This window comes from Panicum virgatum, chromosome 7N (assembly GCF_016808335.1).
Source record: "Panicum virgatum strain AP13 chromosome 7N, P.virgatum_v5, whole genome shotgun sequence".
Lineage (NCBI taxonomy): Eukaryota > Viridiplantae > Streptophyta > Magnoliopsida > Poales > Poaceae > Panicum > Panicum virgatum.
In genome coordinates this window covers 22,852,184-22,996,362 of record NC_053151.1, presented here as the reverse complement: position 1 = coordinate 22,996,362, position 144,179 = coordinate 22,852,184, and the positions used below count along the sequence as shown (strand labels likewise).

The 144,179-nt window shown below is 48.6% G+C and overlaps 2 protein-coding genes and 1 long non-coding RNA gene across 3 annotated transcripts; all 3 read right to left on the bottom strand.

Annotated features, from left to right (window-relative positions):
* Positions 1–6,124: 6,124 nt before the first annotated feature.
* LOC120682031 (cysteine proteinase 1-like) lies at positions 6,125–8,587 on the bottom strand. Its single transcript, XM_039963767.1, has 4 exons — positions 7,949–8,587; positions 7,730–7,849; positions 6,778–7,021; positions 6,125–6,684 (listed from the first exon to the last, which is right to left on the bottom strand). The coding sequence occupies exons 1-4, from the start codon at positions 8,453–8,455 to the stop codon at positions 6,395–6,397; spliced, it is 1,161 nt and encodes a 386-aa protein (XP_039819701.1). The 5' UTR covers positions 8,456–8,587; the 3' UTR covers positions 6,125–6,394.
* Positions 8,588–68,740: 60,153 nt separating this feature from the next.
* Positions 68,741–86,116, bottom strand: LOC120681888 (protein MICRORCHIDIA 7-like). Its single transcript, XM_039963547.1, has 20 exons — positions 85,695–86,116; positions 85,120–85,197; positions 84,964–84,998; positions 84,791–84,881; positions 83,792–83,884; positions 83,618–83,702; positions 82,895–82,970; positions 82,494–82,619; positions 81,554–81,652; positions 81,371–81,472; positions 79,689–79,847; positions 79,506–79,601; positions 78,893–78,944; positions 78,696–78,807; positions 78,287–78,360; positions 76,758–77,080; positions 70,913–71,010; positions 70,230–70,305; positions 69,285–69,407; positions 68,741–69,173 (listed from the first exon to the last, which is right to left on the bottom strand). Exons 1-20 carry the CDS (start codon positions 86,089–86,091, stop codon positions 69,105–69,107), a joined length of 2,364 nt encoding a protein of 787 aa, XP_039819481.1. The 5' UTR covers positions 86,092–86,116; the 3' UTR covers positions 68,741–69,104.
* Positions 86,117–89,005: 2,889 nt separating this feature from the next.
* LOC120683793 lies at positions 89,006–135,467 on the bottom strand. Its single transcript, XR_005678942.1, has 3 exons — positions 135,334–135,467; positions 89,482–89,708; positions 89,006–89,413 (listed from the first exon to the last, which is right to left on the bottom strand). It is a non-coding gene; the product is annotated as an uncharacterized LOC120683793 (long non-coding RNA).
* Between the last annotated feature and the right edge of the window lie 8,712 nt (positions 135,468–144,179).

Genomic DNA, 144,179 nt, shown 5'->3' with positions numbered 1-144,179 from the left:
TAGATTAAATGCGAGCTAATCCAATTAAATCCTTAGAAAATTAAATAAACCAATTAAATTTATTATTAAATGTTGAAATTTAAATTAGGGTGTTACAATAATGGCCATGTCAAGGTATGCACTTCCCCACCTGAGTAGTTATCTGTAATTACTTGTTTTACTATGCTCAAACTGATGAAGTTACCTAGAAATACAAGTTGTACACTCATGAAACTGATTACATTACCTTTGATGTATGCTGCAGGATCATCCAAAGGATGCTAAGTTTCTGAACACCCACCTGGCCAACTACCTCCAAATGCAGAATATATTTGGCAGTGGGGTTGCTACTGGTTGGTTTGCCATGGGATCAACCAAACCTTTGGGGGAACAGCAAGAGCCAGAGACCATTGACTTGGATGCATATGCCCCAAAGACTCCAGCAGGTATCAGCACCCCACAAGGCCCCTCTGGAGAGAAAGCATCACTTGGCAAGAGGAAAAGAGGGATGTGTGAAGAAGAAGCACGACTGTATGGAGGTCTAGTCAAGTCTGTGGATGGGCTGTCAAGTGCAATAAAACAGGGAACAACTGGTATCTACAAGGCCGTGATGGGCATTCCAGATTTCACCAAAGCAGCTCAGATGTTCTGGCTTAACTTCCTCATGCTCAACAAGGGGGTGGCTGAAGGGTTCATGGAGATGTCTGCAGAAGACAAAGAGTTCTGGATGAAGGACCATCTTGCTCTTCACCACTTTGCTGGCTGAGATGGTTTCAGCGCTGCACAATGCTGCTAACTGCTTTTTTTGACCATCTAATAGTAGGATGGGTTAGGGATAAGTTTTTTTACCATCTAACACTAGGATTGGTTAGGGGAAAGGAGAATGAGATGATGCCAATCAGTTGTAGGTGAGAAGTAGCTTAGAAGTACTGGTGCAATGGACATTTGACTCCTATTCATTCCTGTAAACATAACACAGGTGTCCCATGCATATGTGCATACTACACCAGGATGTATGCAACATATGCATGAAGCTGCATGAACTTATTTGTATGCTCAAATGCAGTCGATGCTATTATCTGTCATATTGTGTGGTTGTTTCATTGATGCTAAAATGCAGTAGCTCTTATTTATCCAGTGTGATTGCTAATGTATTTTGACTTTTCATTGTACACTTGGGAACGGGGGCAATGGCATGGTATGTTGTCTTTCATGGAAGAAGACCTGGAGTGTACTCTGATTGGGCGAATTGCCAAGCACAAGTCACTGGCTATAGCCATTCGAGCTATCAGAAATATGCAACGATGGAAGAAGCTGTGCATGCCTTTCAAACATTTCTTCTCGCACAACATGGTTTCCAGCAGCAGTCAAATGATGAAAGCTCCAGCTCGCACAAGAATGAGGGGTTTAAGTTGATGAATGTAGACGAGGCAGAGCATAAGAAAAACAACGTCACTTGGGGAGATGTGCTCTTGGTACTTCAAATCATCGCTCTGGTTGTAGTTGTCATTGTCATTTGGCTAAAGTAGTTAACTCATGTAAACTGAACTGATAAACTCAAGTAGTTCGAGAAGACAATTTGTTGTAACATGAACTCATGTAAGGAGGAATGACCGAGACAATTTCATAACATCCCAGAAATATCGGTGTTCGCTTGAATTTCCAAAGTACAGTTAGAATCTGAAATACGTTCAGCACATCTAGATTCATTCCGAAGTACAGTTAGAATTTTCGAAGTACCATTCAACACATCTTGATTGATTCAAACAAAGGTTCATCATTACAGGGAATGCTCCAGTAGTCTGAACGACACCACATCAACATTGGACGAGCATTACACAGGAAATCTAATTTCCCATGGCAAAAGAAGACATCCTACCAAAAGAACCTAACATCTACCACAACCTTAGTTCATGTTGAAGAACATGTGGCATGACCCTGACCATCCTAAAGACCTCCAAACAGAAATTAGATTTCTGGTTAGCCAAAGGGTTAATCAATTCTGGTGTGCCTCACTTCATCTTGAGTACAACTCCAAATAGCATGGCCACTAGAACTCCAATTAGGCAAAGCACAACAATCCATATCCTAGACTTCTCAGCAACCTCATTCTTAACCATTGCCTCGAGTGAAGTGCAACATGATTGGCTGAACCTCCACTGCACATGCAGTTGTTGTTTCTTCGTGATCAGAGCTTGCTTCTCCCTTGCCCATTCTTCCTTCTCACATTCCAGTGCCTCCTTCACCTCTTCCAGTTCATTCTTCAGTGCACGCTCAGCCCTAATGTCCACCATGTTGCGGTCAGATTTCTCCATGAACTGGTCGACCATATCCCAAAGTGTAAGCATTACCTGTTGAGCCCTTGGTGGCCATTCTTCATCAATCCATTGAACAAAAGCACACCTCATGCTTTTTTCCTGCACAATGCATCGACCAAACACAACAGACCAAAAACAAGATGTTTCAGCATCAACAAAATTATCCCAAGAACGAATGATTGCAACCAAATTGACTGTGAAACTAACGGTACCTTCAGGGGACATCCAAGGAAACGCCGGCCAATGTGACTGCCTTCCCAAGTGTACCTGCGACGAGGAGGATGCCTGTGGTGGCAAAGCACCGAAGAATCAGACACAACTCCACCCCAAGTTGAATCCTCAAGACCATCCGACACATCCCGAGTCGACGAAGCCTACGAACATGATATAATTTTAATGCAAAATTGAAATCCAACCCTCAAGTCCATACAATTGAGGAAAAACTAACCTATTATACAAAGAAAGGGGACAAATCTGACATTAACCTATGGCAAACAGTAAACCCTAGGCAAGGTCGAGAGCATTACCTGAGATTTTGGGGGAGACTTCTCCGAAGAGGAATTGGAGGCCTTGCCGGAATCCCCACTGCCAGGGGATGCGCCACCGCATCCACCTTCAACTGCCTGCGAAGTGGAAGTCTGGGGATTAGATCCCAAGGCCGCAGGGGATTGATAAGATCGACGGGAGGCCGACGTCGGGGACCTCGCCGCTCTGTTCGTGTGCCACCAGTGCCACTGGTACAACGCACAACGGGCGCAAGGGTTTCCCTCGCAACACTCGAAAGGATCTGTCTGGTCCTCCATCGCGGCCGGTGAACTGACCTCCATTGAGCTTGACGGGGTAGTAGATCGGTGAGAGGAAGGAGATACACTGCAGCGCACGCCGCCGCCCTCGGGTCCGGCCATCCGCGCGCCTCGGTAGCCGCCGGTCGCCGATGGAGCAGTCGCCGAATGAGACGGAGGAGAACAAAAAGAGGGAGGGGACAGGCGGTGAATGGGAAACGGGTTACCGTAGTAACGATTCGAGAAAGATTAAAAGAGAACTCAATGACCAAGAGGTAACTCCACCGAACCGGGTCTATGGGTGTGTGGAACGCACATGCAACTGACAACCAAACAACACTCTTCAGTCTCCAGCAATGCAGCCCAACTACTTAACCAGCCAACCAAACAAAATCTTACCTGGGCCACCATTCACCTATGCACCAACCAAACATACCATCTTGGCCCATACCATACAGCCTCGGGCTGCCCAGGCCACAAATCGTAGCCTGGCTGGGCTTAGCCCATGAACCAAACGCGCCCTTAGACGGCTACGACAACCTAGACCTTGTTGCTGCGCTGCAGCTGCCGCTGCCGCTGCCACGACCAGCACCTCAGGCTTAGGATCAAGGCCTCGGCCCTCCGACCTCCGTCCTCACTGTGCGCCTGCAAAGCACCAAGACACCGAGAGCAAGACTATTATTACATGTTACTATTATTTAATTTTATAGACCACTAGGAGCCCTTCTTAATATTTTGCACTGGGCTCCCAGTTTGACCGGGATGCCCCTGAAGCAACCCCTGGATCAAATGAGCTCTCATGTGTACAAATAAATGAATCAAACATGATCCAGAGATCATCTTCATGCTCAACAGGTGCCTCTTTAAATATGATACAATCAGCCTAAAAGGTTTGATAGAACAAATATATATTACAAAAATAAATAATGCGGTAATTGGTATCATAGAAAGAAATAATTTTACAATTGTTGTTACAAGTCACCGCAATGTTTGCTGCTCCCACCAATCATCATTAGCACTAATGCATCCAGTTAAAGGATTCCTGCCCAAACCAGTAGCCCTCATGTTCAGAGTTTTCCACTATGTGCACGTCCACTTCAGTGTATACAATCTATTATTCATTTGCATCTGTGTGTACTGCCTCTTGGTCCTTTCATAAAACTTTCTAATCAGATTTGCATAGCCTACATTATTCGGACCATGCATCTTGCCACAATCGTCAGCCGGCACTGATTTCTCGAGCAGATTGTTTTGTTCGCTGTCCAAAAAATCGATTCCCATAGAATCAGATAGAATTGTGGTATTTTAGAAGTTAGGATTGATTTATTATAGGAATGCGCTCAAAATCATAAACAAAAGGGTAGGGGTGTAAATGGTACGGATAATATCTGTCCGTATTCGAGTTCGGATTCGCTTAGAGGGATTAATATCCAATTATATCTGAATCCAGATATTCAGTATCCGACACCGTATCCGAATCTGAATACTCAACTCAGCTTTTTATGATATCGATATTGATTTATATCTGATCCAATAAATTTGGTATTATTCGTACCTGATCCGAATCTGAGAAGGAAAATAACTATCCATAATCGTATCCATAACTATCCGATCATATTCCTTCTGTTTACATCCCTACAAAAGGGCCAAGAAGTCATTGGACTATGTTAGCTAATCCTATAACACTAGATTCTGGTAGAGGGTAATAGTTTGAGAGTCTAAACAGTGAAGTAAGAATGTGTATTTTTAGGATCTATTTTAGCCTTGTACACCACCATTATATCGGTTGCTGAATCTTCAACCAATGGTTTAATCATAGGCTAGTATCATTTTTTACCTTGAATACAAGTTTTATTTGAGCTTATACTTTACATGGATTCAGATGATTATTGCTCTGCATACCCATATTTTTGTTGAAATTTTTTGTACACTTGTAAGGCACATTTTTTTTTTATCACTAACACATAACACCACACCCTGACTTCTCTTTCACTCAAGATGCACTCTATATCAAAACTTATTCTCCCCAACATTCAATTTAGATTGAACTTGAGGATGCTCTCCAGCCACATTTCAACCAATAAGTTATAATATACGAGTTTTATAAAAGAAACTAATCGTGATTTGAAGAGAGAAAAAAAAATCCAATCTTCAATAATACTAACCATGTTGGATCCGGAAAGTCGGCCCTCTATATTTCGATCCACTCCTGGCCCAAATCTAACTACAATATAAAGCCCAGCCAGCGAACTCCCTATTTTTTTAGTGAGCGATCTCCCTATTTTTTAGGTCCATTCCAATTTCTCTTGTGTTAGCGTAGCTCAGTTAATACTTCTTGTCAGTCCTGCTTCTTGTGAGGGAACCTATCCACTTGGGTTCAAATCCCTAACTCGGCACAGTTATTTGTTTTTTTATTTATTCTAGGATTTAACCAGGCTATTTTTTTAGTGGTAGGCAACGCGTCCGTCGATAGCAAGGTGCAGCTCAATCTCTCGGATGTGCATATAGAGATAGGGTTGCGTACATATTTTTATAGATGTGAGTGTGCGTGCGTGTTTATGAGTGTCTTTCTAAAAAAAGGTTTTCCCAGTCAGCAAGACTGCAATGTCTCATTAAGCCTTCCCTTCTACTCCAGCTGCCGGTGTCCCCATGCTGAAGAGAAGAGGCGTCTGAACGAATCCTGCAAACTGTTGGTTTGTTGCTAATGGTCAAGCTTGAACGAGAGCAGATTTGCTAGGGAGCGTGGCTCACTTCCCCAGACCGCATAATCTGAGACATTCTACAGATTACAAATAGTTAGATTGTCATCTTGTGGGACATTACATGGACAGACGACAGAGGACAGGAGTTATTGTTAGGCCATAATATCTTCAGTCTAATATCTTACCTTTAACCTGTCTCTTGTGAAAATTCACCGTTTTAGGAATCTCGAGATGAATCTTTGTACTCTACACTACAGTACCATATCCGGATTTGAGGTGCAGCTATAAATCAACAGTCTAATATAATAGATCGCATGAACATGTTCATCGTTGGCATTTGCAATTCAGAACCACAGGCATCTTGATTTTTTAAGATCCCTACAATTTATTTATAGCACATGTTTGGTAACATGTTCATATATTTACCATTACAAACATTACCAATGGTTAATGTGCTGGTGTGACAAACATCCACAATAACTTAATACAAATGTACAATACATCCATCGAAAACATTTTCAGATAATGCCATAGGATAGCCCTCTCTGGCAAATGATCTAGCACAAGATCACATCATATGCAATGCTATATACAGACGAGGACAAATCAGAACCTATTCCTTCTTGGAGGTGTGGATGGCAGTGACCGTAGAAACCATCGAATCAACACCGCATGTGTTTTTCACATGCGGACCCCTGCAAATCTTGTAATAACCATTCTCACCCCAGTTCTCACCCCAGGAGTTCTTGATGATCCAGTAGGGCTTTTCCTTGAAGCGGATTGGCGCGTATCCAGCAGATCCATAGCCAACTAGGAGAACACCATGGTCAAGATGCCTTCCACAAATGTATGGGCACGAGACACCCCCGATGTATGTCTGCATGAATACTGCATTGATACCGACTGCAGGACAGAAAGCATGCATCAGTTGTTCATCATATTCATACTTTCATTGGCTAAATTTCAGACCTGCAATGATCAAATGTTTATCCTTACTTGCGAGTGGGCCATGTTTAACCAAATTAGCAGCAATTTGGTCTTCATCCACAGATACAACGCTGAAGTTTTTCACTTGAGCTACAATTTTGGACTTGTCAAACTTGCAGGTGCCGTCACTCCCAGTGTAAGGGTAATCTTTCTCACTCTCTAGGCCACCAACTTTCTCGAGATAGCTGAAAGCTGTAGTCATCAAGCCACCATTGCATCCTGCATCGCATGAGCGTGGGTCGGATGCATCGCACTGCAAATTCATGATACCAATAGAGCACAGAAATCAGATATGGGAGCCAGCAGTGATAAAGCTAAGTCAGCTAATGGTGTCCTAGTTTTCAGTCGCTTGAAATTATCTCCCCATCATCAAATAGTTACAAGTATACGTACAGATTAAATTACAATACTGAGTTATTGGTCCGAATAAAGACCAAGAGTAACAAATTCTCAAACCATTGAAAATTAGACACTTCCATTCATAAGAAGTGAACTGTTAGAACAACTGAAACAAGAGTTTAGAAGATGTTTGATACTGCTGGTGCCTTGGTCTCCCAACCAAGGAGAAGTTTCTTGCGGCCATTGGCCAACCACACGTAGTTGACTTTTTGCAACCACAATGTGGATAAGATCCAAGCTAGCAATCTGGTGCCTAAACAAATCGCAACTTTCTTGTAGTCCTCCATAGTCAATTTTTTGGTTTCTCCGTATCAATTATCTTCATATTCCCTACTTTCTGTTTTCAGAATCTTATCTATTTTTTTTCTACTTCTGAATTCTGATCCCCACCCACCAACCAACCAGAACAGAGGAAACCCAGAAAATGACATCGTAGCAGAAGGCGACAAGACAACCCAGAGGAATATTCTTGCATGATCCTTTTAGTCCAATAGAACAAGAACGAAGAAATCGAAGTGGAACTTTGCTACTTGATAAGTAGCAGTTTCCTGCCGGTGAATACCTCGTGGTCGCAGTCGACCATCTGCTGCTCGCTGAGCACCTCGAGCTTGCCGGTGGCGAGGTAGTGCGCCCCCTCCAGCGCCCCCGACGTGCTGAAGGACCAGCACGACCCGCACGAGCCCTGCAGCCGAACAAATCCAGATCAAGTCAACCCAAGTCGACGAACTATGCTATCGATCGAATCGGGGAACGAAACCATGGCGGGCGGGCGGCACCGGACCTGGTTCTTGACGGGTCCGACGGCGCCGTGTTCACGCCAGTCGAAGTCGGTCGGAAGGCCGTCGGTGGGGAGGATGGGCGCCTTGTGCGCGGACGACCCCTTGAGCAGGTCCCGGGCGGAGGAGCGGCGGAGGCCGAGGAACTGGCGGCGGAACTCGGCCGGGGTGAGGTCGGAGAACTTGGTGACCCCGTGCACCGCCGTGGGGTCGAGTCGCTGGTGGCGCCGCGCGCGGCGGAGGTTGGCCTTGAACACGGACATGCGGTGCGCGCGCTCGTCCTCGTCGCGGTACGACTTGCCGAACCGGCGGACGAAGCTGGCGAAGTGCGCCTCCGCGTTCAGCTCCAGCTCGTCGCCGTCCGCGCCGGCCCCGACCACCTGCTCGATGAGCGGGTCCTCCGCGGCGGAGGCGGCCTCCTCGGGCTCCGCCGAGCAGAGCGCGGCGGCGGAGAAGAGGGCGAGGAGGAGGAGCGCGGCGCCGGCGAGGGGGCGGAGGCCGCGGCGAGCCATGGTGGTGACTGGCCTGGCCCGGTGGGGTGGGATATTTTTTGGCGGTTGTGGTTGGTTGGTTACCCGCTGGGGGTGTTATTTACGTTTGAGCTTGGTGTGGTGTTTGCTTGCGTGTTTGCCGTGTTGGATGCGGTTGCGTGGAGACGATAGCCATCGAGGAATTTTGTGTGGTATAATTGGCCGTAGTTTTTGTTTTTTGACTTTTAAAAAAAATAATTTCACATTTAGATATAGTGAAATGAATTGCGCTTCTGATGCAGAGGGTCAGCACCATGATCCACAGCACCACATAAATTGTGGTGCCGAGCTTTGCAATCCAATTTAGCGTAGGAGTCAACGTGGCACCACCTCGGCGCCAAGCTCAGCACCGTGGATCTTGCCGCCGACCTGTGTTGAAGAAAAAATTAGCTTACTAATTAATATAAATAAAATTGCTCCCTAAAATTTACATAAACTACCTTGTAGCTCAAGTGGTTGTTTAGTTTTCGCCTTGCAGAACCAGGTTCAAGTTCTAGTTTTGTCTTTCTTTTTCTACTTTGCAAAAAAAAATTACATAGCCAGAGACTCGAACCTGGGCGCTCAGGGACAGATGCTAGCATACAATTTGTGTCTTTACTAGAACAGTACACTTATCTATTTCAAATGTCAAAATATACAGGTTAAACATTTGATGCCGAGACCTATAGAACTGAGCTCGGTGCCAAGATCCATGGTGCCGATCTTGGCGCCAAGGTGGTGCCACGTCGCTTTCACGTCGACTGCCACATTGAATCAGCTCGCGAACACTGACTTCTTAGGTCCAAAGGCGCAATCAGCGGCGGATCCAGGAGGGGGGCTAGGGGGGCTCAAGCCCCCCCTAAGAGCCCCTAATTACACGTAAAACACTGTAGCAAAAGCATCAAATCACCATTAAATCTTCACACAAATCAACATCTCCATTGTTTCAGCCCCCCCTTGTTTCTCATCCTGCATCCGCCACTGGGCGCAATTTGTTTTTCCAGAGGTCTAAATGTGAAATTTTTTTATGAAAAGATTAAAATGTAAAAAGTACGGTATAATTGGTGAATATTAGTTAGTTATGTGATAAGGATCCCAATGCTAATTTGCAGGTGTAGCGTATTGGATTTGATCAGCAAGAGGATGTTATTATTATGTACGGTTCTTATTGTAGTTGTATATATATAATAGTAGGATATGAAATAGTTATGGTTTTCGCAAGAGATCAATAATTTTGGTGATTGTTTTTGTTATCAACCATGAGTTTTGTTGCTCATTCGTGAATTCATTCACCATGACCTTGAATCAAGCAAGGTCAAACAATATGAGGGGGATGCAAGTAGAAGAAATTGAACAACATTAAAGTGTTATGCAACCGTGCAGCGGCATCAGCAGGTTTTGTTTGCTTTTGTTCGTCATGGGCACTATGACTCTATGAGGTTTGAGTTTGTGGCTATAATGATATCAGCTCGAATGAACAAACGGCTAAAAATATAATGGATATCCCTAGCTAAGAGATGCCAATATGATCGATGGATGGAGCACTAAGATGGAACGTGGTGCAAAGGAAGCATCAAGGCATGGTATTGGCTTGACTCACCTCAATTTATTTGTCACATGATTAAATATGTATAATGTTTGCAAGGACAAGGGATCCTGTAAGTAGTTGTGTTAGCCTCTTTGGAGAACTTAACACATCCTTCAATTCAATTTCAAGTTGTCTTGAACCATCAATTTGTCTAATTCCCATGCAATTAAACATGTGCATCGCCTCAAAACCAACCGCTGCAAAAAATACAATAACATCTTCCTTTCTATACCTCTATTTGCCTTTTGGGAATGACACCAAAAGATCCATCTTCTATGTTTGATTAATCTCAGATGTGCTTCACAATGATTGAGGTCGTAGGCTTCCAAAGAAGCTCACCACACGTGACTACATGAAGAGCCATTAGGCAGAATATCCTGAACCACATCATCGCTAGCCACAGTAGCGTGCAAGATTCAAAAGTTAAAATTTAGATCATGTCACATCAAAGAGAATCTTAGTATTTATTAGTATTAAATAGAGTTTAATTACAAAATTAACTGCAGAACTTCAAGGCTAAACTGCGAGACGAATCTAATGAAATATATTAATTCATAATTAGCGGAAGGTTACTGTAACATCACTATACAAAATTATAGATTAATTTGGCTTATTAGATTCGTCTCGCGAATTAGCACCCATCTGTCCCAAAAAAAATTATAAATAGATTTTATTTAATACTCCTAAATAGTAAGATTTTTTTTAATGTGACAGAGGTTAAAAAGAAATTCTTGGAAAGGTGCATATGAGAACCTCTGACGGGTGGGCAAGCTAGTTGTTTGTCCTTTGTGCCGGTGAAAAGACAAAAGAGGCCAAGAGATCAGAAGGATGATTCCCCTGGGGTCTGTGCCCTCGCGGAATCAATCAGACGGCTCGTGCTGCTCCGGCCGCTAGGCGCGATCCACGACCACGCGGACACGTGTCCGCTCGCTATATATCGTTGCTTGGCACACCTGCTGCCCGCCCGGCTGTGAGCCCGGTCCACAGCGAGCTAGCCACGCAGGACGTCGACGTTGCCCAGTGCCCAACGCAGGCTTTGCTTGCTTGTGACCTCAACTGACGGGGCCCACATTGTCATCCACCGCCACTCAACGCAACGTTTGCTTTGCTTGGGGTCATCGTCAACTCAGCAGCTCATCGTTGATCGAACTGGAAGCTGGGCGAGCGGTACGGTTGCTTGCTGGCACTACACTCTTCCTGCGCCTCGACAGCTCTGCCTCCTTGATGGGAACGTCTCTATTACGAGGGGTCAGCATTGTTGCCTCAGTCACTTCGACTAGTTGACTCGTTTTGGTATGGTTCTCTCATCTTTTATAAGAGCGCGCGCAGCTCCAATGTGCAAAAACTCGCACCTTATATTAGCACTAGCACCAAATAACTTACACTTAGCACCTAGCACTTGGCACTTAGCACCTAGCACTTAGCACTTAGCACTTAGCACAACAAAACTAACCAAAATAAATTTTATTGTTCTTTACGGTGCATGTGACCATTAGCTTTGAGCTTTAGTTCGTGCAAGTAACTGTTGCTTGCTTCCTCCTTTATGTACATGTTGAAACAGACATTTGACGCACCACATATTTGATCCCAACTACCCACATCTAGTTTCATAAATTTTCTTAACTCTGCAAACAATCAACAACACTTATATGGGTTCCCGCCCCATTTTTCATAAATTCCCAACCAGCCAGCAGTTTGGGCCCCAAGTTTTACCCTCGGTATTATCTACCAATTTTAATCCATTTGGAGTTCCACCAGATTACCAGTAATTTCCATCTTTAAGCTATCAACATGCATGGCATTCCTGTCAATGGCAATTTTCATGGCGGTAGTATGGCTACTGATCCATCATCGTCGGTTGGTTCAGCGGCTTTATTTGTTTGTTCAGTTGTTGGTGGTGGTTGGTCAAGAAGTGTGGATCTCAGCTTCTCCTGTTGAAGAATTGAACAATACTGCTCCATAAGAGGAAAAGAAAGGTGAGCGCATGCATTGTTAATAGTATCACCTTATCGAAAAAATTGTTAATATAGTATCAAAACAGTAATATACAGCTGATAAGTTCTTGGATAGACAACTCCAACGACCAGATTGATGGCAACTCAAAGAATAATGAGCATCATTGCTAGAAGCAAGTCAAAGAAAAATACAATGTGTATGCCCTTAAAGGAAAACTATGAAGTGCAAGAACCATTGCAATTCAACCAACATCCTGTGAAAGGTTGGGCAGCCGAGTTGGCTAGCCCAGCCCGGTAGCGTCGCTCCCACAAGGTCGTGAGTTCGAATCCCAGCTGGGACGAATTTCCGCTCGTGGGTAAAAAAATCCCCTCGTTGTGCTCGCCGCAAGGCTTGGCCCTCTCTGGCATGGGCCAGGGTTCGGGCGTTTTTTTCAACCAACATCCTTGTTTCTAAGGGTGTTGGACAGCAAAAAAACAACTCATATATTGCAGTGAATTCCCAGATCAGAAAGTTATGAATATATGGATTGTGATGAATAGAAAAGGTGAAGCAAACAGAGAAGCACTTTTCATTTGAGGATTGGTGGAGAATGGTTAAGAATCAATGGCTTAACCGAGACATGACTGCTGACATTATGATTAAGAAATAAGGTGTATTCATCAGGAGCTTACACTTCATCAAACCAAGATACCGATGATTCAGCTGATACTAACCGAGCCCACCCACCCACCGCGCCTGGCGCTAGCCGATCCGATGCAAGCGTAGGTGCACGCCGGTTTTTCTTGCACTCCAGTTTTGCTCCCGTCCTGCGCGCGCTGGTCTAGGGAGCAGTTGAGGTCCTGCGTGTCGCCGGCAATCTGCAACCAGCAGCCCCTCGCCGGAGTCCAAGACCTGTCCGTCGAGTCCTGGAACCGTTGCCGCCGGACTGCTACCAGGCTACGCTCTAACAGACGGTTTCAGTGCGCATACTGCCACGTTGTGTCGCTAGATGGAGCTGGCAAAAGGCATAATGTGGACCTTTTTATTTGAAGCAAAGACGTGTTTGAAGGGTGCTGTACATACTATAGAATGCCCTTCATAATCACTGTTTTTCCAAGCATTGACATTTTTTCCTAGCAACTAGCATTGAATGTAGGAAGGTCTCATCTCCTTCCAGACAGCTTAACACATACTTTCAATTTGAATACTCACACTCGTAGTGTAAAGCTAGCAATTAGAAATGTAAATACGATAACTTTGCAACAACTGGTTCATCTTATTCATGGGGTCCTAATCCTTGTCGAAAATTCCAATTTGAATAAAAATGTTTTACGCCAACATCTGCTGCTGGCAAAAACTTGCAATTGGAGATGTAAATGCAATAACATGGCTATACTGGTTTATCTTATTCTTGAGCATCCTAATCCTAATAGATATTGGCAATTTGAATACAACAGTTTTCCACCAGCCACAACTGTGGTAAAAAAAATGAGAGCTCCTTGTCCCGGCTGCTGATGTCGTTGCGCCTAGACAGATCCAGACCAGCTACTGATGTCAAGTGTAGTCCTCTGGTTCTGCTGATCTGGTTCGACATCAGCTAGTCCACCTGCTTCATATGACCTTCAACTATTGCTGATAGTTCGTCTGAAATGTTGCAGAAACTGACAAAATGAGAACTGATAGTTGACCTGAAATGCAGCACAAAGATCAGCCACAAATGAACACACGAAAATGTGTATTTGGCTCCTATATATGGCAGAAAGAAGTAGTGCTCCCTATGGCACCTTGTGGCTTGATCTTACCTTCTTCCCTGCATCCAAATTGCTAAATAAAAAAAGGGTATCCGGAAACAACAAAAACACACACAAAATGATAGTCTAGAATCAAAAGTGCTACAAATTGAAGATTCAGAGCACACTGACAAGAAGATGAAACGGGCAAGGAGTAACAAAAGTATGCAGACTATTTTTATTTCATACTACGAGGTCTAGTGCTACAAGGTAGAAGCTTCAAAACAATATCGTTCAGAAGCTGAACTGGGCAAGGAGTAACAAAATTACACGAACTATATTTATTTCTTACTAGGAGGGTCTGAACTTGACCGAGATAGAATGCTCGTTCCCTTATTGTCAGTTAATACAGCTAACAAGATAGTTAAGAAGGAAAAAAGTCCACACTGTATGTAGCACCATGCCGTTATACATAGCTATCGTGCCTGCAAGAAACCATAATTATCAATGTTCAAGAAAATGCTAGACGCTAGGCAGGCACTAGACTATTGACTAGCGCCTAGGAAGGTTAAACGTTAGGCCTCTGTTTAGCATTTAGTCTCAATTAAATGACGTTTAATAATGTTTTTTAACATTGGTAATTATAATAATGAAATAAGAAAAAGGAAGGAACAAATGAAACTAATATAATCTGGCATTGGAAACCTAAACTCTGGGAATACAATTGTTCGCATATATAGCAACCTAAATACCTACATAAAAAAAATTTGAACGAACCGGCACAAGATAGTGCCCATTTCATTGATAAAGAAGGAGTAAATATAAGTATATAGTCACGGAAGACTACATACAGGAAAAAAAAGAACACAGCCAGAAGGAACAACAACAATAAGGCGCGCAACGTCCACCAACATACACTCTTAAAAAGCCGCAGCCACCGAACTCCCGCTGTGACCTCGCGTTCAACGGAGAATCTAGAGAAGAAGACCGCACCGCACCAAAAGGCTACCGCCATGCGAGACCCATCGACGAAGTACTGCTGCAGAATCACACTCCACTTGACAGGATGATAACACCAGATCCGGACCTCTCACAGGCTGCCTCGCAGTCTCGCAAAGTCACAAACGCGAGGGGGCCTCGCCACATCCGCCGTTGGACTCCACCTCACTCTCGTCGCCTCTAAGAAACACCGCTCGCGGGGGCCTCGCCACGTCTGCCACAGCACTCCACGTTACAGATCCATTTCAGAAATCACCATCAGGAAAGAGGCGGAGTTGCCCCGCTTCCTAGAGCTTCCAAAGAACAGCCATGCCCCAATCGAAGACCGGCATCACATCGTTACTCCACCCGCGCAAAAGTCTCTCGCCGCCATGCCAGCAAGCCAGGGGTAGTCACTTGCGCCGTCTTCCGATGATGAGTCACACCGAAGTAGTCCAGCAGAGCTGAGCCACCCGCCGCAATCTGCTGCAAGCCAAGTCATCGCACGATGTCGATGCCGCAAGCGCCATCGCCTGACGCTGTCCCACACCACATTGACAGTTGCATAGCAACGCCAGCCGCCACAGTCCGCTGCCAGCAGCCACACCGATGAAGTGAGATAACCCCTAACCGCCACCAGGGGGACAAATGCCACCGCACGAGCTTTGCAACCCCCATGAAGCTTGCCAACCTGCACTAGACCACTCGACACCACCACCGAAAGGGGCCTTCCATGAGACGTCGTCATCGGGAATGTCAGAGAAGAGTTGGGTCTCAAGAGACGACGCCTCCAAGGAGGGGACGACGCCAGTGACGCCGCCGTCGCTCGTCCAGAGAACTGGACAGTGTTTTTACCCAGAGAACCCGTGCCACAGGGATGGAGATCCAAGATGACACCCCCAACGTGGAAAACGACACCCTAAGATGCCGCCGTAATCACTGCCAGCAATACAGGCAAAGGCTTTCGCCCAGAGCATCCCATCCGCACCACAGTACGTACCCCACCTGAAACTCACAGGACCACGACCGTGGAAGGCCTTCCGGGGGGTCCAGCACCGACGGACTCCTCACCTCGCGCAGACCGCCTTTCTGCTGCCGTTGCTGCCCGCGAGTCACCGAGGCCCTCAATGGCCACCGCCGCGAAGAAGTCGGTCCTCGCCGCGAGCTAGAGGTGGCCGCCCAGGCTCATCCACGCCGAGCTCACGTCACCCACGACCCTCATCAGGCCGGCCTCCTTGTAGACCGCAACCAGTCGCGGCCTCCACGCCCCTCGCCGGGTAGCTGCCCCCGACAGGCAGAAGCGCAGAAGGACGCCATCGACTGGACTGGTCTTCCCATAGCACTATGTAAGAAACGATCAAAGAAGACACTATGTTTCGAGATGCAAATATTAGAACGCGTCTCCAAAACATATTTCCAGACGCTTTGGTTTGAAACGCGTCTCCAATAAGGTCTTCCAGGCTTTGGAAAAACAAAATGTGTCTCCAATAATGACTTATCCCAGACGCGTCATCAGAAAATGCATCTGCGATGTATTAGAGACGCGGCTCAACACAACGCATCTGTTTTATGCAGAGTATAGGAGACGCATTTCTTTAAAACGCATCTCCAATGATTACCTATCCAAGACACGTCAATTCTAGATGCATTTTAAGATAAACGTGTCTGCAAAAGGATACATATACAGACGCGTTTTGAGAAGCCTTGTCTTCACTCGCTCTGTCTTAACTCTCCTTCTTCCCGTTATGCTCTGCTCTACTTTTTGGGAGCCGGCGATCGTCTGGCCGGCCGGGCGCGGCACGGCGGACGACCAGCTGGCCGGCCGACGACCTACCCGCGGAGCACCGTATACCCACGCCATGCCTCGTCGTCCTCGATCGATCGCACCTACGTAGCTAGCCCCGGCCCCGCGCGTGTATGCGTACTCCCCGGCGGCTCCCACCGCCATTGGACCCTCCCGCGCATCACTGCCTGCCCGCCGCCGCGCATCACTGCCCACCGCGCATCACTGTCTTGCGGGCGGCCAGGCAGCAGCTCGCGGCGCGCGCTAGCTCGTCGATCGTGGTCGTTTGGTCATCGCCGCACATCTCAGGTAGCACCCTCTGCATCTTGTCCTCCGCGGCGTCATGCAATTAGGGGATGATGGCCATCCTCTTCGTGCTGGTCTCTCCTCCCCGGCCAAAAAGGTGACTTTTTTAATTGTTCATTCATGCACAAATAGTTCAAATAATAATTTACATTATGTCTTAATATGTACATGTAATTATATATATTGAATATATTCATATTCATGAATAATATTTTTTTAATTTTGTTGTTGTAGTCTTCTGGAGCCATTAACTTGTTAGCATCACCTTGCGCCGCACATCCCCACGGCTTTGTCACTAGCTGCATAGCTAGTCCCCAAGGTGAGATTTTGAAATTCATGCATAACTCTATTATTGAAATCTCCACGGATTTTTGAAATTCATGAATAAATTTTAATTTTATCATGCTTGAATATGTAGATGGCAGACCGGACGTGGATGTACCTTAAGAACCGCACATGTGGTGAGTACTTGACTGGTTTGAAGTCATTCATAGATGCAGTAGAGACAGATCACACTACTACAAAAATTGTTTTTAGGGGCGGGTAAAACAGTTTTTGTAGGGACGGGCGCGATACCCGCCTCTGTCTTCCACAGCTATAAATCATCTTTTTAGGAGCGGGTAAAGGACCCGCCCCTATAAATACATTTCCAAGTACGGATCTTCCCCTCACCCGTCCCTGAAAACGGATATGCAGGGGCGGACCATGAGACCACCTGTAGCTAAAGATGTATCTTCAGGGGCAGACCACGGGACTACCCGCCCCTGCAAATAGATTAAAAAATTAAAAAAAGCCGTCCACCGCGCCGCCCGCTCGCGCCGGCCCCCGCACCGGCCGCCCGCACCCGCTGCCCACTTGTTGACGCTCCTTAGCGCCCCCAATTTGTATACCTCAAGCGCACGGTTCGTGTAGATTTTCCCTTAGAGTATTTCCCCAATGTTTATCAATTCACAGAACCAAAGATAAAAGAAACAATCTACTAGCATAGAGATTCTTTTGTGTTGGGATGATGAAAAACGAATCTAATCTACTAAAAACGACAAACACCGAAGGTAGTAAGAGAAAGTTAGAGATAACCAATCTAGATCACCTAGATCATGCATATGTTGTAGTTCCAGCTAGATGTAGTGAAGTAAGATAGATGTGAATCTCAATGAAAAGCATCTTTAAACTCAAAATCTCCAATCCGATCCCTCGATACCCCACCTACTCAGTGGCAACGCCCTGTCACGACGCCCCCCTTTTGATGAAAGTACCATGAAGCAAGTCGAACCCCCTTTGGTAGTTCCGCCATGAACCTCTAGCCACCATGACTACAAGATCATGCTAAGCGATCTATCTCGATAATAGATCTAGGATGAAGCAAACCCAAAGAAAAGAACGAAATCGAAAGAGAGAACATGGTCGCTAAACATTCGGAATCACAAATAACTTCACCATGAATGATTGTACATCACAAGATCACAACCGGGGCCCTACCTTGATCTTGATGATCCTGGCTCTAGAACTCCGACGTGGTCTTCCTTGCAAGGTTCCCACGTCGGCTAGGGAAGCCCCTAGACAACTAGCACGACCCTCGGCTCTCCGAGAGGTGTCCCTCTATCTTCTCTGCTCTTTGGCGTCGTCTCCCGAATTGATCTCTCCATGAACCTTGGGGAGGGGTCTTTAAATAACCTCAGGAAACCCTAGGTCAAAGGGGAGGCCGAACCGCCTCAAAAAGGGGCTGGGCCGGCCGGCCCAATGGACCCAGGCCGGCCGGCCTGGCCCATTTCTTTGCCGCCTCGTGTCCTCCTTTCTCTCCAAGTCTCCTGGAGTCTTCTAGAGTTTATGCCTTTCACGATTGCACCCCATTAGACGTCGTTATCTTCGAGATTTCTTCGAGGAAAAGGATAGGATGGAAATCCTTCCTTAGATCTCTCTTTGCTTTGCTTAGCCCCGAACTATCTTGATCTTATCTTGTGGGCTTTGTCCTTTGGGCTTCATTGGAGGGTGGATGTGCACGAACGGGCCTCTAATTATCTTGGCCTTCGGTCCTTTGTTCAGGCTTTGGCCTTCGTCTTTTTTCGTGTCATCGTGTGATCGTGGGCCTCGTCATTTCATGCTCCAAAATTGGTCAAAAACCTGCAAAAACGAAGTACCTCCAAAATATATGTGCAAACGCGAAAACGACCAATAATTGGGCCGAGGTTAGGATGGTTAGTGATTTTGATATTAAATTCATGCCATTATCAAAGTTAAATAGGGGATAAAATGGATACTTAAGGAGCGCCAACATTCCCCCATGCTTAAACCTTGCTCGTCCTCGAGTAAGTTTTTGATAAAAATCAGCGTTGCCTTTCAGTGTCCAATCCCTGCACTTGATCATACACGAGAAAACACAATGCTCCCAAAAATATTTTGCAGTTAATAGTTCAAGTTGTAACCAACTTTTTCAATGTGGTAGGTAGATACAAGTTAAATGCTTCCCCACAATTATTAAGCACATGCTTTCAAAATTAAACAAGTCTCAAAATTAAGAAAGTAAGTTCCATAAGTAATGCTAAACCAAGATCAATAATTTAAATCTCATTGCAATTTGCTCATGGAAACTCTCAGCTCATCTTGTCTCTCCAACTTGCTAGAACTTTCTCCTTTCTTTCTCTCATATGTATGTGTGAGGCTTTATCTGGAGCTCTGGAAAGGTTATTCCTAACAAAAGATATTATAATCAAGATATTATCAAAACAAGAAATACTTCTTATGGATTTACCGAGACTCGTCAAAAAGACCATTGGAAAATAATTTCTTTGTGGAGAGGGAGAGAATGGAACACACAGTTTAGATGGTGGACATGTGCAAATGGCAACGGTTGATCCCAAGGCACAACTGAAGTCCTTGTTATCGGATTGCACATGGTTGGAATAATTGAGTATAGAATAATCTTCAAAGTACCTGGAGTTTAATGAAGCTAAAGGAACCGAGGAGCTTTTTATCATCATTCATTTTTTTCTTTTTCTCTCTCTCTTTTTTTCTTTCTTTTTGCTCCTCAGAAACGTTGGCAACACAATGCACTTACTCTACCTCCCCCCATGCTTGAATGTTTGCTTGTCCTCAAGCAATGAAGTGATGATAACTTGATGGAGTGAGTGCACAAAACCTTTATCAATTCTCTGGACTCAACTTTGGAATTCAAGGGAGCATCTCCTTGTGAAAGATTGAAGCCAACAGAGGAGGAAAAGGGGCAGGCCGGCCGGCCTAGGGGTGTTGGGCCGGCCGGCCTACTGCCTGTAGGCCTCCACTTCTTGGATTTTTCTTCTGCGAACTCTTTGATGCCTCCCAAGCTTATGTTTTACTGAATTTTGCTCTTGATTCCACTGTTTTGCCATCAAAATAAAAATATATACTCAATACATAGGTTGCGGTCAAGGAGGTGTTTCACAAAAAGATGTTTTTGGTTAAGGGTGGATATCCAGCGAGGTTTGCGATGTTCCCGGTATAGAAACTCACAATGCATGGATAGAATGGCTAGCAAAAGAGAGGTACGCAAAAATACGGAATGGTCAGCTTCTTAGTCTCGTACCAAAGAAGATAAATCCTGAATTAATTCACCTAAAAATAATTCTTGCTCTATGGTTTGTTATGATATATCATTTAGGCTTGTAGAAGGGTAGAGCAATTGCAAAAGGTATCATTGACAAGGTTAGCTCAAAATTAAATCCAAATTAAATTTTCCTTAACAAGCTTAAGTAAGAGAGCAAGAATAAAAGATATGGGCCTTAATTTATCATAACCTCCACAATTGAATAACCGGCATTTAATTAATTTTCAGATCATGTTAGAGAGAGCATTAGTTTAATCATGCATAAACCAAGCACAAGAAAGTAGACAAGGCGGCAACGATCATCATATTTTATCATAGCACAAACTTTCTATCATCATTACTAACCATAACATTAAAGCGTGGGTGATGCATTTATTTATCATGGTGGTGAAAACAAAAGAAAGCAAATTGCACCCATGCTGAAAAATAAATAAAACAGAAAATTGCTACGCACACACAAGCTTGCACACATCCTGAAAATAAATGAAAAGAAATAGAAAAATCCAAACCACACGTGCGAGCATTTTATTCATGGTCTTGTCATTGATCACTCTTCTTGATTGTCTCTTGCGTTGTATCCTTGGTCATAATATTGTTGAAATGCTCCTCCATCAAATTGTTCTGGTGGCGCTAGGCTTAGAAGTCCCATTTGATATACAATTCCTGCGGTTCCATCTTCTAGTTGGCTTGTGTGCCTCCGGATGGCGTCTATGTCTTCCATGTTTCTTCTTGCATAGGCACCCATGATTCTCATTCCTTGTTCCAGTTGAGGGAGGTCAAAAAATTGTGCTCCAAATGACGGGTCGGGCATATCTCCTTGGTATGATGGGGGTGGGCAGCCGTAGTTGCTAAATGGTGGGGGCGCCGCCGCAGCATGCCCCCATGCTTGATCTTGGTTCCCTTCCCATTGACTCGTCCATCCTTGCGGGTATCCTTGTCCACTTGATGCACCTTGAAATTCATTCCTCCAATAAGCGGAACTTGGCGGTGGAAGGTCTACTTCCAAGTCTTCTTGTTGTGCCGATGCCGATGTTCCTTCAATTAACCTTCATCTTTTTGATTTCTTCACCTTTTTTTCAATATTTTCAACTCGCCAATCAGTCCTCCCTCTTGCGAATAATTTCAGCCTTTGATCGGGGAGGGAAATATCCATCTTAGAAATAGTGAATCCCTTCTTTTCATCTCCTCCGATATAATGGCCTTGCCTCAAATGTTCAATCCCAATATCTCTTCCCGGGACATAATATTTTTGGATCACTCGTAACCCCGGATTCATGGCTCGGGCTATCATTGTGAGATAACACCCCGAACCAACTTCTCCCGTACCGGATGATGCTTCACAAATCCACCTTTCAACCATGATGTAGGTGGGATCAATCACTTGCTTCTTCACCAATGCAGCATACATCCAATTTAATTCTTGGTCGGTGACCTTCGATTCTCTCATCCTCCCTAGAATTCTTTTGCTCAACCAAGAGTGGAATATTTGGAGAGTCACATTACTTATATTCTTCCTTTGGCGGTTGACATCTTTTGCTATCTTTGTCCAAAATTCATCAAGCTCTCCATCTTCAACTTGCACCATTTCATATGCATTACTTTTGAATCCGAGCAAACTCCCTATTTCTCCATAGGTGATGACTTTTTCTTCATTCTTGAGCCGAAATTTCAAACATGGAACTTCTTCATCATCCACCACTTCCGTTGTTTTCTCCAATGTCATGAACATCTCCAAAGTCACTTCTTCTTGCATGTCTACCGTGACACCATCGGAAAATAACTTCCAACCGATGTTCTCCAAGAGTTGGTAGATGTCATGATGAAATCCCAACTTCTCCAATGCTTCATCATCAAAATCATAGTTTGCTCGCAGCCTTCCCTTCATGAACTTGAGCGTTTCTTCTTCTTCCTTCGACAAGATAATAAACCCATATTCTGAATTCTTGGGCTTGTATGGTGGTGGTGCGGATGACCTTGTCGAACACCGTGGAGGAGGTAGCATCCCTTCGGTGAATCTCATGGAGGAGCTTCTCGGGTCTCTCATCCCACCAAGGAGCAACATGTCGCTCCTCGGTGCGGGGTTGTCTTCCTCCATGCTCCGCAGAGACTCAGAGACCGAGTGCCTCCGCGAAGAACTTGCCGATGCGTCGGATGTCGATGAACGCGTCCTTGTCCTCCCGGTGACGAACCTCATGATGCCACTCATGGTGACTCCTTGCTACACACACTCAAAAACAAACACACCGGGGGTTTCTTGCTGGCGGGAGAACAATATATCGAAGAGCGGAGCAAACTATGATTTGTGGCGAATTTTCGGAGATTTTTGGAGTAGATTTTGGTGGACGAATTTTTCAGGGCTCTAACTGATGTTTCTGGGTGAAGAACTTGAAGAACATAAGCAATGAACTGAGTGAGGAGTGTACCTGTCAAAGGGGCACTCTAGAGCACTTAAAAAGGGGCCAGGCCGGCCGGCCGGCCTAGGGCATTCATGGCCCTCCTTCACTTCATCTTTCTCTGGTGGCTTCCTGGTGCAATTATTTGCTTCTGTCCAGTACATCTTTCATGCTTTGCACCGTCCAAATCCAGTGAACCACTCCTTCTTTGCCTTTGATGTCCACTTGCGACTTTATTTCTTCACTTTGTGTCATTCACCTTGTCCCATGCTTCATCATTCATCACATGGTGCCATCTTTGCTGAAAATCACATGTCCTTCCCATGCATGGCTGCTCCCTCCTTTGGATTATTTGCATGTGGTGGTAGGTAGAGAGCACAATTCCTTCCTGTGAACTCACTTTGATCAATGGATGTTAATCAAGCACATAAACCCACTCCAAATCATGCTTAGATGTTTAATCCTCCTCTAACTTCGAAATTTCAGAATTGACTCAAAGCATGCAATGAGTTTAAATGAATAATCAGAGGGGAATTGAAACATCTTTACATTTGTAAGTCAAAAAAATTTCCCGACTATATTAATTTTGGTTGCACCGGAACCGTTCACTTTCATGAATTGATAGCGAACAATCTCGAATTCAACCGTGGATCTTCGGTTTAGGTTCTAATTTTTGCCAAAATGAGAGAGAGATTTTTGAAAAAGAGAATAATTAAGATTAGGAAAATTCTAGTCCTATGGTAATGAAATTGAAAATTCTCTCTATGTTTGTGCGAACCTACACATCAAGAATTTAAATAATATAAACATAGCGTGGCTCTACTCGTGTGTTTTATCTCAACTTGGTCCGGCCGTCATGGACAGGACGGTCGCCAAAAATGGGTATGGAATTTTGGATGTGGCTTTTTCAAGAAGAGACAAATAAATCATAGGATGGCTCATGTCATTGGTTTAAAATAAGAAACAACATAAAAATGACCGAGCGAATAAAATTCAAATCAAATTGTTCGACCGAACGACCAATTGTTCAAAAGTATATCATGTTCTTGCGTAGCAAAATTCTCAACTCACTTACCAAAACCTCTCGCGGGTTGTCCTCCCGGCAGCTTATTCTTGACTCGACGAACGGGTTGAACTCCCGTCAGCTTTATTCTTGACTCGACGAACGGGTTGCCTCCCGCAAAGCGCTTCGTTTATAGTCTATAGCTAGACTTTCTTCTTCTTCACTTCGGACCAACGCTCGGTGATGGCGCTGCAGTCTTGGGTAGCCACTTCCGCACAATCCGTGGTGCGGGTTTGTCTTCTAGGTTGGTCATCTTTTTTGTCTTCACAGGCGGGCTTTTAGCTTTCTTCTTGACGGGTGCAGCGATCTTCTTTGTCGCGATGGACGCGACGACTTCTATCTCCTTCTTCGCTTCCTTCTTGTTCGGCTCCTCTTCTTTCTTTGGCTTCTCCTCTGTGACACGGCAGTGAGGCGGAACATATTTGACATTGATCATGTTGCATACCTCGAGGCGTGGATGAAATTTGAATTCGCTTGTGGTGCCATTGATGTCGAACTTTATCTCCCCCTTGCCAACGTCGATGTTCGCCCTTGTTCGCCCTTGCGGTCTTGAGGAAAGGCCTCCCAAGTATGAGAGGTGCCTTGCTCCCTTCTCCCATATCGAGAATCACAAAGTCAACGGGGACTAAGTGTTCTCCAATCTTCACGGGCACGTCTTCGGCGATTCCCAAAGGATAGCGAACGGAATTGTCCGCTACCTCTAGGCACATGGCGGTGGGCTCCGGCTCCGGTAAGCGTAGCTTCTCGAACACATTCTTTGGCATGACGCTCACACTTGCACCGAGATCACAAAGTGCTCTTTCGAACATAATAGATCCAATGGAACACGGGATGGTAGGACATCCGGGGTCCCTCTTCTTTTCAGGAGCTTCATTAGCGATTGCCGCACTACATTCCTCGGTTAGCTTGACAGTGCTTGGCGGTATCTCGCGCTTGTTTCTCATGATGTCTTTGAAATAGCGAGAATACGTCGGAACTTGTAGAGCGTCCAAGAGCATCATATTGATGCTCAACCTGCGTACCATGTCAACAAATTTGTTGAATTGCTCATCTTCATGTTTACCTTTGCGGTATCGTGGCCTTGGCGGTGAATCTTGGTGTCTATATCATCTAGCTCAAACTTCGGCTCTTCGGTGACTATCTCTGGCATAGGAGTAGGTGCCTTCTCCTTGATGATGGTCTCCACTTCAACTCTTGGCTTAGACTTCCTTGCTCCCGCCGCATGTTCGTGTTCTTCGGTCTCCTTTCCCGAGCGAGTTTGAATTTCCTTTGCCATCTCCGGACTCTGAGGTTGCCCCGGCAATTTTCCTTCGTTGCTAGATAGGCATCCGGCGAGCTGGGCTACTTGTGTTTCTAGCATCTTCATCATGTTGAGTACTTGAAGGTTAGAGCTCCCGACCTCCGTCACCTTGCCATCAATGTTCTCAAAGATCTTGTCCATAGCCTTGAACTTGGTGACAGTGTCCTTGTTGATCTTGCCTTGCTGCTCCATGAACTCATTCAATTGTATACGAAGAGGCACCGAGTTTTGAATGGAAGAGCTTGCAATAAATTGAGGTCTACCTTGCCCGTAGCGGAAGTTGGGTGACGGGATCCATTCTCCCTTCTTCATGTAGTCGAGCATCTTGGCTTCCTCCGGGCAATTCTTTTGGACATGGTCGTACTCTCCACATTCTTCACACGTAGACCTTGCTTCGGCCACCTTTCAATCAATAGCTTGGGCTTCTCTCTTTTCCACTTCCATCTTCTCCAACCTTCTCATGAGCGAGTCGATCTTCCCTTCTAGCACTTCTTCACGTTCCACTTGCAATACACTCTTCGCGGCGCCCACGGCTTGGAGTGGTTGTAGGCGCCCCAATGATGCCCATGCGTCATTGCCGCCACCTTCTTGAATAGCTTGAAAACTTGAGTCGGCGTGAGCTCAATGATCGATCCTCCTGCCGATGCGTCAATAATCCCCCTTGATGCAGTAGTGAGGCCTTGATAGAACTTCTGGACCACATCTTCCCTTGAGAACTTGTGATGAGGTACGGCGCGGATGTAGTCGTTGAAGCGCTCATAGGCTTCCGCAATAGTCTCCGTCGGGGCTTGCGCGAATGTAGCAATCTTGTTGCGCAAAATTTGGGTCTTGCCCGGCGAGTAGAACTCCGTCATGAACTCTTTCATCAAGGACTCCTAATTTTGCACCGTGTGTGCTGGTAGAGAATGAAACCATTGAAGCGCTCTCCCAAGTAGAGAGAACGGAAAGAGCCTCGCTCTCATTTGATCTTGAGTCATCCTTATGATTGAAGTCTTAATCTTGAACGGAACTCCGATGTTGTCGAGATTTTGGATCGGCAAGTCCCGAATGTCCGGAGTGCATAGCTCTCCGATCGTACGCTCCTGCTCCGGTAGTGCCATCCCTTGGTGAAGTGGCGCCTCCTTTGGACTTGTTGGTGGAGTTGCTTGAGGTGAAGACGATGAACCGTCGGCTTCGACTTTTGGATCTAGTAGTTCCGGCTTCCTTGATCGTGCTTCTCATCTCCTTTGCCTGTAAATTTTTTTTGGATCATCCACAAAAGTTTCGGGTTTATTGGAGAGGCTCCCGTCCATCTCCCGTTAGGGGTTAGTGAAAAAGAAAAATATATACCAGATCTAAAAGATGAATATACAAGATCTAAAACATAAAAGAAAAATAAAGAAAAAGAAATATTTACGAATGCAAGTAAGATTGGATCTAAAACTCTAGATTAGATTGATTTTCGTGGAATAGATCCGTTTTTTTTAGTTAGCACAAAAAAAGAGATCTAAAAAAGTCAAAAAGAAAAATCAAGAAAAAGAAATATTTATGAATGCAAGTAAGATTGGATCTTAAATCGATGGTTCCCCGGCAACGGCGCCAGAAAAGCTTGTTGACGCTCCTTAGCGCCCCCGATTTGTATACCGCAAGCGGACTGTTCGTGTAGCTTTTCCCTTAGAGTATTCCCCCAAGGTTTATCAATCCATGGAACCAAAGATACAAGAAACAATCTACTAGCATAGAGATTCCTTTGTGTTGAGATGGTGAAAAACGAATCTAATCTACTAAAAACGACAAACACCGAAGGTAGCAAGAGAAAGTTAGAGATAACCAATCTAGATCACCTAGATCATGCATATGTTGTAGTTCCAGCTTGATGTAGTGAAGTAAGATAGATGTAAATCTCAATGAAAAGCATCTTTAAACTCAAAATCTCCAATCCGATCCCTCGATACCCCACCTACTCAGTGGCAACGCCCTGTCACGACGCCCCCCTTTTGATGAAAGTACCCTGAAGCAAGTCGAACCCCCTTTGGTAGTTCCGCCATGAACCTCTAGCCACCATGACTACAAGATCATGTTGAGCGATCTATCTCGATAATAGATCTAGGATGAAGAAAACCCAAAGAAAAGAATGAAATCGAAAGAGAGAACATGGTCGCTAAACATTCGGAATCACAAATAACTTCACCATGAATGATTGTACATCACAAGATCACAACCGGGGCCCTACCTTGATCTTGATGATCCTAGCACCAGAACTCCGACGTGGTCTTCCTTGCAAGGTTCCCACGTCGGCTAGGGAAGCCCCTAGACAACTAGCACGACCCTCGGCTCTCCGAGAGGTGTCCCTCTATCTTCTCTGCTCCTTGGCGTCGTCTCCCGAATTGATCTCTCCGTGAACCTTGGGGAGGGGTCTTTAAATAGCCTCAGGAAACCCTAGGTCAAAGGGGAGGCCGAACCGCCTCAAAAAGGGTTTGGGCCGGCCGGCCCAATGGACCCAGGCCGGCCGGCCTGGCCCATTTCTTCGCCGCCTCGTGTCCTCCTTTCTCCCCAAGTCTCCTGGAGTCTTCTAGAGTTTATGCCTTTCACGATTGCACCCCATTAGACATCATTATCTTTGAGATTTCTTCGAGGAAAAGGATAGGATCGAAAATCCTTCCTTAAATCTCTCTTTGCTTTGCTTAACCCCGAAGTATCTTGATCTTATCTTGAGGGCTTTATCCTTTGGGCTTCATTGGAGGGTGGATGTGCACGAACGGGCCTCTAATCATCATGGCCTTCGGTCCTTTGTTTGGGCTTTGGCCTTCGTCTTTCTTCTTGTCATCGCGTGATCGTGGGCCTCGTCATTTCATGCTCCAAAATTGGTCAAAAACCTGCAAAAATGAAGTACCTCCAAAATATATGTGCAAACGCGAAAACGACCAATAATTGGGCCGAGGTTAGGATGGTTAGTGATTTTGATATTAAATTCATGCCATTATCAAAGTTAAACAGGGGATAAAATGGATACTTAAGGAGCACCAACACTACTGCACCGGCCGGCCGCCGCGCCGCCCGTTTGTTGGCCGCCACCGCCGCAGCACCTCGACGCTCCAGGCCGCGCGCGCAGCGTCCTCCGTGCACGCCGTTGGCACCGCCACCGCCGCCAGCGTCCACCGCCAGCGCGCGCACCCGTCGCCGCTCCAGGCCGCCCGCGCCGTATCCGCCGCCTGCCGCCCGCGCGCGCCGCGTCCGCCGCTGGCCACCGCCGCTGCCGACCGCCACCGCTCTAGGCCGCCCGCGCCGAGTCGGTGCGCCCGCCACCCATGCGCGCACCCGTCGCCGCTCCAGGCCGCCCATCGCCGCTCCAGGCCGCCCGCGCCGCATCGCTGCGTCCGCCACCCGCGCACCCGTCGCTGCTCCAGGCTGCCCTCGCCGCGTCCGCCGCCCGTGCGCACCGCGCCAGGCCGTCGCCAGGGCTCCGGGCTGAGGCCAGGGCTTTGCGTCCGCCGCGCCGGGCCATTGCCAGGGCGTCCGCCGTGTCCATGCTCGCGCCACTCCTGGCCATCGATGTTGCGCCACCAGATCTACGGGCCGCTCCTGGGCTCCTCCTTGGCCGCCGCGCCGGGCTCCTCCTTGGCCACCGCGCAGGCTCTTCCATAGCCGCTACGAGCGCCCCGTGAAGCTCCTCCATGGCCTCACTGCCGGGGCATGGCGTTGGAGAGAGAGAAGAGATGGGGAGCATGGCGCTGGAGAGAGAGGAGAGATGGGGAGAAGATAGAATGAATGCTGGGCGGTGGAGACGATAAGACCTTGGGTCTTGTGCGGTGGAGGGGTCTGTTGGGTGGAGTGCTGGTGCAGGTAAAGAGAGAGAGAGAGAGGGACCACTTTAGTGCCACCTATTTTCAATTTTTGCAGGGGCGGGTGTGTTTATCACCCGTCTCTGGAAATGGGCGTTCATTTTCAGGGGCGGGTGACGGCATCACCCACCCCTAAAAATAATATTTTTAAGAGCGGGTGATGCCATCATCCGTTCTTAAAAATGCACCCATTTCTAGTAGCGGGTGATGGCTTTATCCACTCCTAAAAATGTATTTGTATGGGCGGACTTATTGCTACAGTAACCGCGCATCATTTGTAAGGAAGGGTGTGGTTTTCGTCCGTCCCTAAAAAAATTGAGGTATTGCTACAAATCATTTTTGTAGTAGTGTCAATTGAAGCAGGGCAAGTCCACCATAAGTTGTCCATGTGTTGACTGTGAGAATGACATACAGTTCTCAAGTTTAGTTCATGTCTATGCCCATTTGATCATTCGAGGTTTCATGGATGACTACATTTGTTGGAATATGCATGGAGAAGAAGGTTGTAATGTTCGAGACCTTGAGGCCGACATTATGCATCAAGAAACCGCTTGTAACGAACAATCTGGAAAATTTTATGCTTGTCAAGATGAGGAGGAAGTACACTCTGACAATTAGGCTGTTGGGAATGATCTTAGTGACGATGACCTAATACAAATCGGTGACAACTATGTCCATGTGGCTGATCAATTGGAGGAGATGGTGCGTGATGCCATGGGGTACGATGGGCATACTATTTTGAAGTTTGAGAAACTGAAAAAGTTGATGACAGACATGAAGACACCACTCTATCCGGGCTGCAAAGGGAAGTACACGAAACTCTTCGCATCACTCAAACTTCTCCAACTGAAGGCAACCCACCATATGACTGATCGGGGTTTCAATGGCTTTGTTGGACCTGCTAAGGGACATGTTGCCAGAAGGGAATGAGATACCTATGACAACCTATGAGGCCAAGCAAAACATTTGCCCTTTGGGATTGGAGGTCGAGAAGATACATGCTTGTAAGAATGACTGCATTCTATTTCGTGGCGACCATGCTAACGACACTGAATGCCCAAAGTGTCAAACGTCTTGATATAAGCGAAGAAATGATGGTGGTGATGAGGTAAGGAGGCATGGAGATCCTCAAAAGGTGGCCTGGTATTTCCCTTTGATTCCTCGCTTGAGGCGTTTGTTTGCATCAAGAAAGGACGCACAGCTGTTGCGTTGGCACATGAAGGGCTGGAAGCAGGATGATTACATACGACACCCAGCAGATTCCACATAGTGGCACATCATTAATCACAAATATGGTTCATTTGCTGATGATCCAAGGAATCTTCGATTTGGATTAAGCACAGATGGGATGAATCTATTCGGTCAGATGAGTAGCTCACACAGTGTCTGGCCAGTGTTGGTGTCGATCTACAATCTTCCGCCTTGGCTTTGCAACAAGAGGAAATACATGATGATGTCAATGATCATCTCAGGTCCGCATCAGCCAAGCATTGATATCGACGTGTATTTGAGACCATTGGTGGATGATCTGAAGACACTATGGTCAGAAGGTGTTCAAGTCTACGACGCGTACAAAAGAGCACCCTTCACACTACGTGGCCTTCTCTTCACCACCATCACTGATATACCAGGAGACCGTTCTGTGTCTGGGCAGTGCAAAGGCAAAAAGGATTGTCCCCACTATTTAGATGACACTGAGACTCTTTGGCTCAATAACTCAAAGAAACAGGTGTACGTCCGTCATCGACGCTTCCTTCCTGATTCACATGCATACAGACAGATGAAATGCCAATTTGATGGCATGAGATAGTTAGCCAAAGCTCCGAGGCATTTCAGTGCAGCTTATGTCTATAGTCAGGTCAAGGATTTCCCAAATGCCCAAGGCAAGAAAAGCACTACTACCCTTGGAAAGAGAAAGCGCGGCAAAGAAGCAGTTGATCCAAAGATCAGGTGGAAGAAGAAGTCAATCCTGTGGGAGCTACCTTACTGGGTAGATTTAGTTGTCCGTCATAGTATAGATGACATGCATGTGAAAAAAAATGTATGTGGAAGTCTACTTGGAACACTCATGAATGATAAGTACAAAACGAAGGATCATGTGAAAGGATGAGCTGATCTAGAAGAATTGGACATTAGACCTAAGCTTTGTCTTGATGCCACCAGTAGTACACATCTACCAGCATCTACTGTAAATCTAACCAGGGAAGAGAAGAAGGAATTATGCGACTTCTTACGTAGTGTGAAAGTTCCTTCTAGGTATTCATCTAATATCAGGAAACTTGTCCATGCCAAGGAACAGAAATTTCTGCCGATGAAAGCTCATGATTGTGATGTCATGCTCACCACCATGCTTGGGTTGCTATCAGGAACATATTGCCGGAAAAAGTAAGAAGGGCTATCATGAGCTTGTGCTTTTTCTTTAACGCAATCTCTCAGAAGGTTATTGATGAGACGACATTGGATGATCTTGAGAAGAACTTCTTTCACACAATTTGTCTTCTTGAGGCGTATTTCCCACCATCATTCTTTGATGTCTCTGTACATCTCATGGTTCACCTAGTGCGGGAGATAAGGTACCTTGGGCTGATGTTCCTGCATCACATGTATCCTTATGAGGGATTCATGAGCACTCTTAACAAGTGTACCAAGAGTCGAGTTCATCCTGAGGGAAGTATGGTTCAGGGCTACTCTACTGAGGAGGTAGTTGATTGGTGTCTTGATTACATTGATCCTAGTAATCCAATCGGCATATCAAAGTCTCGCCATGAGGGAAGGTTAGCTGGCATAGGGATTCTTGGGGAGAAGACATTCACTCCGGACATGAATTCTTACCGACAAGCACATTTTCTTGTGTTGCAACACGCATTTGAAGTATCTCCTTACATCGATGAGCATAAGGAGCACTTGCGTGAATTGAATCCTGGGTGAAGCAAAACTTGGCTAGCTAAGGCACATATGAGCGGATTCAACATTTGGTTTAGAGATCGGATCCAAAAGTCAGACTCTAGGATAGATGATGCTCTTAGAAACTTGGCATGTGGTCCATTGTTCACCATCACCAGTTATCAAGGGTATGATATAAATGGCTACACCTTTGAAAGCATCTAGGCCCCTAATTCGAGTTTTGGTAATTAATGACAACAGTTTGTGGATTAACGAGTTCATTCGAGATAATGAGCATAGGTTGATCCACGGTTGGAAAGGGTTTGATTGTGATCGTATGACGTTTTGGAGATGATGTGCAAAGCTCGGGCTCAAGGCAAAGGTATATAATAGGGCTTTTGCATTTTACCGGTCACAAGGTGATTAGTGGATGAAAAGTGACCGGGTTTGTTGGATAGATAGCCGTACTATCAAGAGGGGTCGTGTACTCGTGCTTGATGGGTCTTTAGTGCCATTTTGCTCAAAATGACTAGATGCATGCAAGAGGGCTAACGACATTTTTGAAAAGTTTGAAAAAGAACTAAAGGTTGAGAGCTGACTGCCTAAGTGCGGACAGTCCACCCCTGGGGTGCGAACGGTCCGCCATACAATTCAAAAATGTACCAGAGAGGTTGTTTGCCTCTGGTGGAGCTGAAAAGTGAAGGGCAGACGGTCCGCCCCTGGGGAGCGGATGGTCCGCCCCTCTAACTAAAATTGTACCAGAGACTTGTGTCGTCTCTGGTGCAAAAGAGAGTTGAACGGCGGATGGTCCGCCCCTGGGGCGCGGACGGTCCGCCGCTCATTTCAAGTTTTGTACCTGAGAGGTTGTCACTCTGGTTGTGCTGATGGGTTGAACGGCAGACGGTCCGCTCCTGGGGCGCGGATGGTCCGCCGGTCATTTTCAAATTGTACCAGAGATGTTTTTCGTCTTTGGTAGTGTGGAAATTATAACCGCGGACGGTCCGCCCCTGGGGCGTGGACGGTCCGCCAGGGGTCCAATGGCTAGTTCTGACACACAATCAATGCACTCTGACTCACTGGTTTATAACGGCGGACAGTCCGGTTTTTGAACCGCGGACGGTCCGCGATTTCACAGAAAAGAGTGTAACGGCTAGTTTTTGAGGGGATGGCTATATATACCCAATGCCCGGCCATTGAGAGTGTCTCTTGGCCATTTGGATCACTTTCTTGACACATTAGAGCTGAGCCATCCCTCTCTCACACACACTTGCTTAGAGATTGCATTCTTGAGAGTGTGAGAGCATCCTAGTGCATTGCATCAAGAGTTTGAGCTTCGTGGCACTTGCAAAACTTCAAGCAAGCATCATCAACTTATTACTCTTGGGAGTTGCCACTCCCTAGACGGCTTGGAGAAGTAGATTTCGTGGAGCATCTCCAAGGAGATTGTTGAGGAGCCCCAATTTCGGTTGTGAGAGGTCTTGTGCTCACCTCACCGGAGTGGTGAAGAGCAACTCTAGTGGAATCGAGGTGTGGAGTGGTTCCTTGATTCAAGCCGGCTCAAGATCAAGAGGGTTCTTGATAGATGAGCGGTTGATTCTTGAAATCCACCTCAACGTGGATTAGGGGTGACCGGCAAGTCATCGACACCACAGGATAAACTCTTGTGTCAAGCTCGGTTACTTCTCTTGCTCACTTCAATTCTTGCATTTACTTTGAGAAATTTACTTAACTAGAGCTTGAATTGTATCTTGTCACCGTAAGTTGCAAACCAAAATTAGAGAAAGTAGTAGTATGACATAGGGCCTTTCTTTGTTACTAATTAAATTTATCTAGTGTTAGTGTTTTAGATTTTAAACCGCATATTCACCCCCCTCTAGTCGGTGTTCTTGATCCTACAAGTGGCTTTAGAGCTAAGTACTCCTTAACTGCGGATTTAACCATCTTGGAGTAGAACAATGACTAGTGATAATGGTATTCATGTTGGGAAGCCACCCTTCTTTGATGGAAATAATTATGATTATTGGAAGATTAGGATGTCGGCTCATCTCAAGGCTATGAGTAGAAAATTATGGAGGGTTGTGAATGATGGGTATGGCATCCTAGACGCAAAGAATTTGACCCCTCTAGATGAAAAAAATGAAGTACTAAATGATCAAGGGGTGAATGTGCTCTTTAGTGCTCTTGATGTGAGTGAATTCAATAGAGTCAAGAATCTCACCAATGCCAATGAGATATGGAAGAAGTTAATGGAAATCCATGAGGGCACATCAAGTGTCAAAGAAGCCAAGTTGTATGTTCTAAAGGGCAAATTTAGTGAGTTTGCCATGAAGAAGGATGAAAGTGTGGCCGAGATGTTCAATCGGCTAAATGATATTGTTAATGAGCTCAAGGGTCTTAGTTTTGAGGTGTCGGATGGGGATTTGTCTCACATGTTCCTTAGAAGTCTTCCGGAGAGATATGACACCATTGTGACCTTGCTTGTGAGGGAAAATGTGAAGACCGCCACTCCCACACAAATATTGGGAGAAGTGCTTACTCATGACTTGTTCAAGAAATCACAAGATGAAGTTCATGGTGGAAAAATTGATGAGAAGAAGAAGAGTGTGGCTTTCAAGGCACAAGATAGAAAGATTGAAGAAGAAGATGGTTGCCAAGAAGAAGAATCAGATGAAGAGTGTCGGTACCCTGTAGCAGGGATACCCACTTATACTGCAGCAAGGCAAGACCCGTGTAGTCATCCGTAACTACGCGGTAAAGGGCAGAGCAACCGGGGCCCACAGGACAGGCTCTTACCTCACCGGGCCAACGGCCCCGGATCTGCTCCCCGCCCTGGGACGGGTCCGGAGACGCCACGTGTCCCCGAGGAAGGGAAGCTCCGAGCCAGCCACCGAGATCCCGGACCTCTCATAGGGGTCCGGAACCTCCTCACGCCCGGCCGGACCTCCGACGCGCGTAGAGCTAACATACCATCGGGGGAGGGGGGTCCGGAGCCACCACGTGTTCCGTGGGCGCAGGCGCGAGTCTTCCGCTGGAAGGCTCGCCCACCCACCGCATTCAATGCGGGGGGGTTGAGGCGTGCTCTGCCGCCGCGGCTCGCGGGGCAGAGCTTGTCAGACCTCACTGTAGATTGCGTATTACCGAGGTACACAGTGCAGCCGTCTGCGCCGCACCCGCGCAGAGCCGTCTGCCGCATTAATTGGATACAACGGCACAGCTCTATTTCATCATGCCTCCTACGCCGCAAGCTACGCAGCCCGTTCAGCTACGTGGCAGGCGACGCCGCTTGCTACTCCTGGCACCGTCCCGACAAGACATCACCTGGACACGCTGAACAGGGGATTCCAGGAGCAGGCAAGGAAATCCAGGAGAGAGATCTCCTTCACCTAGGACGCCATAATGTATGAGCAGTACGTTATTTTGTACTACATCGATGGGCCCATCTGTCGGGGACCCAACGGCCATGTATGCGCCTCCCTTGAGATATAAAAGGGAGGTGCTCGCTGTACACAGCAAGCACGCTAGAGCACACTCAGACACACACTGGACACAGCTCCTGGCTGACCCAGACTCAAGCAATACAACACACAGTGGATGTAGGGTATTACGCTCCGGCGGCCCGAACCACTCTAACTAGCTGTGTTCATCGTGTTCTTGAGTGAGATCGAACTAGTCGCTAGCTAACCCCCGAGTACTCACCCTCTGGGCTTAGGCGGGTGCATTCCACCACCCGGCTGTGGTTTGCCACACCACGACATTTGGCGCGCCATGTATGGGCAGATAGCTGGTTTTCAGTTCATCTCTTGCTCGTCTCCATGGTTCGGGTGGACGACGTGGAGATGACAGAGGGTGTGGCGTCCTCCACGCCACACGCCTCTCGCGTCCCTGCTCCAGGGGCAACTGTGCCCGTGGGGCAGCCACCGTCGGCGGTGGAGCACGCTGCTCGCCGGCAAGAGTCAGGGCGCCCGTCAAGGGCCCCCTCACAAGCTGCGAGCGGCGGAGCGCTGGCGGCGGCTAGGGAGTTGCTTCGCAACCCCCCGGCTGCTGCAGCCTCGCCAGATGCCCTGAGGCAGTGGCAGGATGACGTCAACCGTCTCCTCCATCTGGCTCAAGCCTCCCCTAGTTCAGCAAAGACTGGGCAACGACCTCCGCCTGGCAATGCGGTGGTACCCTACCACCGGCGCCAGGGCGGCGCGTCGGCGTCCGTGCGCTCCCCCACAGTGAGAGGTGCACGAATGGAAGACCTGCGGGCGGAGCTCAACTGCAGGAGTGCGGGTGAGGATGCCCGCATCTCCGTGGAGAGGGCGCGAGAGCGCCGTCTCAACATTGAGGGCCGCAATCTCAGCACCGACTTGGACGTGGTGGCACCCAAGCCTCCGGTGAATGCCCGGATACAGTCGGGCGCCCCGGTGGCCGGGGTGGGCTGTGCTGCACTGGCGGAGCACCTCCGCGCTGTGGCATGGCCGTCCAAGTTCCGCCCACACCTGCCGGAAAAGTACGACGGTACCACTAACCCGTCGGAATTCTTGTAGGTGTACGTTACCTCCATCACAGCAGCTGGTGGTAACGACGCCGTCATGGCGAGCTACTTTCATGTAGCCTTGTCTGGGCCAGCCCGGACTTGGCTCATGAACCTCACTCTTGGGACGATCCAGTCTTGGGAGGAGCTCTGTGCGAGGTTGACTACGAACATCGCCAGTGCGTACCAGCAGCATGGTGTGGAGGCCCACCTCCACGCTGTGAGGCAGAATCCCAGAGAGACGCTCCGGGCATTCATCTCGCGCTTCACCAAGGTACAGGGTACCATTCCTCGTATCTTCGATGCATCTATTATCACTGCTTTTTGTCAGGGGGTACGTGACGAGAAGATGCTCGAGAAGCTGGCGACGCACGAGGTGGAAAGCGTTACCACGCTTTTCTCCCTGGCAGACAAATGTGCCAGGGCCGCTAAGGGCCGCACATGGCACTCAGCCCCCCAAGATGAAGACGCCAAAGCTGGTGGCTCCAGTGCTACCGCTCAGGGCGGTGGCAAGAAGAAGAAGAACAAGAATCGGAGTTGCGGGGAGCCGCAACCTGGCGGTCCAGCTGTAGCAGCAGCGGCACCAGCTGCTGTGGCAGCGGCTGGGGGCCAGAATGCTCATGGCAAACGCCCTCGCCCGCAAGGTGACGGCAGAGGTTCATGCCCAATACATCACACCGCTCGCCACAGCGCCGCTGACTGCCGCGAGATCCAGAAGCTCGTGAAGCGGGTCAGTGGGCGGTGTGAGCAGTCCTCCAAGGACAGTTCACCCCCTCCTCGCCAGCGGCCCGGTAAGGAAAAGGCCTCCGACAGCAGGGCCACGGCCGGGGAGAAGGAGCTGGGGTACCAATCCCCCGCTCGGGAACTGAAGGGCGTGTACCACGACGACAACTCCGACTCCGACAACGACAACCGCCGCAAGAAGCTGTACGTAATGTACGGCGGAAGCGGGGAGCTTGTCTCCTGGCGGGACGTGAAGACCCTTCGCCGAGAGGTCCTTTCGGTGAAGCCGGGGGTCCTGAAGGCGGCGCCGCATCAAAGGTGGATGAACACTACCATCTCTTTCGGGCCATCCAACTGCCCGGAGAATATGGCTGGGGCCGGTGTACTACCTCTAGTCACCGCTCCTGTCATATCCAACGTGAGGCTCTATCACATGCTGATCGACGGTGGGGCTGGCCTCAACGTCATCAGCTATGCAGTATTCAAGCAGCTGCAGATCCCGGAGTCCAAGCTGACTCCCTCTCGCCCATTCTCTAGAGTGGGCCCACATCCGGTGTTCCCTCTGGGAGCATCACACTGCCTGTTACGTTCGGGACTGAGGAGAACTTCCGCACAGAGAGCGTTCAGTTCGATGTTGCGGAGGTGAACCTCCCGTTCAACGCCATCATTGGTCGGCCGGCTCTCTACCGCTTCATGGCCATTGCCCATTACGGGTATTTGGTCTTGAAGATGCCGTCCTCTGCCGGTGTCCTCACCGTGCAGGGTGACCGCACCGCTGCCGTCGCTGCAGTTGAGAGACTGCATGCTCTGGCGGCAGATCCTGCACGTTCCAAGGAAGACCCGTCCACCTCGCAACCCAGGGCACCAGCAAAGGTGCCTAAGGTTCAGTCGTCTGATCCGGACGATGTACCCGTGAAGACAGTGCAGATCGGAGCGGACTTCTCCTGGACCATCCGCATCGTGGGGAACTTGGAGGAGAAATAGGAAGACGCGCTCATCGCTTTCCTCTGGGCAAATGTGGACGTGTTTGCCTGGGAACCGTCATAGATGCCCGGGATCCCCAGGGAAGTGATCGAGCACAATATGAGGATCTACCCTGAGGCCACGCCGGTGCGCCAGAGGCCTCGGAAGCAGTCCGTGGAGCGGCAGAACTTCATCCATGAAGAAGTCCGCAAGCTCCTACACGCTGGCTTCATCGAGGAGGTCCACCACCCCGAGTGGTTGGCCAACACGGTCGTCGTCCCAAAGGCCAACGGGAAGCTTCGGATGTGCATCGACTACACCAGCCTCAACAAGGCATGTCCTAGAGACCCCTATCCTCTTCCGCGTATCGATCAGATTGTGGATTCCACCTCCGGGTGCGACCTTTTGTCTTTCCTAGATGCATACTCTGGTTTCCACCAGATTCAGATGTCTAGAGAGGATAGGAAGCATACTGCTTTTCTAACAATAGATGGGCTTTATTGCTATATTGTTATGCCATATGGTCTACGGAATTCCTTACCCACGTTTGTACGAGCTATGAACAAAACTTTCTGTAACCTAGTCAGAGATATTGTTGAGGTGTATGCAGGGTTTTATTATCCGACCGTTCGCCCCTAACCGCCGGCCTCTGGTTCCGGCTAACCGGACCGGTTTGACCGGTTACCGGTCGGAACCGGACAAACGCAAATTTGAATTCAAATTCCCCCGTTGAAATGGTTCGTACCGGTATACCAGCCGGTTAGACCGGTTTACCGGGCGGTTTGACCGGGTTACCGGCCGGTTTGACTGGTAACCGGTCGGTTGACTGGTAACCGGATTAAATTCAAATTTTTTTCTTTTTTGGTTTAAATTCAAATGCCCGCAAAGTATACTAAATAAATGTTTGTATAACATATTTTAGTCTAAATGAACCCTCCAACCCTCTTTTGTACTACTTTTACATTGTATTTGTATACTTTTGTATGCACGTTTTTTTTGTTTAACTTCAAATCCCCGCAAACTATACTAAATGAACGAATTTTTGAGAAAATTTGACACCATTAAATTCGTCGCACCTTGAAGTATTTTTAGGAATTCTTTGGAAATTTTTCATTTTTTTGAATTTAAATTTAAATTTTGAATTTGGACCGGTTTGGTACCGGTCAAACCGGACCGGTTACCGACTGTTAGGTAAACCCTGGGTGTATGTTGATGACATTGTGGTCAAGACCAAGGTAGGGTCAACACTAGTTGAGGACCTGTCCCTCGTCTTCGACCGGCTGCGCACCACGCGCACGAAGCTGAATCCCGAGAAGTGCATCTTCGGCGTCTCGGCAGGGAAGCTGCTGGGTTTCCTGGTCTCTCATTGAGGCATAGAGGCAAACCTAGCCAAGATCAAGGCGATCGAGGCAATGAGGCCTCCTTGCCGCATCAAGGACGTCCAGAAGCTTACTGGATCTCTCGCAGCTCTTAGCCACTTCATATTGAGGCTAGCTGAGAGGGCCCTCCCCTTCTTCAAGCTATTGAGGAGGTCCGGTCCATTCTCTTGGACCGAAGAGGCTGAACAAGCCTTCTAGAAACTGAAGCAGCATCTAACCTCACTACCAGTATTGGTGGCTCAAGAGCCAGGTGAGATGTTGTTTCAGTATCTTGCTGCGTCTGCGGAGGCGGTCAGCATGGTGCTGGTCACCGAGAGCACGGAGCAAGTTCGCCAGGGGATGCTAGGGTCTCCCCGGCCAAGGATGGTGAGCCGGACCCCAGACACGGGGGCCTGTCAGCCTCACCTCTGCCTGAAGGTCCGGACCCCGGACTAGGGGGTCCGGAGAAGCCTCGTCCCAGTGGGAACCCCGAACCGCTGGGGGTCCAAGGACCTGATGTGGTGGATAAAGGTGAACCAGACCTGGTTGCCAGGGTCCGGACCATCCAAAAGCCAGTCTACTACATCAGCGAAGTCCTCCATGAGGCGAAGGCCAGGTATCTTGAGACACATAAGCTTATCTATGCAATACTTATTGCATCCAGGAAGCTGCGCCACTACTTTCAGGCACACCGAGTTGTTGTAGTGACCTCATACCCGCTAAGAGCGATACTGCACAACTCCAACGCCATGGGCAACATCGCCAAGTGGGCAGCAGAGTTGGCTGAGTTCCAACTGGACTTCCAGCCTCGCCATGCAGTCAAGAGCCAGATACTGGCTGATCTCATAGCGGAATGGACTCCTTTCGCAAGCAATTCTGGGAACCCGGACTTCAACGCCGGACCCTCGGAGCCGGAAATCAGGACACCAGTCTTCACTGAGCCCCACTGGACACTCTTCTTCGACGGGTCCATCTGCAAGAAGTGGGCTGGAGCTGGTGTGGTCCACATCGACCCAAATGGAGATCAGCTGAAGTACATGGTGCACCTTGAGTTCAAGGCCACCAACAACATGATGGAGTACGAAGCTCTGATCTTTGGCCTGACCCAAGCCCTGTCTCTGGGGGTCCGGCAGCTTTTGGTGAAGGGGGACTCTCAGCTAATCATCAGGCAGGTCCGAGGGGATTGCAGCTGCAACAATCCCCAGCTCGCGGCATACCTCATCCACTTGAGGAAGCTTGAGAAGGACTTCGACGCCTTGGAACTGCAACATGTTCCCCGCGAACTCAACTCAGCAGCAGATGATCTCTCCGCGAGAGCATCTACCTGGGCATCCGTGCCCGAGGGCGTCTTCGAAAGACGTCTGCTGAGACCTACCACCTAGCCTGCCGAACTTCCACCTACTCAGGGAGCTCCCGACGCATGGATCTCCGAGATCCGGGACTACCTGAAAGACAACATCCTCCCTGATGACGATGTGTCCGCTGAGCGCATAGTCTGATTGGCTAAACGCTACGCCGTTGTAGAATGGGATCTCTACCGCCGTGGCGCCAATGGTATCCTCATGCGGTGCATTTCCCAGGGGGAGGGCCGCGTGTTGCTCGCGGAGATCCATGGAGGCGAGTGTGGAAGCCATTCCTCATCTCGCACGCTTGTTGGCAAGGCTTTTCGGCATGGCTTCTACTGGCCGACAGCACTCTAGGATGCGGCTGAGCTGGTAAAGTCCTGCAAAGCATGCCAGTTCCATGCAAAGAAAATACACACACAGGCTCAAGCTCTGCAAGTGATTCTGCCCTCATGGACATTTGCCGTGTGGGGTGTGGATATCCTGGGGCTATTCCCCCGGGCCGTCGGTGGGTACTGGTTCCTCTACGTCGCCATCAACAAGTTCACAAAGTGGCCAGAGGTTACCCCTGTGGTGAACATCACCAAAATGTCGGCAGTCGCATTTCTCAAGTCCATTGTGTGCAGATTTGGCGTCCCAAACCGCATCATTGCGGACAACGGGACCCAATTCAAAAGCAGACTCTTCCAAGAGTACTGCGAGGACATCGGCATCCAGCTATGCTTTGCGTCTGTGGCACATCCCCGCAGCAATGGACAGGTTGAGAGAGTGAATACAGAGATGCTCAGGGGACTCAAGACCCGCACCTACAACTGCTTGAAGAAGCATGGTGCCAAATGGGTTGATGAGCTTCTGTGCGTGCTATGGGGCAACCGGACCACACCCAGCCGGGCTACCGGGGAGACTCCATTCTTCCTGGTCTACGGGGCTGAAGCATGCCTTCCCCCAGAAATTCACCTGGGCTCACCACGGGTCCAAGCTTTTGATGAGTCCATGCAGGAACAGCTGCGGCGCGACGATGTGGACTTCGTTGACGAACGAAGGTGGCGAGCTGCTCCACAAACTCTCCCCCAGCTGGGAGGGGCCCTTCAAGGTTACAGAAGTATGCCAGCCCGGATGCGTTCGCCTTTCCACAGAAGATGGAGTGCTGCTGCCCAACCCATGGAATATAGAGCATCTGCGTAAGTTTTACACTTAGGCAGAGCAGGGAAATGAATTTTTCCTTTGTAATAAGATAGAATCAGCGTGCGTCCCAGAGCGGTTGGGGTCTACCCTTGTAAACCCGGCCTCTGGCATCCATCGCACCATCGGCAAGTATTAACGCGCGCCTAGAGCGGTAGAGGTCCGCCCTCGTAAACCCGGCCCCTGGCATCCATCGCGCAAGCCATGTACATCAAGTTGCAAAGGAAAAATTTACCCCAGTTCTGTCTTTGTGTCAAAATTTAATTTCGCATTTCGATTCTCGATATTTTACTTTCCTAACCCCCACGCGGACTTCCACTCTGGTCACTACAACTAAGATCTGTATTGAGTTGCTGGACTCCCGTACAGGTCCGGACCCTCTTGCTGCTAGGAAGAGGAGTCCGGACCCCTAGAGACCTGCTCTGGAGAGGGGGTGCTAGTTTCCTGGGGTGGTCCGGAGTCCTGTGTAGCCACTTAGCCGGTTCCGTACCCAAAGCCTACACACTCCACCACCCTGTAACGAGTGCTCTAGTACCTGGAGCTGGGTAATTAGGGGCCCGGACCTCGTTCTAGCCCAAGAGTTGGCTTCCTAAGTCCTGCACGACAGGTCCAGCACCATACCTCAAAGGATCGAGTGCGATAGACTGACCTCACCCACTGCTAGGAAGGGTCTGGAGCGTCGCAGCCAGGTCCGAAAAAGTCGTGTTGTTTCCGGGAGTGGTCCGGAGCCCTGTGTAGCGCCTTAGCCTAGTCCCGCACCCTAAGACTACACACTCCACCACTTTGTAACAAACACTGAACTACCAGGACCTATGCATCTGGAGCTCCGGACCTCGTCTAGCCTGGGGGCCGGTCCAGAATAGATCCCGTGGGCCTGCTACTAAGCTGTAACTTTCAAAGTGGTACACAGGTTAAACCTTGGCTGGTGGTACCTAGTCTCAAATCATTGAGTCTACCTACCAGGGGGTCGGGCATCCACTTTAAAGGTTTCATGCAGATCGAGGTCCAGTCTCGGTGGTAGACAGACTCAAAACAACTGAGTCTATCTCCCAGGGGGCCGGGGCGTTTGCTTTGAGCCAGACACCAAGGATCGATCCTGCATGCGTCAAATAGCTAAGTCGCAGTATCATTACTACCAAACAAGCAAGTTTGATTCTCCTCTCTGTAGTTCTTTCTGCTACACAGGGAAGGGAATAAGATGCCCGCTCGGCTTGCAAACTATGCTACACCTATTCCCAAGGACGCTTGCCCAGCCTCATACGGGGGTCCGGAGTGCCTTCTACGGCTCGAGTGGCAGATAGGTCCAAACAACTGAACCTATCCGCCAGGGGGCCAGGGCGCTGGGGTGCTGCATATCGCAAACCAGCAACTGACAAATAGCTAAGTTAAATTTTCTTCTATTTCAAAATTTTCAACTAGTACAATGTTTCTTACATAACGCAAAAGAAAAACAAAGGTACAATGCCCAGCTCAAGGGTCTGCAGGCTCCCGCTTGAAGTAGGCGGCGACGAAATCAACGACGTCCCGCACGCCTTCCCGGGCGGCGGCCTCTGTCTCCGCCATAGGACCATCGACCACGGGCGCTAGCGAGATGGCCGGGTCGTGGCTCCGGAGGCAGGTCAGGATGTGCTCCGCCACCATCCGGTTCAGCTCGCGACCCTCGGCTTCAAGTTGGCCAGTAAGGACCGGCTCTAGACGCCGGAGCCTATCCGAAGCGGAGTTTAACACTGGGAGGGCGTCAGCAATCGAAGCTGGTGGCTCCGCCACTTGGATTGGGCTCATTCCAAGTGGCACCAGTGCTAAGCCCGCTTCGGTCGTCCAGTCAGCGATACACTGACCCCCACGCGCTGGTCCTCCTGGAGCTTCCGGACCGCCTCCTAGACCGCCTCCTGCACCCGGGTGTCCAGGGCCGCCTTGGCCACCTCCTCCTCATGGGACCTCTCCTCGAGCTCGGCCTTCTTCTTCTCCGCCCACTCCTTCTGCTTCTTGAGGGAGTCGCGCTGGCGCCCAACCTGCTTCTCCATGTTGGCGGCGTGGGACTCCCGCTTATCGAGGGACTTCCGGTCCTCCTCTAGCTCCGCCTCGGCAACTACCAGCTTGCTGGCCCTCTCCTGCAGCTGCTCGAGCCATCCCTGCAGAGTTGCAGAGAGATTGTCGAGCTCCTGCCTCCGGACCTCGAGACCTTGGTTGCGAGTCTCAAGCTCGGACCGTTGGGCCGCGAGGCCAGTCTCAAGTTCGGACCGCTGAGCCGCGAAGCTGACAACCTCCAGGGCAAAAGCCTCCTCCCGCTGTGCAAGGGATTTTTCCCGGCTCGATACTGCGAACTCCAGGTCAAACACCTTCCGAAGGTTGACTCGGTAGGCCTCTTGGTTGGCCTTGAGTTTGGACCGAGCTTCCGCAGCATGGGAGGCTTCAGCCTTCGTGTGCGCCTCCAGGCGGGTGTGCCAGTCGGAGAGGCACTGGCGTTCGCTCTCCAGGGTAGTCCACTCCCGTCGGAAGGCTGCCTCGGCAGAAGAGGTTGCCTCCTCTATCGACCGCCGGGCCTGGACCAGCACCTTAGGGCGGGGAGTCGATTCCTCCTCCGAGGGGCCCTGCAGGAGCTGCCTGCCAAAGACCACCTACAACTCCTCCTCCGCTACAGGATCGGAGCTGGAGGTGGGAGCTTCCGGAGCATGCATCGGGGCCTCGGTAGCCGTTGTGTTCACCATTGCAGCACTTGTCGCTGTCGCGCCCACCGCTGCCGCTGCGTCGGGTGCGGCTACGTCCAGCACTGGCGCCTCCACCGCCGCTGCGTCGGGTGAGGCTACGCCCAGCACTGGTGCCTCCGCCGCCGCTGCGTCGGGTGCGGCTGCGCCCAGCACTGGCGTATCCACCGCCGCTGCATCGGGTGCGGCTATGCCCAGCACTAGCTCATCCGCCGCCGCTGTGTCAGGCGTTGCTGAGCCTAATGATGGCGCGCCTGCCACCGCCGCATCGGGCACCACCGGGTTATCAGAGGTCGCTGCACCCGAGGTTCCCGCACCCGCCGTCGCTCCCACTGTCGCCGCCGAGGCCCCGGTCGCCTAGGCGCCAGCCGATGAGCCGGCGATGGTGGAAGAACTTCTTGGAAGAGGGGCCCTGGCAACAAAGAAAAGAAGCCTTCAGCAAAAAACAGAGCACCTAGAACAAGGGGAGTGTGCAGAATAACACTAATCCAAAAGCGCCGAGTATCCAGCGACCACGGAGGCCCGACGACTTCTTCTGCTGCTGCCGCAGCTCCCGTGGCGGTGACGGAGGCGCAACCCGGGATTGTTCCTGCTGCTGCCCCTGTTGTCGCTGCTGCTGTTGCTCCCGTGGCTACTGCCGCTGCTGCTCCTACCGGAGGGAGCTATCTCTCGGCGGTGATGGTGGCAGCGCGGTCACCCCGGAGGACCCGCGAGGGCCGGAGGCCTGGGAGCTACCCTGGCCCGCGCCCTTAGCGGTCCTCTGATGCTTCGCGGTGGGCTCCGTGACTGAGGTCCCGTCGCCCCTGTGTAACCTGCGCCGACCTGCATCTCCCGACGATGCGCCGGGGCTGCTCCGGACCTAGCTGGGACCACTGGTGGCGGCGCTGCCAGCCACGGCCTGCTTGCCCTTTGAAGTGGGGCCGGACCCCGCGGCGCTAGGCATAGCTTGATCCCCGGACGCACCAGTGATCCGGAGCCCACGGTTCGGGTCGCCTCCGGCCTGGCGTGCGGCCAGCCCATCGTCGTCGAGAATCGGCAGGGTAGCCAGCACCGCCGTCCTCAGGCGCGAGTCCTCGCAGAGGGGGACGATGCCCTGGGGAAGGATTAGGTGCTCCGGGATGAAGACTTCCCCCGTCACCGCCCGTACCAGGACCTCCAAGGCTTCCTGGGTCAGGTCGCTGCCCTCCCCGCGGTGGGTCCTGCTGTAGTCGTTGAGCCCGGTGAAGCTCCAAGCAGGGCGCGGTCGCTGCTTCAGGGGGGCGATCCGCCACTTCAGGAAATCTCCGAGCACGTGCAGTGAGGTGAGGCCGCTCTCCGCCAGCGACCAGATCTTGCCCAGCACGGAGTCGAAATCCGGCAGCAGGGACGGCTTGGCCCTCCAGGATCCCCGGTCAGAGGCGGGTCCCTCGGTCGGCATGACCAGGCGCTCGTTGGCTTCAGCGGTGGCAATGAACCACTCCTTGCGCCACTCCTCCCACTTTTCGCCATTGAGCCCGGGGATGTACGGCGACCGCAGGTCGCTCCTCGTCTGGAAATAGTATACCCCCACTTCGTCTTTGCTCTTCCCGGACTTCACCAACTGGAAGAAGTGGCGGAAGAGGATGACGCAGGGCCGCACCCCCACAAACATCTCGCACAGGTGCATGAAGATGGCCGCCAGGAGGATGGAGTGCGGCGTGAGGTGTTGAAGCTGGAGGCCAAAATTTTCCAGTAGCAGCAGGCAGGAGGAGATCGGCAGCCCCAAGCCAGTGGAGATGTGCGAGATGAACAGCACAAACTCCCCGACACGCAGGTTGCCGAGGGGAACCGAGCCTGCTCGAATCCCCCAAGCAGTCTCCTGTGCACTCCACCCAAGTAGGTGGCGCACTGTGCTCAGCTCTTCTTTAGTCTGGAAACGGTGGGGATGAGCAAGGGATGCCATTTCTCCAAGGAGGTGAAATCTACGCGGGGGAGCAAGGGGCGAGGAAGTTCGAAGGCAAAGGGGCGCAAAGGTTAGAAGGGAGAAGGCGAGTGCGGGAAAGTAACCGCAGTATGCGGTTCGCCCCTTTATGTAGCCTGACCCAACTGGCACGCCCCGGAACCGTCTCTGGAACCCAAGTGACGCCCGCACCTGGTGTTAACCGCCCAGTCTATGACAAGGGGGCCCAGATCCGCCTGTCAGGGAGAGCGGGTAACAAACAAAGGTGTGAAAATGCGGGATCTGAACCGTCTCCCACGCGTGAAGCGAGGCGGAAGCTCAGCTGACGTGCGCGTATTAAGCGCTGGCATGACCAAGCTTTTCGGGAACTGCGCCGGTAGTAAATATCCCGTTTACTCCGGCCGCAACAATGCCGAGCATCGCGTGTGTGACTAGGTGAACCACTGTGCGTGGGGGCCACAAGTCAGTAAGCCGTTGCGATGTGATGAGGTAGCAACCAACCCGATGGATGGTCAAGGCCGGTCAAGACCCCTGCAGTGAGAGGCTTTAAGCTATGCAGGGCCAAATCGCAGTAGTGGCCCCACCAGCGGGTTCGAACCTCCCCCGAGGTGGGCCCGGGGGCCACTGTCGGTACCCTGTAGCAGGGATACCCACTTCTACTGCAGCAAGGCAGGACCCGCGTAGTCATCCGTAACTACGCGGTAAAGGGTGGAGCAACCGGGGCCCACAGGACAGGCTCTTACCTCACCAGGCCAACGGCCCCGGATCCGCTCTCCGCTCTGGGACGGGTCCGGAGACGCCACGTGTCCCCGAGGAAGGGAAGCTCCGAGCTAGCCATCGAGATCTAACATATCACCGGGGGGTCCGGAACCTCCTCACGCCCGTCCGGACCTCCCACGCGCGTAGAGCTAACATATCACCGGGGGGTCCGGAGCCACCACGTGTTCCATGGGCGCAGGCGCGAGTCTTCTGCTGGAAGGCTCGCCCACCCACCGCATTCGATGCGGGGGGGTTGAGGCGTGCTCTGCCGCCACGGCTCGCGGGGCAGAGCTTGTCAGACCTCACTGTAGATTGCGTATTACCGAGGTACACTGTGCAGCCGCCTGTGCCGCACCCGCGCAGAGCCGCCTGCCTCATTAATTGGATATGACGACATGGCTCTATTTTATCATGCCTCCTACGCCACAAGCTACACAGCCCGTTCAGCTACGTGGCAGGCGACGCCACTTGCTACGCCTGGCGCCATCCCGACAAGACAGCACCTGGACACGCTGAACAGGGGACTCCAGGAGCAGGTAAGAAAATCCTGGAGAGAGATCTCCTTCGCCTGCAACGCCATAATGTATGAGCAGTATGTTATTTTGTACTACATCGATGGGCCCATCTGTCGGGGACCCAACGGCTCGCTGTACACAGCAAGCACGCTAGAGCACACTCAGACACACGCTGGACTCAGCTCCAGGCTGACCCAGACTCAAGCAATACAACACACAGTGGACGTAGGGTATTACGCTCCGGCGGCCCGAACCACTCTAACTGGCTGTGTTCATCATGTTCTTGAGCGAGATCGAACTAATAACTAGCTAACCCCCGAGTACTCACCCTCTGGGCTTAGGCGGGTGCATTCCGCCACTCGGCTGTGGTTTGCCACACCACGACAAAGAGATGGCTCTCTTTGTCAAGAGATTCAATAGAATGATGAGCAATAAAAACCTTGGCAAGAGAGGGCAATCGTCAAGGAAAAATCCATTTGTTGACAAGATTTGTTTTCAATGTGGTGAAGTGGGTCATATTATCATAAATTGCCCAAACAAGAAAAATAACAAAAACAAGAAAGACAAGAAAAATGATGAGAGGAAGAAAAAGAAGTTCATCAAAAAGAAGAGAAATGATCAAGCCTACTTTGTTGAGTGGGATACCGATGCAAGCTCCGATGATGATAATGATGATGATGATGATGATGATGATGATGATGACAAGCCATCCAAGGGAGTTGCCGGGATCGCCATCAAGGAGGCTCTATCACTCTTCTCCACATCACATTGTCTTATGGCAAAGGGTGGTGCAAAGGTAATACAAGATGATGAATTTGAAGAATTTTGATAAGATGATCTTGTAGACATGCTCACCGATGGCGGTGAACTTGTGATCAAGGAAAAGGAAAAGTTGAAGGATTTGGAGTTGTAGTATGGTTCACTCTAAGCTTCCTATGAGGGGCTAAAGACCTCTCATGAGAATCTTAAAGAAACTCATGAGAAGCTTAAGGAAGCTCACAACTCCTTGCTTGATCACAAGGATAAGGCTAAGTTGAGCATGGGGGCTAGTAGTGAAACTTGCAAATCTTGTCATGTATCTAGCTCTACTAACCGCTCATGTAGCACAAGTGATAAATCTTCTCGTGATGAGTCACTTGTCTTGGAAAATGAAAAATTGAAGAAGGAGGTGATTTGCTTGACCAATGATTTGAGCAAGTGCTATGATAGTAGAGCAAAATTCAATCATCATTGGTCAAGTCAAAAATTCACCTTGAATAGGCAAGGTCTTGGATATATTCCTAAGAAAGGTAAGAAGGCATTCTATGCTACCAAGACCACATTTGTGAAGAGTGATGGACGGCCATATTGTGAGAAATGCAACAATATGGGCCATGTTGAAAAGAATTGCTCAAACAAAAAACCTATATCCTTTGATTCTAGTTATATTCTTATGAAAGATTCTAAGGGTAGTGTTTGTGCCAAATATGTTGGGTTACCTATATATGGTGATAAAAAGAATGCCATTTGGGTGCCTAAAACCTTGGTCACTAACATCCAAGGATCCAACAAAATTTGGGTACCTAAAAGAGTTACTTCTCTTTTGTAGGTAAATTAAAAGGCTGGAGGAAGACATTGGGTGCTTGATAGTGGATGCACTCAACATATGACCGGAGATCCAAAGATGTTTTCCTCACTTGATGATAATGTGGTTGGCTATAGTGATATCATTTTTGGTGGCAATAGCCGAGGCAAGGTCAAAGGAATTGGTACAATTGCTATCTCTAGTGACCATTCTCTTTCAAAAGTATTGTTGGTTGATTCTCTCAAGTTCAATCTCTTGGCGGTCACTCAACTTTGTGATTTTGGTTATAAGTGTAGCTTCACTAAAGATGATGTTATAGTGACTCGTTTGGATGGAAAAGATCACATCTTTACGGGATTTAGACATGAGGATGTATATCTTGTGGATTTTTCTACTAAAGAAGCAAACTTGTCTACTTGTTTGTTCTCACAATCATCTTTGGGTTGGTTATGGCATAGAAGACTTGGTCATGTTGGTATGAAACAACTTAACCGACTCTTGAAGCATGATTTAGTAGTTGGCTTGAAGAATGTGAAGTTTAAAAAAGATAAGCTATGTAGTGCATGTCAAGCCGGAAAGCAAGTTGCAAATGCTCATCCCACCAAAAGTGTTATGTCAACCGAGAGACCATTGGAATTATTGCATATGGATTTATTTGGTCCTACAACATATAGAAGCATTGGTGGAAATTGCTATTGTCTTGTGGTTGTGGATGGTTACTCAAGATATACATGGGTTTTCTTTCTTCATGACAAGGTCGATACATATGACATATTCAAGAGATTCATAATAAGGGCCGAGAATGAATTTGGGCTCAAGGTAAAGAAAGTGAAGAGTGACAATGGAAGTGAGTTTAGAAACACAAGAGTTGAGGAATGGTGTGATGAGAAAGGAATCAAGCATGAATTCTCAACCAAGTACACTCCGGAATAAAATAGTATTGTTGAGACGAAGAATAGGACCTTGATTGATATGGCAAGATCAATGCTCTTCGAGTACAATGTTTCGAATAGCTTTTGGGTCGAAGCAATTAACACGTCTTCTCATGCTTCTAATAGATTATATTGCCAACGATTTCATAACAAGATCCCATATGAATTGCTTATTGGAAGGAAGCCAAATATCTCATATTTTAGAGTGTTTGGTTGCAAGTGCTATATTCTCAAGAAGGAAACTCGGTTATCAAAGTTTCAAAGCAAATGTGATGAACGTTTTCTTCTTGGGTATTCATCTTGTAGCAAGACTTATCGGGTCTACAATAAAACTCATGGCATTGTTGAAGAAGTATATGATGCAGAGTTTGATGAAACCAATGGGTCTCATAATAAACAAGAAAATCTTGATGATGTTAGAAGCGATGGCTTGAGAAATGCAATGAAGAATATGTCAATTGGTGATGTTAGACCAAGAGAAGAAGATGAGGATGAAGATGGTCCTTCTATTTCTATTAGAGTAAATCCTTCAACTTCTATCTCAAGTGATCAAGCACAACCAATTGTACAAGATTCAAGCAATGATGATTTTCAAGTACAAGATCAAGTGGGTTCATCTAGTTCACCTTCTACATTAACACAAGAGCCCATTGTTCCTCAATGAATTCATCATGTTCTTGCAAAGGATCACCCCGTGGATCAAATCATGGGTGATATTAGTAAGTGTGTCCAAACTCGATCTCGCATTGCTTCATTTTGTGAATATTATTCTTTTGTATCTTTTCTTGAACCTAACCGTGAAGATGAAGCTTTGAGGGATCCAGATTGGGTGAATGCTATGCATGAAGAATTGAATAATTTCACCCGGAATCAAGTTTGGGATCTAGTTGAGAGGCCCAAGAATTATAATGTCATTGGCACTAAATGGGTCTTTAGAAACAAGCAAAATGAAGATGGAATGGTTGTGAGAAACAAGGCAAGATTGGTGGCTCAAGGCTTCACTCAAGTCGAAGGTTTGGATTTCGGTGAAACCTTTGCTCCCGAAGCTAGATTAGAAGCTATTAGAATTTCATTAGCTTATGCTTGCTCTCACAACATAAAACTATTTCAAATGGATGTGAAAAGTGCTTTCTTGATTGGCAAGATTAGTGAACTTGTATTTGTTGAGCAACCTCCCGGTTTTGATGATCCCAAGAAGCCAAATAATGTATACAAGCTCTCAAAAGCTCTTTATGGACTTAAGCAATCTCCACGGGCTTGGTATGAAAGATTGAGGGATTTTCTTATCTCTAAGGGCTTCAAAATTGGTAAGGTTGACACTACTTTGTTCACTAAAGCTATTGGTAAGGATTTATTTGTTTGCCAAATTTATGTTGATGATATTATCTTTGGTTCAACTAACCCAAGTTTTTGTGAGGAATTTGGTGAAATGATGTCTAAGGAGATTGAGATGTCCATGATTGGTGAATTGAGTTTCTTTCTTGGACTTCAAATCAATCAACTCAAGAAAGGCACCTTTGTGTGTCAATCTAAATATGTGAAGGATATCTTGAAGAAATTTGGTATGGAAGATGCAAAACCAATCAAGACTCCTATGGCCACCAATGGGCATCTCGACCTAGATGAGGGAGGTAACCCGGTTGACCAAAAACTTTACCGTTCTATGATTGATAGTTTGCTTTATTTGACCGGATCTAGCCCCGACATCATGTTTAGTGTTTGCATGTGTGCACTATTTCAAGCCGCACCTAGAGAATGTCATTTGACCGCCATTAAAAGAATCTTGAGATAATTGAAATACACTCCAAATATTGGTTTGTGGTATCCCAAGGGTGCTCATTTTGACTTGGTTGGGTTTTCTGGTTCGGATTATGCGGGGTGCAAGGTTGATAGAAAAAGTACCTCCGGTGGTTGTCAATTTCTTGGAAGATCTCTTGTTTCTTGGTCTTCAAAGAAGCAAAATTCCATGGCTCTTTCAACCGCCGAAGCGGAATATATTTCGGCCGGAAGTTGTTGTGCACAATTATTATGGATGAAGCAAACTCTTCTTGATTTTGGTGTGAAGTTTGATGAAATTCTCTTATTGTGTGATAATGAAAGCACTGGAAAATTGCAACTAATCCGGTGCAACATTCAAGAACCAAGCATACTGATATCCGTCATCATTTTCTTAGAGATCATGTGAACAAGGGTGATATCAAGGTATTGGCAAGGATGATCAATTAGCCGATATATTTACCAAGTTATTGGATGAATCTAGATTTTGCAAGTTGAGGAATGAGCTAAATATCATTGACTTCTCAAATGTGGCTTGAAAACTTGCATATGTGTCATGTGGCTCTTCAATGCATCTATGTTTCAATTTTCTGAATTTTTGGGGCATTTTTGAGCTATTTATGAGTTTTCATGATCTTACTTGATTTATTTTTGATTTTTTGTTATTACTCGCTCAAATGAGTCTTTGGAAGGTTTTTATACAAGTTTTGAGATTTTTAGATTTTTATATGAGCAATGATCCCATTTTGGAGTTGAAATGGTGAAAGTTGGCAAATTTCTGGGCAGTCTGAATTTTGGTAGCGCGGATGGTCCACATGTAAGAGGCGGACGGTCCACCGTTCATGGAATCTGTTCACCAGAGGCTCGGCAGAAAGGTTTTCAGCCTCAAAATTATAAGGGCAGACGGTCCGCCAAAGGACCGCGGACGGTCCGCAGGTCATCGGTGCAACAGGCCAGCTACGGATACACCGGTGATGAGTCCGCTGGGCAAAGTGCGGACGGTCCGCTATGGATCCGCGGACGGTCCGCCTTTGGTGAGAAAAATTTACCAGAGGCAGTTCCAAGCGGTTGTTGGTTAGATTTTTCAAAGGCAGACAGTCCGCCCAAGGACCGTGGACGGTCCACGCCTGCGCAGGATGGTGGGGCCGGCCAGACTTGACTTATATGGGGTGTCTCTTTCACTTCCCTCACCAAACCGCAGCCGTTCCCTCGAAAAGTTTCTCTCTTTCTCTCTCAAGCACGTGGGGGGAGACGACAAGGCCAAGGCTTTTCGGCGTGGTTCCCGGACGGTCCGAACACTTCCCCGGACTTTTCTTGCAACTCTCCATTATGTCCTCTCGGTATTTCATTGATTTCTCTCCATATGTTCTTGGATTTCATCATGAAAGAGGCTAGGGTTTGGGGGTGCTCTGATCTATTTTTGGACCATGGATTTGTGAAATAAAGTTGGGGATCTTGTTGCTAGTGATGAGGAGATGCTATGGCTAAAATTTAGTTGGTAGATTTGATCTAGAACTCAATTTATGGATGAATCAAAGTTTGGGAGATTTTTTAGTACTATGCATGAACAGATGGGTCGCGGATAGTCCGCCCCCTGACAGCGGACGGTCCGCGGTAGGGTTTTAGTGACCCGCAGACGGTCTGCTCTCAGGCTGCGGACGGTCCGCCAGAGCAATTTTCGGCTGAATTGTGCTGAGTTGTGATGATCTTGCTTGGCTTGGATATTACACTTGAATAATTGTCTCTTGTGATTACTTCTTGATCTCAGGCCACCCCGGAAGGTTCTCAAAGCAACCACTTCAAAGATCAAGAAGACAGTGACCTCCAAAAGACAAAGAGACAGTGATGACTTAGATGATGTGTACTTGGCCGCTGCATCATCTGTTGGGGTGTTGGTGATGAGTCTTCAAAGAAAGATGTTGAGGGAGAAGAGGATGACATCACTGATCTGATTGGGCTAGATCTTCCTAGCAGACAGTGGACAGCTGAGAGTTATGCAAATGCAAGATTAGTGAATCAGCTAAACGTGCCTCGGGACATCAACATTCTCTACTTCAGAACTGAGGTACAAAAAGATCCTTACTTTGGTCATCTAGTTAAGAAAAATGTATTCAAACATTAGACCATAGATCTAGCACATATGAGATCATAGCCAGTTATGTCTGCACTAGTTGATAGATTTGAGTCTATGGGGTTAGCAAATTTCCTTCAGCATCGATGTGATTGGAATGAGACTGTTATTCGTCAGTTCTATGCTACCCTAGAGATCAACATAGTAGAAGAAAGATTATGGTGGACAACCAGGAAGACGACTTATTTTGCTACATTTGCTCAGTTTGCTGTAGCTAATCTGTTGGATTATGATTTCATAACTAGTGAGCAAAGTATGAATATTGTATTAGAAAACCCACTTGATGAAAATGATTACCCCATGTACTATGAGCCTGCACATGTTGGTATTCCTAGAAGTTTTGGGGGTATCCAGGGTCTTAGGCATCATCCTGTTGTGATAAATAAAATTACCAGAGTTACTTTCATGCCTAAGAGCGGGAACAAGGACAAGATTAGAGGTCTTTATTGGAATGTAATCTCTCATGTGATGAATGGCAACAGAATCAATGTCATTGCACTTATCATGGATCAGCTAGCAGATCTGAGGCTAAACCTTGAGATGAACCATTACTTTGCCCCATGTATCATGTCTATCATCAAGGCCAAGACCAGCTTCAGAGGCATTTGTGAGTGCAGACATATACCATTTAGGCCTTTCAAGAATGACACAGGCTTTCTCTTGAGGCCCTTGACTCCCTTCCCGGGTGATGGCATAGATGAGGCAGCACATGGGCATGATGATGATGGCGATGATAGTGATGATGATGCTCACATGGGAGTAGCCGCAGCGCAACATGCCATGCCACATCCACAGCCTCCGGTGCAGTCACAATGGGCACCTCCTGCTAGGTACTTCGACCCATACTTGTTGGGTATTTTAACGATGCGAATTAGATCCGCAAGCACACGGATACTGTCGTAGCTTTCACCCATGAGTATTCAAGGGTATCGTATCCATAGGGAACGTGTGTGCACTAACTCTTAACTCAGTCGGCCCAAGGACACACCAAGATTAAGTGGCAAGGCTGGAGAGGATTCTTGCGGTAGCACTAAAGATGAGTTAAAGGTCGATCTCTCGGGTAAGACTCGCTTCGGGCACCGGCTTACCCCTGAAATGGTCAGGAGACTCCGGCCAACAGCTCTACGCTATATCTGAATGTGGAGGACTACTAAGGACCAACAGCGCTGTCACCACCTGCGGCCTACCTGACAGACCGTGGGATATAAGGCAAACGAAGGTAACCCTTAGCATAGACACCACGCCTACGCTACTGATTACTACTGTAGTCTAACTACGTCTGATATCCCATAGCACACTACAGCACTTCGTATAAATACGGAGCGACGAACCCGCGAGTAAGAGAACTGATCTCACCCATATGAAAGTACTATGCAATACAAGAATCATAAATACTAACTTACTCATACCAGAGGAAGCCAGCATCCATAGAGGTACAAGTTGGAGAAGAGCGCCGACAGGCCGGCGCCCCTCCGAACTACTCCTCACCCTCCTGCTATTCTAAGCACTAGACTAGGCAGCGCCTCGCCTTTACAATAGAACTCTACATTTCTTCTCTTGTGTGGTGTATTGAATGGGGTGCTCTCCTCCTCCTTATGTAGCCTCTCCAAAGGTGGATCCGCGGTTAGACTTGCGAGGTGGTACTATGCACGTCCGGAATAGATGTAGGGGAGCCGTAGGAATTTGCAGCAGAAAGATGGGCCTATTTTGGCCCACTAGGGGGTCGAGCGACCCAGGGGGTCAGCCGGGCCCAAATGGCACTCCCCTGGGCCTGCCTTCCCCTAGACAACTGATAGGTGGGCTCTGGTATTGATCCTTGGGTGCATCTTGCTTGGCACGCCCATTTCGTTTGGTTTGGGGGCCCTTCTTCTAAGTGAAACACAGGTGCAAGATATTCTGTGCATTTTTTCTGTGTTCGCCTGTGTTTTCCTTGTTTTACAGATGTGGGTGCCTGCAAATGATAATTCGCCAAAACTCGTGGAATTCGATTAGTCATAAGCCATATAACTAAGTTTGGTGATTATTGAACATGAAAAGCTAGAGGAGTTGACGGCTGATTTTAGGACTTAACAGCCGTCAACAACACCCCCACACTTAGCCTTTGCTCGTCCTCGAGTGAAGGAGAAAGGACTAAGTTGGATGCCCCTCCTTGGATGTAACCTGCATACAAGTTATTCCAAACTTCCTCTAGTCCTGTGAACTTTGAAGTGGCTACCATGCTTTCTTAGGTAATTGAAGAATGGAACGATGCATACTTCAATTTCCTAGCTCTTCCTGCTTAGAAACTTGGGTTTTATATTTTGAAACAAAAGAATAGTCTTGCTCCTCAAATTAACGTATCAAATCACTCTTTTTGTTTTAGATCCTCACCAAGACAAAGTTGTTGTCTCCTTTTCTCCTACCATCTGGTCAGGCTTATGTGGAGCTTAGGGTGGGAGCAAAGAGGCATGTTTGCTTTGCTTATATTGTTAAGTCAAAAACAAGATCCAAGCAGGAACGAGTCATACAATCTGATCAAGATGTGCAAGTGTGTGGGAATATTTGGTTTTTTTTGTGTGGAGGATGGATGAACTCCTTTGCATGATCCATCTCTCTTCATTATTTTCCATGGATGTGGACTATCTTTCTCTTTTTTTCTTTTTGACATGCCTTGTGGGCATGTGGCATACCTTCTTTGGGTATGCATCTTTCTTTTTTTTCTAACATGCCTTTTGAGCATGTGGCATACCTTCTTTGGGTATGCATCTTTTTTTTGCATAGCCCACATCCTTTATGGTCACCTTAGAGAGAAAGAGTCATGGTATGTCATGGAGTTTTATTATGTGGGTGGATGACAAAGTTTGCTATGCGAGTGGGCGTGTACGTGATCTTGATCATGAGAGTATGACAAGTCTCTAACAAGGGTCAAAGAATTTGACAAAACTCAAAGCAAAGTCAAACTGCATATGAAGGTTTGAGCATGAACATCTAACTTTGGCTTTGGTAGGATTTCATTAATTTGAGGAGACAAGCTATTGATGATTTTTTTGAAAAGAAATCCCAAGTACTTTGCAAAGAAGAACATGGTTTCATTCATCTAATCATATCATATTAGTCAATTACTTAGATAGCATGGGGTCCCTATGAAGATAGATGTTCACAAGAACAAGAAAGAATACGAGGAATAAAGAGTATGCAAGTTTATTCATGGAAGCGCATGGAGTGCATATGGCGAAATGGCATGATTCATTGAGTTTAAATTTAGTGATCAACATGCAATTTGTTTAAACTCAAGAGTGAGGGAGCTTGAGGGTAGTGTTGTACAAACCATCGTTTGAAGAGGAAGAAGAGGGAGCTGAGGGAAATCAGAGGTTGTTTGGTTGAACCAAAGGTTCGACCATCCTCCTCTGGATTCCATCTGTCCTGATCTTCAGCGTGTTGGACCGTCGATGATGTGCAACATGTTGGGGGAGAGATCATGAAAGAGTTTGCAATTGGTGATTTTGAGAGATCTCCCCCACATTTATTCTTGTACCTATTTTTATTCAAAAGGAAAACAAAGGTGGAAACAATAAGGACCCTACCAGTTTTGAACACCGGGGAGTCTAAACTTTATTCAAATAAAAAGTGAGAAGTGCTTGAAGCACTAGATTTTTTTTGAGAATCTGGGCTATCTCCCAGCAGTGCTTTGTTTATGTTCGCAAGCTCGACCATGTGGGTTCATCCTGCAGCTAACATGGTGATGTAGTTCCCAGCTTCACCACTATTTATTGATTTATCATCGTTCAAGCTGCAAGGTTAGTGCACAAATACAACTACGAGCCCTGCAAAGATATTATGATAAGCAAAACCAACTACAACCATCGTAAAGGGTGTCTATGATTGGAAACTCTACGATGATCGTAAGACTCGTAGCGACTTGGCACAAAAGACCTCGGAGATGTCAAGGAGGAGCATGATCTTTGTGATGAAATTTCATGCTCATGAAGAGAGTGGCCTGATCTCCGGAAAGAAAAACTCGAGAATGTTCATGGCCCCATAGTGAAAGAGGATGTGTAACTTTGTGGGCCAAATGAACGATTCTGAGTTCGGTCATGAGGGAAATGAGTTTCTTTCAACTCATCCCCTCCTTAGGTAGGAAGCTTTGCATTTCATCAAAGATGAACGTGGTGGCAAAGCAATCCATCCTAAACTTCCAATAGAAGTTCATGAAGCATGAACATAACTTCTATTGGGCATCAATCAAACTCAAGGATTAAGAAATGAACTTTGAATCACTTGATTTGATTGGCATCGATCGATATTCGAGGATATGAATGTGAATTTATTTCACTCGATTCGATCGGTAAGGCATGAGGGTGAGTCTTGTAGCCGGATGAGGAACTAAGTCTAGAGAGGATGTCTCTAAAGACTCACCCCAAAGGGATGGAAGGTGTGTACGAGGATAACCTTCCAAGGGTAGCGGGGGTAGAGGTAGAGATAAGAAAAGCAAAAAGATACGAGAGTAGAATAGGTAGCAGAGGTGAAGGTAGAGCTAAAGAAAAAGAAAACAGATTTTTTTTGTTTTTGAAAATATACGAGGACCAACTAGGTTCGAAGTTAGAACAGCAACCGTTCCCCGGCAACGGCGCCAGAAAGCTTGTTGGGTATTTTAACGATGCGAATTAGATCCGCAAGCGCATGGATACCGTCGTAGCTTTCACCCGTGAGTATTCAAGGGTATCGTATCCACAGGAAACGTGTGTGCACTAACTCCTAACTCAGTCGGCCCAAGGACACACCAAGATTAAGTGGCAAGGCTGGAGAGGATTCCTGCAGTAGCACTAAAGATGAGTTAAAGGTCGATGTCTCGGGTAAGACTCGCTTCGGGCACCGGCTTACCCCTGAAATGGTCAGGAGACTATGGCCAACGGCTCTACGCTATATCCGAACGTGGAGGACTACTAAGGACCAACAGGGCTGTCACCACCTGCGGCCTACCTCACAGACCGTGGGATATAAGGCAAACGAAGGTAACCCTTAGCATAGACACCACGCCTACGCTACTAATTACTACTGTAGTCTAACTACGTCTGATATCCCGTAGCAAACTACAGCACTTCGTATAAATACGGAGCGACGAACCCGCGAGTAAGAGAATAGATCTCACCCATATGAAAGTACTATGCAATACAAGAATCATAAATACTAACTTACTCATACCAGAGGAAGCCAGCATCCGTAGAGGTACAAGTTGGAGAAGAGCGCCGACAGGCCGGCGCCCCTCCGAACTACTCCTCACCCTCCTACTATTCTAAGCACTAGCCTAGGCAGCGCCTCACCTTTGCAATGGAGCTCTACATGTCTTCTCTTGTGTGGTGTGTTGAATGGGGTGCTCTCCTCCTCCTTATCTAGCCTCTCCAAAGGTGGATCCGCGGTTAGACTTGCGAGGTGGTACTATGCACGTCCGGAATAGATGTAGGGGAGCCATGGGAATTTGCAGCAGAAAGATGGGTCTATTTTGGCCCACTAGGGGGTCGGGCGACCCAGGGGGGCGGGCGACCCAGGGGGTCGGCCGAGCCCAAATGGCACTCCCCTGGGCCTACCTTCCTCTGGACAACTGATAGGTGGGCCCTGGTATTGATCCTTGGGTGCATCTTGCTTGGCACGCCCATTTTGTCTAGTTTGGGGGGCCCTTCTTCTAAGTGAAACACAGGTGCAAGATACTCTGTGCATTTCATCTATGTTCACTTGTGTTTTCCTCGTTTTACAGATGTGGGTGCCTGCAAATGATAATTCACCAAAACTCGTGGAATTCGATTAGTCATAAGCCCTATAACTAAGTTTGGTGATTATTGAACATGAAAAGCTGCAGGAGTTGACGGCTGATTTTAGGACTTAACAGCCGTCAACAATACTTTGCAACCATGCTGTAGGGGATGTCTAGTCAGATTGAGGGTCTGGTAACTCAGATGCAAAATCAAATGAACTTGGGCTTTCAGAACATGCAGATGCCGATGACTTAGCAGTTTTTCTAGCCCATGATGACTCAGATACAGGGGGTCCAGGAGAGTCTACACTCTGACATAGCAGTCTTGGACTCACGCTTTGAGGATATGCCTACTTCTGAGCAGTTTCAGCAGCTTGAGCAGCGCTTTGACACTTTCCACACTGCTTTCACGGGCTTCTCGGATCACTTCTACTCGATCTACCCACCACCACCGCCTTCGCCGCCAATGGACTGATCTTTTTGGCAATTGATGCCAAAGGGGGAGAAGAGCTTGGAGTGATGCTTGGATCTAGGGGGAGCTCATGGATTTCACTTGGAGATTTTATTTGATTTGGCTTTCGCTTGCTACTCATGTTTATTTGTGTTGAACTCTATTGCATTACATGTTTTTGTTCTATGTCATGCATGGACTTGGTTTGTGATTTGAACTTGAATTTGAACTTGGTTTGTAATATGTGATGAACTATGTTGGCTTGTAATACTCTTATGGTTTATGTTCATCGTCGTGGCTTATTGAGATCGTGCTAATTTTATCAAGTTCATTTCATATATATATATGTGTGTGTGTGTGTGTGTGTGTGTGTGTGTGTGTGTGTGTGTGTGTGTGTGTGTGTGTGTGTGTGTGTGTGTGTGTGTGTGCTCTTGGTTTTCATTCAAAATTATATGCATATATCAAGGGGGAGTTCTCTCTACTCATCGAACTTAGGTGAATTTATTCATATCAATCCTTAAATTTTCAAGAAAAATGAGTAAGTTCTTCCAAAGTTCAATTCTAAGTCTACCTTATGCCTTGTGTATAAAGTTGACTTGAACTCTTTTTATCACTCCAAAATTAGTGTTGTCATCAATTACCAAAAACGGGGAGATTGAAAGCATCTAGACCCCTAATTCGAGTTTTGATAATTAATGACAATGGTTTGTGGATTAACGAGTTCATTCGAGATAATGAGCATAGGTTGATCCACGGTTGGAAAGGGTTTGATTGTGATCGTATGATATTTTGGAGATGATGTGCAAAGCTCGGGCTCAAGGCAAAGGTATATAATAGGGCTTTTGCATTTTACCGGTCACAAGGTGATTAGTGGATGAAAAGTGACCGGGTTTGTTGGATAGATAGCCGTACTATCAAGAAGGGTCGTGTACTCGTGCTTGACGGGTCTTTAGTGCCGTTTTGCTCAAAATGACTAGATGCATGCATGAGGGCTAACGACGTTTTTGAAAAGTTTGAAAAAGAACTAAAGGTTGAGAGCTGACTGCCTAAGTGCGGACAGTCCGCCCCTGGGGTGTGGACGGTCCGCCATACAATTCAAAAATGTACTAGAGAGGTTGTTTGCCTCTGGTGGAGCTGAAAAGTGAAGGGCGGACGGTCCGCCCTTGGGGAGCGGATGGTCTGCCCCTCTAGCTAAAATTGTACCAGAGACTTGTGTCGTCTCTGGTGCAAAAGAGAGTTGAACGGCGGACGGTCCGCCCCTGGGGTGCGGACGGTCCGCCGCTCATTTCAAGTTTTGTACCAGAGAGGTTGTCACTCTGATTGCGTTGATGGGTTGAACAGCAGATGGTCCACCCCTAGGGCGCGGACGGTCCGCCGGTCATTTTCGAATTGTACCAGAGACGTTTTTCATCTCTGGTAGTGTGGAACTTATAGCCGCGGACGGTCCGCCCCTGGGGCGCGGACGGTCCGCCAGGGCTCCAACGGTTAAATCTGACACACAATTAATGCACTCTGACTCACTGGTTTATAACGGCGGACAGTCTGGGTTTTGAACCGCGGACGGTCCGCGATTTCGCAGAAAAGAGTGTAACGGCTAGTTTTTTACGGGATGGATACATATACCCAATACCCGGCCATTGGGAGTGTCTCTTGGTCATTTGGATTACTTTCTTGACACATTGGAGCTGAGTCATCCCTCTCTCACACACACTTGCTCAGAGATTGCATTCTTGAGAGTGTGAGAGCATCCTAGTGCATTGCATCAAGAGTTTGAGCTTTGTAGCACTAGCGAAACTTCAAGCAAGCGTCATCGACTTGTTACTCTTTGGAGTTGCCACTCCCTAGACGGCTTGGAGAAGTGGATTTCGTGGAGCACCTCCAAGGAGATTGTTGAGGAGCCCCGATTTCGGTTGTGAGAGGTCTTGTGCTCACCTCACCGGAGTGGTGAAGAGCAACTCTAGTGGAATCAAGGTGTGGAGCGGTTCCTTGATTCAAGCCGGCTCTAGGTCAAGAGAGTTCTTGATAGAGGAGCGGTTGATTCTTGGAATCCACCTCAACGTGGATTAGGGGTGACCGGCAAGTCATCGACACCACGGGATAAACTCTTGTGTCAAGTTTGGTTACTTCTCTTGCTCACTTCTATTCTTGCATTTACTTTGAGCAATTTACTTTACTAGAGCTTGAATTGTATCTTGTCACCCTAGGTTGCAAACCAAAATTAGAGAAAGTAGTAGCATGACATAGGGCCTTTCTTTGTTACTAATTAAATTTTTCTAGTCTTGGTGTTATAGATTTTTAAACCGCCTATTCACCCCCCCTCTAGTCGGTGTTCTTGATCCTACAACCTTCTACACCATTGCCCAAGATAATAAAAGCACATACCAAAATTCCAATGTTCGTATAGAAGCTCTAGACAAAAATTTGCATAAGACTAAGTACTATGGACAAATAAAGGAGATATGGGAGCTAACCTATCCGGATTTTAAGGTGCCAATTTTCAAATGTCGTTGGGTTCAGGGCAGAAAGGGTGTCACGAAAGACATGTATGGGTTCACCACAGTAGATCTTAAACAAGTTGGATACAAGGAAGAGCCATTTGTACTTGCTGATCAAGTCTCTCAAGTCTTCTATGTGACTGACACGATGGATAAGAGAAGACACGTGGTTCTCCCAGGAAAAAGACGATTTGTTCCCGTAGCAAGCCGCCTCCATGGCCCGTGCTCCAACCACCTACGGCGGCACCGCCAGTGCTGCCGCCGTGCCTCACGTACACGCCGCGAAGGCTTGCTAGGGACAGCGCCGCTGACTGCCGATAGGACCATGCCCATACCTCCGCGCGGCCGGCCACGCTCCCACACTGCTGCTGTCCATCGCCGCCGCAAGGTCACGAAGTAGGGAGCACACGCGCGGCTGACACCGGTGCAGCACGTCTCTAGACTCGCCAAAGGGCCACTCCGTTGCCGCACCCGGTAGATCCACCCCCGTAGGCCCCGGATCTGGCCCCCATGGCACCGAATCTGCCGAACTATGCAGCTGCCGCTGCCGCCGCTACGGACGGCGCAGCCGCAGCCACCACCTGAGCGGGAGCATGCCAGCAACCGAAGAATCCCCGTCGCCGCCTTCCTAGCAGGCGCTCGGATTTCCGAGGCCTTGCTCCAGCAGCGACGAGGTGGAGAGAAGCTCCTGGAGGGAGGCCCGGCGAAGGCCGGTGGGGTGCCGCCCGAGTCGCCTCCCTGGGAGAGACGACGCGGGGGCCCAGAATCTAACGATCGGCTTTCCCAGGGGTTGTCTAAGTCAATGCTGTAGTTGTACGAAGAAAGTGAGAAACTTACCTACATAAAAAATGATACTACAATAGGTGCAAAAGTTTAGACATGTAGGTGCAGATACAATAGTACTCAATATAGCATTATCTTCTTGTGTGAAGGCAACAAAAATGGCAGTCTTGATCTTCACAAGTAATTGAAGTTGCCACAACGAACTAAAAATTTGGTTACACGAATTAATTAGAAAAATCAGTGGCCACAGCGATTTGAAAAAAGATAAGTACAGTGAATTGGGTAGAAATGTGGTTGCCACAACTATCTGAGAAACTAGATGATACCCCGCGTGCTGCTGCGGGATTTCTTAAATTTTAATGTGAAATTTAAAAGTAGAAAAATTAAGATGATTGCATTGCAACATTCACAAAAAAATAATGGAAAACAAAAAATAGATGGCCCTAGTGGACGTTGATGTGGCATTTGATATAATGGGTTCCTATATGATGCGGATAACTTGCATGCTAAGAGAAATAGAGTTAATGACTTTAGTAGGTGCCATCTATATAGGCTATAAAGTTAATATGAATTTTACTTGCATGTTATTTTTTATCAAGATCTGGTAGAAATCGATAAACTAACATCAATAGAATATTTGATCACATTATAAAAAAATAGGTGCTCAAAGAAATAGAGTATGTATATGAGTCTTTACGTTAATAGATTAAAGATTAAAAGTATTACAAAAATAGAGTATGTATATGACTTTATGTTAATAGATTAAAGATTAAAAGTATTGCACATAGTAGAGATCATATGGATATTTTCTTGTTTATTGAATCTCGTAAAAATCGATAAGCTAAAAGAAGAAACACCAATAGAATATTTGATCACATTATAGAAGAATAGGTGATGAAAAAATAGCGTATGTATACGATTTTACTTTAGTTAATTAAAGATTAAAAATATTGTATATTGTAGAGATGACATGAACATTTTTTGTAATTAATAAAGTAGTTGAAAGTTAGTGAGACACTTAGTGGAGAATGATGTGGACACCTTGCATGAAAACAGGCCTATATCTAGGCACGTGCGGGCCGTGCAACCGCACAGGGCCCCCGAATTTGAAGGGCCCCCAAAATATTAGATATACATTAGATATAGTCATGTAAAGACTTTAATTTAGTTGATTGTTGATCCAATTTGTGGTAAAATATGGCACAAATTGCTCGTAAAAGATAAATCATTGTAGGCGTATCACTTATCACTTCCTTTTACATGGGTGCTACTCGGGGTCACGTGTGTGATCTCGAGTGGACCTATCACAGCACCACAACCTCTCCAGGATTCCATATTTTGAACCTAAAATCGGCCTAATAAACCAGGCCCCTCAATGCTTTGTTGCTAGAACAAATTTTTTTTTGGAAAAAAATTTTGTTGCTCAAACAATAACAATTGTTCCAGCAATAAAAGAAATTATTCCGAAACAAAAAATAGTTATTGGACCTTTTGTGATGATTTAACTGTCAGTCACACGTGTGACTTCTAACATTTGTGCTTTCACACAGCACATCGCGCTTGCCGGCTGCTATCACTTGGTATTCACGATCCTGCACTAGGCCACTAGGGCCCAGTCCATTGTTTCGCACAGGGCTCTCGAATTTGCCGGTACGGTCATGCATGAAGAGAGAAATAGTTAGTAGGTGCTATCTATATAGGATATATAGATAGGATATAGATTGTTGTTTAGAAATATAAGCTCCAATCTAGAGCACTCATCATAACCGTATAATAGTCATTCGTAGTTCATTTATATGCTGAAATTTAATATATGGCAGCAAAGGATTTAACCGTACTAAGGAAACAGCTATAATCAGCACATAGGAAGTGCTTCCTTTCTGCCCATGGGTACATCCACCATGCTCCGAATTAACTAGTGGAAATCAGGTGCTACATGTCGATGGGTCTCCGATCTGCATGCAGGAGAAGATGGAAATTGAATATTTAGAACAAATTGAAATTGGACAAGAAATATATTTCTGCCACACCAAACAACATCGAAAGCTAAAGTGTGCCGAAATGAATCAGATCAGAATCAGGTCTGAACATGGATTTGCACACTTTGGTATGCTGCTCCACGGAATCACATGGGAAACGGGAAAAATATCCTGCAACTCCATGATTGCAACAATCCACGGCCAAAATTTTTGTACTACCTGCACAAATCATCAGCACCACCACGAGAAATCAATCAAATTCAACTGAAATCAGACGGGAAAAGGATAGAGGACACCTTGCACTGTGGGAAGAATCAGACCTCATCCATCAAGAGCAGATTGCTGGGTAGGGACCTGGGGGTGCTTCTGCCACACATTGCGTGGAGCCGGATCAAAGGGAGCCGCCATGTCGTGCGGGATCCACCAAAATTGCCGTTCCATCACATATGGCACGAGCCCGCGGTTTCCTGAGGAGCTCCGCTGGACTACTATTTACGCCGCTTGGGGCCAATGAATCTGCCATAGCAGGGCTCACTGCTAGGGTGCTGCTGTGCATGGAGAACGGATGGAGCCGCCTCGAATCAATGGCGAGCCATCGTGGCCTCGTGGGGTTGGCGCATTGGATCTGCACAATGAGTTGGCGATGACTTCGAGTTGGAAGGAGGGAGGAAGGGGCAGCCTCTGCACCGTCGACGTTCACGAGGAGGATCAACAGCGACGGAGGACGGATCGGTCTCGCGGTGCAGAACAGCGATGGGAGGAGTGAGCGGTGTCGGGAACAGGAGAGCCTTGCCTTCAATGCAGGGACACGTAGGGTCTGGCCAGCAGCTAGCGGCCGGCGGCGCCAGTCCCCGGATCGGCGGCGGAGCGGCGTCGGGAAACAGATCGCGAGCTGAGGGGAAAGGAACCGCTTCGGGGCGCCGGGGATTAGGATGTGCTGGGGTTATGGTGGGTTGTGACTTTGATATATTGTTCACATTTGTTGTTACTGGTTGGTCTGGCTCTACCCATGACACTCGGATATTTTTGGATACTTTAATTACTACAAGGAAAACTTTCCGCATCCACCTCAGGACAATTATTATCTTGTTGATTCTGGATTTCCTAACAGAAAAGGATGTCTAACACCATACAAAAGTCAAAGGTATCATGTTCTCGAATAGCAACATGATCGCCACCCAGTGAGATTGAAGGTGGTGTTCAACTATCATCATGCATCCCTCGGAAATGTGATTGAGCGGTCATTTGGAGTTCTCAAGATGAATTGGCGCATTCTCTTGCAAATACCTAGCTTTCCACCTCGTAAACAGTCACAAATTATTGTTGCTTGTATAGCTCTTCGTAATTTCATTAGAGAGACTGACATAAATAATGAACATTTCATGATAATCTATGTGGAAGACAGTAGCGATGAAGACCCTTCAGAAAATAGTAGCCTAACGACGGATGATATAGATATGTGTGCTTTCCGTGATACACTTGCTTCGGCTTCGGTTGGTTGATTTGATGCTGTAACTTTCAGTATTTTGTAGCACTTTCAATTGTTCAAATGAGAGTTAATTTGAATTGTATTGTACGTTATATTTTAATAGAACTATATTTGTATCTCAAACTTCACAAAGACGGTGAAAATTGTCTTCACATCAGTGTTGCAAACAAAAAAGGTATTATCAACCTCAGGGGTATAACAGTCGTTTCATACGCAGGACGGATAATCCTGCTTATTTAGGACAGCAGATTCTCCAGATTACGGCTTAGCAGATAAGCCCGCTCAGCTTATAAGTGACTCTCAGAAAAGCTCAACCAAATTGGGCCTTAGTTTGTCGTACATAATCCACTTGATGCCGTGTTGATGTCGTGTAGGTACTTGACAAGGATGGGTAAACGTTAAATTCTAAAACATATCAGCTGGCGTTCCGAAAAGTTCCACAGAGCTATCGGCCGAAGAGCTGATAGAGTAGACGAACAATCGACTAGGGTAGCCGATCTGATTGTGCAAGCTGTGTTTAAAGCAACAAAGTTTGGGAGCAATACTTAGACATAGATCCAATCGGCTATGGTGATGTCACGGTAGAAAACCAATAGATGTAATAGATCTAAACTAGATCACTTGTGATAAAAAATTTATAACAAGCTAGATTAAATGGATTAATCTGACAAGAATAAGCAATTATCGATAACTGGTGAATAAATTAGATTTAGATAAAAAACAATGCATTTTAAATCTAAAATCTAAGATATTCGATAACTTGAGCACAATAGACACAAGAAGAAGTGATGCGCCGTCAACCTCGACCTATCTACGTGACTCGACTCGAAACTTACCAACAAACTGAAGATAGAAACTGATGCAGCACCCAAAAAAACTCGTAGAAAGAAAATCTAATTCAATTAGGGTTTAGCAAAGTCGCTGACGTAAAAGTAAATGTGTGAAAGTAAGTTTTGATTGGATGTTGTTAATTTAGTTTACAAGACCCGTATGTCTGCTATTTGTAGTATAGGCTATGACTCATTATCGATTACGACTACATAATTTGCTAATAAAATATAAATTTTCTAAAACAAACTAGACTTGACACGTAACTTACATACGCGGCTCGCCAGCCCAATTCCACTCCATCGATCGCGATCCTCCTTCGGCCCATCTTGCTCACCCTGGCGATCTTTTGACAGGTTTCCAAAAAACGGGGTCTACAGAGGGTTTTGGTGATTAACAGGTAATGGGGATCGAAAGGTATGTTTTGATGATTACCAGGTAACGAGGATTGAATTGGTAATCCGCTGAGACACCTCCAATTACAAAACCATCAACTTTTTGGTAGTAAGGAGAGGGATGTGAGTAATTTGTTGAAGATGCAAGATGCTCCTGTTATATGCTAGGCAAAGCACGTTCATGCAGCTACAGGCTTGAGAAATGAGTTCCTAGCGAAACGTAATTCACCCACCTTCATATCTTAGCGTAAACTACGAATTTCGACATTATCTAAGCGGCATTATCTACCTTATGTGCACTTCTCCGTGAGGTGTAACCAACCAACCATTGCCAATTGCTGGTACAACCGTGCAAGACCGAAATAAGCCAGTAAACAGAGACAGCACATGAATGATTATTAACAGAATGAAATGAGAAAATTAAGCAAGGGTTTCCTGCAAGGTAAATAGGTAACAGCCGACTGCCGATACACCAATATATTTCCTTTAGTTGTTACTACTACAGTACTACTTGGCTGTACACGACACAAGATGATCCAAACCATCTGGGGCACGACGATGATGCTGCTGAGCCTCAACTCTAAACAAGCTAGGAGTGAGCTAAACATGGAGTAAAACCCTACCCTACAGCATGCTATGACGGGTTCAATTTGTCTAGTTGCTGAGGCAACTAACTATTATGCCTCAGGCCGGTATATATGCAAAAACTGAAGCTTGCCCTGGTTGGTAAAAGGGTGGCAATGCTACTAGTTTATTCCCTCAAACTTTGCGGCCTTTCCTGGCGGCGTTCAGTTGCTCCAGCAAGTCCTGTATGGTGGCAGATGCGTCCTGCCAAAGAGGAAGTCGAACGAAACGTTTGGAGCAACAATAAAGAAAAGGGTCATGCGGTGCTGCGACGTGCCACAAAAGAAACTGCTGTCACAGTTTGTTCACACTCACCTTCAGCTTCTTCCTCAGGCTCTCCTCTTCTTGGTCCCGACGATTTCTTTCTTCTGAGAAGATGTCAATCAATGCTTCTTGTTCCTTGGTTGCAGACTCGAGTTGTCGCTGCAAATCCTCCACCTGGAAGATAAAGGGAACAGAAAAGAGGCAAGCATATATTTATCCCAGGAGCACAATCTATTCTTATGAACCAAAGTCAGGGATATGATAAACATGAATGCTCGTACGTGCAGAAAGCAGTCACCAGTCATGGCATGGATTTAGGTATCATAAAAAGAGATATACTGTTATTTTACTGAGCAAACCAAAAACAATGAATTTGTAACATGGATGAGAAATCTAAGGTTAGCAAGCACATTAGTGTGAGGCATATAAACACAGAATTCAGTGGTACTCCTTTCCAAAATGTAAGATCATTTTAGTTTTGTTAAGTCGAACTTCTCAAATTTTGACCAAGTTTATAGAAAAAGCACTAACATCTACTGCACCAGATCAGTTTCATTAAATCCACCATGAATTATCTATTGTTCCATGTGCTATTCCACACCCTAGGTGTCGCTACACCTAACGAATTACTGAACAAATTCAGTAATAACTACTGCGCCCAATTACTGATAGTCTTACAGCAATTTAATTCAGTAACTTCTGGTCATTTGGTCAATAATTTGAACGTTGGGTGTAGAATAACCACTACACCTTAGATGTAGAATAGCATTGCTGTTGTTAGTTCATCTAATTTTAGATCCTATAAACTTGGTCAATGCTAGGTGAGTCTGAATCAGGACAACTAAAACGACCTACATATTGGAAGGGGGGTCTAGAAAATGTCCAGACACTAACAGGCAACAAAACTATAATCACAAGAAAACTAGACCCGAATTCACTGCAATAGAGTGGGCCGACTTGTTTTTTAGGTCAAGCAGAAAAGACAGAAGTGCATACCCTCTCTGTCAGAGACTTAATCTTGTCACGCTCCATCACAAGCTCTTGTGTCATCGATTCTTCCACAGCTGATAATCTGAGGAAAGAACATCATTAACAAGCCACCTTACTGCAGCTAGATAAACTAGAATATTGTTAACACATTGCAAGCATGCTCATTTAGTAGTTCCAGAAGCGTAAAATTTGTTTACTTGGGTGAAAATCTTAGATCCTCCTCTAAAAGGCGCTTTTAGGTATGCATCACAACGTTAAAGCAACTATCTCATTGCCCTAATCATTTTTTTTATAAAGTACATCCCTCTCCTAAGTCCTAATTAAGAGATCAAGTGGACCAGTGGTAGATAATACAAATGAATTGTCAGTTTGAAGTTTTTTCCTCGAAAGCGCCAGTTTGAAGTCTCAATTACTGAATGTCATGTGGACCATCAAAATCTCTTATACACGACTCTTAGTACCTATCCTATTTGAGCAAGGGGTCCCTTAACACAATTACACAAACTTGTTGCTAAATTTTGAAATCGTTCTCTCAACATCTGGACAACATGAAGTATGGTGAGACTGTGACAATGTGATCAATCTGATGCATTGGACTTCAATTAAATCCCACTGTCATCAACATATTAACTATAATGGTTGCCCAATCGTAACAAGAAAAATAGAAGCTGGATCCTGGTGATATTTACCTTTCCTTTAGTGATGAGTTTTCATCCCTTAATTTATTGATAACAGTCTCATACTCATCAATAGCATGCAGACCTCCATTACTCGTTCCATTTGGGTCCTGGGTAGTAAATATCAAACAGATAAAATTATGATGCTTTGACAAGATATTCAACAAGTCTAAAACAGGCAAGTAGCAATGTAGTACCACATGCAAAATTTGAAGTCTAAAACAGGCAAGTAGCAATGTGGTACCACAAGCAAAATTTGAAAGCATGCTGAATTTATCAGCGGTTAACAACAAATAAGTCTTACATCAAGCAGGCTATGTAGGAGTGCAACAGTATTAAATGATGAAAGCAATGTACCTGCAACCCATTAACTCACATGGCATATAGGGCATAAATCCATATTTAGTCCAATAGAAATATGATATGGCAACTATTCCTGTTAGCAAATAGGATCTGATCTGGTGCGCCTTTACTGGCTGCTACCGTGATCTCCTCTAGGATCTGATCTGGCACACCTGCCGTGATCTGCGTGGCTCACCACGCAAGGCAAGTCTCCGTGATTATCTCCAGGTAGTTTGTCTCTATAAGTCTGGCTAATCACGGGACCATTGCCTACATATGTACTGTGTACACCATCATGGAATACATCAATCATATTGCGTGATATTCCCTCTATCATGGTATCAAGAGACTGTCACATCCTGTGACCTCTCGCTTCCGCTCCACCCATCCACCGCCGCCGTTCATGGCGCCTCCACCTGCCCCCAGTGACCCGCTGGATCCCTCTGCCGCCGCGTTCGTCCAGAACACAGAGTCCGCCAAGGATTGCGAAGCCGCCGAACTTGCAGAGAAGCAGGCTGCCGCCGAATGTCAGGCCCTCGCAGACGCCGCCGCGGCCGCGGAGAAGGCGCCGCCGACGCTCGGGAACGCGTCCGGACGGCCCTCGCCGCCCTCGAACGCAAGCGCTGGCGTGATCTGGTGCTCCTTGCCCTGGAGCGCTACTTCCTGGACGAACAGTACAATCACATGGCGGCTCTCCTCAAGCGCTCCCGACCGCTCTCGACGTTCGACGAGGTCCGCAATGACCTCATTCTCGAAGAGCTCACCATCAACAAGACCCGTCCCTCGCCGTCTACTGCCATGACCTTGGATGCCACAGCGACCAAGTCGGGTGCGCCAGCCGCTGTTGTACCCTCGCCAGCGGTCTCTAGCTCCACCACCAAGGCCGGCACCTCCAAAAACAAGAACCGGCGCAAGACTGGGAACAAGGGCGGCACACCTTGGCCCTCCTTCTACAACCCCTGGACAGGCACCAAGATAATGTGGCCCGGTCCACAACAACAGAAGGGAGGCCCCTCGTCGCAGCACCAGCAGCCTCAAGGCGCACAGCAACAGCATGCGTTCCTTGCTGCCGGTGCCCCGTCCACGTCACCAGGCTTCGTCGGCTTCCCCGGCTACCCCAGCCTCCCCACCGCCATGCAGCTGCCGCAACAGCAGCTCCCGCTGCAGTTTCCACTGCTGACGCCGGCGCCGCAGCAGCAACAGCCGGCACCTGCCCCGACCTCCTCGACCTCCTGGAGTCGCTGGGGCGGCTCTTGGGACCAACAGTCGCTGGCCAGCTCCTTCAACACCATGACCCTTCAGCAGCCTCCCACCCCTACTGAATGGGTCATGGACTCTGGCGCCTCGAACCATCTGACACCCGACACCGGTAACATTTTCCTATTCCGTCCTCCACGTTCCACATATCCTTCATCAATCATTGTTGGCAATGGGTCCATTCTTCCTGTTACTACCACCAGTCATACTGTCATATCACGTCCTTTATATCTTAATAATGTTCTCGTTGCTCCACACATTATTAAGAATCTCATTTCTGTCAGACAGTTTACCAAAGATAATAACTGTTCCATTGAATTTGACCCCCTTGGCCTCCCTGTGAAGGATCTTCATTCTAGGAACGTGATCGTCAGGTGCAATAGTTCGGGGGCCCTTTATTCTCTGCATCCTACGGCGACTCACATGCCTGCACCATCTGCTCTTGTCGCCACCACTCCTGCCGCCGCCACCGACCTCTGGCACCGCCGTCTTGGCCATCCCGGCTACGATGTTATCTCCAGACTCAACAATACTTCTAGCATTTCATGTATTAGGAGCCATTGTGAGTCTGTTTGCCACACATGTCAATTGGGTCGCCATCGTTTGCCTTCTTCTAATTCCTCGTCTCGTGCCACTGCAAATTTTGATTTAATTCATTGTGATCTTTGAACATCACCCGTTGTAAGTGTGTCCAACTACAAGTATTATCTCAAAATTTTGGATGATTGTTCACATCACCTGTGGACCTTCCCCCTTCGTTTGAAATCCGAAACATATAGTACTTTGGCTAACTTCTTTTCCTATGTGCATACTCAGTTCGGCTACACCGTCAAGAGTATCCAGTGCGACAATGGCCGCGAGTTTGACAACTCATCCACGCGAGCTTTCTTTCTTACCCACGGTGTGCTCCTTCGCATGTCATGCCCCTACACCTCCTCCCAAAACGGCAAGGCAGAACGCATGATCCGTTCCACAAACAACATCATTTGCTGCCTCCTACTACATGTCGGCCTTCCTCGAAGGTATTGGGTCGAGGGGCTCCACACCGCCACCTACCTTCTCAATCATCTCCCCACCAAAACCCTCGAGTCTGGCACCCCCCACTTTGCCCTATTCGGTACCCATCCCGACTACACGCACCTGCGGGTGTTCGGTTGCGCGTGCTATCCTAACCTTTCAGCCATTGCACGCCATAAGCTCTCACCGTGCTCGGCTCGCTGTGTCCTCCTTGGGTATTCGTCCAATCACAAGGGTTACCGGTGTCTCGACCTCGTCTCCAACCGAATCCACATATCACGTCATGTGGTTTTCGACGAGGCCTCCTTTCCCTTTGCCGAGCGCTCCACGCCGCCGCCTTCTAATGATTTTGAGTTCCTTAATGAGTTCAAGGTACAGGTGTCCCATCGGACCTCCTACTCCCCAACTTGCAGGTTCCACATCTTCAGCAGCAGCCTCGGCTCTACCTCGCACGCCATGTGCGGCCTGGGCTTCTCCTGCGACCATGGCACCTGCGTCGACATGCCATGACTACCAGAGGGAAGCATGGCTTCCGCCAGCCCTACGCTGGTCTTCACTCTGTGCCCCCTGTGCAGCTCTCCCCGGTTCCCAAGAGCTTTTGGAGTGCACTGGCTGATCTTCACTGGCGAGCGGCCATGGAGGATGAGTACTCCGCTCTGCTCGGCAACAACACCTGGGAACTTGTTCCTCGTCCTCCCGGTGCCAACATCGTCATCGGCAAATGGATCTTTTGTCACAAGTTCCAGGCAAATGGCTCCTTGGATCGCTACAAGGCACGCTGGGTCCTTCGCGGATTCACACAGCGTCTTGGCGTCGATTAAGATGAAACCTTCAGCCCGGTTGTGAAGCCTGCTACAGTCTGGACCGTCCTCTCGCTTGCTCTCTCCAAGGATTGGCTTGTTCATCAGTTGGACGTCAAGAATGCCTTTCTCCACGGCACTCTATTGGAGACAGTATACTGCTCCCAACCGTGTGGCTTCGTCAATCCTCAGCATCCAGACTTTGTCTGCTGCCTCAACAAGTCCCTCTATGGCTTGAAGCAGGCGCCTCGGGCATGGTACAGTCGGTTTGCATCTCACTTACTGTCTTTGGGTTTCACTCAGATACATCCCTCTTCGTCTACAAGCACGGATCAGACACAGTTTACTTGCTGCTATATGTTGATGATATTGTGCTCACTGCATCCAGCAATCCTCTACTCCGTCAGATCATTAGTGTTCTGCAGTAGTTCGCCATGAAAGACTTAGGCCCTCTTCATCATTTTTTGGGAATTTCAGTTCAGCGCCGCCCTGATGGACTATTCATGTCTCAACAGCAGTACATTCTTGATGTCCTCCAGTGTGCCGGGTTATCAGATGCCAAGCCATGCATCCCACCTGTCGACACCAGTGCCAAGGTGTCCGCGGATACTGGACAGCCGGTTTCAGATGCAACTCAGTACTGCAGCCTTACTGGAGCTTTACAGTATATGACTTTCACTCGGCCTGACATCGCCTATGCAGTTCAACAGGTGTGTCTGCATATGCACGACCCTCGGGAGCCCCACTTGTCTGCTGTGAAGCGCATCTTGCGTTACCTGCGCAGCACCTTGGACCACGGTCTTCTCCTTCGTCGCTGCAGCCCCTCCTCCTCTGAACTAGTTGTATACTCCGATGCCGATTAGGCCGGCTGCCCAGATACTCGCAAGTCAACCTCCAGCTACGTTGTATTCCTGGGCGACAATTTGGTCTCATGGTCGTCCAAGCGCCAGAACACAGTATCTCGTTCAAGCGCTGAGGCTGAGTACAGGGCCATCGCTAATGGCGTCGCCGAAGCTTGTTGGATCCGCCAACTTCTTCATGAGCTCCATTAGCCCCTCACCCGCAGCACCCTTGTCTACTGCGACAACGTGAGTGCTGTATACTTGTCTTCAAACCCGGTTCAACATCAACGCATGAAGCATGTGGAGATCGATCTTCACTTCGTCCGTGAGCGTGTCTCTACTGGAGATGTCAGTGTTCTGCATGTACCTACAACATCCCAGTTCACCGACGTCTTCACCAAAGGCCTGCCACCTTCGGTGTTCGTTGAGTTCCAGTCCAGTCTGAATGTCGTTCCGGCCGACGTTCCGACTGCGGGGGGGTGTTAGCAAATAGGATCTGATCTGGTGCGCCTTTACTGGCTGCTACCGTGATCTCTAGGATCTGATCTGGCATACCTGCCATGATCTCCGTGCTCATCACGCAAGGCAAGTCTCCGTGATTATCTCCAGGTAGTTTGTTTCTATAAGCCTGACTAATTACGGGACCATTGCCTACATATGTACTATGTACACCATCATGGAATACATCAATCATATTGTGTGATATTCCCTCTATTAATTCCATCGGAGGACTGCCACATGTTCCAGAAATTTTCTATGACCTCTTATGGAAAGAATAGTAGCGTTATCATGTGCGATTCAGCAAGAAAACAATACGGACCACCCCAAATTTAAGGGCCAGTTTGGTAGAGCTCCACCTGATTCTGATTCTCTATGGGAGCTGATTCTCTGAGAGAAGCGATTCCCTAGCTTAAAGTGATTCTCTAAGATTCTCTAAGATTAACTTTATGAAAAACAGATCTAGTGTGAGAAGTGAATTAGGAGAAACTACTTATTTCAGCTCCTAGCTCCTCAGTTCATTTTGGAGAATCACTCCACAGAATCAGTATAGAATCACTGTGCAGTTTATATTACCAAACTCAAAGAAAACTAGCATTTCACCTAAACCAAGCTATAGTAATGCTAAAAAGTGAAGACCACAGAGTGTATCAACAGAAAGCAAAGACAGAAGGATACAGGTTATTATGGCAAACAGGGGTAAGAAGCTTCCATGCTTAATCTATCTACTATTTCTAAAGCAAGCAATGATTCCACAGTCCGTCAATCGGAACATGAATAAATCAATTGAAATCCTAATTGGAACCCAAACAAATCAATTCAAATCCCAATCAGAACCCTGACAATCAATAGCTCGCGCAGTCACGGCACGGCTTGTACTCGGAGTGAAAGAGCACAAAATTGATGGTCTCATATAGGTCTAGGTAAAATTTACATTACCCGTAGCAACGCATGGGCACTATGCTAGTACGATATAAACGACTCTTGAAAGCTGCATAAAACATAATGCTCTAGAAGCACAGCACGGCCCCAGTTATCATTTGTAAATGGGAAGTTAAGCATGTAGTTAAGTATAATTGAACATTAACAGAAGGAAATTACCATCGATTGTGATTTAGTTCTGAACCTGTCTCTTTCGGTTAGTCCACTGGATGGTGTTGTCAAACCAATACTTCCATTTTGAAACTTCGAAGATGGAGTGCCCACAAACTCAGAATCACTGCTGTCGCTATCTGGTAGCCCATGTAGTATTGACTTAGCAGATCGTTTAGCCCTTGCAGACTTCTCAGCTCTCTGCTGGATACCAAATGATGTGACTGCTTTCCCACTCTTTTTACTATTCTGGAAATGTTTTGAATGTGTGTAACCTTTCCCAGAATGATAGGGTGATGGTTGTGCACTTGCGGTGTTTTCTGGAAAATTTTCTGTCCAAAATAGAAGAGATAATTGGCATGCTTGCGGTACCTTGCGCATATGTAAAACAAATTCAAATAAAAACAACAGAGATGACATACAAAACATATTGCTATAGAGGTTGTTTTTGGATTTTGCTGATAATGCATGAATAGAAGAACCATTAACGCAAACTCTAAAAAAATGGCAAACATAATTCGTTGAAAGAAGAAAAAATAGTTCTGATTACAATAGTCCACAGATAGCATACTCAACTTGCTTGGGAATCAGGACTAAGGGTTTTGTTGTTATTTTAATTATTTGTTGCTTTACAAGAATAGTTATTGTTTCACTTATCCGGAAAACTCTTGCAACTTTCGAATATTTCGCCAAGTAGGCACTAATACTTTGGAGTGGTATCTCTATTTCATGCCTATTCTTTTGGCACGACTGGTACTATGTTATTATATTTTAAAGGCGCAATTTTATAGTTTATGTTTGGACAACTGTTTCTTTTCAAAACATTCGATGGGAGCTTATTTGGTAGCTATACCTCCCCTGGTCCAACAGAGCTGTTTGTCACAAACGGGTAGGTCTGAGCCCATTTGTAAGTGGCAAAAAGTCTGCAGATCTAACAACTTCTTGATTGATAGGACCAAAATAAAACAAGACATGAAAGTTGAGGAACCAAAAGAGGACCAATGTATTTGCACCCAAAAAAGGAAGCAGAAAAAAGCTAAAAGTTTAGAGGCCCAAGACAAGTAGCTCTCTGTTTCTAGTCACTCTAAAGCGATGGCAGTCAACAAGTTATAAATTACCTTTCTACTCCCTCCATTCCAAACTATAGGTCATTTTGGCTTTTCTAAACATAACGTGTATTTTTTAACCTCAGCCTGAAATAGGTCCCGGCCCACCCCGGACTGATCTCACATGGGTTACGGTATAGGTTACGGCACCCCTGTGTCCCTGTGTAAGGGTGGAGCAGGGGTTTGGGGGTTTATGGGTCTGCGTGAGAGGTTTTCTTCTTACATAATGCTCGAGGGCCGGCTTTCCCCTCTCAGGTCGAGTTTTTTTTTCTAGACATAACTTGTACTTAGGTGCATAGCAAATGCTATGTTTCTAGAAAAGACCTATAATTTGGAATGGAGGGAATAGCAATTAAGTATGCAGAGAGTTAGTAAGCTAAAATGCTCTCAACAAGTCACAGCATAGTCAATCCAGCATTATCCTGATATTACCTTCCTCCTCTCCTGCCTCAGAGTTTCTGCCAGGTCGCAGTTGAGCATATCCTATTCGATGAGCATTCCCGGACCTATCAGAAAGAAATAATGATGAATGTTGAGAATTAGACTGACACTTCATATACAACTTGGTATGCCAACAGGATGTTAGGGCATGTTTGGAATCACACCCCTACTTCGCCGTAGCTAGTTTGACTGTGGTTTGACCAGAAAACAGCTAGCAAAGCCAGAGCTGGTTCAGGCAGCCCAATAGTTGGCATTAACCAAAACGACCTCCCGAGGACATGGCCAGTGCATTCTAGCTGGGCGGACTCAAGCGTTCATCTAAACGTCCCCTTACTACCAATATATATTATTATGCCAAATGGCCTCAAGATGAACGAAAAACATCAGTTACAAAACATACCAGTAATCCTTCTGCATTTGAACTAATCGTGTTTCAAGTCTTTGCAGAAGTGTTGTGCGCTCAAAGTCCTGCTTATCATGAGCTGGCTCTATGAAGTTTGCCTCAAGTACACCTGCAGTGTAAATTGATCATTACTAAAATTTTGAACTCAATATACATAGAAGACTATAGAAACCAGAGCAAGGAAGAGGACCTACCTATGACACCACGGCCACCACTTCCAGCAGCAGTCCATACTCTCCAGAAAGGCTAAAAAACACTCATGTTAGCTAATTGATAAACATCATGTGAAGTACTACCAAGAAGTATGAAAGAAACAGAATACAGGTAAACACAACTGAATGAGGCCAACCAATGACTATACTATTGGAAGTAGATACTAAAAGGGCGTTCCCAGTGCCATAGGCTTCCCGCACTGCACGGGGTCTGGGGAAGGGTTGTTTTAAGCGACAAGCCTTTCCCGCACAAATATGCAGAGAGTGGGGCTCGAATCCAGGACCTTCCGGTTACAGACGGTAGGCTCAACCGCTGCACCAGGCCCGCCCTTTTAGTATTAATTATTAATTATTAATTAGGAAAATGGCCAAAAAGATGGAGCATTTGGGTTATGAAGCAAAGGCATACAGTTACAGAAGGGAGATTTATTAAGTGTACTGAAGGAATTTTTTAATTTACAAAATACTGATAACTAACAAAGTATGTGTTCTACTAGCATCATTAACCATTGATACATCAAAAACATACCAAAGCAGTGGTAAATCAATAATTATAAATTATAATGGAAGCAGAACTACAAAAGAAAAATAATACCTTTATCAAACGGTTCTGGTGGTATACATTAAATCCTTGAACATCAATATGATGTTTTGCATCTTTTACAAACCCAATTGTAACATCAGCTACCATCTGGACAAAAGAAGATCTTCAAGTCATAATCAGCACCAATACATAATCAGCATTAAGAAAAAAGGTTTTCAAGTCATAGATGTTTACATTTGAATCCTTTGGATGTCCGTTAGGTGCAACTGGCCTGTATGTAACCTCTTTTTTCAGCATCATATCAGTCACAATATTATGGTGTTCAATCTCTTTTCCACGTAAAATCATTTGGAAGTAATTTGGAAGTCGAAGATACAAAATTGATGCGTAACTCTGCAAAAGTTTTACGAGCCATTCTTAGCAAGCATATCTAAATGCAACACCCATTAGAACTGAAACTAACATTCTTTTAAATAACATGCAGAAAAATATGATTTTTCAACCAAGGAGAATGCAAAGAAGGAAAATAGTTCTGGATTGTGAGGATTGCACTTAAACCATCTCTAAATATCCTGAAAACAATGTTGATCCGCAAACCAAAGGGGCTACTGTGATACTATATCCTGGATAAAACTGCACAGATTCAAGAGATGCTACTTCTAAGCAATCCGCAGTACTAAGAGATTTTTTTTTTCAAATTGATCAAATGCAAATGCATATATTCATGTTCGTGGGCGTGCAATAATACTGATATTTTAGTTATGTTTAATTCTTTTATGCCCAGAGTGGATATTAAAGATCAATTAGGTGCCCATGGTCTCTTGCCATGCCCCTGACTTGCCTTGGATGCATATGGTATCAACCATGGGCAACTGCATCAGTACGGTGTGCTAAGGCATGGCCTCAGGGCAAAGGCAGTTCCAGATGCCAGGCAGGAGCATGAATGTAAAAAAGGAAGGAAAAGTAGGAAGCAACGGAAAGGGGGGACCAAAATTTTATTATATTAAGAGTACGAGAGGGGGAACGAAAGGGTTAAAGAGAGAGACTGCAAGTCTTCCTAAACTGCTCCAAGCCTCACTTCTGCAGTGCTCAGCCTCATCCTCATGCTCAACTCCTCTGCCTCTGCACTCAAATCTGTGTTTGCCCTTCCCTCATACGAAATTTGCGTGCATACGCATTCTGTCATTCCTCTGCATTCATTTTTCTGCTCTGATTTTTATTTGCTTTGATTTACTGGTGCTACAGAGATGCTGACAATAGATAGTGAATTATTGTGCTTATGACAACATTAAGCTACTCCCTTGGTGAAATAAACAGATAGTTAAGCATCGTCATATGCAGTGGTACTAAGTGCTGACTAAATTTGTTGCCATGTCTGGCCCTAACACGAACATGCTTTATGCCCTAGGCAGTATGATGGTGATTGGGAACCGCATGCTGCCTTGTCACCTTCGCGAACATACCTGAACACCTCAATAAATTTGGGCAGAATACCTGAACATAAAATGACATGCACATCATCCTAATTCCTAAGTCTTCTTATTTACAAGATGCCATAGAAGGAAGAAATTATCAACGCATTAATTTGGGCAGAAGCACTAGGTATTCATAGTTCACACACACACCAGAAACATGAGCAGAGCATTTATGTTCAGTTTCATTTGATCAGAACAGAACTGTCCACTTCTAAAAAAAAAGAACTGAACTGTCCAAGTCACTGCTAAATCAGTAAAATAAAGGGGGGATGCAGTAAAGAACAATTTTCCATGAAAACAAATCTACATAAGATAAATCTAAACTTAAGACACTTTCGTGATTAATAGCAAAAGGTGATGAGGTTATGACTACCAGACATCAATTACATACATGACTTCATCAATTTACTAACAAATACTGTCCGCATACATCCAACTTACCCTCAAGGAATGCCTGTATGTGAGGTAATGCTTGGAGTTTGGGAACTGCTTTGCCATCTCGATATTTTTCTCATCACGGTTACCACCTCTGAGTTGAATATCCTGCCATGTCAGACATCACTAGAAATCACAAGGGAGCCGCTTAATTAGAATGTTGTACAGCCTTTGGACACTGGAACTTACATGTACATCAGCATCAAAATCAAGCTCCAAGTCCCCTTGGTCATCCTCCCAAAGATTGTAAATAATAATACGCGTCCCTTGTTCTTTCATTAGACTAAACTGCAGTAGCCATTTGGAATACTATAAGATGTAGTGCATTCTAAAAGTAAAATAAGATACATACAATTAACATTTAGAGGATGAAAATTTGATGGATCGTGGCACTACAGAAATCAGACTGACAGAACAGCATCACCCATTCTAGGGCAGGCGCACTGTTCATATGCGTCTACTGTGCACTGCTTGGTGCAATTGACCATGGCCCTAGGATTAGATTTATTAATTAGAGATAAGATAAGGTTGAGTTGGTACTTTAACTCTAGAGGTTGGTTTCTTAGAAGCCAAGTCACCCAGCTATATAAGTATGGGATTATATCGTAATTAATCAAGAAAGAAGAATATCAATATATTAGGGTTAGGCCTTTTATCACTGCCCTTGTGGTGCTGCTGCCGGGCGTTGGCATGGTCACTCTACTTGAGTTCAGGGCCATCTAACCTTTGTCAAAGACACATTTTCTCTAAATACGATTCCACAGCCTATGTACATCACGAATCCACTACTTTTGACTTGCAGCAAGCACACTTATAGTTTGCTATAAGGTTCTTAAAGCACTATGGCATCCTATGGCAACTTGGGTGTAGGTGACAAGGTGTAACTAGGCACGCTACATATACTAGTCATCTAGGCGACGCCATACGAACCTTGGTTTTCAATATTTTTCTATTATTTGACCATGAATGAGGACAAATACTCATAAATATCATTGTGCAAACAAGCAATCGCTGTAGTACTTCATCGAACAAAGTTAGATAGACAACGTTTTTTTCTCCAAAGCAAGCACTAGGAAAAGAAAAGCCTTGAGAAACTGCACAGCATGATTGCACATGTCCTCAACTATACCTGTTCAAGTAATTCTGCTTCAGTTGAATATGGAGACCATGTAATGATAGTTCGTAAGCTTGTATTCCAATCATCAAATGTAGTTCGGACCATTCTTTCCCAACCTTGTTTATATTCATAATCAATCTGAAAGTGCGCAATAAGATATGTCAGGTTGTGGTGGTCTCTTTAAGGTCAAGAAGCTGATTGTGTGCCTCAAAATAAAAGGACTGCCTGCCAACTTCTAGATACAACATACTGAATGTCCAGCAAATTATTCTTCACAGAAAATAATAATCGAATAACAACCTATGTCTGTCAAAAATATATATTCTGTTCAGAAGACAACTAATACAGTGATTTTTCAGAACATATGATAAATAATTCAAGAATTAAGAAATTCATGACGGGACAGAAACTACCATTGGAACAATTATGTCCTCTTTGCCAGTGCTCCTAAGAAATGTATAAGATAGCATGCCAATGCTTTGAGTAGGCCTTCGTGTCAACCAGAAGTAATAAGTAAAAAGGTGTCAGTTTGTTGACAACGCTAAATGTGTCAAGGTATAAAAACACAAGTCCAAGGAAATAAAAATAAAAATAAGTATGAATAATTACATTGAAAAGGAAAAGAACCACAAGTTGTTTGCTAAAATCCCAACCATTTAACACAAGCCGCCATACGAATGCAGTCAACATATTCTTCCAACTACAAAGTACCCCGTCCTTTCCTCACTATGTGTTGTCTTTGACTCTCACTTACCACTGCTTCTTATCATGTGTTTGTAAAATTAAGTACTGAAATACTGATGCCATTTTTACATAGCCAATCTAAGTTGCTTCTAATTGCAATGTGTTAGTCATTGGAGCTGGAAAGTTCTCCAAAAACATTGCTATTTGGGATAGTAAAATCCACCATATTGTTTCACTAGGAGAGTATAAATCTTGAACAGACAGCTAATTTAAACAGGTATATTTCTGTGCTATCAAGATTATATATACCATCCACAAAGAAAGATCATATAAACCAAACAAAAAGAAGTGATTTGTGTCTCCTATTTTGTCTAAATACACAATAATCGTGAGAACAGGCATCTTCAGGTATATGTTGCTACATTGCAAGTCAGATAAATCTGGGCCAGAACCTTTTGCCTGATTTTCCACGACTACGGGAGAAAACTAAAACATCAGCACCAAGCCTCATCGTACTTGTCTTGAAACCATTACCATCTACAAGGCAGCAAATTAAGGACATTGAATGCATCAAACTTCAACCAAATATTTTATGGGTTTATGACAACTTATTCTTCAAAACTTACATTGCCCAATAGTACCAGCAATTTTGCTCTTAGCAGAATAACCCAAGGACATGCACTGCCTCATTTTATCGGGGTCCATGCCACCACCATCATCTTCACAGTAATTAGCAAGAAAAACATCAGTTATAGCATGGTTACCTGAATGCTATCAGTGGCTCCACTATTGTACTCATATCTTCTGATAGTTGTATAATTGTATTGTAGACTTCCTATGTGCCAATCTAATATCTATTGCATACAGGTTCAAAAATAGCAATGCTGATTGTTATTTATAGTGAGTTCATTCAAGAAAATGCCGATTACAGTGTTCTGCAGAAGTATAAACGCTTTATGTGCTAAATTTAGCTTATTGCTACTTAATTGGTAAGTAGGGAAAATCTCGAATAGCATTCAATGTACACTTCTAACACGTGAGGTACGAAATATTGTATAGCTGACTCCACATCAACATGTGAAATCAATACAACAAGACAAGTCAAGAGATCTGCCAAATTCAAAGGATAGGATCTGTCTTTGGTAGTAGATAATTGGTAGTAGGATCTACCACCTCCACATTGGATGATTTTGCAGATTGGTTTAAGCACACATATGCATGTCTATTGTCTAATGGAGGATACCTTTGCTTAGGATGAAATCATTGAGACACATGATATTCATATGACCTTGTGATGATTGTTTATTTAAATGCATTGGAATATGAGCACTCTGCTAATATGAACTAAAATCCAAAAATATAAAAGATCAGTACAGTCTGATGCAATATGCTCAACTTTTAAATTACACTTATCTGTTATATCAACATATAAGTTGATACTCGGTTCTTTTTTAGCATAGTTTTTATTCAGTACTACCATGAAAAGAACTTAGAAAGAGGCATGTTTATTCTGTTACTTGTTACAGGTGACAAAATTGTTACTTCTCAAGCCAACAGAAATAATCATCTCAGCGACATATATGTCAACAATGCAACTTAATGCAAGATATAACAAAGTTATGCACCTTCAACAAGAAGCATTCTGGACTTGTCTTTGTCACTGTCTTTACTGTTCTCTAACATGTCTATGTTCACATAGGTAGCTCCATTTACGACCTTCAAAAGAACAGATACTCAATAACCGTAAAAGGATTCGGTGATAAAAAGAAGAACAACTGATATTTCTATTTAACCTAACCTCATCAAGAGAATTGTCCAGCAGCTCAGCCAAAGCTGCAATATCATACACATGTTAACCAAATAATATAGCAATACACAGCTGAGTGGTATGTCTGGACTCTGATTCAGCATGTTATAAGATAGGAATAAGGCGAAATGAAGAGGCAGACCATACCCCCTAGAGCCCACTTGTGACTTGTTGCATTTGAGTGCAGAAATCTAGGATGCACCCGAACATGATCCATTCCAGATGCTGAAACGAGAAATTGGTGAGAACACAAATATATCCATTGAAAGACAACTAGAAACATCACACAGACAAATAACAAACAACAGCAATGATAGTGCACGCCATTCAATACAAGTGAATCATTGCATTTCACCATGGAAATCTAATATCAGAAAAATCAGCAGCCACAAATCATTCTATACTTTGCATTTGGAGACTTATGATCCGACCTGGGATTCCCCACACATGACTAGCGAGGTCAATACTCATTCTGCATTGTCATTAAAAGTAATAAATCCATTGCAAAGCTCTAGATACAAGGCCATTATTTCTTTCCCCACTCATTGCCGTTCAGAAGCAAATTAAGAAAGCAGTAATGTTGCAAATATTTGAAGACATCGGATCGAATGATTTTCTGGATTAAAGAACCGCCCTCGGATTCTTAAGAGGAACACTATTACACTAATCCCACGAAAGGGGGTGAATGCATAAGGGTTTAGTATCAGTCTATCAGATAGTACCTGACGGCTGCGGCACCCCATCCCCGATCGGCTTCCCGTCGTAGTCCCCGGCCTTCCAGAACTGCTTCGTCGCGCACGCTGCCGGAACCACCGGCCGCGGCGGCGGGATCGGCTCGAGGAACCCGCGGGGCACGGCGATGGCCGCCGAAACCCTAGCCCGCTTCCCCGCCGAACCGTCCCCTCCCGCGCCCCGCGCCCTCTTGCCGCCCTCGCCGTCGGAATCGGAGTCGCTGCTGCTAAGATCGATCACCGCCGCCGGTGCCGCGCTGGGCATCCCACTGGTGCCCCCCGCCGCGGCCGCCGCCGGCGCCCGGGGCAGGGGGCCGCGGTCCTCCGCCGCCTCGGTTTTCACCACCGGTGGGCTCATGAGCGATCTCGAGAAGTTCGAGGTATCCATCTGTAAATTTCTTGCCCTCTTTTTTATTGCAATTTTCCTTTTCCTCTCCTTGCCCACGGGTTTGTATTTGGCACCGGCACGCGCTCCAGGACGCCGTACAGAAGGCCTATCGGTCGGTATCGGATGTGCGTGCATTCACCGACATGTGGGTCCTGCCCACGGGCCTACATGTCAGTTTGTAGACGCGTAGGTGCACTGAGAGTCTGGAAAGCGCCTTTGGAGACGAGTAGGCAAACGCAAGACCCATTTTTGGGGTTTGGGTCATGCCCAGTGAAGTCGAGAGAATGCATATTCTATTCGTCTCCAACAACAGCACCCATTCTCCGCTAGCTATCCCCATCTCCATGCTGGCGCCTGCCGCGACGGCCCGGCTCCTCGTCGGCGACGACGACGACGGGATCTCGTAGTCGCCTCCTCGCGGCCCCGGCTGCCTCTGTGGATGGCGGTGCGCGGCGAGGCGAGGCGCAGCCTCCATCTCCGTCGACCGGCGGCCCGTAGTGGTACTGAGGCGAGCAGCAGTGGCACGGCGGCGGGAGCGGTGGCAGCGCGAGCGGCAAAGCGCGGTGGCGGGTCCGACGCGGAGCTTGCGGTGGGGCGGCTCGATTCGGCGCGGCCTGGAGGAGTGAGGCTCCGTCTCCAGCAGCTCGAGGTGGCTCCGACGGCGATGCGCGAGGCCCGGTGGTGCGGTGCTCGAGGCTGCTCCGGCGGCGGAGCAAGGGCGCGAACGGGCCTCACGGCGGTGGCTTCTGATGGTCCTCCCTTGCACAGCCGCTCGCTCGCCCTCCCCTCGCCCCCGCGCGCGCAGTGGCCGTGGCCAGGGCGGCTCGGCGAGCTGGTGGTCCCCGCCGAGGCGGCGGGCCGACTGCTGTCGTCGGCCGCAGACTCAGTCATCGTCACGCTCGCCTCCGCAGCGCTGATCCCTCGGCTGGGGAGGAGGCGTCAGGACCCCGTCCGCCCCGCCGCCGCGCGAATCCATGGCGCAGAGGGAGGAGCTCGGGCGTGGATGCGGCGGTCGGTTCGAGCGGAGTGGAGCTCGGGCGGGTGGATGCTAGAGACGGAGCGGAGTGGAGCTCGAGCTGGGAGCAGGCGAAGGAGGCCATGGCGCACGCGCGGAGAGAGGGGAGCGCGCCAGAGGAATGGGTTGCGGTGGGGAGGCGACGCAACTTTGCGTCGGGCCTTGCAGGCGACGCAAAATGGGTCCCATGTTTGGGTCGTCTGTTGGAGCACGATTTTAATATCTAAATGTACTGTGCAGAATCTATAATATCTAAATATACTGTGCGGAATCTATTTTGGGTATCGATCGCCCTTTGGGTCATCTGTTGGAGTCAATCTTACCTTTTTCTCGTCCACCTCGGCTAGCTAATGCTCGATGTGTCCCCACGCGGGTCTGCTGAGCCACATGTCAGTAACGCACAAGCATAGTGCGGCGGAGATGACGGAGGTCAGTCAAACGAATGACAGGGCACGGCGCCGTAGTGTGTTGGTTGCCATTTGCTACGTGCAGCGCTGCCATGTGGCATGCAAAGGGATGCATGGGAGCCACCTGGCTTGGTGTCTATCTAGACTCCTGAAACTTGCCAGTCACATTGCATAATTTTATAGCATAGATATTTAATAATTTTATAGCATAGATATTTAATCTATAAACTAAATAATTATACTAAATAAGTTTCATAGTAATAAAATTCTCCTCACATTTCATTCAATTTCATCCTTCTCTCCTTAAGATATCAGCAAAATTAATGATATTTAATATCATGAAACACTCCATGAGACTCTCATTAAAATTAATTTTTAAAAAATAAAAAAAATATCATTAAAATTATATTGCTAATTAATTTAGAAAATTGTTATTTATCTGTCTAATTTTTGGCCATTAGATAGCATGTTAAGATTCATGCTTTGTTTTGCCTGTAGTACTCTTCCCTCTCCCGAAATATCTCATCTTTCATTAATTTTTGAATTCCGCGCCCTCTCACTCCCCTTTAGGACAGTCTTCAGCGGATATTAATATAATTATAGTTTCTATCTCTCTTAAATACATTGACAGCTCACCGTTTTGCTGATATGGCAAGAGAATTAACGTAGAGAGTGTGCAAAAGAGAGAAACGGTTTTTTTCTTCAACTAGTGGTTATGCACATGCCCAGGCATGTGTTAATTTAATGGTTTTGCACATTTTGAGTTCCATGTTTAAAACTAATTCTATATAACTCTACGGAGCTACATAATATATTCTATGGTGTAAAAGTTCCACCAAGCAGACAAATCAATCAAGAATATATAAATCACAAAATTCAAAAAAATAAATTAATAATTAATAACAATTATAATGTAGCATAAAGAACTTGTCTCAATCCATTAATGTTGATTATTGATTGATACGGGAATTTAAAATATGGCCAACAGTAGCATACAAGACTTAAAAAATGTAGCAAGATCCATCCATATTTCTTGCTCAGATTAGTCATGGTCAAGCCTGCTAATGTTTGAATCCAAATGCATGTGCAAAGCAAGTGACCTGCAACTAACGTAGTAGAGCAACATTATCTGTGAGCAACCTATTGGTGAAGAATACCCTTCCGAATGAAGTATTACAACAGCCCAAAGCAAGAGACGTTTCATTCGTTCGTTTAACTTTGGACAAGCCATCCCATCAAACACAATTACAGGATTGTCTAGGCTACCCTTTACACATTTACTGTTCAGTTTGTTTGTTCAGACGCCTAGCCTTCGGTCATGAACTGAAGGGGATTGCTTGACCGCGCACCTCCATCTAGTTGCTCCTCCCCTCCAGCCCTCGTGTCCTTGCTGCCGCCGATCCCGTTTCTCGAGCGTCTTGTTCTGGGATCTTGCGGTGCCTTCAGCTTCACCCTTCAGCTCTACGCTCAAGTTACCAAAACTGGGTCTAAACAAACAAGAGTGGTATCACCACCAGTCATATATTCAAGGTGCATAGTTATTCAACCATGCACCACATCCATTCATGTCATCTTAGCAATAATTACCAGAACTGCATCTAAACCAAAAAGATTGCTTTATCCACTACTCATAGCAATCAGAAATAATTAGTGACGTATCATTCCTCTAGAAAATTACATAATATCTGAAGTACACTTGAACACTGTCTTTCTGAAGGCTGGAATGCATACTCTTTTTTTTCAGAACTACATGCACGGAGCAATACACAATACGCAGGACGGCAGGTGCTTACCTCAAAACGCTCGGATCACCACCAATCTTGATGGCAGTATTGAAACCACTATCACATGAACCAGATCATCCCATGGAAACTTCAAGTAGCTCAAGAGCACGGATGATCTAGCATCATATTAAATCCGTCAAGCCAATGCAATCGAGAATGACATTTCACCAAATGGTTCACGTACAATTGGGGACGATCAGGCGACGAAGAGAAAAACACCTATTGGTCCTGCGCCGGAGGAAGGTGGCTTGAGCACCACCCGATCCCGCGGCTATTGCGCTGCCTCCGCTGCCAGTATTCGGTAGCGGCGGTGCCAGTATACGTGGAGTTCTTGGTTCGTCAATATCCATGAGAAGAGAAAGCCAAATGAATTTACACAATCAGGTTGTGCAGTGAAGCCTAGGCCCGACGCTGAAACATCATAGCACTACTACAAAATAGGCTTTTCTTCCAGGCCATTTGTCCCGGTTACCTTTGGGCCCGGGACAAAAGGTGGCTTTTATCCCGGGTCCAACGGCTAGCCGGGCCAACGCGGGGGACAGGGGCTTTTTTCCCGGGTGGAGCCATCAACCCGGACAAAAGGCCCCCCTTTTGTCCCGGTTGGTGGCTCCACCCGGGACAAAAAGGCCCAACCCTTTTATCCCGGGTGGTAACACCAACCGGGACAAAAGGTGACCCTTTTGTCCCGGTTGGTGTTACCACCCGGGACAAAAGACCCCTTTTGTCCCGGTTGGTGTTACCAACCCGGACAAAAGGCCCCTCCACGTGATAGTTCAAAAGAAAGTTATTCTATACTGAGTCACGTGTACTACTTAGGTGAGTTGGTAAGGAAACCATGCGCTAGGCAAAAGGTCTTGAGATCGAATCCCGTGGTGTGCAAAAATTTTTTTAACGGCAGACACCTTTTGTCCTGGTTCTGCCACCCGTGGTTCCAAAACCGGGACAAAAGGCAGTTTGGAACCGGGACAAAAGACATATTTTGTAGTAGTGTAGGAAACAGATTAGTGGCCTAACTAAACCTATCATTCCAAGAACACCAGCACATCATGTGAACTCCCACGCAGAGACACCACTTAGTCAAAGTCTGCATGAAATCTCATAAATCCTTTTTATCAACATCAAGATGGGATCCCCATCAGCATCTACCAAGAGCCACAAAGACAAACCAGCAATTGATGCATAGAGACATGATGAATCATTACAATGCAGCAGTCATTTCAGAGAGACAGCAACTGTGCAATTAAACATTACAACAACTTGTGAAAATGCAATGCAGATTGCTTATCTGAATTCAATATAAGTTAACACGGATTCACAAAGTAACAGCAAAGCGAGATGCTAATTGCTAGAAGAAGCATCCAGAAACTTGTCGGTGTCCTGACCCGGCGGTCCGGATCCCAACTAGTAATGCTGCGTGTTTCCTCGTCCCAGATGTTGATGCAAGAGGCAACACAGTAACACACGGGTTTATCCTGTTTCCGGCCGCGAGGCCGTACGTCCAGCAAAGGGGGTGCGCGAGGGCACTGTATTATATTGCACCGGAGGTGCCTGTAGTAGGGGGTACAGGCGTGGCGAGAGAGGGAGGGAACCTCCCAGGTCTCTGCTAGAGGTGAAGTAGATTGAGGCGAGTGCCAATATCGGGTGCTGAGCATTGTGTTCTATCAAGTGGTCAGATTGCGTGACGATGATAGCGAACGTCTCCCTTAAAAGGAAGTCTGCCTCCTCCTTTTATAGTCACAAGGAGGGACGGTGTACATGTGCAGGGGAACGTGGAAGTCGTCGTTTTCCCCCGAATTGCGGGGGTGCAGTGGTCGAGCACTGTTGAAAGTACACTGTGGGGCATGGCGTCGGGCGTGGCAGTCGTCCTTGGTCTTGCGGAGATCGCGCCGGCGTCCTGCTAGTCCCAGCAGAGGGCGTGGTCGTCGCCGTAGGGTGTACCGTTTTCCAAATGTGGCGTGGCGGCGTTCCGTGGGCCCTGTAGGTTAGGGTCTTGCATATATATGTGCGCCAGCGGTGATGGGGCGCGTGGCGGTCCCGGACCCCCCCGGGCGGGGTGCTAACGCGTGCACTAAGGGGGTCCGGGAGTCACGTGGAGGTCCCGGACCCCCTCGAGGGGGAGGTCCGGGCCTCCAGCTGATAGTGCTGAGCGTCCCTCCTTGAGGGGCACGTGGCGACACCGGACCCCTTCCCAAGCAGGGGGCGGGTCCGGGGCCATAGGTGTGGTGAGGTGGAGTCCGGTCAGCAGGAGTTGGCGGAATAGTGACGGGAACTGTGCCAAGCACGTCTCGTCCCGCGTCGCAGGTTCCATAGTGCTGCCACAGCACCCGGGATGGTGGAGTAGTGACCGGAGTTGGCGGATGGGACTCCGGTAACAGCCACTGTGGGGAATGGCGGACTGACGCCATCCGTCCTGGGCGCTGTGAGGAGTGGATGGCATTTAATGCCTCCGTACGACGGGCGGGTGAGCGGTAGGGCCGTTTGTCTTCTTCGTCGAGGGGTGGCCTCGAGCGAGGTGGAGATGGTTCGCCCTGCTCGAGGGCAGATTCGCTACCCTCGAGCGAGGCAGAGATGATTTGCCTGCTCGAGGGTAGGTTCGCTACCCTCGAGCGAGGCGGAGACGCGGGGAACAGTAGGGGGCCTCGATGGGAGCCCTCGAGCGAGACGGAGATCACCCCGCGAGTCCAAGGTTGGTGTGGATGGGCCGCATGCTGGGCTTCTTTGAGCCCTTTCCTTTCTTCCAGATTGCAAGGAGGCCGTGGGCCTTCGTGGGCTTAGTCGCCTAACATGTGTTTGCGTTTTTAGGGTGACCTTAGTGCCCCGATTAGGGTGTCCCTAATCGTGGTACCCGACAGTAGCCCCCGAGGCTTTGGCCGAGTCAAGGGATTCGACCAAATGGTATTTCAGCGATTTTTCCCCTTGACGCGATCGATCGATGCAGCGCTCCCATCGGGCGCACCTGGGTGCCAGCCCAGCGGATGTGACAACTCGTCGGTCGGGGTAGTGCGCCTGCGAAGAGAGTACTTCGAGGCGCGCGCCCCTTTTTGTTTTGTTCCGGGGACAAGACGCGTCAGCGTGCTGAACGGGCCAGGGCCACGATGGCGCCTGCTGCTCTGCAGCTGGTGCATTTGCCATGATGTCCGTACTCTGGGTCCCGGCCCTGCTTTCCTTGGTCGCCTTGCGGCGCGCCGTTCGAGGGCAGTCGGCTAGCGCCGATGCTGCGCTGCTCAGCGTCCAAGGGCTTAGCTTTGCTTTATCGCGTCGTGTCTCAGCACGGTAGCCGAGGGTATCTCTTGTTTGTGGAGGACCGCGCCGTTACGGGCGGTCCAAGCCTTCGCCCTTCGACAGGCTTGAAGCTTGGCGCCCGACACAGCTATAAATAGGGGTCGAGGGACTCCCTTTCCTCTCCAACTTCCCTGCTCTTATTTCTAGCATCACCTAAGTCCCGTAATGTTTTCCTTCACCTTTCGCGACCGCCCCCCAGACGGGGTGGCCCGGATTTTTTAGGCTTTGATGTTAGAAGAATGCTTGCGAGCGGCGGGGCAAAGCCGGAGAGGGCGTGTGCACCATCCCTTAGCTTCAGTGGGATCAGCAGAAGGGCATTGGGCCCGTGGGGTCCTGCTTCTGCGATGTCCCCTAGCCTGAAGGGGGATGGAGACGCCTGACCATGGCGTTGGTGCCAGGTTTGGTGGCTGCTCTTCGCATCGTCCCCATTGAAGACAAGGTTGCTCTCGAGGAGACGGTGTGGAGGGTGCTGTCCGCCAGCTTGACCCCCCGCAGGGTCTTCGGTGGAGGAGATGCTAGAAGAAAGCTTGTGAGGAGAGCATCCCGCTGGACTCGTGCGGTCTGGGGGCTGTTCCTCGCAATCCCTAGCAGCCTGGCTATCGCGCCAGCCAGGGGCTCGGTGCTATTCTTCATCGCTCACTCCCCCCCAAGACAGGGAAAATTGCCACGCAGGTGGCAATGCGTTTATACTTTTCGACGGCTTTGAGCCGGTAGCCCTCTGTAATCTTTGTTTGTAAAGAGCAATGAAGTCTCCTTCTCCTTCGCGGAGAGGACGACCGAAAGTGTATGGGTGGGTGCCACCCCTGCAGGAGATTTCCGTCCTCGAATGTGTAAAGTTTCCTCCATGGGGGCGCGTCAGCGCACCCGCAGGTGTAGCCCCCGAGGCCTTGGAGGAGTGTTTGTACTCGTCCAAGGGCTATAAATATCGCCTTTCTTGGTTGCTTCACTGGGGTGGCCGTCCAACGTCTTTTTCAGCTGGCATCGGCACTCCTTTCAGCCGGTCTCGGCATTTTTCGTGCTGGAACAACGACCCGGTGCCCAGCATAACCTCATAGCAGGCGTGCGTCAAGAGTGGGAGTTTTGGTTAAACACACGCAACTTCACAATCGACGGTCGTTGACCCATTCGAGGGTGCGGCCTGAGCCGTGGTGTGCGAGGAGCCCCCGAGCCACGGCCCACGTAAAGGCGTTCGGGAAACCCTCGACTTTGGTTACGGCCCTCGTCGCCCTTCCACAGGGAGGAGGGGTGAAGCGCACCATGCTACCCATGCCCGGGCCGCGAGCTATGGCTGCTTCGGTGAGCTGTTATCGGGTGGTTCAAGTGGACGTCCGTGCCCCGTTCGATAAGGGTCGGCTCGTGGTCCATGGACACGTCACATAAAGCACTCGCAAAGGTTCGCTAGGCGGGACTCGGACCCATTCGATAGGGTCCGAGGGCTCGATGCTCTCCCTCGATGGGATCCCCCCTTCTAAGCACCCTCGACTGGCCTTGAACACTGCGTAGGACGTCTCGAACTCCGTGTTCGAGGGTAGCTTGTACGGCACGTCCATGTACTCCCTGACTCTGGCGATCTGGGGCGCCTGTCGAACCCTCGATGGGCCAGGCTTCGAACCCCTGATTAGTAAGGCCTCGGAATAAGGTTCCCTCGAGGGTGAAGTGTCCCCGAAAGGAATATTCCGTCATGGTTCGCAAACAGCGTGGAGTTGCCGGTCGTGTGCGCGGGTCTTCCGCTGGTCGTGGGCGACGTGGCCCGATTTGTGCGGTGCGGTGCGGGCGTGCCTTTTCAAGCGGCTACCTCGGGTAGACGAAGCGGCGTGGGCGGCGGCTGACGGATGTAACAGCGCAACAGTCGCGCCGCGCCCGTCGATTACCACACCGTAATTATTGCCGAGTGCGCGCGTGGGAGACTCCGCGGTCGTGGGACCCATCCGTCAGCGACGGCAAAATCTACCGCATTGAATGCGGCGGATTCGGGCCGTGGCGGCGTATCCGCACGCTGTGGTGAAATAAAAACGAGAGAAGGGGGACTGTTTGGGCTCACCTGGCCATTTGCCTTCATCTCCCTTGCTTTCTTCGCCTCCCCTACATCCTGAGCCCACAGCCAAGAGCGAGAGGAAGAAGAAAGAGGGAGCGAGAGCGTACCTTAGGCACCAGAAAGCTTGTCTTCCCACATCTCCCCGTAGTTCGAAGCCATGTCGGATATCCGGGAGCCATTGTCGTGGGGGAAATCCACCGCCACGGAGGCGGTTCTGGAGCAGCTGGCGGCCGACCGGCTGCTACCAATGAACATCAGCCCGGAGCGGCCGGCGTGGATTTCCCCGCGGCCGGAGGAGACCGAGCCGAATCCCCCCGAGGGCTACGTCGTGAGCCTCGTGCGTCTGCACGAGCGGGGATTCGGCGTCCCCGTCAGTAGGTTCATGCGGGCTTTGTGCGAGCACTACGGTGCAGAGCTGCACAACTTCGGCCCCAATTCCATCTCGCAGGCGGCGGTCTTCGTCGCCGTCTGCGAGGGATACCTGGGGATCAAAGCGCACTGCGATATGTGGATCCACCTCTTTCGCGGCAAGCTCTTCACCGAGAACGTGCGGGGCCAGTCGAAGAGGTTCGCGCGCGCCGGAGGCTTGATGCTCCATTTGCGCCCGAGCCGAAAGAACTTGTACATCCCGAACAAGATGACCACCAACAACTCTAGGTGGACTCATGGGTGGTTCTACCTGCGCAACTTCGGCAACAAGCTCCCGGCCTTCACCAACAAGGTGCTTCAGGAGAGACCAGCCAAGTGAGACTGGGGGGTGTCGCCCCCGGCGCACCAAGCCAGGCTCGAGGTCCTCACCGAGGCGCTGGTGCACCTGGCGAGGAAGGGGTTGACGGCGGCTGCCGTCATCGCGAACTTCCACCGGCAGAGGGTGATTCCTCTCACGGAGAGGAGCCTGCCGATCTTCGGCCTCACCCCAGGGTCCCGGCCTCGGGGTCGAGGACGTCGATGGTGCTGCCCAGAGGGCAAGGAACGCGGTGGCGGAGTTCCCCAATGACGCAAATGATCTCTGGGAGATCAAGATGCACCCCGAGCTGGGGTTCCTTTCATTGGTAAGTCTCGATTTCGATCCGTTGTTGATTCGTGTTATTCCTTTCTCCTCTCCCTGAGTCTGACTTGACTGCGTTTTGCAGGGGGTGAGCTGCAGGTGCCACCCCTCGAGGCCTCCAATCCTGGAGGAGCGTGAGGTCAACTGCCTTCACGCAGAGGTGGTGAAGAAGCGGAAGGAAGCAGCGGAGGCTGCCGCTGAGAGGAAGAGGAAGAGGAAGGCAAAGCACGACAAGGCGTGCAAAATCGAACGCGCAGAGGGGAAGCCGCGACCCGCCACGCCCGAGTCCACGGACGAGGTGGAGGACGCCTCGGATGCCGAGGACAACCTCCCCGGTGATGTCGAGGCGGCAACAGGCGTGGATTCCCCGCCGGTATATCAAGAGGCTGGCGACGAGGACGCGCCAGCGACACCGCATGAGGCGAGGCCCACACCAGTGTCGTTGGTGGACCCGCCCCTCGCGGGGACAGAGCGAAGGTCGCCCACACCAGCGGCGGGACGAGGGTCACCCACGCCGGTGGTGGGTCGAGGATCGTGTGCGCCCGCGGCGGAGCGGGGGTCGCCCCTGCCGGCGACGGGTGAGGGGATCGCCGCGCCCGCGATATCGACGGGCGGCGATGGGTCCGCGGTGAGCGTGGGGATGTCCGCACAGACGGCCTCGAGGCCTTAGCCTGCTCCGAGGGTGATACCCTCGGATCAGTCGTCGAGGGGCGTTGGTGTGCCGCGGGCCCGTAGGAGCGGCACGAGCAAACGCAGTATGAGTGCCTGGTCCGGGTAAGTGTTTTTAGTTTTGTTTTTTGCGTTCGTTTAATTTATCCCCCAATCTTGCTAACCTCAGCTTTCCTTCCCCGATTTCCAGCTCCGGGGCCGTTGCCAAGGACGCAGCCCCGCTCGCGCCGACCAAAGCCCTTAAGACTGGGGCGCGCGCCACACCACACTCGGCACCGCAGCCCCCACCCGTCGTGGATATCGTGGCAGAGGCCGCGAAGCTGCGGGAGGCCATGGCTCGAGGGGCCCAGGCGGCCCATCAGGCTCGAGCGCCGGGGAGCGGGGGTGGCGCCGACTAGAGTGGCATTGAAGCAGCCACTCCGGCTGACGCCGTGGGGGAGGCCGGCCGGGGCGGCGCAGACGGCACCGCCCGGCCGGTCGTCGAAGCTGAGGCCGGTCGGGGCGATGCGGATAGCGCCGCCCGGCCGGTTGCATAGGAAGGATCTGGTGGGGGTGCGCAGGAGCGCCCCGCCAGCCAGACGGAGGTGGAGACCCTCGTCCCCGAGCCCCCGAGGGCTGGGGTCGAGGGAGTCGTGGAGGAGGAGTCGGCGCAGAGGGCGCCGGTGGAGGAGGAAGCCTGCGTCTCGATGCCTGCAGAGGCCCGGGACGAGGGTGTTGTCGTAGCAACAACGGCGCAGGCGGCACCGGAAGGCATAGTGCCTGTGGTGCAGCTGCCGGACAGCAGCGAAGAATACGGGGATTCGAGGGACATCGACCCCGCTGCTACGGCAAGCACCGCCGACAAGATCGCTGAGTTCACGTCGGCCTGCGCGGAGGTACTCGACGAGGGGACATCCGAGGGGCCCCACCACGGGGCAATCATCCTGTCCGGGGTCCCTCCGGAGTTTCTGCACGACGAGCGGGAGGAGGAGTCCGTCTGGCAGGCGCAGATCGAGGCAGGCTCTCAGATCCTGAACCACCTCGATCGCGCCCTGGAGCTCCATCGGACGACAGACTACCAGATCAGCCAGATAAGCGGCTCCTTCCTGGGAATCGTGCGTATTTGGCCTTGATTTTATTTGCTTTAGCCACGCCTTTCCTCTTGCAGCAGCTGAGGGACATCTCGCGCAAGAAGAGCGACGAGATGACCCGGCTGTACTCCTAGGTATGCTGGCTTGGGCAGCACAATGCTGGCCTGGTGCTCTAGAATGTCGACGCCAACATGAAGATGACGGATCTGGAGGTGCGTCGGCTGGTGCTGGAGGAGGAGTTGGCGCGGGCCGCCGGCGAGCGTGATGTCCAAAGGGCTGCAGCGGAGCAGAAGGCTCAGGAAGCTGAGGTGCAAGCCGCTGAGCTACAGCGCACTAGGATGGCGCTCGAGCTGAAGGAAGCCGAGCTCTAGCGCAAGGAGGCCAAGCTCCAGGGCAAGGAGTTCAAGCTCCAGCGCGAGAAGGCAACCGTCGGCACGCTCACCGGGACCCTTGAGGAGAAGGGCAAGGCCCTCGAGGAGAAGGAGGTGGCCCTCCGGAATGCGGAGGCCGCCCTCAAGGAGAAGGAGAACTCCTTGTCTTCCCTCGAGGAGGCCGCCCGAGTCCAGCGAGAGGACGCACAGAAGTACATCGCAGGTGGGTGCTCGAAATTTCGATGTTGTTGGATTCTAGTTTTTCGTAGCTTATCTTCGTTTCTTTGATCAGAGCTGAGGCAGCAAGTGGCAGACGAAACTGCAGCGAAAGAGGCGGTCAACACCGCGCTCATGGCAGCGCAGGCGGAGTACACCGACCTGGAGCGAACCGCCGTGAGCGTGTGCCAGGAGCTTGAGGGGGAGGGCGCCGTGTCTGGTAGCTCGGTGATCAGCCGCCTGCGAGCGCTAGGTGGCCGGATCGCTAAGCATGCCAAGAGCACCTTCCGCCTCGGTGTCCTGCGAGCCCTCGCTGTAGCCTCGACGCATTATATCATGGATCTCCAGAAGGTGTCGTCGGGGTACGTCGTTCCCAACGACGCCGATGCGGACGCCGCGTCGGCTATCATGCACTACGCCGACGCAGCCGCCGAGGAGTTCGCCACTGCCTTAGCCGAGAATATCGAAGCTGACATCCTCCCGATAGCCGAGTTCGATGCTATTGCAGATCCACAGAGGGGGGATGATAACCTGTAGGAAAATTGGGCCTCGGAGCCCATGTAATGGATTAGTACTTGTCGTAATTGTACTTTGTAATTGTATCTATGAATTAAGAAATTCGTTATCGTTAAATCGACAGTGTGGCCCATCGAGGCCTTGTGTATTCGAGCCTTCATTTTCTTTACTCTACTTCCGTGTTCTCGTATGCGACTTTGGTATACTTCTGCAAGGAATTTTGCGTTCATAAGCGACGTAGGCGTGGGGTGGTGAGGGGGGTGCCGTTTCCCGGAGGTGTAGGCGGCCCCACGACTCGGCCGGCCCCGTACCGTAGTTGCTTACGCCTCGTGTCCGTTTTTTTCCAAGTATACGAGAAGCTTAGAGACGAGACGTAAATTTTTTGAAAAAACGTTGCTGATTTTTGGGGACGTTCGGGGGTTCCCCCCATAGTAGCCTGAAGCATCCCCTCACGAGAGAAGACTTAAATGTGATACAAACATCAGTCCCAGGAGGCTGATGACACATTTATTATATTAGATGGTTCATCACCGTACAACTCTACGTGGTAGTGAGCAGAGAAACGCCACTATCGCGAGGATTACAACCCACACCCACACAACGATATTAAATATAAAAAGGGGGTCATCAGAGTCTTGCGCCATGCGGTATCTCCTGCGGGTGACCCTAATCCACAGGCAAGGCTGGGTGCAGGACGGTACCCTACTCAACGTCCTTTGGAACGAAGTCGGGGTCTTCCTCTGTAAAAATTAAGAATGAGGTGAGTACAATCATACTCAGCAAGTCCAACCACACCCACGAAGGGGGAATAAATAGAGTATAATGCACAGGGTAATTCAGGGATAAGGTTAAGGTTTACTTTTGCGAAAAGCAATATTTTATGCAAGGGTTCATTTGGAAGAATGACATTTCCAAAACCAGTTTTCTTGTACCGAGTAACACGAAGGGTTGATCCACACAGGATCCAAGTTTTAAACTGCTACCGGACTCCTCATCCGCCGTAGCACACGGCACAACTGCCGGACACATTTTCGAAACAACTCACGCCAACCCATCCCAAAATAAACACTAGTTATGTGACCACACCGTAACTCGCCCAGTACCATGGGCACGGCTATTCGAATAGGTTCTTAACTCTGCAGAGGTGTGCAACTTTACCCACAAGCGAGGTACCGCAACTCGATCACCTTAGTGTCGGTGCAGATCCCAGCAAAGCCATTACCCACCTTAGCTAGTCCTGACTAGCCATCACGGGATGCACCAAGGGGTCATTGACCTATCACAGAGGTTATAACCGGGCCATAAGTCACACAGAGCTAATCCCTTCTCCTTGATCACCCGTTGCTCTCAGCCCTCCTGATGGCTATCAGACTAACTAGTGGGGTTTATGCTAAGCCGTTGCCCATTCAACGATCGAGTGGTTTGCACGATAGTGGAGTTAGGTGAGATGACACACCAACTCTGTCCTTAGTGGTGACAAGATGGATATCTCCCTTCCTTGCTCTGCCACACAGGCACGAGCATACCAATCGGCAAATCACACAGAAATGCCATCCATCCCGTCTAGACTCATCTTTCGAAAATTTCCACTTTTATCCCTTCCCACACACACACATTTTCTTTATAAAACAAGTTGTATTGAGTATGAGGTTCTAAGCGTTCTAGCAGTGATTAACGTCCAAACACACATTCAGACATTAACCTAGGTGGTCAAGGAATGGTTATAACAAATCAAGGGGTGGCTATCCAACCGTGTTTTCAGCAGGCAAAACATATACAATTTTGTAAAACAGGCCAATAGGTTGTGTTTATAAAAACTAGGACAAAAGCATGCATCAAAGGATGGGATGGAACTTGCCGTCTTCAAATCCTTCCGGGAGGTCCTGATCGAAGCACTGTCCTTCGGGTTTGGGGTCGTGGAACTAGTCCTCGTTTGCCTGCTCACAATACTGCTCGTCGACGGGTTCTCCTTCGTTCACACCGTGATCTACGACGCATACAAACATGCACACAATCAAGAAACAGAAATATAAGTTTTATCATTGAGCTCGAATCTGAAACAGTTAAGTTATGGAGTCCGGAGTAATATCTTTGGGTGCTTTCCTAATGGCACGGTCAAAACTATGTTATGAAAGGCGTGTTAAAGTTTCGGATTAATCGGAGGTTGTTTGGCGCATGAAATGATAGGTAATATACATGTTTAAGGGTTAAATAAGGGTCCAGGGACTTGTTTGTAATTATATTTGAGAAGGCAGGAACTTGGTTTGTATTTTAGAAACTATTTGGGTCAATCTAAAAAGGGTCAGGGGTTCAGTTAGAAATATGTTTATATGGGAAAGGATTTATTTTGAATTATAACACAAGGAGGGGCTTATTTTGCAAAAAGGCTTAAAAGGGTGGGGGCTCTTTACTGAATAGAGGAAAGGGGAGGGGCTTAAGGGCAAAACAACCCTTTATCCCCTTCCTCTCGACCGGGAAACAGGGGAGGGGGCGCTAGGGCGTCGGCGGCGGTCAATCCGGCCGGTCCGAGCCCCGGCGTCGGCCGCAGCGGGAGGGAGAAGGAGGAGGGCGGTGTAGGGAATCGATCCCCCACCACAATTTGGGCCGGGGCACAGCGAGACGGTGGCGTCATGGGGACCGGCGGGTGGTGAGCGGCGGCGCTGTGGCGGCGGCGTTGTGGAGCATGGCGGCGGCTAGAGAGTGGGGGGAAGAGGGAGAGAGGAGGAGAGGGTCCGTTTCCCCTACCTAGCGCGAGCTAGGGTGTAGTGGGGCGGCTTGGCCATGGAGACCGATGGTGGCAGCGGAGGTGTGTGTGTGGCGGCGGTACTGCAGGGCCGGGAAGAAGGCTAGAAGCGGCGGTGGCGGTCGTGGAGGTGAAGGACGACGCGGGTGGCCCTTTTATAGGAGAAATGAGGCTGTGGAGCGGTGGTGGTCGGTGAGGAGGCCGGCGAGCGGTGCGGGGCGGTGTTAATGGGGCTCGGCGTCACGGAGCGGAGCGGCTCGAGCGGCGAGGCGCGTACTGGTGATACGACGCCTCATGCAGGCGGCGAGCGGCGCAGGCGGTGCTGTGCGAGCACAAGAAGTGGCAGCGGTGGTGGCGGGGCGCCGCACGTGGGAGCAGTAGCAGGGCAGGGCGCCAGTGGCGGGCGGCGCGCGTGGCTCTGCTCGCAGAGCAGCGAGCGGCGCGTCGGAGATGGCGGCCCGGTGGCGTGTGCGTGGAGGCGGCCGGGTGCAGGCGCGTGCGAGCGTGGCGAGGAGCAGGTCAGGCGGCCGCGGCGTGGCGTGGGCGTCTCGGCTCGGTGCGCCGAGCGCCGCGTGCGTGCGCGCATGGGCGGTGTGAGGGCAGGGCGTGTGCAAGGGGCAGGCTGCCGGGCTGGGCATCGCGGTGTGCGTGTGCGCGCGCGTGCGCGGTGCGTGGGCGGGCCGAGAGCGTGATGCGGCCGGGGTGGCGAGCGGGCGTGGCCACGAGCGGAGTTCGGGGGGGCGCGGGAGCGGGACAGGGCAGAAGGGGGGAGGGAGAAGGAAGGAGAGAGGAGAAAGAAAAGAAAAGAAAAGAAAAGAAAAGAGGAAATGGAAAAGAAAAAGGAAAAACGGGAAAAAATGAAAAGAAAAAGGGAGAGAGTAGGGAGATCGTGCGCGCGCCAGCGAAATCCGCGGCGGTGACCGCGGGCTGGTCGGCCACGCGCGCGTTGTCGGGCGACACGTAGTGCGTCGTGCGGAGCGGGAAAAAGAAGATGGGACATCGGGTGATCGGGACAGGGAAAAGTTTCCGGAATCTAGGGTTTAGGGCTTTAGGAGGATCTCGAGCTCAACGACGAAAATAATTTTGAAAAAAACACTTAGCGCGTGATTTATTTTGTGGATTTTTGGAATGTTACAAACCTACCCCACTTAAAATGAATCTCATCCTCGAGATTCGGCTGGCTCCTAAACAGATGGGGGAATTCTTTCTTCAGAGCATCTTCACGTTCCCATGTCGCCTCTTCTACTCCATGCCTGCTCCACTGGACTCTGCAAATCCGTACTTCGGAATTTCTTGTCCTCCTAGTGACTGTGTCTAGGATCTTGACCATTATTTCCTGGTATCGCAGGTCTGGCTGCAGATCTATTGCTTCTATTGGCACGTGTTCTGCCTCGGGTACTCTCAAACACCTTCTTAATTGCGAGACATGAAACACCGGGTGTATATCCGACATTTCTTCCGGTAGCTCCAGACAGTACACTACTGCTCCGACTTTCTTCAAAACTCGGTACGGTCCAATGTATCGAGGGGCCAACTTTCCTTGTATCTGAAATCTTCGAGTTCCTCGGATGGGTGAAACCTTGAGATACACGAAATCTCCTGGGTTGAAACTTATTTCCCGTCTTTTCTTTTCCGCGTAGCTCTTCTGTCAAGACTGGGCCACTTTCAGCTTTTCTCTAATCTCGACAACTCTTTCTTCTGCTTCTTTTATGAGTGCGGGTCCGACTAGGGCACGCTCTCCAACTTCTAACCACATCAGGGGAGTTCTGCATTTTCTCCCGTAGAGAGCTTCGAACGGTGACATGCCCAAGCTTGCTTGGTAACCGTTGTTGTATGAAAATTCCGCATAGGGTAAACTCTGCTCCCAATCCTTGACATAAGTAAGGGCACATGCTCTCAGCATATCCTCCATGATCTGATTCACCCTTTCTGTCTGGCCATCCGTTTGCGGGTGATATGCGGAGCTGAAATCCAACTTGGTGCCCATGGCTTTATGCAGACTTTTCCAAAACCTAGAGGTGAACTGGGTCCCCCTATCTGAAACAATTCTGCTAGGCACACCATGCAACTTTACTATGTTTTCCACATAAAGCTTTGCTAGCTTTTCTCCACCGTAATTTGTCCGTACGGGTATGAAATGAGCCGATTTAGTGAGTCGATCCACTATTACCCATATGGAGTCGTGTCCTTTCTGTGTTTTGGGCAAACCCACTACAAAGTCCATTCTTATCTCATCCCATTTCCAAACTGGGATGGGTAGGGGTTGCAGCAATCCTACTGGCTTCTGATGTTCGGCCTTGATCCTTTGACAAGTGTCACAACGGGCGACAAACCGGGCAATATCCGCCTTCATTCCACTCCACCAGTATTTTTGTCTTAAGTCCATATACATCTTGGTGAATCCTGGGTGGATGGAGTAGGCCAAGTTATGGGCTTCATCCATGATCATTTGCCTGAAGTCTCCTTTTTGGGGCACACAAATCCTATCTTTATACTATAACGTTCCCTTATTATGCATTCTAAAGTCCGGTGCCTTATTTTCTCCAGTCTGCCTCCGGATTTCCATCTGCCCCTTGTCCGAACTTTGAGCCTTTCTGATTCTGTCTTCTAGTGTGGATTGAACGTTCAGCACGTGGCTGGAGCCTCGGAGAACAATGTGCACATTTAATTGTGCCATTTCCTCTCGTAGATGATCATCCTTGGGTCCATAGGATTTCCGACTTAAGGCATCGGCTACCACGTTAGCCTTGCCAGGGTGGTAATGAATTTCCACATTATAATCCTTAACCAGTTCTAACCACCTTCTTTGCCTCAAATTCAAATCCGGCTGAGTGAAGATATACTTCAAACTCTTATGGTCGGTGTAAATCTCACACTTATTCCCAATCAAATAATGTCTCCAAATCTTAAGGGCATGCACTACGGCTGCCAATTCCAAATCATGGGTTGGGTAGTTCTGCTCATGAGGCCTGAGTTGGCGGGAAGCATATGCAACGACTTTCCCGTCTTGCATCAGTACACAACCCAATCCTTGTCGGGATGCATCACAATAGATGACAAAATCCCGATGAATGTCCGGTCGGGTCAACACTGGGGCGGTCGTCAACCTATTCTTCAATTCTTGAAAACTCCTCTCACATGACTTTGTCCAGGTGAATTTCTTCTCTTTCTTGAGCAGCTCTGTCATGGGCCGGGCTATCTTGGAAAATCCTTCAATGAATCTCCGATAATACCCAGCTAATCCGAGAAAACTTCTGATCTCACTGACGTTGGTCGGTTGCTGCCAGTTGGAAACTGCTTCGACCTTCTCGGGGTCCACTGCTACTCCTTCTGCGGTCAGAATATGACCAAGGAAAGCTACTTTCTCCAGCCAGAATTCACATTTACTGAATTTGGCATATAGCCTGTGTACTCTTAATTTTTCCAAAACTACTCTTAGATGTTGCTCGTGCTCCTGGACACTCTTCGAGTAAATAAGTTTGTCGTCGATGAAGACTACGACAAACTTATCTAACTCATCCATAAATATCTTGTTCACGAGGTTCACGAAATAGGCAGGAGCATTTGTGAGTCCAAAGGACATTATAGTGAACTCAAACTGTCCGTAGCGGGTGACAAAAGTTGTGTTTGGAATATCACTTTCTCTGATCTTAAGCTGAAAATATCCTGACCTTAGATCAATCTTGGAGAAGTACTTGGCTCATTTCAATTGATCGAAAAGGTCATCAATCCTGGGAAGGGGGTACTTATTCTTGATGGTAACTTCGTTCAGTGCCCGATAGTCTACGCACAACCTCATACTCCCATCCTTCTTCTTGACGAATAGTACTGGGCCCCCCAAGGCGACGAGCTTGGTCTGATGAAGCCAATTCGTTGCAATTCTTCCAGTTGCTTCTTTAATTCTGCCAATTCGGAGGCTGCCATCCTATAGGGTCGCTTGGCTATAGGGGCGGTTCCAGGGACAAGGTCGATGACAAACTCCATATCCCTATCTGGTGGCATTCCAGGGAGTTCCTCCGGGAAAACATCTGGATACTCATTTACTACTGGGACTTCTTCTAAGGACTTGGCTTCCATGCTAAACACCATTGGGTCTGATCCACTTACCCGGGTATGGCAGGTCACTCGTACTCCTTCCGGGTTTGTTAGGTGTACCACTTTGTCAGTACAACCTATGAGACCATTGTGTCGGCTTAACCAGTCCATTCCAAGAATCATGTCTATTCCCTTAGACTTAAGTACTACTAAGTCTGCTAAAAATTCTACCCCACTTAAATTGATCCTTACCCGCAAACAACCTAGTTGACATTTGATGTCACCTCCAGGCGTCCGGGTTATTAGGGGTGTTTTTAGTAGTACTGTAGGTATGTTGTGCTTTTCCACAAAACTCGAGGATATAAATGAGTATGATGCTCCAGAATCAAATAATACTGTTGCAAGAGCTGAGCTGACTAGGTACTCACCGAGCACTACACCCTAAGCTCCCTGAGCCTCCTGTGCGTGGATGTGGTTGACACGGGCTCGTCCAAATGACTGTTGGGGCTGCCTCATCTGCTGACTATTGTTGTTGGTGTTGTTGTTGTTGTTGTTGCGGATGGGCACTCGATTGGCACCTGACAGAACTGGCCTTGGTCCATTCACTGTATTGGAGAAGGCTGATGTAGCCAGCTTGTTCTTGGCATATAGGCAGTTGGCAATGAAATGCCCTATCTCTCGGCAGTTGAAACAGACCCTAGCATTGTTGTTGTTGGTGGTGACCTGGCTTGCATTGCTCTGCGGGGCCCTCATGGTGTTCTGGCTCCTGAGCCGTGTGTTAGGGGCCTATGGGCCTGTCACCTGAGATCGAGTCCTATACTGCATTGGTGCCTGATACCTTGGTGCAGTGTAGCTGAAGCTTCTTGGTTTCTGGAAGCGATCTTGCTGGCGGGACTTGCTTTCTAGAAACTTGCGCTTGTTATCCTTCCTTTCATCAATTTTGGCCCTTTCTGTAAGAATAGCCTTGTTCATCAGGGTGTTGAAATCCGAGTAGATCTGTGGAGTAAGCAAGGTCCGGAGTTCTGGGTTTAATCCTTTATTGAACATATCCTGCTTCTTCTCATCGTCATTCACTTCTTCTGGGGCATATCGGGCCAAGTCCATGAACTGATGGGTGTACTCTTCCACCGACATGCTTCCTTGCTGTAGTGCGCGGAACTCATCCGCCTTGTGCTTCATGGTGGCCGAAGGAATATGATATCGGCGGAACTCCTTCACAAACTCTTTCCATGTGATGGTGGAGGCATCTTCGGCGGCGGCACAGTAATTCTGCCACCAGGCTAAGGCAGTCCCGGTGAGTTGGTGTGCTGCCAGAAGAACTTTGTCTCGATCCTAGCATTCAAACGGCTCGAGCTTCCTCTAGATCACACGTAGCTAGTTGTCTGCATCCAAGGGGTTGCTGGATCCGGCAAAAGTGGGCGGCTTGGTCCTCAGAAAAGCCGTCAGCTTGTCGTTCATGGTTTGCTCTTGTGGCCGCTTGTTGACAAGGGCATTGGCCAGTGTTTCTAGGATGAGGGTCTGGTTGTGAATTATCTGTGCCAGGTCTCTGAGGGGTGGTGGTGGTGGCACTTCTTGATTTTCCCCTATTCTGGCTCACTTCCTATTCTTCCTGAGGAGGGTTCTGTCCATTAGGATGCACTCCCGTACCAGCGACTGCAGGGATCCGAATGCGGGAGGCCCTCGTAACGCTTCAGGAAGCCATCTGCAGATTGGGTAGAGTTTTTATGAGATTGGGATTAAGTGATGTTTAAGTTGTTTAATTCGTATTTTTGAAAAGGCAGAATCTACCAACTGCCTATAAGCACACAACTAACAAGCACACAAACATAGCAAACAACAAGCACACACCACTTTATTATCGCAAGGGAGGGTACAACACGGGGACAAGACTAAAACGCGTACTACACGTACGGGTACAGGTTCACACTTAAGGTTACAACTCAAACCATTGGGTTGGGAGGGTGCAACACTAGGATGGCGTCGGGCATCCTACTCGCGAGGCGAGCCTTCATCCGGGGCGGTGGGTGCGAGTAGTTCTTGCTCGCCGTCCTCTAGGTTTCCATTTGCCAAGGGTTGCGCAGCAGCTCCTCCTTCATCGGCGGCAGTAGACCTTTCAGGGTTCTCGAGTGGGGCTTATGGGGTTATCACGAGTGGTCCCCATCCTATGACGGGTGTCCCGAGTAGAACTTGGTCTTCCCCAATTGCAGGGACCGGGGTTCCACTTCTGGTCCATTCTTGCATACGTCGGTCTCGGGCTTGCCTGAGGCTCTCCTGAGCAACTGCTTCACTGCTGACCGCGGCTGCGGCTCTCGCCTCGGCTTGGGCTGCTCGTATCTGTTGCAGTCTCACCGCGAGCTCTGCTTGCTCGGCTCGATGGGTCTGCTCCCTCAGAATGTTGGCTTGCTCGTCAAAGAGCTGATCCAAAAAGGCTAGGTAGGTAGCTACTTGGTACAGAGGGTCCTCTTCATGGCGGCGCCATTCCAGACTTCTTATGCGTGCTTCCCAAACTGGGGTTCTGATGGCTGGCGGAAAAAACCTAATTGGTGTGGGCGCGAGGTGTCTTTAAAAAATCTGGCACAGGTAACGGAGCACCTTTCTGACGGCCAAGGGATAGGTGTCTTGGTGCCTAAACCCGGTAGCGGTCACTCGCCATGGCTGGATGTCGGAGTAGCGATCACTTCTAGCGATGACTAGGATCACCCTGCAGCGGAGAGTGCCATGATGCTCATACTCTCTGCTGTAGTACCTTGGGCGTTCCGTGACGCCAAGGCTTTCCAGAGCGTTGATCAAGAGGCTGGGGAAACCAGGTGCAGCTTGGCAATTGACCTGGGTCCATCCTTCCTCAGCTATCTGAAAACAAAGATAGGGTGAATAAACTTGCACAATTATTTGGGGTACACAAAGGGAGTAGATGATATTTATTATTGCAACATGGTTGGATACAGACTTCATGGATACACGATTATTAGGGCAAAGGTTCTAGCTTGGGGTGCTACTCCTATCATGGGGATTCTTCCTCGATCCTGATAGGGCGCTTCTTCAGTGGAAGACACTGATCCATCACGTCATCTTTGGTCTGAGTACCCTTATCCCAATGGGTCTCTTCGAGTTCTTCTTCTTCGGTCTGAGTGCCTACATCCCATTGGGCTTCTTCGAGTTCTTCTTCGTCTTCCGCTATCCACCCACCTATTCCTCTGCGAGCCTCGTATTCTTGCATTCGGGCGTGGAGAGCGGCTAGGGAATTCTCGGCGCGTGCGGCTCTTGTCTATTGTTCTTCCAGTTCTGCCTCACACTCTTGCATTTGGGTTTGGAGAGCGGCTAGGGAATACTCGGCGCGTGCGGCTCTTGTCTGTTGTTCATCCAGCTCTTGGGTTGCCTTTTTTGCTCTGTGGACTTGTTGCTTCAGTTGTGCCGCTTGTTCGCGGTAGAGCTCATCCAGGCCGGTGAGATAGATGGATAGGTGGGAGATCGTATCTTCTAGGTCTTCTTCTTTTCTTCCAAGTCCTCTCATCCGGGCAATCCATGTGCGTCCTCTTCCTTCAGTAGACGGGAAAAATCCCATGGGAGTCTGCTGAAGATGGTGCTTATAGATCACACGCAGATGTCGGAGGGCTTTACGGGCGGCTTTCCGGTAGGTGTCAAGGAAACAAAATCCAGTGGTGGAGATGAACCAGGGATCCACATTAGGGTAGCGGGTGCTCTTTCCCACGAAAATCATCACGTCGCACCGAAGAGTGCCCCTGGAGTTGTACTCCCGGTAGACGTATTCTGGTGGATCCACCACTCCAATGCGTTCCAGGCTGAGTATCAATAACTTAGGAAGGCCGAGCTCTGCGTGACAGATTCCGCCAATCCATCCATTGTCAGCCATCTGGAACAGGGCAAGAACCAGTGGTGAGTGTTTGTGTGAAAGAAGGATTAAGGAAAGAAAAGTCCTAGTGTGAAAGGGCCAGAAAAAGGGTTTCGCTCCTAGGATTACGTCCTACAGCCAACCTACGGCTCTGATACCATCTGAAGCGTCCCCTCATGAGAGAATACTTAAATGTGATACAAACATCAGTCCCAGGAGGCTGATGACACATTTATTACATCAGATGGTTCATCACCGTACAACTCTACGCGGTAGTGAGCAGAGAAGCGCCACTATCGCGAGAATTACAACCCACACCCACACAACGATATTAAATATAAAAAGGGGGTCATCAGAGTCTTGCGCCATGCGGTATCTCCTGCGGGTGGCCCTAATCCACAGGCAAGGCTGGGTGCAGGACGGTACCCTACTCAACGTCCTCTGGAACGAAGTCGGGGTCTTCCTCTGTAAAAATTAAGAATGAGGTGAGTACAAACATACTCAGCAAGTCCAACCACACCCACGAAGGGGGAATAAATAGAGTATAATGCACAGGGTAATTTAGGGATAAGGTTAAGGTTTACTTTTGCGAAAAGCAATATTTTATGCAAGGGTTCATTTGGAAGAATGACATTTCCAAAACAATTTTTCTTGTACCGAGTAACACGAAGGGTTGATCCACACAGGATCCAAGTTTTAAACTGCTACCAGACTCCTCATCCGCCGTAGCACACGGCACAACTGCCGGACACATTTTCGAAACAACTCACGCCAACCCATCCCAAAATAAACACTAGTTATGTGACCACACCGTAACTCGCCCAGTACCGTGGGCACGGCTATTCGAATAGGTTCTTAACTCTGCAGAGGTGTGCAACTTTACCCACAAGCGGGCTACCCCAACTCGGTCCTTAGTGGTGACAAGATGGATATCTCCCTTCCTTGCTCTGCCACACAGGCACGAGCACACCAATCGGCAAATCACACAGAAATGCCATCCATCCCGTCTAGACTCATCTTTCGAAAATTTCCACTTTTATCCCTTCCCACACACACACACACATTTTCTTTATAAAACAAGTTGTATTGAGTATGAGGTTCTAAGCGTTCTAGCAGTGATTAACGTCCAAACACACATTCAGACATTAACCTAGGTGGTCAAGAAATGGTTATAACAAATCAAGGGGTGGCTATCCAACCGTGTTTTCAGCAGATAAAACATATGCAATTTTGTAAAACAGGACAATAGGTTGTGTTTATAAAAACTAGGACGAAAGCATGCGTCAAAGGATGGGATGGAACTTGCCGACTTCAAATCCTTCCGGGAGGTCCTGATCGAAGCACTGTCCTTTGGGTTCGGGGTCGTGGAACTGGTCCCCGTTCGCCTGCTCACAATACTGCTCGTCGACGGGTTCTCCCTCGTTCACACCATGATCTACGACGCATACAAATATGCACACAATCAAGAAACCGAAATAGAAGTTTTATCGTTGAGCTCGAATCGGAAACAGTTAAGTTATGGAGTCCGGAGTAATATCTTTGGGTGGTTTCCTAATGGCACGGTCAAAACTATGTTATGAAAGACGTGTTAAAGTTTCGGATTAATCGGAGGTTGTTTGGCGCATGAAACGATAGGTTATATACAGGTTTAGGGGTTAAATAAGGGTCCAGGGACTTGTTTGTAATTATATTTGAGAAGGCAGGGGCTTGGTTTGTATTTTAGAAACTATTTGCGTCACTCTAAAAAGGGTCAGGGGTTCAGTTAGGAATATGTTTATATGGGAAAGGATTTATTTTGAATTATAACACAAGGAGGGGCTTATTTTGCAAAAGGGCTTAAAAGGGTGGGGGCTCTTTACTGAATAGAGGAAAGGGGAGGGGCTTAAGGGCAAAACAACCCTTTATCACCTTCCTCTCGACCGGGAAACAGCAGAGGGGGCGCTAGGGCGTCGGCTGCGGTCAATCCGGCCGGTCCGAGCCCAGCGTCGGCCACAACGGGAGGGAGAAGGAGGAGGGCGGTGTAGGGAATCGATCCCCCACCACGATTTGGGCCGGGGCACAGCGAGGCGGTGGGGTCACGAGGACCGGCGGGTGGCGAGCGGTGGCGCTGTGGCGGCGGCGTTGTGGAGCATGGCGGCGGCCAGAGAGTGGGGGGAAGAGGGAGAGGAGGAGGAGAGGGTCCGTTTCCCCTACCTAGCTCGAGCTGGGGTGTAGTGGGGCGGCTTGGCCACGGAGACCGATGGCGGCGGCGGAGGTGTGTGTCTGGCGGCGGTGCTGCAGGGCCGGGAAGAAGGCTAGGAGCGGCGGTGGCGGTCGTGGAGGTGAAGGACGATGCGGGTGGCCCTTTTATAGGCGAAATGAGGCTGTGGAGCGGTGGTGGTCGGTGAGGAGGCCGGCGAGCGGTGCGGGGCGGTGTTAATGGGGCTCGGCGTCACGGAGCGGAGCGGCGCGAGCGGCGAGGCGCGCACTGGTGACGCGATGCCTCGGGCAGGCGGCGAGCGGCGCAGGCGGCGCTGTGCGAGCTCAAGAAGTGGCAGCGGTGGTGGCGGGGCGCCGCACGTGGGAGCAGTAGCAGGTCAGGGCGCCAGCGGCGGGCGGCGCGCGTGGCTCTGCTCGCGGAGCGGCGAGCGGCGCGGCGGAGAGGGCGGCCTGGTGGCGTGCGCGTGGAGCGCGTGGAGGCGGCAGGGTGCAAGCGCGTGCGAGCGTGGCGAGGAGCAAGTCAGGCGGCCGCGGCATGGCGCGGGCGTCTCGGCTCGGTGCGCCGAGCGCCACGTGCGTGCGCGTGTGGGCGGTGTGAGGGCAGGGCATGTGCGCAGGGCAGGCGGCCGTGCTGGGCATCGCGGCGGGCGTGTGCGCGCGCGCGTGCGCGGTGCGTGGGCGGGCCGAGAGCGTGATGCGGCTGGGGTGGCGAGCGGGCGTGGCCGTGAGCGGCGTTCGGGGGGCGCGGGAGCGGGACAGAGCAAAAGGGGGGAGGGAGAAGGAAGGAGAGAGGAGAAAGAAAAGAAAATAAAAGAGGAAATGGAAAAGAAGAAGGAAAAATGAAAAAAAATGAAAAGAAAAAGGGAAAGAGGGAGAGAGTAGAGAGATCGTGCGCGCGCTAGCGAAATCCGCGGCGGCGACCGCGGGCTGGTCGGCCACGCGCGCGTTGTCGGGCGACACGCAGCGCGTCGCGCGGAGCGGGAAAAAGAAGATGGGACATCGGGTGATTGGGACAGGGAAAAGTTTCCGGAATCTAGGGAGGCTCAACGACGAAAATAATTTTGAAAAAAAACTTAGCGCGTGATTTATTTTGTGGATTTTTGGGATGTTACATAGCCCCCGAGGGAGGCTTGGCTTTGCCGAGGGTAAAGCCAGACATACCTCAGTGTTCGTGCGCATCCGAGCCCTCGAGGGTCCGGAAGGTTCACAAAAAATAAACAAGTATAGCATACTCCTTTATTATTTCGGGAAATCGAAAATGCGAGTACAAACGATGTACAAATAGCTCGGAACTCTAAGGATAGTGTGGCAGAACCACCCAAAACTACTGGGCCTGGGTGCATTGATCTTTGTTGCTAAGCAACTCTGACCCAAATTGGCACTCACTGGTAGTTCCTTGAGTGAAGCCTCGATAAAAGCCACGCTATTCCAGGATCAGCAGACAACACTCACATGAAGGTGAGCCCAGAGATTACAACACAGAACATTTCATACATCTCAGAGTGATTGCAGCGGAAAAGAAATTTATTACAAACCAGATTCAGATAGTAAAGTACTACAGAGTTCCATCTACTCCAATTATTCCAGTCTCATTGTTCAGCGGAAGCATTAAAAGCTAACTAGCGAAATAACGTGACGCATCGATAAAGCCCGTACGAAAGCGTCACTCAGCGGGAGGGTGGTCAGCACCAGCTGAAGGACCATCCCACTCAACAGACCAACCCGGAGGCAAGGTACACGGCCAAGTAAGACTCGCGAACAGATCTTCAAAGTTAGTACCTGAAAAACAGTGCCACAAGCAAGGCTGAGTATACTAATACTCAGCAAGACTGACCCGTCACCGGATATAACATAGTCTGATAACTAGGCATGCAAGGCTTTTTGGTTGGTGGGGTTTGTTTTGCCAAAAATGCCACTAAGAGTTGGTCCTTATTTCCAGATTTTATTTAGCCATCTTCTAGTTGGATTAACCATTCTAAATTTACAACTAACTCTACACAAACATGGTAGAGCAACCATTTAATCAACCAGCAGTATTATCATCATCATGTTCCACTTGTTACTCTATGTGACCGAAAACATTAAACAATCTCATGCCGTGAGAGGCGGACGATTCTGAATCGAATTTCAACCTGGCCAGGGGAACCTAGACCACACGTATGGGAACCAAGTCACCCACACAACATTTCCCCTTTCTTTCCAGTCCGTGGATCCGGCACACCCTCCCCGACTACAGAGCCCGACGTCTCTGCACCCGTATGTCCGGACAAAAAAATAAACCTACTTCTACCAAGAGGGTGCGAGATCGTTCCACTCGCTGGTCCAATCAGGTACTTCAGCTTACTGATTACCATATTTCTTGGCATGTGGCTAGTACTTTCAAACGCTTAACGAAATGAGCCACACACCGCGACCTTAGCCATTTTTGACTACACCAGCGGGGTATCACAACTACACAACCCCGCCCGTTGTCCTTATATTTCGGCAGGAATTAAAGTCAGTCAACTCCTATAATCTCGCGAAAGGCAGGAAACCTCTCGACTTTTACCGTACCTAGTTAGCGGGGCAACTAGTCGAGAAAAAGATCCGGATAACAACCATAGGTACCTAGGGATCATGCACCTAAGGTTTTCGATCAACTCCTAGAAAACGTAAATGCGCAATAAAATTATTACAACATATACAAATAGTAAGATGAATATAATGCGTAAAATACTGGGATTATGCACCAGGGCTTGCTTTCTTGGGCACTGTTCAAAAGTAGCATTGGGCTCTTCCGAACATTGGTTCGGGTCTTGATTCAAGTCAGTATAATTAAGAGAGACACCCTCCGGAGTGGTAGTATTCGCGGGCACCAATTCGTAATCACCGTCGAGTAGATTTACCGTTTCTATATGCATGCAGAAATGATATTGTTACAACATGATATAAACATATTTCTTTCCTTCTCTATAAAGTTGTAGTCCGATATAGCATGTGTTTGTTGTGGTGGTCTTAGTTAACTTTATTTTCTGGGCAATCGTTTATAGAGTAGTTATTAAATTCACTTTACTTCATAAAAGAGCTGTGTGGTTTGGTTTTCATTTTTATCATTAAAACATAGCATGCTTTCACTATTTCATAACAACAAATCTACTCATGAGCTAGTGATGAAAAATTAATGTAGCACATATCCGAATTTAAGCATTCATGTATAAATTTCAGCATCTAACCATAAAGCAATTACCACTACTAACTCATGTAGGTAGATCACTCTAGTTATTTCATCTTTTTGTACAGAACGTTTTATATGGATTCTGGTTCTACAAATTTTACGAGAGCAACTTAATAGCATATACTCAGCACTGAAATTTTTCCAGATTTTATACACTTATACAGCAGAGGTGATAAAAAGAATAAAAACAACAAGCCATTAAAAAAGATTAATTCTACAGAAAGTTTTACTAGGGATATGGTTCTCAAATTTTTACCAGAGTCTAATCATGAGCTAAACATACTCCAGAAAAATTATAGAGCTATATATCCACAAGATAAAATGGTTATGCATTTAACTTAACATGAATTAGCATAAATTTGTCAAGGTGCATTTAATCAGTACTGCATATGAAATTTTTATTACAGATAGAACATACTGTAAACAAGATCATATCCAAAAATCAAGATCAGTTATGGTATAGATTACTCAGAACAAAAATAGTAAATCTAGCCCTAAGATGCTAAGCATGATTATTCACCAAAGCAAAACTCAGTAACTGCAGCTCAAATTTTTAGACAGGAACACAGAGCTAAAAAGAGATTTCAGAAATAAATATAGGTTTTTCTGAGCATAAGAACTATATATGAAGAATTAAGTTGATTAAATAAGCATAAAACATGGTATATAGAAAATGAACTCTAATAAATCTGAAATTTAGGTATTACCAGGGTGTCAGTTGCACATGCACGCAGTAAAAATTCCAGAGCAATTTCATGTGCATATGTTCCAGTATTAAATCGAGAAAGCTAGCAACAGATTAGAGAATCTTGATTGTTCCAACATGATAACTATTTTTGTTGGGTGTCATATTCTTACTGTGATATTAATATTCCATTAGTGATAACATATCCAAAAATCAAGGTCATTTGCTGAGTATAACTTCATGAACATGCATAAGGTGATTTTCTTATTCTTTTTCTCAGATTACAATAAAAGCAAAATATGAACATGTGACTGTAACAAAAGTTGTAGTCCTTGTTCTAAGGATTCCAGAACAGTTGAGTTTGCATTTTTACGATTTTTCTACGAATTGTTATGTATTTTCAAAGTTCACTGTTTTGAAGTTTAAGCACATTTTGCAGTTTGACCCCTGGAAGTTTTGGTTCTTTTAATTTGGGGTCCCTGGCGGAACTGCACAGAACAGAGGGGCGGCGGCGCTGGGATTTCCGGCGAGGAGAGTCGCCGGCGGCGAGGGGAAAGTGGGGGAAAAGGGAGAGGGGTTCACGCCGCACCTAATGGTGGTCTTGGCTCGCCGGGAGGTGGACGGAGGAGGCGGGTCCGCGGAGAGGGGCGGCCGGCGGTGGCTCTGCTCGCCGGCGTCCATGCTCCGGTGAGGGAATGAGGGAGAGGATGGGTCGGAGAGCTTCAGGAGGGCGACGGGGTTCCATTTCAGGGGTTGGTTCGGGGCGTGGATGGCCAGAGTAAGGAGCTCCACGGTGAGCTGCGGCTCGCCGGAGTTACTGAACGGAGCGGCGGCGGTTTCTGCGCGCGAGGAGGGTCGTTGGCCTTTTATAGGCAAGGGAGGAGGGGGAGGTCGAGCTGGGGGCGAATATGCCGGGGAGGACGGTGTTGGGGGAGGCGCGCACGGCGGTGGCAGCTCGGCCGGCCATGGTGGTCGCCGTGGCGAGCACAGGAAGGGTGGGGGGCGCGTGGCGAGCTCTTGTGGCGCCAGGAAAGAGTGGGTTTGTGAAACAGGGGGCGCGGGGCTGGTTTTGGGCGGAGGCGCGACGCGTGGGTGGCTAGGTGGTGTCTGCGCCGGCGTACGGCGCCGCCGTGGGCGTGGTGCAGGGAGATGGAGGTGGAAGAAACGGTCAGTGGCAATTTCGTAATTAGACCAAAGTTCCAAAACTCAGTTCTGTAATTTCAATTTTTATCCCTCTTTTTGGCCTCAGATGAAAAGGTGTTGAATACCACTTTTGCTAAGTTTTTCGAGATCTACAACTTTCGTGTTATGCACTTTTTGATTCGAGCAATGGTTTGAGAGTTATTTAATTATTTCAAAAACTGCCATCTAAAGTACTTATCATTTCATGTGAATTTTGGCACTTTTACTCCTAGACTTCAACTAGGTTTTTGTTTGAAATGACATGGTGAATATGTAGATTCATTTTCCTATGCATAAGTGCATTGGTTTGAAAGTTATTTTTAACTTCCTTATTACTAGAAATTGAACTCCTGTTTATTTGAATGTTTAAAATTTTGAATTAGCAAAAAGTCTTTTTAAATTAAATTGTGTGCTTCAAAAAAAATATGGGTGTGTCTTTATTCTATATTTTTGTGACAAATTGAGCATGAAAGTTTCAAGAATATTAAAGGAACCAGTTTTATATCCACACATGTCAAGTCAAGTTTAAAAGGTGTACCAAAAATTGTTTTTCAAGCATTGCACTCAAACACATGCACTCATACATTCACCCACAAGTTTGCAAGAACTAGATATAGGGTTCTTATTTAAGTTTTCTTAGCTTATTTGTGTGTGAAGTTATGTTAATTGCCTGGCTTTGGTTAAACTGACACCAGAGGTGTCACAGATAGAAGCGACGTAACTGCTGTATGTTCCAAGCGTTGGTGAAGACCTCGCCGTTTTCATTCGCTAGCTTGTACGTGCCGGGCTTGAGCACCTTGGCGATGATGTATGGGCCTTCCCACAGTGGTGAGAGCTTGTGGCGGCCCCTGTTGTCCTGTCGGAGCCTCAGCACCAAGTCCCCTTTGTTGAGGTCTCGGCGCCGGACTCTCTGCGCTTGATATCTTTGTAAAGACTGCTGGTAGCGCGCAGAGTGTAGGAGTGCCACGTCTAGAGCCTCGTTCACTTGATCCAGCGAGTCTTCGCGAGCTCGCTGGTTCGGCTGCTCTTGGTATGCCTTGAGCCCTGGCGACCCGTACTCCAAGTCCATGGGGAGTATGGCCTCGGTGCCATAGACGAGGAAGAACGGGGTAAAGCCTGTGGCTCTGCTTGGGGTCATCCTCAGTCTCCAAATAACCGAGGGTAACTCTGTGAGTGTTATCACCATAAATTAACAGGCTTAATTTATGGGTCGGAAGCAAGATGGGCTTAAAGCAGAAGATTAAGAAGGCTTGTAAATCGGTTCCTGCGTGAGCATTTGGGCCACATGAGCCATGTATCTTTAGATTTAGTTCAAGATTAGAGATAGAGTCCAATCGGGACAAGATTAGTTTAGATTGTTTCCCAAGTCTCCGGACTATAAATATGTACCCTATGTTATGCATGAAAGAAGAACGTCATCACGTCTCGCAAACAACAACCCTCGGCGCATCGCCACCCCTAATTCTAGGGTTTCATCCAAGTAAGCGCCATGCTGCCCTGATCGCTTCTTTCGATCAGGGCTGTATTGTTCTTGCTTTTACCTTGGTATTACTTGTACTGAAGCATTTTTGATGGCGAGTAATGCTAGTTATCCTGATGTTTGTAGCATGGCTTTTAGTAGATCTATCGTGCTTTGTTGCTTATCGTCTACGAATATCATGTTGTCTTTACGCAATCATCTCATCATCTTATACTAGCTCTTGTTGCACAGAGTTAGCTGCGTAAAGACAACACCCTGCTTCTTTTCCATCTAATAGATCTATTCTGTTATGGTTTGCTCTTCTTCTCAAGAGTTGGCATAATATCTGCTAGGTTAGGCCTTGCAAATGGAATGGATGATCCGGTGGCGTGTTAGATGCTTTGCTTTAGTCTTAACCGGGAATTGATCCGGGAATCGGCTCTTGCTAGTTCTTAAGCCTCTGTTTTTGGTTATGGTTTAGTTATTTATCACGTTCATTAGGCCCAATCATGTGTAGGATGTTCCGATTTAGCAGTGAAGCTTTTACCGTCGTGGATTAGATTAGTTAGATTTAATTGAAGCAGCTTTACAGTTATTTGCTTTATTCACCAATATCCGGATGCAAATAGATCCAATCTGACACCGGGACTCGATCGGCTCTTTAAAGCCGATGCAAGAGTCGTCCCGGGGAGCCTACCCCACGGCTCGGACTTATGTTTACACGTGTCTTTGTACGCAGGAAACTGTTTGGAGCACGTTCGCACCCTCCTGATCGGGTATAGGTCAGGTGGCACGCCCAACATTCTACGGAATCTCCGGGCGCGTGACGGAATTGCGGGCCGTCGACGAGGGAGCAGTGCCTGCCAGCGCTCCGGTGACCTCCCGGCTCTTCGTGTTGCCTGTCGCTGCTCGCCGGTGGGTTTTGACCGACAACACATTCTGGCACGCCCGGTGGGACCCTCATCAGCAACAACGCCCACCACAGAGATGACAGGAGCTCAGGACCAAGCATCAGTTCTGCCGGTCACCAAACCTGTCACGTATGAAGAACTGACTCTGGAACACAAGCAAAAATACGATGAGGCCAAAGCTCAATTCGAAGCCGATCTCATCGGCTCTTTTGAGAGGACCCACAACCATGGCATCAGGTGGAAGGGGTTCTCACCAGAAGGCGCTCTCGACAATGTTGATCTGTCTATGCTGTCAGAGGAGCGTACCAGGGCCCTACGCCAGGAGATGAACTACATGGTGGCTCACACGCTCCATCGGCACTCAGAAAGCCTGGTGAACGAGCTTGAGCACGTGGCGCATCGCGTTGTCCAAGAGGTAATCAAGAACCAGTACTCCTCGTCGGGGCCAACCCTGGGGAGTCACAGGGGGGAAGCTGCACTGCAGACCAAGCCACCAGTGTCCTACTCGCTCGCGGCAGCAGGACAGCAGAGTTCGCCGATCTATGTTGTCCACAAGATCGACGGTGATCCTGGAGAGGGCCAGTTCCTCACCGAGCCACCCAAGAAGATCCCGCACGGCTACACATTTGCATACATTCCTGACAGCGTCAGTCCAACACGCTCGGTGCAGTTGGTAAACCCAAGAGCTTCTGGAGCAGACGCGGAGAAACAAGCGTGGCTGGCAAAGTACGCTACTGGGCCGAGTGTTGAGCCATCGGCCCCAGGAGTTCTTAGTGTGGAGCAGGTCAGTGCAATACTGAGAGACCAGTTCGGCATCCTGCCCAAGAGAAAAGTGATCGGCTATTCCAAGCCGTATCCAAATGACTACGACTTGATCCCGTTGCCACCCAAGTATCGGCTCCCTGAGTTCACCAAATTCAGCGGGTCAGAAGGAGCCAGCTCCATAAAACATGTGAGCCGATACTTAACGCAGCTTGGGATGATCTCAGTGTCGGATCCGTTGAGGGTCTGGTTCTGCTTTGGTCACATCGAACCGGCTATCGAGCAAGACCGATTAATTCTGGCTCAACACACGATGAAGGTCGACACGAAGCCTTCCCACAAGCCAACGTGGTAGAGTTGTCAGACTTCACTCCGACGAGCCAGAATTTTTCATTCTAGATCAACATGGCGGGGCCCGTACACTGTCGTGATGAGCAGAGGAGAGAGGCCGTTTCTGGCAAACGGCCCCAAGATCAAAAGAAGCTAGGACGACAGCATATTACTGAAGAGCAAGTGCGTCACATCCGCAATCAGCTTCCAGCTTCCGATCGGCTTCTGGAGAAATACGAATATCAGCACAAGCTGCGTCGCCGACATCAATTGGAAGAAGAAGAGTACGAGTACCGAATAGGGAGGACGCTGGGAAGGCGCCAGGCTGTACGTGACCACTGGCATTGCCCATTCTTCAGGTACTGTTGGAACTCCGGCATGAGCCGATTGCCCACTATAGATGATTGTCTGGAGTGTAGGCCTCGGACACGCTAGTCAGGCGAGACATCAGTGTTTCGACGCTTGGGGCCTAAAGTGCATCACGGCGAACATGTTGAGCGGTCGACCAGGGGTGATTCCAAACCAGAAGAAGAAGATAGGTACCATCGCCCACAGTGGTGTCCTGACGGGCTTAGTCGCTCGCAGAAGCGCAGAGTGCAGCGCTTGTGCAATCTAGAAGAGGCAGAAGCAAAGTACCTTGACGTGCTGAGGAAGGCACGTCCGGATCTCGCGGAACAGGTCAGGCACCCGCGAAGGGTGGAAAGGCACCCTCCAAGGAAAGAGTGGCGCCCGAAGCAGACAAAAGCTGATGAGAAACCATCGGCTGATGTGAACATGGCGTTCGTGCTCCCGTCAGAGTTCCGGGCACCCCAACCGGAGGATTTGCCTGTTGCACAGTTGGATCTTGGCCCCCAGCCGATCATCTTCGAGAAGCCAAAGGAAAAAAGCTACAAACATTTGAAGGGGCTGTATCTCAAGGGCTTCATCAACGGTAAACCCGTTAACAGGATGTTGGTTGACACCGGTGCTGCAGTCAACTTGATGCCATATTCAGTGCTGCGCCGGTTGGGATGTTCTTCTGCCGACCTAATCAAAACCAATGTGATGCTCAATGACTTCAACGGGCAGCCATCAGAAGGCATGGGGGTTCTTAATGTGGAGTTGACAGTGGGCCGCAAGACGATCCCAACTTCATTCTTCATCGTCAACAGCAAGAGTACATACACGGTGTTGCTTGGGAGAGATTGGATTCACGCCAACTATTGCATCCCTTCCACAATGCATCAGTATCTGGTTCAATGGGATGGCGATGAGGTAGAAGTGGTCCCTGCAAACGACTCCAACGAGGTCTCACTCGCGGATATGAATGCCTGGGACGCAGAAGGATAAGAGCCGATCTCAGGGATCGCCCTGGAAGATTGTGATCGGATCGAAGCGACAAAAAACGGACTGAGGCTGGTCTTATCCACTAGCCTCACAGAGTAGACGCATCCTGGCATGCTACGGGGTGTAATAGTAATAGAGAGGCCGATCCCAGCGACCGGCCCCAAAAAATAGAAAAATCCTATTTGGGGTTGGAATTGTTACATCATGTACATACGATGGCCTGCTCTGGCAGTTGGCCACTCATCGACTATCTGGTTTCTAATGATAAAGGAAGTATAGAAGCGGCCAGCCTATGCGGTTGGCCAAATAATTTTTCTTGTCATCTCCCTGTGTTTGTCGCCGATCTTGTGGATAACGAAGATTCGCCTGCATTCGCAGCTGGTTTTTCAGAGTCAGCTGATGATTTGGAAGAGGTTGACATCGGTCCTGGGGATAAGCCATGGCCGACATTTATCAGCAAGAAGTTGGATTCGGTCTTGCGTGAGGAGATGATTGCACTGCTGAAAGAGTACCGGGATTGTTTCGCGTGGGACTACACTGAGATGCCTGGTCTAGACAGAAGCATCATCGAGCATCGGCTCCCGCTCAAGAAAGGGTTTCGGCCGTTTCATCAATGAGCACGTCAGATGAAGGCTGAAGTCCTAGAAGAAGTCAAGAAAGAGGTGGAGAAGATGTTGGATGCTGGGTTCATCAGGCCGTGCCGGTATGCAAAATGGATCTCTAGCATGGTACCGGTACAAAAGAAGGATGGCCGATGGCGTGTCTGCGTCGATTTTAGAGATCTCAACAGAGCGACGCCAAAGGACGAATACCCGATGCATGTTGCAGAGACATTGATCAACGCAGCTGCCGGCCACAAAATGATGAGTTTTATGGACGGTAATGCCGGCTACAACCAGATCTTCATGGCCCCAGAAGACGTGAACAAGAGCGCGTTCAGAGCACCAGGCGCAGTCGGCTTGTTCGAATATTTGGTTATGACCTTTGGACTAAAAAATGCCAGTGCAACGTACCAACGTGCCATGAATTACATTTTTCATGATCTCATCAGCAAACTAGTAGAAATTTATATTTATGATGTCGTGGTCAAATCCAAATCAGCTAGGGGCATCTAGAAGATCTGCGTCAAGTCTTGGAGTGGACTCGAAGGTTTGGGCTCAAAATGAACCCAAAGAAATGTGCCTTTGGAGTATCGGCCGGTCAATTTTTGGGATTCTTGGTGCATGAACGGGGAATCGAGATCGGCTTGAAGAGTCAAGAGGCTGTGAAAACGATGAAGCCGCCTACCACGAAGAAAGAGTTGCAAAAGCTCATCGGTAAAATTAACTTTGTCAGATGATTTATTTCTAATCTGTCTGGGCGCATCGAACCATTCATGAGTTTAGTAAAGATCAAATCCGATGATGAGTTTCGCTGGGGGCAGAACAGCAGCAAGCTTTCGATGAAATCAAAGAATATTTGTCAAAGCCTCCAGTGTTAGTTCCTCCTCAGCAAGATAGGCCGTTCTACGTGTACCTATCCGTGGGAGACACTTCCATTGCTTCGGTGTTAGTCCAGAAGCACGACGGCCAGGAGAGGGTGGTTTTCTACCTCAGCAGGCGCATGTTAGACGCCGAGACCAGGTATCCTAAGATCGAGAAGCTTTGCCTTTGCTTATTCTTTACATGTACAAAGCTTCGTCATATTTTGCTCTCGGCGGAAACAATTGTCATATGCAAATCGGATGTCATAAAGCACATGCTGTCGGCTCCTGTTCTGAAAGGCCGGCTTGGAAAATGGATGTTAGCATTGTCAGAGTTCGATATTCGGTATCAGCCTGCAAAAGCAGTCAAAGGACAGGCACTGGCAGATCTTGTTGCAGACAGGATCAACACTGATATAGCTGCACTATTTATTCGTGCTAGGGCTATGTTCTTTGACGGATCGGCTGTGATGATGGGTGCGGTGTGGGAATTCTGTTGGTGTCGCCTCAAGGGGCGACTTACTCCTTTTCCATCAGGGTGACTGCCCCATGCACCAATAATTTGGTGGAATATGAAGCTGTTCACAAAGGGATGGAATTGCTCCTCGAAGCTGGTGCAGAAGCGGTGGAAATATTTGGAGATTCGAAGCTGGTGATTTCTCAGCTCACGGAAGAATATAGATGTGAGAGCGATGCTCTTTTTCCAATATGGATGCAGTGCCGTGAGTTGATGTCACAATTTAGGTACATCAATTTCCACTGGATACGCAGGACTCTGAACAATGAAGCCAATGATTTGGCACAGATGGCATCCGGGTACAAGGAAACGGCCGATGGGGTCGACGTAGAGGTTCAGTTTCTAGAACCTGGAGACTGGAGAGCCGATATCTTCAATTACTTGAAGGATTCGGCTCGGGGGGCACCCAGAAAGATAAGACTCAAGGCAATGAAGTATGTTCTGATAGTGATGACATGTTTTACAGAACCTTGGAAGGACTACTGCTTAAATGTCTGGGACCCGCAGAGTCGAATCAGCTCTTGCATGAAGTTCATGAAGGAGCCTGCGGTACTCATCAATCGGCTCAAAAGATGAAGTGACTGATTAGGCGATCGAGTTATTACTGGCCCACTATGCTTGAAGATTGCTTCAAATATTACAAGGAATGTTAGGCATGTCAGAGGTTTGGTAAAATTCAGATAGTGCCAGCATCAGTAATGAATCCTATCATCAAACCGTGGCCATTCAGAGGTTGGGCCATGGACATGATTGGTCAGATCAACCCGTCATCTAGCAAGGGTCACCAGTGGGTCTTAGCTGCTATAGATTATTTCACAAAGTGGGTAGAGGCAGTTCCCATGAGGTCAGTAGCGTCAAGAGATGTGATCAGTTTTATCAAAGAGCACATCATTCACAGAATTGGGATTCCTCAAACTATTACAACCGATGGAGGATCGGTCTTTATATCAGAGGAATTCAGAAAGTTCGCCGATGACATGGGAATTAAGCTGATCATATCATCTCCATATTATGCCCAAGCTAATGGACAGGCTGAAGCATCCAACCAGAGCCTCATTAAGCTCATAAAGAGAAAGATCGATGAATATCCTAGGCGCTGGCATGAGGTGTTGTCAGAAGCTTTGTGGGCATATCGTATTTCATATCACGGGTCTACCAAGACGTCGCCGTACCATTTAGTCTATGGCCAAGATGCTGTGTTACCATGGGAGATCACGGCTGGATCAAGGCGTGTTGAGTTTCAGAATGATCTACCTGCTGAACAGTATGCCGCCTTGATGAACGATAATGTGGAGGATCTGACAGAGCTAAGGCTTTGGTTGCTGGAGAAGATCAAGGAAAATAAAGCTAAAGTTGCTCGTGCGTACAATAAGAAGGTCAAGCCAAATAATTTTCAGGTTGGAGACTTGGTTTGGGAGGCAGTATTGCCATTGGGAACTAAAGATAAAAAGTATGGCAAGTGGTCTCCGAGTTGGCACGGGCCGTACAAGATTGATCAGGTTTTGCCTGGGAATGCATACATGCTCGAGGAATTGGACGGCGTCAAGTTCCCTGTTGCTGTCAATGGCCAACACCTCAAGAAGTATTTCCCGAGCATGTGGGAAAATGAGTAACAAGAGCCGATGACATCCATCTGGCTGTCCTGAGAAAGGCCAACACGTTGAGTTGGCCGGGGGAAAAAAAGGAGAAGGGCCAACACGTTGAGTTAGCCGGAAAAAAAATGAGAGGCCAACACGTTGAGTTGGCTAGAAAAATACATATGAGAAGTAAGATAGCCGATGTATAACCATCGACTTAAGGTGTTTCAGGTTTAACAGGCGACATCAAAAGTTTTCTGAATAGTCCTACTAGTTCAGGAATCCTTCTATGGCATGGATGGCTTCTGCACGTACAGCGTCTGCTCGTGCTATGATTGCTTCGTCGTCCTTGTCATCGCCTGATATTATCTGCCGACTCAAGGTGCTTATCTCTGCAAACTCTGCCTGTATTTGTTCGGTCATTTCTTGGGCTTCCTGCTTGGAGTTTGCGATCGAAGCTTTCTCCTCTTGGATTAGTCTTTGGGTATGGTGGACCTTTTCTTCAAGTTCCATCAGTTCCTTTTCCAAGAGGTTGAGTCGTCTTGTGTTCTCGGAGGTATCAACTTTAGCATCCAGAGTTGCTTTCTTTTGGTTGAGGGCTTTGCACTTTTGAGCTATGTCAGTTTTCAGAGAGATTTGAGAACAACGTGCTTCTATTCTTTGTTGAGCTGCCTTCACCTCTGCCCGAAAGAAAGGAAGATGGCCGGCTGGCCAAAGTTTGACTCGAAGTAATTCTGGAAGCTGGGATTCTATCTGCTCAAGAATTTCTTTTATCTTGCTGGAATCATCAACCAGAGCAGTGATCGGAGCAGATAGTAGATCCTTGATGAGTTGAAGCTGATGTGCCAAATTACCCGATTGCTGCAAAGATGGTGTTTCTACTCCAGGGGCAGTCAGACCCATTGATGCCGGGTCAAAGGAAAGCAAACCTGAAATATCAAAGCCCTGTGGACGTATTTGAAGTTAGAGCGAGATGCATTTATGAAGCTATCGGCTGATTCAGAATTGGTTCTCTTAAAAGTTACCTGTTCTGAACAAGAAGTGATGATCGGTTCAGGTGTAGCCGATCCGGTTAGATTGGAGGTGACAACAGGGGCTTCGACTGTGTTAGCCTGTTCGTCATGCACATCCGTCAGAGTATTTGAAGTCTCAGTTGCTCCAGTGTCATCTTCATGAACGATGACTTCATGTTGTGCTGGGCTACTGGTTTCAAGGATGTCTTCAGTTGCGTCCTGGAAATAGAATTACAGTCAACCAGAGTACATATGTGTGCAATAAAGAAGAAGTTTTAGAATGATGAGTTACTTGGTTGGTGTTGGACTCTGATGGACTCGGGGAAGCTGGTGCTGGTTTCTTGATGACTCGCCTCGTGATCATTTTCCTTTTCTTGGTTAAGACTCGGGGGGCAACAATTACAGAAGCTTCTCTTCGTTTGGAAGCCGACTGAAGTAAGTCTGGCTAAATAGTCATTATCACTTTCTTCATTGATGGTGATCCCTTGCAGAAGAGAACATCAGGGGCAGTTGGAAGAAAGTGGAATGGCTCCCCGTTGCTGGTCATGGGTTCTGGACCATCTTGTTGCTGCTAGCAGGATGAGCAGGATTAGTCAAGTAAAAGGATAGAGGACTCAGAAAGGATGAATGTATAAATTCTGTACCTCTTCCTCGGGGATTACATATTCAAGATCAATTTGCTGCAGTCGAGTACCTAAAGCTTTTCTGAAAACATGGGTTTTCCACATTCCCCACTATGTGCTAAAATCGATTGATGAAGGATCAAAGGACAGATCGGCTGGTGTTGGAATGTGGAGATCATTGAACATGCTGTAGTATCTTGAACTGGTGAGACCATCAGGCAGATCGGCTCTACTCTCCACCAAGTGGTGAATATGGAAGTGGGGAGGGACCTGTCCTAGGTCGAATTGCCGAGCCGCTATGACTGGTTGGTAAGATTCATAACCTGGCTTGATAATTCTATTAGAGGTGCTGATTCCAACAGGAAGGAAGCCAGGTCGGATCATTAAAGAGTATAAATGCCGAGTGTTGTAATCATTGGCAAAATTATCTAGTCTGAAGGCAGCTGGGATCTCAAAGGATTCAGATTCAGTGAATGGGAAATAAATGGGATTCTCTAAGCCCTTGTAGAAGATTCTGAACCAGTTTGCTACATCTGCTGAATTCAGTTTACTGCCAGGGAGACTAAATAAAGCTTGGTCATAGCTAGTACATCTAATTGGTTTGCCATTCTCATCAGGAAAGGAATTCTTGGTCAGGCCTTGGAAGTTGGGGATATGGTGCTGAAAGTACAGTTGTGCCCACAACTGAATAAACCACCAAGGGCCTCCAGTTCTCAGTTTCTTTTGGTTAAGCAGGTTAGATGTCAGCAAATGCAGATATCTGTATGTTTCTCCAAGAAAAAGTTTGTCTAGGCCGGTGTGGTTGCCATGGGCCAAATGGTAGGCCAAGGGAAGAAAATTCTTAGTTGGAGATAAAGAAGGACCATAGAAGATGAAATGTTCTAGCCAAAGATTTAAGAAGGCTGTGTGTTCCTTCTCAGTCACTGGACCTTTTGTTTTCATGTGCTGATTCATGTAAGTGCCCTAGTTTGTGCAGTTTGCCTTGGAAGAAAGTTTGAAGGGGACTACTGCCATTTTGTGGGCAGCAGGATTAGGAGATCTGATATCTAGGCCAGTTATCATGGTGACATCTAGCAGAGTAGGGGTCATGGGTCCATGACCGAAGAAAAAATAGTTCAGGGCATCATACCAAAAATAGCCAATGGTTTTCAAAAGATTTTCATCTTTGTCGAGAGGAGACAGTGATAAGCTAAGTGCATCGGCTATGTTCAAATCCTGCCACAAGGGCATATAAGATTTTGCTACTCTGCTGTACCATGTAATCCAGCTCTCAGGAGGGTTAGGCCAGGCTCTTAAGCAGTTGGCCCAGAGGTTCAAATCAATATTTTGACTCACGAAAGGGATCCTATTTGCTTCACAAGAGATCAAATCTATGGGGTTTTCATAAGTTCGTGGGCCAAGACAGAAAGATTTTGGGTTTGAAGGATGCGGCAGAAGAATGTCTGACACCTGAAGTTCAGAAATTCAGAAGTATGCATACGGTGTCAGGTTTCAGATTTCAGAATTTAAAAGTTTCAGAAGATTGCTAAGCTGAAGAAAACCGAAAGAATTAGGCTGAATATTACGTTCAGGCCGCAGATTGCCACATCATCAATAGTAGGATTTGTTGTCTAAGCTGCAGAGTCTGTCATGGTTCAGATTCGTTGACTTCGGGAATGGTTGCTGCGGGCTCTGGTTCGAATTCCGGATGCTTGAAGAGTTCTTGCTCAAATTTGTAGAGCTGGGTTTTCGAATTACGCTCGGATTTGAGAGCTTGTTTCGAGTTCGGTTCAAGGTGGAAGTGATACTCTTTATGCGGGTTGCTTCTAGTTTGAATTTCGTCGATTCTTGGATATTTATAGAAGCCTGATGCGTTGCCATCGGCTTTTTGGAAAGTGAACGAGTACGCAGTAATTGAAGGAAGTTGATTTCATTAAAAGAAACATCATTACAAGGAAAAGCCGATTGTTACAAAGGAATTAATCCTTCGGCTTTACAATCCTACTGCTACAGTACTACTTCTACTGCTCGTAGGTACTTAGTACCTACGGCGTTTGGGGCTCCGGGACGGTGCATCTCCGCTGTCGTCGCTGTCGTCGTCGTTGTCGTCGTTGTCGCTGCTGAAGGCGCTGCTGCCGCCCTCGGACCCGAAGTCGCTCTAGCCGTCGTCTCCGCCGCTGTTCTCTTCCTCGCTGTCCTCATCGGAGGACCCAAGGAACCGGAAGGGCTTTCCACCCATCGGCTCATCATCGTCGGAGGAGGAGTCGATCTCCTCTTCCGAGGAGGAGTCGACTCCGTCCGAAGAGGGGTGTTCTTCGTCGCTGCCCTCCGACTCCTCCTGGAACAGGAGCCGGAGGTCTTCTCCCTCGGTCTTGGGCTCGTCCTCCTCGGAGACGGTCCCGAAGTCGAACTCCTCTGCATCCCAGTGCAGAGGAGCCAGCGCTTCATACGCTGCAGTTGGGTCCCACTCCGGCGTCAGCTCCTGACTCTCCGGGATGGAGTCGATGGAAGAAGCAGGGAGGGGGGAAGAAGAAGGAGAAGAGGAGGAGGAAGAGTCTCCGAAGGAGTTGGAGTCGGAGGAGGAAGAGATCGCCATGACTTCTGGTGCTGGAGGACTGGGGTTTTCTGCGCTACTTGGCTTTGGGAGGAAGGAGTTTGCTGTGAAGAAGAGCCGATTCGGGGTGAGATTAAATAGTGAAAAGATGGAAGACGGATCGGCAGTTTCACGTTCTACGAGGAGCCAGTTGCAGAGACGTTGCGTCTTCCTTGGTAGTTGCAGTGTGTTTTAATGAGCATTAACGGGAGATGAAGCGACGGAGTGGTTTTGGAATTATCATTGCCAAAACCAGGGGGGCATGTGTTATCGCCATAAATTAACAGGCTTAATTTATGGGCCGAAAGCAAGATGGGTTTAAAGCAGAACATTAAGAAGGCTTGTAAATCGGCTCCTGCTTGAGCATTTGGGCCACATGAGCCATGTATCTTTAGATTTAGTTCAAGATTAGAGATAGAGTCCAATCGGGACAAGATTAGTTTAGATTGTTTCCCAAGTCTCCGGACTATAAATATGTACCCTATGTTATTCATGAAAGAAGAACGTCATCACGTCTCGCAAACAACAACCCTCGGCGCATCGCCACCCCTAATTCTAGGGTTTCATCCAAGTAAGCGCCATGCTGCCCTGATCGCTTCTTGCGATCAAGGCAGTATTGTTCTTGCTTTTACCTTGGTATTACTCGTACTGAAGCATTTTTTATGGCGAGTAATGCTTGTTATCCTGATGTTCGTAGCATGGCTTTTAGTAGATCTATCGTGCTTTGTTGCTTATCGTCTACAAATATCATGTTGTCTTTACGCGATCATGTCATCATCTTATACTAGCTCTTGTTGCACAGAGTTAGCTGCGTAAAGGCAACACCCTGCTTCTTTTCCATCTAATAGATCTATTCTGTTATGGTTTGCTCTTCTTCTCAAGAGTTGGCGTAATATCTGCTAGGTTAGACCTTGCAAACGGATTGGATGATCCGGTGGCGTGTTAGATGCTTTGCTTTAGTCTTAACCAGGACTCGATCGGCTCTTTAAAGCCGATGCAAGAGTCATCCCGGGGAGCCGACCCCACGGCTCGGACTTATGTTTACACGTGTCTTTGTACGCAGGAAACTGTTTGGAGCACGTTCGCACCCTCCTGATCGGGTATAGGTCAGGTGGCACGCCCGACATTCTCCAGAATCTCCGGGCGCGTGACGGAATTGCGGGCCGTCGACGAGGGAGCAGTGCCTGCCAGCGCTCCGGTGACCTCCCGGCTCTTCGTGTTGCCTGTCGCTGCTCGCCGGTGGGTTTCGACCGACAACAGTGAGCCACCTCCGGCCAAACTTGTTCAGCTTGTTGAAGATTCTTGGTTTCAGTCCTTGGAGGATCATGCCATTGGCACGCTCCACTTGCCCGTTCGTCTGTGGGTGCGCCACAGCCGACCAGTTCACACGTATGTGGAAGCTGTCGCAGAATGCCAAGAACTTCTTGCCTGTGAACCGGCTGCCATTGTCGGTGATGATCGAGTTCGGGACCCCAAACCTGAAGACGATGTCCGTAAAGAACAGAACGGCTTGCTCGGATTTAATCTTGCCGATGGGTCGAGCCTCGATCCATTTGGAGAATTTGTCGACTGCCACCAGCAAGTGGGTGAAGCCCCCGGGCGCCTTCTGCAGCGGGCCGATGAGGTCCAGTCCCCACACGGCAAACGGCCACGTGATGGGGATGGTCTGCAGAGCATGGGCCGGGAGGTGTGTCTTTCGAGCGTAGAACTGGCAACCCTCGCAGGTCCGCACGACGTCGGTGGCGTCAGCGACCACGGTGGGCTAGAAAAAGCCTTGCCGAAACGCGTTACCCACGAGGGTGCGCGGCGCGGCGTGATGCCTGCAGGTGCCAGCGTGGATGTCGCGGATCAGCTCCTTGCCCTCGGGGATGGGGATGCATCGCTGCAAGACGCCCGAGGGGCTGTGCTTGTATAGCTCATTGTCGATTAGGATGAAGGACTTGGCCCGCCTAGCGAGGCGCCGCGCCTGAGCGCGGTTCGAGGGTAGGACCCCTCGAATCATCCAGTTGAGGTACTGGGTGTGCCAATCTTGCGATGTGAGGGCCTCGTCGATCTCCATTACTTCGGCCTCGTCCGCAGAGGAGGTCTCGAAGTCAATGTTCATGGGCTCGGCCTCGTCCGCCGGGGGGTTCCCGCCGGAGGGCCCGGCGGTCAAGGGGCCAGGCTCTGCCGGATCCTTGAATTCGACGGAGGGCTTGGTGACGTCGAGAGCGAAGATGTTCGGGGGGACAGTGATCCGCCCCGACGCGATCTTGGCTAGTTCGTCGGCACCCTCGTTGTACTTGCGCGGGACGTGATTGAGTTCTAGGCCGTCGAACTTGTCTTCGAGGCGGCGTACTGCTTTGCAGTATGCCTCCATCTTTGGGTCGTGGCAGCTAGACTCCTTCATCACTTGGTCGATGACGAGTTGAGAGTCACCGCGCACGTCGAGGCATTTGACGCCGAGCTCGATGGCGATGCGGAGGCCACTGAGGAGGGCCTCGTACTCCGCCATATTGTTAGACGCAGGGAAGTGCAAGCGTATTACGTATCGCATGTGATCTCCGAGGGGTGAGATGAAGAGGAGGCCGGCACCGGCGCCGGTTTTCATCACCGACCCGTCGAAGTACATGGTCCAGCATTCAGCCTGGATTTGCGGTGGGGGTAGCTGAGTGTCCGTCCACTCAGCCACAAAGTCAGCCAAGACTTGGGATTTGATCGCTTTGCGGGGGGCGTAGGTGAGAGTTTCTCCCATCAGCTCCACTAACCATTTGGCAATTCTACCCTCGGCTTCCCTGTTGCGGACTATCTCTCCCAAAGGGAAAGACGAGACCACGGTGACGGGATGGGTCTCGAAGTAGTGGCACAGCTTGCGCCGGGCCAAAACCACTGCGTATAGCAGATTTTGAATCTGTGGATAGCATGTCTTAGTTTCAGACAACACCTCGCTGATGTAGTACACCGGCCGTTGGATGGGCAGAGCATGGCCCTCCTCTTGTCTTTCGACAACGACCACCGCGCTGACCACTTGGGTCGTCGCAGCTACGTACAGATAGAGGGGCTCGCCATCCGCGGGTGGCGTGAGAATGGGGGCGTGAGTGAGCGATGCCTTCAGCCTGTCGAGGGCTTCTTGAGCTTCGGGGGTCCACGTGAAGCGCTCGGTTTTCCTCAGAGGTCGATACAGGGGTAAGCCTTTCTCGCCGAGACGCGAGATGAATCGGCTGAGGGACGCTAGGCATCCCATGACCCTCTGTACCCCCTTTAGGTCTCGGATCGGTCCCATCCGAGTGATGGCCGAGAGTTTCTCAGGGTTGGGTTCGATGCCCCGCTGGGAGACAATGAAGCCCAAGAGCATGCCTCGAGGGACTCCGAACACGCACTTCTCGGGGTTGAGTTTTACCCCTTTAGCCCTTAGGCAATCGAATGTGATCCTGAGATCGGCAACCAGGTTGTCCGGCTTCCTGGATTTTACAACGATGTCATCGACATATGCCTCTACGGCTGCATTCCCTTTCCCTCCTGGCGGAGTGTGCACCGAAGCCTCGTGGTCCTGGCGTGCAGTCCCACCGGGCTGCTTCGGGGCTATCGAGTGCATGCGAGACGCAGAGCTCTCGGCCTGCTGCACGGCAGCTTGCTCGATGAGCGCCTGTGCCTCACGACACAGGTTGCGACCCGAAGTAGTCGACGGCTCAGGCATCGCTTGGAGTAGGTAGGCCGCAGCGACGAGTTTCTCGCCGGCTGTTTTCGATTCCGGAGGTTTCTCGACGTTGTCGTCGGCTAGGATCCGCTCCCGAGCAACGCGAGCCGCCGCCTGGGCATGTCCACCATGCGCGGTGCGCTGTTGCTCGAGTGCGGTGCGCAGCTCCTGGGTCTGCCGAAGCTGCTCGTCGAGCTTGGCTTGAAGCTCCTTGAGCTGCGCCAGCTGTGCTTGCCGCGCCGCCGAGCTTGACGAAGAAGAAGGGGCCGCAGGCGGCACCATCTGGTTTGTCTGTGCGTCTGCCCCGCCGTTCCCATCATCACCCGGAGCATTGTCCTATTGCCCGTCCGCGAGCTGGACCATGAAGCACTCCCGGGCAGGATCGTAATCCCCCTCGCTAGAGTCTTCGGAGCAGGTGAGGCAGTAAGCCGTAGCCAGCTGGAACGAGCGGAAAATGTCGGGGTCGCGGACCCTGGAGTAGTCCTCGGCCTCCTCGGCCGTGAAGTTGTTCATGAAGAAGTTGATGTCGTTGGCGATCGAGCTGGCCGTCTCGGGGTAGGAGTCGTTAGGAGATGATGCAATGAGGTTGCGTATCGACAAGAGGTGATGACCCGGCAGATCCTCGTACTCGGCGAAGTTGGTGCTGGATGAAGAAGCATATGAGGCAGTGTTACGCATCCCGATGGGGAAGGGTGACGCTGCAGTCGCGCCCCCCTGGGAGGCACTAGGGCTGCAGTCGATGAGGTTGCCGGCGCTGCATACGCCGAAGCACGTGATGACGAAGCGGTGGCCCCGTCGGCCGCGACGTTGAGCTGCGACATGGCAACCTCAACCCACGTGGGGGAGGTGAGGCGTGCCGCCCATCGCCGCTCTGCGCGCGCCTGTCACGAGTGCTGGCCCGAGCGCCTGTTGCGCCGGGCTGGTGAAGTCGGAATGTCCGGGTTGCGTCTGGGCGAGAGGAGCTCCATGAGGTAACCATTGCCAGTTGCTCTGAACTCGAGACTCCCGAACCAGATCACGTATCCTGCTGGGAGCGGATCCGAGATGCCCATGGGAAATGGGTTGGATCTGCTCGCCATCCCTGAAAATCAAATGGGAACAAAGGAGAAAATGTCACACAGCGAGCCCCTACCTGGCACGCCAACTGTCGGTGTCCTGACCCGGCAGTCCGGATCCCAACTAGTAATGCTGCGTGTTTCCTCGTCCTAGATGTTGATGCAAGTGGCAACACAGTAACGCATGGGTTTATCCTGGTTCCGGTCGCGGGGCTGTACGTCCAGCAAAGGTGGTGTGCGAGGGCACTGTATTATCTTGCATCGGAGGTGCCTATAGTAGGGGGTACAGGCGTGGCGAGAGAGGGAGGGAAGCTCCCAGGTCTCTGCTAGAGGTGAAGTAGATTGAGGCGAGTGCCAATATCGGGTGCTGAGCGTTGTGTTCTATCGAGTGGTCAGATTGCGTGACGATGATAGCGAACCTCCCCCTTAAAAGGAAGCCCGCCTCTTCCTTTTATAGTCACAAGGAGGGATGGTGTACATGCGCAGGGGAACGTGGAAGTCGTCGTTTTCCCCCGAATCGCGGGGGTGCAGTGGTTGAGTACTGTGGAAAGTACACTGTGGGGCATGGCGTCAGGCGTGGCAGTCGTCCTGGGTATCGTTCTTGGTCTTGCGGCGATCGCGTAGGCGTCCTGCCAGTCCCAGCAGAGGGCGTGGTCGTCGCCGTAGGGTGTACCGTTTTCCAAATGTGGCGTGGCGGCGTTTCGTGGGCCCTACAGGTCAGGGTCTTGCATATATATGTGCGCCAGCAGTGATGGGGCGCGTGGCGGTCCCGGACCCCCCCCCCGGGCGGGGTGCTAAAGCGTGCACTAAGGGGGTCCGGGAGTCACGTGGAGGTCCCGGACCCCCTCGAGGGGGGAGGTCCGGGCCTCCAGCTGATAGTGTTGAGCGTCCCTCCTTGAGGGGCACATGGCGACACCGGACCCCTTCCCAAGCAGGGGGCGGGTCCGGGGCCATAGGTGTGGTGAGGTGGAGTCCGGTCAGCAGGAGTTGGCGGAATAGTGATGGGAACTGTGCCGAGCACGTCTCATCCCGCGTCGCAGGTTCCACAGTGCTGCCACAGCGTCCGGGATGGCGGAGCAGTGACCGGAGTTGGCGGATGGGACTCCGGTCACAGCCACTGTGGGGAATGGCGGCCTGACGCCGTCCGTCCTGGGCGCTGTGAGGAGTGGTTGGCATTTAATGCCTCCGCAAGATGGGCTGGTGAGCGGCAGGGCCATTTGTCTTCTTCGTCGAGGGGTGGGCTCAGGCGAGGCGGAGATGGTTCGCCCTGCTTGAGGGCAGGTTCGCTACCCTCGAGCGAGGCGGAGATGATTTGCCTGCTCGAGGGTAGGTTCACTACCCTCGAGCGAGGCGGAGACGCGGGGCGCAGTCGGGGGCCTTGATGGGAGATCAAATCTATGGGGTCAAAGGGGGGTGTGGATGGGCCGCATGCTAGGCTTCTTTGATCCCTTTCCTTTCTTCCAGATTGGAAGGAGGCCGTGGGCCTTCGTGGGCTCAGTCGCCTAACATGTGTTTGCGTTTTTAGGGTGACCTTAGTGCCCCGATTAGGGTGTCCCTAATCGTGGTACCCGACAAAACCAACAACCGACTTGCTTTAATCATCGTAGTTTTGCTGCCAAATGGGAGTCTGATTGGTACCTAGAAGCTCTCGACTCCTTAGTTTGTGCTCCCTAAGAGCAGAGAGAGCCATATGGGCGAGATGCGCTCAGGTTCCACGGAAGCACCATGGAGAGTCGCGGTGAGGAGGGCGGCGTGGAGACGTCGTCCGCAACGGCGGCACGGTTGGTAGGGTGGTGCAGCGACGGCGTCCGTAGCTGGGCGAGATCGTGAGCGCGCGGAATAGTCAATGGCGTTGCAGGTCCGAGTGTGATGGTCAACATGGCGCCGACGATGAATGTAGGGCCGACGGCGAGGACCTCGGATCGGAGCATATCTAGGGAGCACCGGCTCGTTGCAGGTGTAAGGATCACCGGGGTGTCCGACCCTAGAGGGGGAGAGGGTGAATAGGGTCGCTAATCGCTTTTCTATCCTAGGGCTCAATCTAATTGCATAAGATAAACCTAACACGTCCTACACATGCTAGTTATGACTAAGGTTTATCTATGCTACCCTCTACTTACCCAAAAAGACTTGCAACCTATAACCAATCCTAATCAAACTAACTAGGAAAGTAAAGGTAAGCAAGAAAGAGTAAATGCGGAAAACGTAATGCGGTAAGTAAAGCGGTAAGGGAGAGGATATGCAAACTCCCGTGAAGACACCAAGACACACGATTTAACGTGGTTCGGTTAGGACACCAAAGTCCCTCCCTACGTCCACGGCCACTTGCTCACAAAGAACAAGTGTGATGCCGAGTCTCTTCGCTTGATCACCGTCTTGCCATGCCTCTAAGGCTCCCGACAAGCAAAGGCTAAGTGATGCCAAGTCACAAAGACGAGGTCACCGCCACCGTCTATCTCGAAGCGTCACCACGGCACCGTCTTCACTATCTTGGAGCTTTAACACCAAGTAGGGGCCTCCTTCCCCGCACAAAGTGTCGTTGCCACTCCACACCAAGTCGGAGGGTCACACGACGAGTACACAAGGTGCTTGCCGCAGCAAGGCTTTCTCTCAAGCTAGTTCTCTCAAGAACTAAGCCTAAACAAGCACTAAGCACTCTCACAAGTGTGCTTAAGCCTATATGATGTACAATGAAGCTCTATGGTGGTTGGAGATGATCTTTAGCTCTTGTATACTTCCTTGAACTCCAGCACTCCCAAATGACCCGGCCTTGGGGGTATATATAGGCAGCACAAGCAAATATAGCCGTTGGAGAAAAGCTGCCAGAAATGTGCTTAACGCCGGTTAATCCGTCGTACCCCAAAAGCCATCATCGGTTCAACCGGTGTATGTAAACTGCCACTTGAAAAACTAGCCGTTAGCAATTAACCGGTGTATCGCCGGTTTAACCGATGCAATCAACCGGTGTATGTAAAATTAGCGTCAGTTTAACCGGTGATTGTAACTTCTTCACGTTCCTCCAAAAACCACCTCTCTGGACAACTGAACCGATGCAATTGACCGATGCATCGTCGGTTCAACCGGTGTATGTATTTTCATCGGTCTTTGTTTGGCAATGCACCGACGCATGCATTTTCTTCTACGTCGGTTAATCCGGTGAGTGTATCTTCAGTTTCCAGCTTCTGGACAATTACACCGGCGTGTGTCTTTTCCTTAACATCAGTAGGGGTGGCCCTTCGGGCCTAGCTGCGCCTATCTTCTCTTTGTCATCACTTGAACCTAAAAGCCTAGGAATGTTTGTCTTGACAATCATATTAGTCCAAGTGTTGTGTGTGTCATCAATCGCCAAAACATTATATTGAAATATGGCATGAGAGGCCATTTTCGCTACAGCAGGTCAGAGGCATCAGCGAGTGCGGTGGAGAGCAGTGGGGTGCAGCGGTTAGGGCCGGCGGGGAGGCGCGGCTAGGACATCGGAGCAGGGTGAGATCACGAGCGCGGGGGAGAGCATGGGCCACGAGTAGGAGCTCGAATCCGAGCCCCTGAGCTCCCTGATCGGCGGGATCTCTCCTCCGGCCGCGCTCGGATCGGCGACTCGGAGACCTCCGGATTGGGGATCACGAGATTGGGAGAGCTGGCCCCGCGGAGAGCTGGCGGAGGAGGCGTGGCGTCGGCGCCCGCGGCTAGGTGGAGCGCAGGCTGGAGTGACGGTGTCCACGGCGCGGGTCGGTGGCGCTGAGCTGGCGATGGAGGAGGGCGTGGGTCAGCTTGTGCCCCAGCTCAAGGGCCGCCGGATCCGGGTCTTCGGCGCGGCGGTGGAGGAGCTCTGCCGCGGCAGTGAGGAAGGCCTCCGGTACCGCCGCGGAGATCTGGCGGAGGAGGGGCGCGCGGGTGGGCGTCGGAAGGGGAGCGAAGGGGAGGGAATTGGTGCGGCAGAGAAGGAAGGAAACGAAGATAGACCAAGATTGACGGGCGGGATCGGGGTGGGTACGGGCGGGCGGGTAAGGCCGCACGCGGGTGAAAAAAAACATCTGGCAGAAACATTTTCCTTAATAGTGTTTTGAGGTTTGGTCAAGCACTAAGATCTTCCATATAGACCTAAAAGAGGTACTTTGTGAGAGGGGTGGGTGGGTTAGAGTGGGTGAGAATTGTTTTCAATTTTTTCATCCTTATTAGTATAAATAAACTGAGTCCTCGCTAGAAACGAGACTCGAAGAAACCAGCTGCTTCCCGTTGGGGAGACTCCACTCGTTTCCACCACCCTCCTCTCGAATCCACTGTTTTGATGACCCTGTCACGTCAAAACCAGCCCTGCGAGAGCCGTGCGCGCGCCCAACTCATCTCCCTTCCCCTGGCTCTCCCGCGTGCGCCTGACTCCGCCGCCACCACTACTAAAAAACATTAACCGCGTGTCGGTGTTTTACCGTCATGTTTACCCAGAGATACCCTTGGGCAGAGAGATGATCTTGTAGAATCGCCAAGATCGAGAACACGATGATGCAAGCAACACAAGAGATTAGAAAGGTTCGGGCCGCAAGTGTTACGTAATACTCTATGTTCTATATGTTTTGTATTGCTTTATGAGGAATGTTTTGGTGTCCCTAGAGGATCCATCCGTTGGAGGGGTCCCTGCCCTCCCTTATATAGATCGGGGGAGCAGGGTTACATGGAAATCCTAGGTCGATTTATCATATAGAGTTTTCCCGAGTACTTTTCAGGTAGTTTCTATCCGATCTAGCTACTACAAGATATGATACGGGTAGTTACATGACATATCGGTACATGACATTCCATACCTATATCTCGTAGGGGACCGCTCCACGTCAGGTATCCCATGGCCCTGGGTCTGACACCGCAACCTTTAAAAATGGCCTCGGAGGCGGATAACAATTACAACCACCTCGGTTAATGAAATCATCTCAGTTAATGTCTCGGATTGACCGAGATGGACACCTTTTATTAACCGAGATGGTTACCAAAAACCGCCTTGAAATATTAATTTACGGAGGCGGACATTATAAAATAACCGCCTCCAAAAAATAGTCTATTTTCATAGGCAGTCGTCTTAAGTTGTCCACCTCCTTAAATCAATTCACAGAGGCAGTCACAATATAAAGCCCATCTCCTAAAATACCGAGGCCCAAAGAAGCACATATGACCCATTACTAGGGTTCCCTATCCATAGAGTTAGGGTTTGCTCCCTCCGCTCAACCCTCCCTCCTGACGGTGCCTCTCTCCACTCACTCTCTCTCCCTCTCTACTCCCCACCACCGCCACCCCTCTCTCCCTCTCCCTCTCCCTCTCCCTCTCCCTCTCCACCGCATGGTGGTGCCCCTCTCCCTCTCCCCATCCCTCTCCATGACGGCGCACCGGCGGACCTCGAGCAGCGGCGGGCCTTGCGAACCCAGCTTAACCCAGGAAAACCAGACCATAAACAGGGCGAGCTGCTAAGCCGAAGCGGGTGCATGGTGGGCACGCAGCCGGCCTACCGGCTGGGTTATTAGCCCTGCTCTAAGCTGTAACTACCGTTGGTTCAAAGATCAAGGAACATATTTAATTCTCTTTGTGAATACTAGTATTACTGTATCGATATACGTGTGTCTAGAGAGAGAGCATCTTAATATCATGGGATTTGAGTAAAAAGTGGTTGCGATTTATATATTAGGACCGAGGGAGTACATACAAAATAGCGAAGTTATGATACACATTTATCGAGGGGCGAATGGTTTTCAAGAGCACCAACTAGACCCCAATAGAGGTTTAATTTGTGGCCTTTTATTTGGGTGGTAGCGCAGGCTAAAATCAGTGATGGTGGACCGAGCTCTTTTCTCTAATTACCTTGCCAATAGCAAAGATGCATGTCGGTAGCCTTCTTGAGTCCAATTCATTATTAAGGCCAGTTTTAGGAGTGTCATCGATATAGTTACCAAAACTGAAAATTAGAGAACTGTGCTAGTGGAGTGTAATGGTGATGACACTCCTCTTACATTTCATGACACTCCCCTCTCATCTCTCCTCATACTATTGGTACATATTAGCAAATTTAATGTCCATGACACTCTATAACACTCCCACTAAAATTGGTCTAAGTAGTCGAACAGTCTTATATGTGACCTTTGAAATTCATTCAGGCTAGGGGCGACTAGGAAGCCTGTCAAATTCGCACCCTTCAAATGGACACAAACCAAAAATATCCTACATACTGTAGAGGAAATCAAGATAAAGACGCCGAGACACATACAAGGCAGTTGTGAACTTGTGATTGCCAAGGTAGATGACAGAAAGCCACACATTTCCTGCGAACAAATGTATAGTGGCACACATACATAACGCATTGTAGCATAGCAGTTGTGCTTATTAACTACTACTAGTAGAGTGCACATGCGGCACGCATGTGTTCAAAAAAAATTATGGCAAATAAGAATTTGACATTCATGAAAAGGCATGTGTGGCACCAGCATATTCAATACAGTATCACAATTTATGGATAGCGAGTTTTCAAGAAATGTTGAAAATAATAGTTTTTATTGACATCAAGCATTCATGGCACAAACCATAGCAAGATGAAATGAAAATCAACTCAGATGGAGCGTATAATGCTGAAACGGGAGGTGGATGGGGGTAGGTGATCAGGGATGGAGGGGGCAAGAGGACTCTAATGAGAAGCGTAAATTTGATCGAAGCATGATTTCTCTAAGTAGCTTTGCAAATCCGAAAACATCCCGATGGAACAGAACTTATTAGTCCGAAACATGGCAATAATGTTGCTGAATTTAAGTTGCTAATAAACAAGAATAAACAACATATTGCTCAATAGATTATTTTTTCCAGAGCAAAGTGCATATCCGATCCTTATACTTGTGGGGGTGTGTCACCGGTGGCGGAGGACGGAAAAAATTTAAGGTATGGCGAAGTCGAATTGTCCAAAGATTAATATTCAAGTTAAAAGTAATTTTTCAAATTGCACTTTATTTACCTCTTGTATTAGACTTGGCCTTGTATTTGCCCTTCCGATTCATGATTGCTCTTCAGTCTTCTCTGGTTCAGTCGCTGATTCGCTGGCCGCCGGCCGCCGGCCGCCGTTGCTGTGAGCTCAGCTTGCTGCTTGCGTGCCGTCGCGCACTCGCCTCGCTAGACGCGGCTACGCCGCACGCCGCTTGAGAGTCGCAGCCTCGTCGTTTCGTCTTCCGATCGGGATTCCCGCACGGCCGCGCCTTTGATCATGGAGACGAGGAGTCGCATCGGGTGGAACTCGATGGGGGCAAAGGCTGCCTGCTGCCGGCCCATTAACCAAAAAGGAACCCGCCATCGGTCGGCCCAGTTCAACAAATAACGGTTCGTTCGGCCCAATACTGTATTTCTTCTTCCTACAACCTCTTCCTCTGCTCAGAATGTTGGAGACGGAGGTTCTGTGGCTGCTGGGGGACAAACGGATAGAAGATCTAGGGGTACTTGTCAAAAAATCAAGGTATGGCGGCCGCCACACCTTGCCATACCGGGTCCTCCGCCCCTGTGTGTCACCCCCGGTCAATAAACTCTCAAAACGACTAATTAAGTCCATAATCTCTATTTTGGTGTCACTTAAGTCCATAAGCACAGGAAACTGAGTGTTGTCCGTTGTTATAATTGCAAATCACCCCCCCCCCCACCCCCACCCCCCGATATATTACTTTTGGCCACATTCAAAAAAGAATCGCCATGCAGGTTCAGGACGGCGCAGGTTCAGGACATGCAGGTTCAGGCCACCTCCATGCCATGTTCAGACCACATTCAGGTTCAGTACCGTGGCCATACAGGTTCAGAGATGTGTCATGGACATATCATTCAGCACAAAAAATCACAGGTTTAAGCATCCAAGTATAACCGTATCATATTAAAATCACAGGTTTAACCACCCAAGTTTAACCATATCATTGCATCATCTAGCAAACAAAATCACAAGTTTCACAACACTGACAAAAAAATTCCAGCACTATTCTAGACTGAAAGAGATGGCAAAACATGCTGCTACTCCTCCATGTTGTTAGCTATTGCTCCCTTTCATTTAGGACTTCTTTGTTGCTGCTCCCTTTCTTGGCTTCGAGTTCTTTGCAGGTTCTTGATCTCCATCCTTGGAGGTTGTCCCTCTTAGCCATATGTGCGGAATAAGTTGGGGCACTGCAGGAATAAGTCTACAATTTAGCTTGTGAAGTCTACAACTATAACAAGAACATGCTAATAACTAAGGGCACTGCATGAATAAGTTTCTCCACTAATGTGTTGGAAGTCCAAATGATAGAACAAGCGCAAAAGCATGTCCCCAGCTCCAGGCACTGAAGTAATAATTCACCTGCTAGATGTATGAGCTATACAGTAAAGCAGAGCGCTCCAAACAGAATGTCATGTGGGGCCGCCAGTACAGCCGTCGTGGGCATGCGCGCGCCGCAGTCGGCGCCGAGGCCAGCGCCCAACAACAGACCGATAGGATTAGTGGCTAAGATTCAGAAGATAGAATGGTTTGTTTCCCTCTTTTTAGTAGATTCAGTTAGCAGTTGGTTGGCCTAGCACCTATTTATATTCCCTGTAATCCAGACTCAAGGAACTAAGCAAGATTAATCTATTCCCTATGCAAATAATTTGCATGTCGTGACCAGATAGAGTCGAAGCAATTCTTGAATAGACAACAGTGTCATGGGTTTGTTTTCTAAAACAGCACAGCACCCGTGCATTGGAAATCAAAAGGATAATCATGCATGAGCTATGCATCCACCATGTGGGGGTGACCAAGGCCTCACCTGGTTTGTGCACATAAATCACAAGCACCAGGACAGATTTTGGCAGGTATAAAAGGCAGTCATTAAAACATGCCATCCAAAAAATGATATTAGTAGTGCCATCCAAAAAATGATATTAGTAGTGGAACTAAAAGTATGTTTTGCAATTTGGGGATTTCTGGTTCGTTGCCCAGCTCCCGTTCCTCCTCCTCCTTATATTATTACATATGCAAATAGGTCCCTCAAATCTTACATAATTGCACTACTGGACAACACTCCCCCTCAAGATTGGCTAAAGATATCAATCATGCCCATCTTGTTACACATGATTACATTTTCACTAGGACCTAACCCTTTTGTGAGGCAATCAGCTAGCTGTTCGCTAGACTTTACATATTTCAATTTCAACATATTACTATCTAGCTTCTCCTTGATAAAAAAACCTATCAATTTCAATGTGCTTTGTACGGTCATGCTGCACTGGGCTATTTGCAATATTCATTGCAGATATGTTGTCACAATTCAGCACCATGGTGTTATTTCTTAGTAGTTTTAGTTCAGCCAGCAGATCCTTCATCCAGATCATCTCACTTAGAGCTATGGCCATTGCTCTGTATTAAGCTTCTGCAGTTGATCTTGCCACAACCTCTTGCTTCTTGCTTCTCCATGATACAATGTTACCTCCTACAAACACACAGTAACCCGAGGTAGACCTCCTGTCATCAACGCTGCTTGCCCAATCAGCATCACAATATCCCTCCACATCCAGGTGTTGGTTCCTTTTGAACCACAAGCCTTTCCCAGGGCTACTCTTCAAATACCTCAAAATTCGATATATGACATCCATGTGTCCAGTTCTAGGATCATGCATATAGCGACTTACCACACTCACTGCATATGAAATGTCAGGTCTCGTATGACATAGGTAGATGAGACGCCCAACCAGCCTTTGATAGGTCCCCTTATCAACTGGATCTCCTGACTCAGCACATAACTTTTGATTCTTATCAATTGGTGTGGCTACGGAGCGGCACCCTAGCATTCCGGTCTCTGTCAATAAATCAAGCGTATACTTTCTCTGAGAAAGAATTATACCTTTCGAGGATCGGGCAATCTCAATGCTATACCTTTCGAGGATCGGGCAATCTCAATGCTATACCTTTCGAGGATCGGGCAATCTCAATGCCAAGAAAATATCTCAATTGTCCCAAATCTTTCACCTCAAATGCCTTTCCTAGCCTTTTCCTTCAAGCCTCTGATCTCCTCAACGTCATCACCTGTAATCACTATATCATCAACATAAACTGCTAATATAGTGATATATGGTCCCTTATGTCTGTAGAAAATAGTGTGGTCTCCACTGCACTGAGAGTAACCCATGTCACAAACTGCATGCCTAAACCTGTCAAACCAGGCCCTAGGCGACTGCTTCAAGCCATACAAAGATTTCTTGAGCTTGCACACCTTTCCAATTGTTTGCTTATTTGAGAAACCCGGAGGGACCTCTATGTACACTTCTTCTTCCAAGTTACCATGGAGAAATGCATTTTTCACATCCAATTGATGAAGAGGCCATCAAAAGTTAGCTGCACAAGATATAAGCATCCTCACTGTGCCCATCTTTGCAACTGGTGCAAATGTCTCATCATAATCAATCCCATAAGTCTGGCTGTAACCTTTTGCAACCAGCCTCGCCTTATACCTATCCACCTTTCCCTCAGGGGTTTGCTT

Coding starts and splice junctions, on each gene's coding strand:
- LOC120682031 (XM_039963767.1), bottom strand. CDS start 8,455: ATGGCTCGCCGCGGCCTCCGCCCCCTCGCCGGCGCCGCGCTCCTCCTC. Junction 7,022..7,729: donor TGGTCGACTGCGACCACGAG/GTATTCACCGGC, acceptor ATGAATTTGCAG/TGCGATGCATCCGACCCACG. Junction 6,685..6,777: donor TAAACATGGCCCACTCGCAA/GTAAGGATAAAC, acceptor TCTGTCCTGCAG/TCGGTATCAATGCAGTATTC.
- LOC120681888 (XM_039963547.1), bottom strand. CDS start 86,091: ATGGATACCTCGAACTTCTCGAGATCGCTCATGAGCCCACCGGTGGTG. Junction 77,081..78,286: donor TGAGGCAGGAGAGGAGGAAG/GTAATATCAGGA, acceptor TATTTTGGACAG/AAAATTTTCCAGAAAACACC. Junction 69,408..70,229: donor TTAAGTCTCTGACAGAGAGG/GTATGCACTTCT, acceptor TTTATCTTCCAG/GTGGAGGATTTGCAGCGACA.